General features: G+C 54.3%; 7 protein-coding genes across 8 annotated transcripts in view; all 7 read left to right on the top strand.

Moving 5' to 3' along the window:
* Window positions 1-13,299, top strand: part of SERPINA11 (serpin family A member 11) — a 21,619-nt gene extending 8,320 nt beyond the window's left edge. The window contains exons 5-9 of the mRNA XM_084866066.1: window positions 4,388-4,763; window positions 5,366-5,990; window positions 9,006-9,276; window positions 12,081-12,228; window positions 12,970-13,299. Coding sequence (XP_084722192.1) covers window positions 4,388-4,763; window positions 5,366-5,990; window positions 9,006-9,276; window positions 12,081-12,228; window positions 12,970-13,173 — 1,624 coding nt within the window. The 3' untranslated portion in view covers window positions 13,174-13,299. The remainder of the gene's footprint in view (window positions 1-4,387; window positions 4,764-5,365; window positions 5,991-9,005; window positions 9,277-12,080; window positions 12,229-12,969) is intronic.
* Window positions 13,300-23,700: 10,401 nt separating this feature from the next.
* LOC311612797 (uncharacterized protein) lies at window positions 23,701-45,168 on the top strand. The gene is given in 11 exon segments (XM_084866050.1): window positions 23,701-23,876; window positions 29,243-29,877; window positions 31,325-31,595; window positions 32,330-32,477; window positions 33,299-33,489; window positions 36,025-36,069; window positions 40,804-41,212; window positions 41,216-41,381; window positions 42,832-43,102; window positions 43,942-44,089; window positions 44,903-45,168. Coding segments are annotated over 11 exon segments (2,487 nt in total). The 5' UTR covers window positions 23,701-23,865; the 3' UTR covers window positions 45,095-45,168.
* Window positions 45,169-49,101: 3,933 nt separating this feature from the next.
* LOC311614529 (alpha-1-antitrypsin-like) lies at window positions 49,102-58,105 on the top strand. The gene is made up of 5 exons (XM_084869423.1): window positions 49,102-49,380; window positions 53,780-54,414; window positions 55,858-56,128; window positions 56,870-57,017; window positions 57,840-58,105. Exons 2-5 carry the CDS (start codon window positions 53,784-53,786, stop codon window positions 58,029-58,031), a joined length of 1,242 nt encoding a protein of 413 aa, XP_084725549.1. The 5' UTR covers window positions 49,102-49,380; window positions 53,780-53,783; the 3' UTR covers window positions 58,032-58,105.
* Window positions 58,106-75,203: 17,098 nt separating this feature from the next.
* Window positions 75,204-79,611, top strand: LOC311614523 (alpha-1-antitrypsin-like). The gene is made up of 4 exons (XM_084869399.1): window positions 75,204-75,838; window positions 77,282-77,552; window positions 78,399-78,546; window positions 79,345-79,611. The coding sequence occupies exons 1-4, from the start codon at window positions 75,208-75,210 to the stop codon at window positions 79,534-79,536; spliced, it is 1,242 nt and encodes a 413-aa protein (XP_084725525.1). The 5' UTR covers window positions 75,204-75,207; the 3' UTR covers window positions 79,537-79,611.
* Window positions 79,612-97,358: 17,747 nt separating this feature from the next.
* Window positions 97,359-101,027, top strand: LOC311612789 (alpha-1-antitrypsin-like). Its single transcript, XM_084866038.1, has 4 exons — window positions 97,359-98,060; window positions 99,502-99,772; window positions 99,868-99,989; window positions 100,489-101,027. Exons 1-4 carry the CDS (start codon window positions 97,409-97,411, stop codon window positions 100,875-100,877), a joined length of 1,434 nt encoding a protein of 477 aa, XP_084722164.1. The 5' UTR covers window positions 97,359-97,408; the 3' UTR covers window positions 100,878-101,027.
* A 19,083-nt stretch (window positions 101,028-120,110) lies between these two features.
* SERPINA6 (serpin family A member 6) lies at window positions 120,111-129,501 on the top strand. Of its 2 annotated transcripts, none has more exons than XM_084869378.1 (5): window positions 120,111-120,344; window positions 122,363-122,990; window positions 124,397-124,667; window positions 128,731-128,878; window positions 129,002-129,501. In XM_084869378.1, the coding sequence occupies exons 2-5, from the start codon at window positions 122,381-122,383 to the stop codon at window positions 129,257-129,259; spliced, it is 1,287 nt and encodes a 428-aa protein (XP_084725504.1). In that variant the 5' UTR covers window positions 120,111-120,344; window positions 122,363-122,380; the 3' UTR covers window positions 129,260-129,501. The 2 variants fall into 2 exon arrangements, with proteins under 2 accessions (XP_084725504.1, XP_084725505.1); XM_084869379.1 differs by having other exon boundaries at window positions 120,275-120,344; window positions 122,000-122,990.
* Window positions 129,502-134,692: 5,191 nt separating this feature from the next.
* The window catches only part of SERPINA10 (serpin family A member 10), an 8,352-nt gene continuing 3,573 nt past the window's right edge, over window positions 134,693-139,471 (top strand). Inside the window, exons 1-3 of the mRNA XM_084896617.1 lie at window positions 134,693-134,816; window positions 137,026-137,753; window positions 138,756-139,029. Of these exons, the coding sequence (XP_084752743.1) occupies window positions 137,075-137,753; window positions 138,756-139,029 (953 nt within the window). The 5' untranslated portion in view covers window positions 134,693-134,816; window positions 137,026-137,074. The remainder of the gene's footprint in view (window positions 134,817-137,025; window positions 137,754-138,755; window positions 139,030-139,471) is intronic.

Here is a 139,471-nt window from a genome sequence, read left to right as displayed (position 1 = left end):
AGCGGGCAGCACCCGTGTCAGAGGGCCAGCGGGCAGCACCCGTGCCAGAGGGCCAGCGGGCAGCACCCGTGTCAGAGGGCCAGCGGGCAGCACCGTGTCAGAGGGCCGGCCGTGAGCACCGTGTCAGAGGGCCAGCCGGCAGCACCGTGTCAGAGGGCCAGCCGGCAGCACCGTGTCAGAGGGCCAGCGGGCAGCACCCGTGTCAGAGGGCCAGCGGGCAGCACCCGTGTCAGAGGGCCAGCGGGCAGCACCCGTGTCAGAGGGCCAGCGGGCAGCACCGTGTCAGAGGGCCGGCCGTGAGCACCGTGTCAGAGGGCCAGCGGGCAGCACCCGTGCCAGAGGGCCAGCGGGCAGCACCCGTGTCAGAGGGCCAGCGGGCAGCACCCGTGCCAGAGGGCCAGCGGGCAGCACCCGTGCCAGAGGGCCAGCGGGCAGCACCCGTGTCAGAGGGCCAGCGGGCAGCACCCGTGTCAGAGGGCCAGCGGGCAGCACCCGTGTCAGAGGGCCAGCGGGCAGCACCCGTGCCAGAGGGCCAGCGGGCAGCACCCGTGTCAGAGGGCCAGCGGGCAGCACCCGTGTCAGAGGGCCAGCGGGCAGCACCTGTGCCAGAGGGCCAGCGGGCAGCACCGTGTCAGAGGGCCGGCCGTGAGCACCGTGTCAGAGGGCCAGCGGGCAGCACCGTGTCAGAGGGCCAGCGGGCAGCACCGTGTCAGAGGGCCGGCCGTGAGCACCGTGTCAGAGGGCCGGCCGTGAGCACCGTGTCAGAGGGCCAGCGGGCAGCACCCGTGTCAGAGGGCCAGCGGGCAGCACCGTGTCAGAGGGCCGGCCGTGAGCACCGTGTCAGAGGGCCAGCGGGCAGCACCCGTGTCAGAGGGCCAGCGGGCAGCACCCGTGTCAGAGGGCCGGCCGTGAGCACCGTGTCAGAGGGCCAGCGGGCAGCACCCGTGTCAGAGGGCCAGCGGGCAGCACCCGTGTCAGAGGGCCAGCGGGCAGCACCCGTGCCAGAGGGCCAGCGGGCAGCACCGTGTCAGAGGGCCGGCCGTGAGCACCGTGTCAGAGGGCCGGCCGTGAGCACCGTGTCAGAGGGCCAGCGGGCAGCACCCGTGTCAGAGGGCCAGCGGGCAGCACCGTGTCAGAGGGCCGGCCGTGAGCACCGTGTCAGAGGGCCAGCAGGCAGCACCCGTGTCAGAGGGCCAGCGGGCAGCACCCGTGCCAGAGGGCCGGCCGTGAGCACCGTGTCAGAGGGCCAGCGGGCAGCACCCGTGTCAGAGGGCCAGCGGGCAGCACCCGTGTCAGAGGGCCAGCGGGCAGCACCCGTGTCAGAGGGCCAGCGGGCAGCACCGTGTCAGAGGGCCAGCGGGCAGCACCGTGTCAGAGGGCCGGCCGTGAGCACCGTGTCAGAGGGCCAGCGGGCAGCACCCGTGTCAGAGGGCCAGCGGGCAGCACCCGTGTCAGAGGGCCGGCCGTGAGCACCCGTGTCAGAGGGCCAGCGGGCAGCACCGTGTCAGAGGGCCGGCCGTGAGCACCGTGTCAGAGGGCCAGCCGGCAGCACCGTGTCAGAGGGCCAGCCGGCAGCACCGTGTCAGAGGGCCAGCGGGCAGCACCCGTGTCAGAGGGCCAGCGGGCAGCACCCATGTCAGAGGGCCAGCGGGCAGCACCCGTGTCAGAGGGCCAGCGGGCAGCACCGTGTCAGAGGGCCGGCCGTGAGCACCGTGTCAGAGGGCCAGCAGGCAGCACCCGTGTCAGAGGGCCAGCGGGCAGCACCCGTGCCAGAGGGCCGGCCGTGAGCACCGTGTCAGAGGGCCAGCGGGCAGCACCCGTGTCAGAGGGCCAGCGGGCAGCACCGTGTCAGAGGGCCGGCCGTGAGCACCGTGTCAGAGGGCCAGCGGGCAGCACCCGTGTCAGAGGGCCAGCGGGCAGCACCCGTGTCAGAGGGCCGGCCGTGAGCACCGTGTCAGAGGGCCAGCGGGCAGCACCCGTGTCAGAGGGCCAGCGGGCAGCACCCGTGTCAGAGGGCCAGCGGGCAGCACCGTGTCAGAGGGCCGGCCGTGAGCACCGTGTCAGAGGGCCAGCGGGCAGCACCCGTGTCAGAGGGCCAGCAGGCAGCACCGTGTCAGAGGGCCAGCGGGCAGCACCCGTGTCAGAGGGCCAGCGGGCAGCACCCGTGTCAGAGGGCCAGCGGGCAGCACCCGTGTCAGAGGGCCAGCGGGCAGCACCCGTGTCAGAATCCTCGCCAGCCCAGCAGGTCCAGATCACACTCGCTGTCTGCAGCTGGCGCGGAGGGCGGGATGGACACTGGGGAAAGAGGCGCCTTGCTGTCTGCTGTGCGCGGTCTTCACCCGGTTCCAGGAACTGGCCGGACAAATATTGACCCGGCCGCTGTGACCGCACACACCAGTCTCCTGTGGTCAGAGGCCGCGCAGCAGCAGGACCAGGCCCAGCCGTGCCTCTGTGAGTCCATGCTCAGGGACTGAGGGCAGGTCTCTCTCTCTCTCTCTCTCTCTCTCTCTCTCTCTCTCTCTCTCTCTCTCTCGCAGCAGGGATGGGAGGGCCGAGTCCCCCTAAAGGAGAAACGCCATGATGTACTCTTCTAGGGTTTGAAGGAGGAAGCTCAGGTTTTGAATAGCCTCTGTGAGGAAGTTGGCTTCCACATTTCTGAGAGGAGCCCCCAGTGCTGCTGGCAGCCAGACGGGCAAACAGAACATCACGGCCCCCAGCCCAGCACGGCGGGACACGGCACCTGTCCTAGGAGCCCTGTGGCTTGAAAGGGCCCCTGGGAGCTGGTCTGAGCCTGGCCGCTCCCGCCCCCGCAGGGGCCCTGCCCCATCTCGTGTCTCCATGTGCCCAGCAGGGGTGCTAATGCCCGTGGCTGAAGGCTCTAGGGGAGGGCACGCAGCAGGCATTTCTCAGTGGCATCGGGGCCGGGCCGCTCCTCGGCACCCAGGAAGCCGGCATTTCAGAGCGCCCTGTCTCCCGCTGCACCCCTGCCCCGTCTGAGATGGCCCCAGACCCTCCCCCTCCGCACTCCCCTCCCCTGCACGGAGGACACCTCCGGCAGGCACCCTGGTACGACGCGTCTGCTGTCCCCCCACGAACACACGGGCCGTGGGCACATGGCAGCTACTGAGGGAGCGCTGCCTCTCTGGGCTCCGGGCTCCGGACGGCAGGTCTGGGCCCCCCGCTCGGCGGAGGGAGAGGCGAGCGCTGCGCAGGCTCCTGTGGCTGTGCCGGCGCGAGGCCACGGCAGGTCCTGGCAGCCCCGGTGGCGCCCGGAGGCGGGCATTGCCATGTGCATTCTGCACGCGGGGACCTCTGGCTGGGGGAGGCTCCTTTGCAGGTGTCGCTCGGTGAGTGGCTGCGGGGCTTGATCCAGACCCAGGCCCTGGCGGTGGCCTGTCCCCTTGGGAGTCCGGGACGCCTGGTGAGAGGAGGTAGGAATGGCGGTCCGCCCCTCGGGGCAGGGAGAATAAGCCCTGGCAGTTTCGTCATAGTTGTATTTCTTATTTCCCCCTCGAGCAGACCGAATTTTCAACTGCTCTATCCCTCTCAAAAGAAAGTGCATGATGAGCAGAGAGGGTGGTTAGTGGGTGGTTAGCAGAGGGGGTGGTTAGCAGAGAGGGTGGTTAGTGGGTGGTTAGCAGAGAGGGTGGTTAGCAGAGAGGGTGGTTAGTGGGTGGTTAGCAGAGGGGGTGGTTAGTGGGTGGTCAGCAGAAAGGGTGGTTAGTGGGTGGTTAGCAGAGAGGTGGTTAGCAGAGAGGGTGGTTAGTGGGTATTTAGCAGAGAGGGTGGTTAGTGGGTGGTTAGTGGGTGGTCAGCAGAGAGGGTGGTTAGTGGGTGGTTAGCAGAGAGGGTGGTTAGCAGAGAGGGTGGTTAGTGGGTATTTAGCAGAGAGGGTGGTTAGTGGGTGGTTAGTGGGTGGTCAGCAGAGAGGGTGGTTAGTGGGTGGTTAGCAGAGAGGTGGTTAGCAGAGAGGGTGTTTAGTGAGTGGTTAGCAGAGAGGGTGGATGGTGGGTGGTTAGCAGAGAGGGTGGTTAGTGGGTGGTTAGTGGGTGGTCAGCAGAGAGGGTGGTTAGCAGAGAGGGTGGTTAGTGGGTGGTTAGGGGGTGGTTAGCAGAGAGGGTGATTAATAAGCCGCAGCGGCTGAGCTGCAGACAGGCCATGGCCTTGGAGCCATGCAGCCTCTGACCAGCACAGCGTTTCAACATCACCGACTGGGCGGCTGCCTTCATTTCCTGACACTGGCCTGGGGTTCGGGGGGCATCGAGGGCCCTGTAAGCACCTGCAGAAATACGGTGTCTCCCACACCACATGGCACTGGCAGTCTACCCAGAGGCCACTGGTCTGGGCAAATAGCACGCAGGTGCTGGTGAGGACACACCCCAATCAGGACAGATGGACAGGCCGGCCAGGACGGACAGGGCGGCGCAGTGTGGGTTCTGAAGGGAGCAGGGCGGTGCTCACCTCAGGGGGCGCGGAGGCTGGGGCCGCTGTGCTGTGAGCACGGGGGTGTGGGGACCCCAGAGGGGAGGGGCGCTAGACGGGGCAGGGCAAGCAGAGACCGGCCCTGTCTCCCAGGCAGCTCCCCTCCAGCGCGGGGCTGGAGCAGGGCGCTGCTCTCCTCCGCTGGCCCTCGGCGTGGAGCCGCAGCAGGAGAGGCGCTGGACGGAGGCCTCGGCTGTCACAGCCCAGGACCGCAGGCCAGACGGCCTCAACCACAGGAATGCACTGTCTCCTGGTTCTGGAGCCAGAATGCCAAGGTCAAGGTGTGGGCAGGGCTGGTCCCTCTGGAGCTGGGGACGCTGTGCGGGCCTCTCTGAGCCTCTGGCTGTTGCTGGGACGCCTGGCTTCCCGGGCTGTCCACCTCTGCCTCCCCCCCCAGTGTCCTCCGAATGTGGCCAGCTCTGTTCCCCTTGTTGTCAGGACGCGGTCTGACTGGGTCAGGGCCAGCAATACTCACTGCCACCACGTCCTAAACGTCCCCTCAGGAGTTCTGAGCATCATCCTCATCTCGTTAAAGCGCGATGAAGTGGAGGAATGACTGGAAAGAAGGGGGAAAGGGGAGGGAGGGAGGGAGGGAGGGAGGGAGGGAGGGAGGGAGGGAGGGAGGAAGCCATGGAAGTGGCTTTTATAACCCAGAGTCCTGTTCTCAGCAGCATCCTGTAACGTATCAATGTGCAGAGCAGATAAAGGGCCCCCATCTGACTGAGGCTTGGGGGCGTGTCCTGAGCCCGGCTGCTCGCCCTCCCTCCCCCTCCACAGGGCCCCCCAGACCCTGTGGGACAGTCTGGATGGGAGGTGTGCAGGGGGAGCAGTGGGGAGCGGTGACGTCATTTAGAGAGTGCCGTGTTGAACCCCTTGTTTCCAGAGGATGGAGCCGGCCTGGCTGTGGCTGCTGGGAGCGGGGATCCTGGCCTCCGCCCATGGAGACAAGAGTCCGGGGCTGCCTCCAGCCCCCGGGGGTGGGCTCCCGGAGCCAGCGCCCGCCTACCGCCGAGTCACACCCACCATCACCAGCTTCGCCCTGCGCGTGTACAAGCAGCTGGCCGCGGAGAGCCCGGGCAACATCCTCTTCTCCCCGGTGAGCGTGGCCAGCGCCCTGGCCCTGCTCTCCCTCGGGGCCCGAGCGGAGACCTCGGCCCAGATCCTGCAGGGCCTGGGCTTCAACCTCACGGAGACCCCGCCGGCCAGCGTCCACCGCGGTTTCCAGAGCCTCATCCACGCGCTGGACCTGCCCAGCCCCAAGCTGGAGCTGAAAGTGGGCCACGCCCTGTTCCTGGACAGGCAGCTGAAGCCGCAGCAGCACTTTCTGGACGCCGTCAGGGAGCTGTACGGGGCCTCCGCCTTCTCCGTGAACCTCACGGACTCTGCCGCGGCCCGGAGGCACATGGACGGCTACGTGCGGAAGCAGACGTACGGGCAGGTGGTGGGCTGCCTGCAGGAGCTCAGCGAGGACACGCCCATGGTGCTCCTGAACTACATCTTCTTCAAAGGTGAGCGCCAGCCTGGCAACCGGTCCTCCGCCTCGGCCCCGCCCTCCACCCAGCCCCGCCCTCCAAGCCACCATCCTAAAGTCACAGCTGTTTCTTAGGGCGGTGACCCCTGCATCCCATATAATGAAAGGCTAATATGCAAATTGACTAAACAGCTGGTCGTTATGACACGCACTGACCACCAGGGGACAGACGCTCAAAGCAGGAGCTGCCCCTGGTGGTCAGTGCACTCCCACGGGGGGAGTGCCGCTCAGCCAGAAGCTGGGCTCACGGCTAGGGAGCACAGGGGCAGTCGGTGGCAATGCTAAGGATGTCTGACTGCCGGCTTAGGCCCACTCCCAGCAGGGGCTCCTGGACTGTGAGATGGCGCAGGCTGGGCTGAGGGACCTCCACCCCCCAGTGCACAAATTTCATGCACTGGGCCTCTAGTATTTTAATAATGTTCTTATATCACTACTTCTTCATTTGCAAATATTTGGTTTCTCTTGCCATGTTTTTTTCCTATTCTATTTTTATTCTGATTCTTTTTGTTACACTTAGTCTCACTTTTCTATTAATCGTTTAATTTTAGAAAAATATTTTATTTATATATATTTTTTTATTTCAGAGAAGAATGAAGAGGTAGAGGGAAATAGAAACATCAATGATGAGAATCATTGCTCAGCTGCCTCCTGCATACCCTCTACTGGGAATTGAGCCCGCAACCCCAGCACATGCCCCGACTGGGAATCGAACTGTGACCTCTTGGTTCATAGGTCAATGCTCAACCACTGAACAACAGTGGCTGGGCAAATATTTTATTTTTTATATTATTATTATTGACTTCAAACATACAAAAATATACAAAAAATAATATAAAACCACCATTCATTCCTCCCACCAAGAATGAGCACATTAGCATTTTACCATTTGATTCAGACTTTTTAAAAATATGATAAAAGTTCAATCTCTTATTAATGCTTTCCTAGTCCCCTTTCCTTCCCTCCGTCCCTCCGGGGGCTGGCACTGGCCTCGGCGGGTGCGTCCTCCTCACCTCCGCGCGCTCCGTGCGCTCATTAGGGTGTGTACCTCTTCTGTGACACACTGTGTGTGTAACGATTTCACCCGGACACTCTCATCCATATATATTATCTCACACGTTTTAGTGTCATTACCATGTCGTGATTTATATGGACAATTTTGACTGTTGCATTGAACATGTCACACTTTTTGGATTTTTTTTTTTAGTTCAGTTATTTCCTGCATTCGTACATATATCTTTATACCTTTCAGCCTTTTGCGTTTTTCCCTCATGTTTTTTCCTATTCCGAGGCCCCACCCATGCCCTGCCTTACGCTCAGTCATGCCGATGTGGGTCCTCGTGGCGCGGACGGCTTCTCAGCCTTCCCTTGCTTCTCACTGCCGTGCCGATGGGAGGAGCATGGCAGGGGGTGGGCAGAACACCCCTCAGGGGGCACTTGTGTGATGTGTTTCCCATGAGGAGGGCTGGGAGGGCGGGCTCGGGCGGGTTATGAGAAGAGACGGTTCCCTCAGGCAGGGCTGCACGTGGTTGCGGATGAGGAAAAGGCAGTCACAGCTCAGGGGGAGACGCACTCTGCAGGAGGAGGTGTGGCGCCTGGCTTGCAGGGACCCTCGCCCAGACGTGGGGAGTGGCGGAGGCTCCGGGAGAGGAGGAATCTGAGGCGGACGTGAGGAGTGAGCCTCTGGGAACGTGGGGAAACATCAGAAGCTGCAGGAGGGGCGGAGAGAAGGGGTTTCAGAAGAGAACAGCATAGGCAGACGCCCGAGCTACAGAGACACCATGCGCTCTCAGGAGAGAAGCACATGGCTGGACTGACACAGAGGGTGTGGGCATGGCTGGGCAGTGCGAGGGCTGCGGAAGAAGGTGAGCCGGAGCTGTGCCGAGTCCTGCCTGTCTCTGGGACCCAGGGTTCCCGCACAGCTGGGAGAGGGTGGGGCATGCCCACATCTGCTGGGAGGAAGACCAGTGTGGCTGCAACGTGGAAAATGGGGGGGAAGTGAGGCTGGAGAGACAAGGCAGGGCGCTCTTAAAGTGGAACCGAGTGAGAAAGAGGGTGGCCTTGGATACGGCTGCGGCTGTGGGGAGAGGATCGGCGACACTTGGTCATTGGTTGGGAGTGGACAGCGGGGACTGGACAAGCCAGCCCCTCCCCCTTCGCCAAGGCCAGGCTTTCAAGAGGCCAAGTCAGGACTGGCTGTGAGTGGAGATTGTAGCGAGAGAGATGACACCACAGCTGGATGGGACCACGAGCACCAGATTCTGCATGTCTAACTGCCTGATGGGGCTTCTGCATTATGCATTACACGTTATTAACGAAATTCTTTCCTTGTTCCAGTCTGATTAGGGAGTTGGGAGGGAGGGGGTGACCCCCGTCTTCTTCGTTGAAGATTGTTGTCTACAGGCAGCTGGGCGGGGGCTCTGTTTGCAAACATGAGCTGTGGGGCCTGAGGCAGCCTGACCCCGGCTCCGGCACCGAGTGGGTCTGCACATGGAGGGTGTTTGCCCACATTCCCAAGGCTCAGTCCTCCTCTCTGACCCCGAGACGATAATCCTCGCTTACTGCGAATGCTGGGGGAGGTACAGAGAGAATGCATTGCACAGGGAAGGTGCTTAGGAGGTAGATTGAAATAGGACTTTCTGCCTCTTGAAAGCTACGTTGTTCTGAAGGAAAGGAAATCACTGGCCATGAGGAGTTCAGGCCAGGGATGAGTCCTGGGCACTGAGCCGGACCTGCATCCTGTCTCCTGGGCCTGTGTCTGTGCCTTAGATTGTTCCCCAGAGGAAGGCACCAGGCAGTGGCTCAGCGTCTGTCTGCCCAGTGCTGCCTTGGAGTGTGTCCTCACGGACCTGCGGGTTCCGTGTCCTCACCATCCTATGGGGTTTGTGTCCTCCTGGTTCTAAGGGTTCCGTGTCCTCACGGACCTGCGGGTTCCGTGTCCTCACGGACCTGCGGGTTCCGTGTCCTCACGGACCTGCGGGTTCCGTGTCCTAAGCCAAGTGGAAGCATCCTTTCCATCGCTACCAGCCCCAGAAGCAGGAGAGTTCGGCGAACGAGAGGCCGCCGCTCCGCGTGCCCATGATGCAGCAGAAGGAAATGCACAGGTTCCTGTACGACCCGGAGCGGGCCTGCACGGTGCTGCAGGTGGAGCACAGCGGCAACGCGCTGGCCCTGCTCGTCCTCCCGGACCCGGGCCGCCTGCAGCAGGTGGAGGCCGCCCTGCAGCCCGAGACTCTGCGGACATGGAGCCAGCTGCTCCTGCCCAGGTAAGGGAGAGGACAGGACTCTGCCCGCCCTGGGGCAGGACCGAGCAGTTCTTAGCTCCGGGTGCAAGAGGCCAGCCCTAGGCTTGGCTGACCACTTTCTGACCTTCTGGGCCTCGGATCTCCTCCCGGTACACCGAGGCCCTGGCACAGGGCACGGGGCTGTCGGAGGGTTAACTCAGCGGATGCGCACGGAGCGCTGAGGAGCGGCTGGAGCGGCGAAGAGCTCACAGGGGAGGGAGGGCTGCGTCCTTCTGGGCCCTCCAGGCCTCGTGCTGCCCGCCTCCCTCCCTCGCTTCTCCTTGGTCCAAACCACGCTTTATGTCAGAAGGTCGTCCGCTGTGGCACAAAACCAGGGCAAGGACAATGACTAAGAAGAATTAGGACTCCCACAGGACAGTGTCAATTTCTTAAAAGTGCCTCTCTTGGTTGATTAAGACATTTCTTAAAGAAATGAAGCACCAAGAGGAGCACTGTAAACCAGACCCCAGTTTAATGGGGTCGTAGTCGGACCCTCCCGTCTCACTTGATTGCCGGATTGCGGTTATCATTTCAGTCTTTTCCAGTTTGGCTAGACCCCTTCAAGCGCCAACTCCTTCTTGGGGTGTATCGCCCTTATGAGGCACCCCGGATGAAGGCTGGCCTTGGGTTCTGATGACCTCCGCTGCTAACAAGCCACCAGAAAGGAGTGGCTTGGAAAACACCATCAGCCTCTCTCACTTCTGTGAGTGGGCAGCCGAGCTGGGCAATTCTGGCTGAGGATGGCTAGGGCTGGGCGTGAGCTCTCCTCTGGTGCCTGGGCGTGAGGTGTCCCAGCTAAGGGCTGGGCGGGCATCTCTCCGTCTCCACGCAGCATCTCCATGCAGCCGCTGGGCCTTCTCTCCGTGTCCGTCCAGCGTCTGCACAAGCAGCTCAGCGTCACTGATGCTGTCACATGGCAGCTCGGGCTCCAAGGAGACACGGAGCGAGAGCCTTGGCTTGGAGGGATCGCTGCCTGTCCCGTTGGCCAGAGCAGTCACAGAATCCACCAGAGGCGGGGGGCGGGGACAAACAAACCTCCTGACCCGTCGCTAGCCTACCACCAGCCTTCGCTCAGCACCCACCACCTGAGGTTCCGGGAGAGGAAAGGTGTTTGTGTTTGGGCAGAGATTCAAGCACAGATGAAAGAGGTGCGGGTCAAGGCCAGAGGCCAGGGGCTAAGGCTGTTTCTGTGAATACATAGCTCCGGGCAGTTCTGAGTCCAGCCCATCAGCTCAGCTCCCTTGGGGTGAGCCTGCCCCACCCCGTCTCACAGGACCTTCTAGACTAGGGGTGTCGAACTCAATCAGAGAAGGGGCCAAAATCTAAAATCCAGCCTAAATCGCGGGCCAAATGGTTTACTGAACAGTCATAAACTGACAATGTCATAAACTGACAGCGGAGTGCAGTGATGACAGCGCGGTGCAGGCCACATTGCAAGGCCTGGCGGGCTGGATTTGGCCCGCGGGCCTTGTGTTTGACACATGTGTTCTAGACCAATAGGTTTTCCTTCGGGATGGTTCTGTTTTGACCTCTTGGCTTGGCCCTTCAAGCCGCAAAACCAACCCAAGTGATTTTCCTAAATCTCAGAGGTATCTCCGGCCAGAGTTATGATATTAGAGCAGCATTTTAATGGGCTTTCGGCATGAAAGCCTCAGGCCTCCCCGCCCTCCCCTGCCCCGCCCCTGGCCTGGTCCCTCCGTCCACTCAGCTGGGAGGCAGTTCGCTTCCTGGTGACCTCCTTCTTCGCTCACATCGGGTGGACACTGGGTGTGTCGGCAGCCTGCTGGGCCCGCATTTGCCACGGTTCGCCATTTCTGGAGCCTGTAACCTGGGAGAGACACTACCCACAGCGGGCTCGGCAACGTTTTCACCTTAGGAGCCGACCTGCTGGGAGCCCCAGGGCAGCTGAACGGAACCATCTTCCGGGCACGGAGCGACTCTACCCAAACCCCCCTCAAGGGTGGGGCCTGCCCCGCTCTCCACCTCCGTTTCCCCCTTTTCACAGTTTAACCCCAACTTCCGACTGCCCCCACTTCACCTGGGCGCCTGGGCCCCATACTGCCCAGGAGTTAGCGGGTGAGGACCCCCTAACCTGAGCTGGGTCTCCACGCTGGATTCATTAGAGGCCAGAGTGTCTGCGCTGGCTCTTCACCAGCCCAGCTTGCAGGTCCCCCAGAAACTGTTGAGTAACTGAGGAGAGTAACCCCCAAAAGCAAGGACAGCTTTGCTCTGTGTTCAAGGAACCCGCAGAGTGAACCCAGGAATGCTGATCATGGCACGTCAGGAGAGGAGAGCCACACTAGCGATCGGCGCCCACACTGGGGTCACAGCCCCTCATCAGCCCCGGAAGCTCAGTGGGCGGAGGGCTGGTACAGGGGTTGCCAGTAGATGGGCTTAGGAAGGCGTTCAGAGGCGAGGCCAGCAGAACCTGCTGATGAGCAGACGTGGAAGAGGGAGAATGTTAAGCACAGTCGCCTTCACTGGGTAGTACGTGGGTCCGAGCAGTTCCGCTGTGTAAACACCCTGGCCCAGTGCCAGGCGTCTGAAAAGCCCTCGCCATGCCGAGGAGGAGGACAGGGCGGTCAGACGGAGAGGCCCGGCGGCCCTGGGAAGAGGCACAGAGCTCTGCACTGTCCGAGGAGCAGGGCGTGGCCGTGGGCTGTGGGATGTTCTGGCACAGCAGGCAGTGTCCCAGGAAGACTGGCTCCCCTCTGGGAAGCACTCCTCCTGCCAGCGGCAGGCCGCCCATGGCCAGGGCGGGCCCTCCCGTCTGGTTCTCTCCGCAGCCTGCTGGACCTGCACTTGCCACGGTTCGCCATTTCTGGAACCTACAACCTGGAGGAGATTCTTCCCCACATCGGGCTCAGCAACGTTTTCAACTTAGGAGAGGACCTGCTGGGAGCCCCAGGGCGGCTGAACGGAACCATCTTCCGGGTACGGAGGTGATGGGCGGGCACGTGGGAGGGGCCTTCTCCCCCTGGACAGGAAGTGTAGCTTTGAAGATCAAGTCCTCCTTTCTCTTTCCCATTCCGGTTCTCTAACGCCACCACCTGTGAGGCTCCCTTTCCTGGCAGCGCCATTCCCAGCTCTCTCTCCAGCCCCCAGACACGGAGACAGTCCGGAATAGAGAAGGCACACATTCAGGGCGTCCAGGAGCCTATGTGCTGGTGTGGGACAACTCTGCTCTGTCCCCCTCTTCCTCCTGGGACAGGCAGCGACTCCGTCTGCCTTCCTCAGAGCGAGGAGAGCAGAGGGCCAGCAGCACACACAGCCGGCTCCACGGAGCGCATGGGAACCGCTGACTGAGGCTGAGCAGGCCATTTTAGAGATGAGAAAACTGAGGCTTAGCGAGAGAAAGTGCAGCTGGTGGTGGCTCCCAGGGGCTGGGAACGTTCCGGAAGGACCTTTGGGTTTCTGCGGCCTGGCTCAGGCTCGCTGGTCTCCCCCACCACGGAGCACATGCACCTTCAGGGTGAGCCCCCAGACATGGCGGGGAAAGATGGGGAGAGGAGGAAAAGAACGGGAGCTGGAGTTGCTGGGGACCTGGGAGAGCTGGGCAGGGGGCTCTGCCTGCCCCTCCTGGTGTCTCCCGGCCCCGTCAGGAGAGGAGAGTAGCGATGAGTCCCACAGACTGTGCCGTGGCGTGTCCCCAGCTGTCCCTGCCCTCTCTTCCAGGTGTCGCACAAGGCAGCCATGGACATGAGCGAGCGGGGAACCAAGGCCGGGGCTGCCTCCGGCCTCCTCTCCCAGCCCCGGCCTCTGAACGTGACGTGGGCCCCCCACGCCCATTTCAACAGGCCTTTCCTGGTGCTGGTGTGGGAGGTGGCCACCCAGAGCTTACTCCTCCTGGGCAAGGTCGCCAACCCGGCTGCGGGCTGACGCGGGGGAGGCAGGCGGGTCCCGTCGGCCCTGCAAACCTGCAGGCTGAGGGCGGACCGTGCATCGTGTGCAGAGACCCCAATAAAGGTGCCTGGGTGCTGAGAGCACAAGGAGGGCGCCTCCCCATTGCCCTGCATTCACCCCACAATCGCCTTGAATCGGCGTCGCCTTCACCTGTGGTCACAAAGTTGACAGACGAGCTCTATGTATGTCCTGGAAGATGTCCACGCCGCCACCACCAAGTGTCCCAGGTAAAGGCGCAAAGGACACTGGGAGAAGTCCGAGGCTCCCTTCACAGCGGCCATCGCCAGCTCGAACGCAAAGCGAGGGCGTCCGGAAACGTCACTGCCCAGGTGCCAGGGCAGGTCCCTGGGGAGGAGGGGGTGCCAGGGCAGCACCTGGGACCATGCTCCATGCAGAGGAGGGTGGGAGAATGGGCCAGTGCATGAATGGGCCAGTCCAACACGGCAGTCACATGTCCAAGAGCAACCCAAGGTCAAAGGAAGTAGAGGGTTAACACGTACTGGAAGGCTGGGCCTGGGAGACCTGGGCAGGAGCCAATGGGTGTGGGCCAGACCCGTGGTTAGTGGGAAGGACTGGGGCAGTATCTGGTCACTGCGAAGCATCCTGCAGAGGTCAGAAGTCCCTCACCCGCAAGTGTGTCCCTGAGTCTTAAAGAGGCATCTGCCTGGAACTGGGGGAGACAGAGGGATGTCACCTCAGCTGCAAGCACAGGGTGGACCAAGGAAGATGGGCGGTTAGAAGGCGGTTAGAAGGCGAGTGGGGCGCAGAGCCTTCTCCGGGCGCGGAAAGCACAGACACGAGAGCTTGCTGGTTGGCTCATATGCGGTCTGCACTAGTGGGTCAAGTTTCCAAGGCCAAGTGTCAAATTTAGTTTGTGGGCCACCCGTTTGCAATCCCTACAAAGTGTTCAGGCCACTGAGCATTTAAATAAGTCAGGACAGCCTGGGCGGAGAAGCCCGTCTGCTTACACCAAACAGAGTGAGATGAATGAGGCAATGCTGAATCACAGGAGTCTGTGGAGATGCCTCGATCAACTCTGTGTTTGCGGGGGGTGGGGGTGTTCGTCAAAGTAATGGGGATCCTCAGATGAAGAGGGATAAAGGGTAACTTACACCTGTGTCTGATCATCCACCATTTACACAGAGAGAAGCACAGAGAGGAAAACTCACACCCGCTGCCTGAAAGGCTGGTGCTGCCCCCTGCTGGTTAGAGGGTGGCTGATGCTCCCCTCTCCTCCCTGGAGGCTGGGCTGAGGAGCAGTTGTGGGAGGGGAGCTAACCCTGACTTTCAACAAGTAACCTTTTATGTAAATACAGCCCACGCAATGTTAGGACACACTGCCCTAAGAATGTCTGTTCATGTAATTCCAGTGAACAGGGTGTGCTATATTCTCACTTGCTAAACCCAGTAACCCAGGGAGGGGTGGGATGGCCAGCACTTAAAAGGGGTCAGAAGGAAATTCCATCGAGCTGGAGAGCAGGCTGGGCTGGCATCGGGGTAGAGGGACAGTGAGTCTGGTTAGAGCAGTGGTCTGCAAACTCATTAGTCCACAGAGCCACATATCAACAGCACGACGATTGAAATTCCTTTTGGGAGCCAAATTTTTTAAACTTAAACTTCTTCTAACGCCACTTCTTCAAAACAGACTCTCCCAGGCCGTGGTATTTTGTGGAAGAGGCACACTTAAGGGGCCAAAGAGTCGAATGTGGCTGGCGAGCCGCAGTTTGCCGACCACGGGGTTAGAGCCAACAGAGCAGGGCTGGCAGAAGAGCCAAGGAGGCTCCCCGCCCCCAGGGGGCTCAGTTCGCATGGGAAAGGTGCTGCTGCAGCCCATGGTGTCAGCACCGGTTCTCCGGGGCCAGAGCTGGTCCGCAGCCGGGGCCAATGGGGGCAGCTGGCCAAGGCACGCACAGGCCACAGCCGGACGTACAGAGGGAGCGAGGGCCCTGGTGTGAGTGTCGGCAGGCCCACAGTGTCGGCAGGGCCATGGCACACCGAAGTCCAAAGTGGAAAGGGGCAGAGGGAGTGGGGGCTCCAGTGTGGGCAGGAGCCTACAGCTCACAAACCGTGTGGAGGGCACTAGGTTATGGCGGTCACGGCGCCGGGCCGGAGAGCTGAGGGACTGCACATTTCCAGCACGTCCTGGATGTCCTCACACCCTCACCGCAATCCTTCCCCCTACTTCCCCCACGCACCAGCCACCATCGGCCTGAGCAGCAGCCAGAAGCCACAGCAGAAGCCAGCCTCATGCTGCAATGCCCCTCCCCTCTAGCATCCCCCACTGAGAAAGCGTAACAGGCCCCCTGAGCAGGGAAAATGCTACCAGGAACCAAGGCCATTGCCACAGAGCTGCGTGGGAGAGTCAACTTGGAGGAGAGGCCCTACATCGATACTGAACAGACCCAGGAGAAAAGACAAAGTGGCTCACTCACTGAAACCACTCAAGATAAAATTAATTCCTGAAATTTACAGAGTATGATACTGCATATATATTAGTTTTATTTGAATATACTGCTCTATTCCTATACTAGAGGCCCGGTGCATGAAATTCATGCACTGGGGGAACAGGGGGATTTCCTCAGCCCGGTCTGTGCTTCTCACCATGGGAGCCCTCAGGGATCCCAGGAACCCTTGCTCCTTACCACCCACCTGCTCGCTGCTCCTTAGCGTTGCCATGGAGGCAGGAGAGGCGCCTGTCACCACCACTGTGCTCGCCAGCTGTGAGCCCAGCTTCTGGCTGAGCAGCACTTCTCCTGTGGGAGTGCACTGACCACCAGGGGGCAGCTCCTGCATTGAGCATCTTCCCCCTGGTGGTCAGTGTGCATCATAGTGACCGGTCATTCTGCCTTAATGGTCACTTAGGCTTTTATTATACAGACTAAAGGCCCACTACATGAAAATTCATGCACTCTGGGGGATCCCTGCCTGCACCCTCTGGAGTCCAGGATCCCTTGGGGGATGTCCACCTGCCAGCTTAGGCCTGCTCTCCAAGGGTTCAGGCCTAAGCTGGCAGTCAGACATCCCTCTGGCAGCCTGGGAACGCTCAGGGGATATCCAACTGACAGCTTAGGCCCGCTCCCCTCAGTAGGACATCTTTAGTGCTGCCAAGGAGCTAGGAGAGGCTCCTGCCACCGCCATTGGGCTCACAGCCATCAGCCCAGCTCCCGTGGGATCGCACTGACCACCAGGGGGCAGCTCCTAGGTTGAGTGTCTGTCCCCTGGTGGTCAGTGCGCATCATAGTGACTGGTTATTCCTATGTTAAGGTCTATTTGCATATTACCCTTTTATCATATAGGATACCAGGCCTTACATTTAGTGTTGGAAACATAAAGAAACATCTTAGAGTGCTTTTTTGGCTGACAGAATTCTGAAAGAGAGTTTCTAAAATAATGCTCTCATATTAGTAGTACTTTGGTTCTGCTGGTCTAAGGCTGAAACTGGATTTTCCCATAAGGAGTTCAACTCCCACTCAACCCTTCTTCCTTTTCTCTTTTTAATATATTTTTATTGATTTCAAATAGGAAAGGACAGGAAGATAGAAACATCAATGATGAGAGAGAATCATTGATCAGCTGCCTCCTGCACGCCCCCTACTGGGGATGAAGCCTGCAACCACAAGAATATGCTCCTGGCTACAATCGAACCCGGGACCGTAAAGTCTGCAGGCCAATGCTCTATCCACTGAGTCAAAACCAGCCAGGGCCAGCTCTTTTTCTTTTTAATCTTCACCCACAGGCCTTTTATTAGTATAGATTTCTACTAATTTCAGAGAGGGAGGGAGAGGGAGAGAGATAGAAACTTCAAGGATGAGAGAGAATCGTTGATCAACTGCTTCTTGCACGCCCTACACTGGAGAGTGAGCGCTCAACCGGGAATCAAACCACGACCTGCTGGTTCATAGGTCATGGCTCAACCACTGAGCCATGCCAGCCAGGCTGTAAGTGTTATTTAAATACAAGTAAATCCTTGCTGCCTTGCGTGAGGACATGGCCTGGAGGTTGCTGCTTCCCTTGCGGCAGAGGAGGTTCAAAAGCACCCGTGTCCCCTTCTCGGGGGTTGAGGGTATTTCCACTCCAGCTATTTTCGATATGAAAACAAATATCAAGTAGGATGAAAATTGCAACTGAATGGAAAATGACGTCAGAAAATCCAGATGCGGCACTGCGCCCCAGCGCAGGTGCAGGTTCTGCCGGGGCCGGCATGTGTGGGGACCCGTCCCTCGTGGATGCCCGAGGCTCGTGCTGAGAGCATTCCTGTGAGTCTTTCGGAGCGTGGCCAGCCCGCCACCGCCACCTGCGCCAGAGGCCGCGCCAGAGGAACTGCCTGCTCACCTGTGCCCACACCTGTGCCCACACCTGTGCCCCCACCTGTGCCCACACCTGTGCCCACACCCGTGGAGGCGAGAACGGAAACCCAGACCTTGGGCAGGGCCTAGCAGCCTGTTTTCCTAAGAACTGTTTGCAGCGATGACAACAAAGTAGCCATTATGGGCCGATGACACTGGGCTGCGAACGGAAACACTGCTAGAATCGGCATCCTTGTCACGTGATCGGCACCACGGAACCTCCCTTCCCCTGATGGCCCGGCCCGGCCGGCCCTCCTCACAAACGCCGTTGTCTGTCCTCACGGAACACGGCCTGTGCCCGAGTCAGTGTTCCCCAACGCTGTCCTTCTTTTTAAACCTCATGCATGCCTCCCCGCTCAAGGCCTTGCTGTTCCTGGGCTCACGGCGGCAATAAAAGCAGGGTGTGTTTGGCGCGATTCGTTCAGCCTGTGACTGCTCGGCGGCCCCGGTGTAGACTCCCTGGGATCGGGGATTTCTCCCAGGCAGTGGCCGGGCCTCCACTCCGCCACCTTCTTCCCGGGACATACCCGTCCCCCGGCCCTGGAGGAGGACATACCCGGCCCCCGGCCCCCGGCCCTGGAGGAGGACATACCCATCCCCCGGCCCCCGGCCCTGGAGGAGGACATACCCGTCCCCCGGCCCTGGAGGAGGACATACCCGGCCCCCGGCCCTGGAGGAGGACATACCCGGCCCCCGGCCCTGGAGGAGGACATACCCGTCCCCCGGCCCTGGAGGAGGACATACCCGGCCCCCGGCCCTGGAGGAGGACATACCCGGCCCCCGGCCCCCGGCCCTGGAGGAGGACATACCCGTCCCCCGGCCCTGGAGGAGGACATACCCGGCCCCCGGCCCTGGAGGAGGACATACCCGGCCCCCGGCCCTGGAGGAGGACATACCCGGCCCCCGGCCCTGGAGGAGGACATACCCGGCCCCCGGCCCTGGAGGAGGAGCCTGGTCGGTGCCGTGAGGAGTGAGAGCAGGAGGGGTGGGTGTTCCTGCCACAAAGGAGGTCCCCGCTCCGGGGGCAGGACAAAGACCGAGGGTTAACCCGGTGCCAGGGGGGCGGACGAGGGACGAGGGACGAGGGAGAGAAGGCCACAGGAGAAAGGGTCACAGTCTGAACAGTGACCATGTGCCCCCCATCGGCAGGTCCTTGGCATGTACTTTCTCTTTATTTTTTGAACTGTAATGTTTAATTATATGTAAGAAGCAAAACTCTCCTATAGCCCTGCCTTCCAGGAACTACCAGTGTTACCAATGTGGTTAAAAACAAACAAACAGGTAAAAAATAAACAGTTTGAACCTTCTTTCATTTCTGATCGTGACAGAAAAAGTAACACGAAGCAGCCGTCCCACCGGAGACAATGAACACGCCTGGGTTAAACAGAGTTCAAGAAGCTTCCCTGCGGCATCGAAGCCAAGCCAGCAGGCGAGCGAGGCTTACTGAGCCCGTCGCAGGAACGGAGGGAACTCCAGCTCGGCGAACTGAGGCCCCAGGATGTGGCTGCTGATCTGGAAGAGGCTGGTCGAAGGCGCAGCAGCATTTCTGACCTCAGCGAGCCGGGCGGCACAGTGGAAGTCTGAGTGCACCCAGGGCCGAGCCTCGCTCACCGGGGGCCCAATGTGGGGCCATGAAGAACTGCAGCCAGGGTCGGGTGGACCAGGTGGAATTGCCTTTTCGAAAGACCCGCCAAGAAGGTGTCAGGTGTGTACCAGCATCCTGCTTGGTTACGGAGCTAAGGAATCCAACAGGTGCTTCCTGCCAGGCCAGCGTGGCTCAGTGGGTGAGCATCGACCTAGGAACCAGGAGGTCACGGTTCGATTCCGGGTCAGGGCACAGGCCAAGGTTGCAGGCTCCATCCCCAGTGTGGAATGTGCAGGAGGTGGCCGATCCATGGTTCTCACTCCTCACTGACATTTGCATCTCTCTTCCTCTCCCCTCCTCTCTGAGAGCAATAAAAGTGTTTTATAGGAAGGATGCGCTTTCTCACAGCCCCGCTCACTCTGGCTGTGGGAACGTTTACCCAGAGAAACAGAGAAGTGACAGCACCCCAGCTCGGCGGGTGCAGCCCCGGGTAATCACTGGCCCGTCTCCTCCGGGGCCTCCTGTCCTGTGCTTTGGTTTCTAGATGCATAAGCTCCTGCCCGAGACAGTGTACAGTGGACCAGTTTGTTCCTTTGTTTCTTTACGTGCAGGTTAAACCAAACAGCGGGAGAGAAGAGGGAGAGTAAATCAGCACTCACTGAGCGCCCGCTGACTCTCCGACCCTCCACCCACATCCCTCTTTTACCCTAAAACCACCCACCTTCAGCGCTCTGCTCTCCACTCGCAGATTAGCCAGGGGGTTAGGTCCACTGTGGACTGAGGCTGCTCTCACCGGCCCCAAATCCATGTGCTTGCCAAAGCCCACCCTGTCCCAGGCAGCACCTGGATCATCATTTCCCAGAGCTTTCATACAAGAAAGGGAGTCTCAGAGTCCCTCGTGGGGGTGACAGCATGTCTATGAGCTTCTGTGTGTGCATGTCTGCATGTGTGTGTGTGTATGTGCGTGTGTGTGCATGTCTGCATGTGTGTGTGTGTGTGTGTGTGTGTGTGTAAAGACTTGCCTTCAAGCCCCTGAATGGCCCCTCCCTGCCTGAGGAGCCTGGGCTCCAGCCTTCGGGAGGGAGGACACGTCTCCTTAACCCCCTCCCACCGGCTTCCCGTTTAGCCCCACGGGGGCAGAAGGGGCGGGCGGTGGGCCGGGGAGGCGCACAAACATCTGTGTTTGCTCAGCACAGACCTCTTCCCAGAAGGCGGTGTTGACCAACGCTGTTTGCCCTGCTTGGCCAACACTGTGCAAAGTGGAAACTTAAATACCAGCCCCTTCTTCCCCGCCTGCTTAAGTGGAATGAAATCACTGGTTTCTCCCTAAATTCCTGGAGGAGTTTTATTGTTGCCGGCCAATTCACTGGATTAATTTCCTCTTGTCCGCCAGAAAAGCAACGTCACGCAGCGGGATGCCGAGACGAGGAATGATCCTGACACCATCACCGCGAGCCCCGTGGTGTCCGGACGACCATCCCCACCCCACGTGGGTGCGGCCCCACCCAGGTCTCAGCACTGAAAGGCAGACCTGGGACTTGAAGGGCTTCCCACTCCGGTCCTGGGGGCGCGTGGACGTCAGGCAGAGGGAGAGGGGAGAGCAGCGCCTTCTACAGCTTAGCGCCCGCTGCCCCACCTCGCCATTTCACCCGGAGAAACGCGCGTGCTCACACAGGTGCGTGGCGGGATGGCACGGGAGCGCGAGCAGAATGCCCACAGCTGATGGCAGCCCAGGCATCTCTCAGCGGAGACACAGGCAGCAACTCCAGTGAGTTCCAAAAGCATCATGTGAACAAAAGAAGCCACACACACACAAAGCACACGGTGCTCTGTTGTTCATTAGCCCTTCCAGGAGGAGTGAAACTAACCCAGGAAGAGCTCTATGGGCCTCAGTTTCCTCATCTGTAAAATGGGGACAGCACAGGCCTCTCCCTGGCGGGCACACTGTGAGGAGGAAAGCAAGGATGGCGTGTGCCACACCACATGCTCGGTGGCTGTCAGCTGCTGTGATGTGCTTGTTCTAAGGGGACGGGTCACCGTGCTGTGGAGAGAGACCACCCCACGGAGGTCAGGGAGCCTTATCGGTGACTCTGTCCTGGGTGGGGTGGGGTCCCTGAGTCAGTGTGGGCAGAGGAAGGGAAAGGTATGTCCATTGGGGATGAGCAAAGCCCAGCAGGCATAGAGCTAGAGGCAAACAGAGGTGGTGAATGGGATGTTCTCTCAGGCAGGAAACGAGAATTTGTCCTGGAAAGGCCAGCAAGCAGGCATTTTTCAGTTTTGCAGGCCACAGGGTTTCTGTCACCACGACTCCACTCGGCCACCGTAGCACAGAAGAGCCACGGACAACAAGCAAGTGGGCGTGGCCGTGCGCCCATCAAACCTCCCACATGGACCCTGAAAACTGAATTCCATGTCATGTCTGTGGCACCAAATACTGTGCTCCTTTGGGTGTCTTTCCTCAACCATTTGAAAACGTGGAAACCATTCTGGGCTTGCTGGCCATACAAAGGCAGGCGTCATGGTGACGCCCTGTGCCTCCGTTTCCTCATCTCCACTGCACAGTACGGACACAGACGCTGGCAAACAGCACGTGCTCACGGAGTGCAGGTGGTGGCGGCCGCACCGCGGAGGTGGCCAAGGGTGTTGCAAAATGAAAGCAACGGGAGACTCGTTAAACCCGAGCAAACAGACCAGCTTCAAGTCAACAGGAAAGATGACGCCAGGGGGACTGGCCCGTTCCGGCCAAGGTCGGGGTTGGGCAACGCCGGAGCGCTTGTTGCTTTCCATTGATTGAGCCACCCACGTGGAGCTTGCGTATTTCTGAAAAACAAGTCCCAAAGTCACTGGGGGCCTCCCACGGCCCCCTGGAGGGTCCCTGACACCATGTGGGGGGCCGGAGAAAATGAAGCTGGGCCCGGGACGGAGTGCGGCGCTAGGGAGCAGGCGCGGGCTTTGGGCAGCGTCAGCGAGGACTGCCAAAGGGAGAGAGAGCTCAGAGGAGCCCTGTGGCCACAGTGTGGCAACCTGACCGTCCTCACGGGAATCAGCGCCAGAAACAGTTCCACAGGACAAGCTGAGTGTCCTAACGGTCGGAAGTCCGTAACGGCCACTATCGGCCATAAGGTCAAAGTGTAAAGTTAGAATGTAAAAAAGGTTACTTTTTTAAAAATTGATTTCAGAGAGGAAGGAAGAGGGAGAGAGACATAGAAAGATCAATGAAGAGAGAGAATCACTGATCAGCTGCCTCCTGCACGCCCCACACTGAGAATCAAGCCCAAAACCCGGGCGTGTGCCCTGACCAGGAAGCAAACCGTGACCTCCTGGTTCATAGGCCGATGCTCACCCACTGAGCTATGCTGGCCAGGCAATGGTTACTTTTTTAATGAAAACATTGGGTTTGTTTTTTTTTTAAATGTTAGCCATAGGGGAGGAAGCTAGAGGTGAGTGCTTTATTCCTTCTGTTAAACATATAGCCACGTATGCTTCATAGATTCACTTCTTTTCCTCCATCAGGTAAGGATGAGGAGGGAAAACAAGAAGCTGTGAGTTAGGCAAACTGTCCCAGAAAAGCAAGAACCACACACAGGAAGGGGCCGGAGAAAGAGGAGGCAAGAGGGCCACGGGTGCTGTAAGTTGGGAGATTCACAAGTCGCCAAGATGAACTGAGCTGATGTGCGAACTCAGTTCATCTCCTGGGAGAGCAACCCTGGAGCCTCTGGCTGGCCTGCTCGGCGGAACGGCTGTCAGCCGTGTCAGCGATGCTGGCAGAGCGGAGCAGACCTGCTGGTAAATGCCCACGGCATCTCGTGTAGCCTCACACAGCCCTACGAGAAAGAGCCCCATGACCCCCTCTTACAGGGGGGGGACCTGAAGCTCAGAGGTGAAATGGTGGCGACGTGGCTCTGACCAACCCATGCCAACACGGAACTGATCTGGCCTGGTGCCTTCAAGAAGCAGAATGGACTCTTTGTCCCTGGACAATGAGTGCTGCCCCCAAGATTCCTCCTGCACAGCCCCCCCGGGACCATGGGCAAGGTTTCCCAGTCCAGAAACACGTCCAAAGCTCATTGGATGGCATCACCTTAGGGTCCACCTGTGCGTGAGATGGCCCAGATCTCACACGTCAGTATCTCCCTGACTCTTCACAATCCTGGCAGAAGTGACCATCCTCTCCTCCATCTCACAGATGGGGAAACGGAGGCACAGAGTGATAAAGCAGCTGAGATCTCACAGAAAGACAGCGGTGGAGTTAAGGGTTGAACTCTCCCAAGACGACACCTGGGTCGCACAGGCCAGACGGAGCGGCAGGTGGTCTGCAGGACTGCCTGGGCCAGGAGGGCCATCTAATGTCCCCTGGTAAATGGCAGCGTCCTGCCCCAGTTCCCTGCCTCTCCCGGGCCTGCTGCCCCACCAACCACCCAGAGCCTCCTTCCTCCCGGCTGAGCAGACACGGGGCACTGAGCACCGGCTGCACATGGCCGGTGTGCTGTGGCCTCAGCACCCGGGCCCCGAGGAGCAGGAGGGGGAGCAGGAGGTCGGGCCACTGCAGGAGGTGTGGCTGCCACCAGAGCGTCAGAAACTGGAGGTAGAGCACGCCGTACCCTGCCACTAACCCCCGGCTACTCGGCTGAGGGGCCGGGATTGGCCACTGCCATCCAGTGCGGGAGATGGGAGGGGCAGCTGGGCTTGGAGCCCCGTTGTGAAGATGGAGAAACCGAGTCACATGGAGGAGAAGGAATGCCCATGAGGTATGGAGGGCAGGCTCACCTCAGCCACAGCCTGGCTCTCTCAGCTGCCAGCAGACCTGAAAGCCTGGGGGGGGGGGGGCGGGGGGGGTTGCTCATTCTGCTGGCTCAGGGGAAGAGCTGGGGCCCTGCAGCCAGACTGTGAAATGGGGAAGTGGGGGGGCCACAGAGGCTGAGTCTGCTCCTGCACAGGGAGGGGTGACAGAGGACTGCACAGGAGAGCCGGGAGGACAGCTGGAAAGCCCCTCACCTAGCTCTAACGACACAGGAGGGCAGGGCGGGCACATCACAAAGGCTCACTGTGCGCACGGCACTGGCTCAGGCTCTGGGCGGGCCGGGAACGGCTGCATTTAATCCTCGCAGCAGTCCACAGGCTGGGGACTGACAGATGGAAAACTCGGCCACGAGGCTTGCCTGAGACCTCACAACCAATGAAGGGAAGCTGGGTTCCGGTCTGGCCCGTGTGCAGGTCATTCACCTGACAGAGCCACAGCTGGGACGGGGCAGTGACAGGAGGGAGGAAAATGCACTCGTCACTCCTTCACCAAATGTCCAGAGGAGATGTGCCAGGCGGGCAGGGGGTGTGGAGACTGTGGTGCATCTGCCTTAGGCTCTTAAAGGGACCACAGTTACGTGGGACCCTTCTGGCCTCAACCCTGTACCACACCCCCAACCCCACCAGTGCCTCCAAAGGGCGTGTGAAAGCTCCAGAACAGACCACAGCCCCAAGGAAAACCCAGGGATGTGGGCTGCACGGGCTGCTGGCAGGAACCGACAGGCCGGGGGCAGCAGCGCCGTGTCCAGGAGATGGACTTAGTCCCTGTTTGCTCCTCTGATAACTGAGTTGACCTTGGTTAATATTCACCAGCAGCCTCCCCCAGCGCCCCCCAAGTCCACAGCTCAAATACGGACCAGGACAGGGCTCTGTCTCCTCAGCCTTGGTCACCAGCCCCGGCCTGGGACAGTCCATCGTAAGTACGCCTTCCCCGGGAAAGCCTCCGCGGGCCTCAGACAGCTGGGGATGCAGGGAGGATGGAGCAGGGTGGGTGGGCTCTGTTGAATAGTAACAGCATTCCTGGAGGTCCTGTCCTGCTCCCTCAGCTTGCTGGGGCTCTTCAGTACTCGCTGGTGACTAACTGGCCGCTGTGCACAGAAGTGGGAGTGGGCCTGCTCTGGTGGCCCAGCTCCTGTGTCCCTGTCTGTTGTCCCCTCCGCTCTCCCTGCCCGGACCCTGGGGGGGGGGGGGTATCTTTTCCCCTTCTACAGCTGCGAAGGTTCGGGCCCAGAGGGGACAGTGAGGAGCCCCAGTTAATGTACGGGGGAGCCAGGCCAGACTGGAAGCCAGGAGTTCCAGCCGCTCACAGGCCTCCATCCTCTGCAGAAACGCCGAGCAGAACTGTGCCAGGCTCAGCCTCGAGGCATCAAAATGGGCCCTCTCCCTCCCCACCCCCGTGCAGTGGGCTCTGGCCACCCTCGCCTATGGTGCGAGATGGGAACCCTGGGAGGGGCCACTGCAGGCGCTTCGAGCTGCGCTCCAGCGGGCATGGAGCTCCTTACGTGCGCCCCCGCCCTTAAGCCTCTCAGCAGCCTTCTGAGGGGCTCCCATGGTTACTCCCATTGTACGTGTGAGGACAGAGGAGTTCTTAGCCCAATTCACACACCACCCAGGATCCACGCCCCGCCCACCCAGTTCCAGAACCCGTGCCCCTGAGCCCATGCCCATGGTCCACATTCATTCTCTCAGCCTCAGGGACCAGGTTGGGAACGGGCCACCTGGGCTGGCCTCCCGGGCTCAGCGATGCTGGGGGACCCTGGACAGTTATTCGACCTCTCTGTCCTCCTGGGCAAAATGTAGATAAACTCGGCCCTCTTTCTTCTCACCCCGCCCTCTGGTCTTGATCTCTGGAAGGACATGATTTTTCTGCCATTCGATTGGACTTTGGAAATGAGGTGACAAAGATGACCATGACCAAGGCCAAGGCCACGACTCCCACACAGTGCTCTGAAAGGCCCACAACAAAATCAATGGCAATGGCACTTCGGAGAGCTGACCGGGCACCAGGCACTTTGCCAGTAGTTAATTGCACAAGAACTCTCTGAGGAAGTGCAACCTTATCATTTTCAGAAACTCGACGTTCAGAGAGGTCAAGTAACTTGTTCAAGGTCACACAGCTGGTAGTAGATAGAACTCGAGCATTCTGGCCTCACAGTATCTGACCTTAGCCACCAAGCGATGCTGCTTTCGGTATCAAGGCCGTTGGCTTCAGCTTTACCCACCGGGAAGGGTTAAATGCCAGGTTCTGGGATCAAAATGCGTACGGATTGGTCCCGGCTCCATAAGCAATTGGTTCTGTGGTTCTCAGTAGGTTCTGAAATCTCTGCAGGCCTCAATTTCTCCATCTGTTAAATGGAGCTAATACTACTTCCCACCTCAAAGGGTAGGCTTTGAGAACAGGTCATTTAAAATGCCTGATGGTACTAAGCATGACAGGGGTGCCGGTGTTGGCTGGGCATAGCTCAGAGGGAATAAATAACCTCTTGGAGAACTGATTTTAAATTTTCCAAACTCGGAGGTGGGTCTTCGCTGGGCAGGGGCCCCCTGCCTGGGCCTGGCCTGGGCAACACAGTCTCTGGCCTCAGTCTCTCCAGCAGGAGGAAGTCGGCCATTTCTCACACGAGGCCCTGGCTGTGTGCAGGCGTGAGGTCCTCCTCACCCACACGTCGTCTGCTCCTCACTCCGCCTGCGAGAGGTTCTTGTCTCCACTTTGCAGGCAGGAAGCCCGGCTCAGAGAAGTGAGGCCGCCTGCCCGGGAGAGGCGGGGCCGGGTCTCCGGGGCTTATTAGTGCTGGTGCTTTCCTGGACCCCGGGTCACTCTCAGCCCTTCCCTTGGTGCTCCGGGCGGGGACGGTGTGAGGCCGGGCCAAGGGGGTGGCGCCCTCTCTCTCCTCCCTGGCAGGGCTGCTCCCACCAGCCTGGAAATGTCCCCGCACCATCGTCCTCGTCTGGGCCGTGAGCCTGGCCCCCAGGCCTCTGGGCAGTGCGCCACCTACTTCCTCCTCCCGGGGCCTCCCAGCGTGGGGCTGGGGGAGAAGAGCTACCTCTGACAGAAGGGCTGGGAGACAGCAGCCGCCTGGGGCCCTGCTCCCATAGGGAACAGACTCGAAGACTAAGCGATGCCCACAGGAGGCTCAAGGCCAAGGTCAGGGCCCCTCAAGGCCCAGTTCTGGCAGTCATGGGATCTGAGAACTGAGGACATGGCTGGCTGAGTTGGAAGTTCAAGTTCTGGGAAAACCAAGGCTTGTTGCAGCTCTGTGACTGGCCGCTGTGTGGCCTTGGCAAGGCTCTGCCCCCCTCTGGGCCTCACACCCCTTACTGTAAGAGGAGGAGCCAGGTGAGGTGGGCAGCACCCAGGAAGGCGGACCGGGGTGATTAGGTGTGCACCAGCTGCAGCCCGCCCACCTGAACCCCCACCAGCCGGCACCCTTCTTGAGGCCAGCAGCGCTCTGGCTATGAGGGCACCCCCCATCCCTCCCCACGGGGAGCGCGTTCCACCCCGAAAACCCAGACACTCTGTAATGAGAGCCACCGTTAGCTCACAGGGCCCTCACCAGGCCACCGCCAACCTGGACTGCTCAAGGAGAGGTCCCGAGGCCAGTGGTGCCCTGTCAGGGTGGAAGCCACAGCCTTGGCCCTGAGGTCACTCAGCACATTTAGTGTCCCCACCCTGTTGGCCCAAAGCCTTCCTCACCTGAGTCCGAGGCAGCTTCTGCCACCCCTGAAGGCCACGCCAAGTCCAGTGGGAACCGGGAGGGACAGGAAGACGCAGAACTAACGCAGCCCTTCAGCTCTAAGCACGGCGGAGCAAGACAAACGGGGCCGCGTTAGCGAACGTGGGCTGCCGGCTGGGTCTTTAAAAGCCTCCGGCCAGACACCAGTGGTGAGAGAGCCAGTCTGCGCCTCCTCGGGTTGTTTTCTGAGAAAGAAACTTGGACAGCCCCAGGGGGTGGATGAAACCAGCGTTGATTCCCAGCTTTCCCGGGTTTCCCATCCGGGTTCCGGGCCTCCTTGTGGTGGTCCTGCAAGAAGGTTCAGTTCTGTGAGTCAGAGCCAGCTGTGGGCGGGTGTCTCCTCGCTGAGGCCTCAGTGTCCCCATCTGTGCAGAGGGCAGGCTTTCCCGGGGGTGCAGCCGCAGGGCCGGGCCAGGCCTGTCTGTAGAGGGAGCTCTGTGGGGAGGGCGGCTCCATGTTGCTGTGGGTGGCGCTCACTTTGACCATCACTTGATGGAGTCTGCTCCTGCTGACGGCCCAGGCCCGCTGTTCCTACTGCCGCCCGCCACGACCTCTCCCTCCCGCCGTCCTCGGGAGGCGGCCGGTCTGCGCCCCCATAGAGCCGGGCCCTCCCCCGTAGAGCTGCCCGAGACCCCCTGGACGTACGATGTGGGGCCCAGACTCATTCCACTGCTTCTCCCAATGACCTCACTTCCAACGGGAGGCCAAGCGAGGGCCAGAGACACGAAATGACTTGTACCTAGAATAAGGTGCCCAGACGTCCCGCTTTTGGCTCCACACTCCCGATTTCTGGAAAGAATCTTTCCAATCTTTCCAAAAATCGGGACTTTTTTAAAATGCTGCGGGACGCAGGAAAAATTGTTAGAAATCAGGACTGTCCCGCCAAAAGCGTGACCATCTGGTCACCTTAATAGAACCCAGGTCTGTCTGACAAGAAAAGAGATGCCGCCTCCTCCCCCCAACAACCACCCCCCCACACACACACAGAGAAACCCCGATACCAGAGAGCCCAGCATCTCTAGCGCCCACAGGCCCGCGGAGCCCAGGGCTGGGCCGGCGGTGACGGGGGTGAGCAGGCCGCCCATCCCGCTGAGGCCAGATGCAGCCTCCAGAGCAGGAGCCACAGGAAGCCGCGCTGCCCCTTCGGAAACGGGCTCCACAGCTACCCTCCGAGGGCCTCCACATGCAGGCACCCGTGGGCCTGGTCAGCCTCCTGTCTGGGCTCTCAGCCTGCCTTCCTCCCTCCGAGTGATGAGACGTACAGTGCGGACATCATGCATCCCTCCCCTCAATGCCTCCCTCGCCTCAGGTTCCCCCATTATGAAATAGGGGCTTCGGCTCTGGCCCCTCAGGGTCACTGCAGATATTACGGGGGGCATCAGGAAGGTGGCCTCCACACCAGGACCTCCTGCATGTGTGATGCCGGGGAGGGTGTGGATGGTGAGGATACAGAGCGTGCCTGGCACGGGGCTGCAGGAGGAGCAGCTGCAGCGGCTCTGGCTGCTGGGCGTGGTGTGAGTCTGGGGCCGGGGGCTCCCTGTGGGGCCTGACCTGGGCGGCATGCCCCTTCTCTCTCTCAGGACAATGCCGTCCTCCATCACGTGGGGCCTCCTCCTGCTGGCAGGCCTGTGCTGCCTGGCCCCGGCCGCCCTGGCTGGAGACGCTGCCCAGGACACGGATGCAGCCAAGCAGGCTGAGGAGTCCGCCAGCCACAAGATCGCGCCGAACCTGGCCGACTTCGCCTTCAGCTTGTACCGCCAGGTGGCCCGTCAGTCCAACGGCACCAACATCTTATTCTCCCCTGTGAGCATCGCCACGGCCTTCGCCATGCTCTCCGTGGGCGCCAAGGGCACCACTCGCACCCAGCTCCTGGAGGGCCTTGGTTTCAACCTCACGGAGAGAGCAGAGGCTGACGTGCACAGTGGCTTTGAGAACCTCCTCCACACCCTCAACCAGCCGGACAACCAGCTGCAGCTGACCGCTGGCAACGGCTTGTTCATCCAGGACAGCCTGAAGCTGGTGGACAAGTTTCTGGAGGACGTGAAGAAGATGTACCACTCCGAAGCCTTCACTGTCAACTTCCAGAACCCCGAAGAGGCCAAGAATAAAATCAACGATTACGTAGAAAAGGGAACCCAGGGGAAAATTGTGGACCTGGTCCAAGAGCTTCCTGAGGACACAGTGCTCACTCTGGTGAATTACATCTTCTTTAAAGGTAAGGTGGTACCACCAACCAGAGCTGGTTCCCATGGAAACATCCAAAACCATTCTCAAACATCAGTTTCTAAGGTTTCCTGTGTGGTGCAGGGTGCCACGTGACTGTGCATCTGGGCAGGGAGCCGTTCTCCCCACACAACCACAGATACCCCCCCCACCCCCCCTGAGCAATGAGGTCTGCGATCGAAGAGTCAGGGCCTCATCCTCCCTGCAGGACCTGCCAGAGCCTTTGTGCCTGCTCCACGTGCATCGTAGACCCCCACCAGGGATGGAGGCACAATATGCAATGTGCCCCCCCCCACCCCCGTCAGCTCCTCCACCACACACACACACAACACAGAGCCAGACACACACACGTTAGCAGAGTTTAAAAACAAAGAAGTTCGCCTGGAACACTGAAGTGTCGTGGGAGAAGTGGCAGCTTTAGAGTCAGAAGCACAGGGTTCAAATCCTGCCTCCAAAACCAGTCAGCGTCTGGCTCTCGGCGAGTCTCTGTACCTCTCTGAGGGTCCAGCTTACTATCTGGACATGAACATAATAATCCCGTGTTGTCAGGATTCTGTAAGGAGTACGCATGTCACAAAGAACACGGGGCTACAAGCTCACAATGTGGGTGCTCAGCTGAACTTGACTCCCAGCCAGCCTTACTCTCTCTGAGTGAAGAAAATTCTAGAAGCCTGTGGGTCCCAGAGCACATTCTGAGGCTGGTGAAACAGTCCCTGGACACAGGCTGGGGCAGAAAGGTGAGAGTCAAGGTCAGGGGCTGCTTCCTTCTCTCTGTGGACTCCGTGACCCGGGGCAGAAAATGCCCTGGAGAGCGCCAAGGCCAGAGTCAGCACATCCTGGGCCCAGCTGAGCGGGGGCACTCTAGGCGGGTCTCGTCCCCTCTCCAGCCTCAGTCTCCACCTTCCATCCAATGAGAAAGGGGCTCAGGGCTTCCTGAGACTCCCACCAGGCAGGGTGGCGGTGGTCTCTTGGAACAGCAGAGGGGGGTGCCCAGGCCTCCGGGTCTCACGTGTTGGCCCGGAAAGGCCATTAGAGGAAGAACCAGGTGATTTCCCCGAATGAGGAGAACCCGAGTCAAGGGCAGGGAGGCTCAGGCCAGGAGCTGCCAAGTGTGGCTGATGCCAGTCATTTTCATTCAGCCCCTTTGGGGCAACCCTCCATTACTGTTAAATGGCATTTAATACATGTCCACATGCTTACTCTGCCCAGCCAGGCTGGCACCCTGAGCCTCTGCAATAAAGACAACATGGACCCTCCTCCAGCGGCTTTCTCCCCACTGAAGTCCCGTCAGAGAGTACAGGTCCCTGTGAGCTCCATTTGATGGAAGGGGAAGCTGAGGATCAGAGAGAATTCTCACGCAGGAGGCTCAGGGCCTGCGTTCTGCCACGGGTACCTACCCCTCCCCTCTCCTGGCTGACCAGCACCTTCCCTCTCTCCAGGAAAATGGGAGATGCCCTTCGATGAGAAGAAGACCAAGGAGGAGGACTTCCACGTGGACGAGGCCACCACGGTCAAGGTGCCCATGATGAAGCACTTGGGCATGTTCAATGTGCACCACTGCAGCAAGCTCTCCAGCTGGGTGCTGCTCATGGACTACGTGGGCAACGCCACTGCCATCTTCCTGCTGCCCGACAAGGGGAAGCTGCGCCACATGGAGGAGCTGCTCACCAAGGAGGACCTCAGCGCGGCCCTGGAAAGGAAATCCTGCAGGTGATGTCCCTACCTACGCTGGCTGGCCCCTCCTGCCTGGCAGCAGCGGAGTGGGGGTTGGGGTGAGAATGGAGCACACCCTGTGCATCAAACAACTGCATGACCCTGAGCTTCCAGAGAGGCCAGTCTCAGCTCAGGCAGCACCCCGTGAGAGCGGTGCCAACGGTGGGTGCAGGGAGAGCAGCACCAAGGCGGCCTGAGAGGCAGCAGCCGCACGTGGTGTGAGGACAGAGAGGCCACGCTGTGCAGGGACAGGGCTCGGAGAGGCCAGAACAGAGAAGGCGCGGGGTTGGAGGCTGCCTGCTCCGAGGCCGGCAGCGCGTGGTTGCCCCGGGCTGGGTACAGTGACCTGGAGCATGTGCCCCAAGTTAGTGCACATCGCTCTGCGCTCACAGAGGCCGATCCTCACGCAGAGCTCATCATGCACATTACAAACGTATGTATAAATGAATATAAAAATACACAACAGTCAGAGTGAAAGTTAAGAAGACAGAGTAAAGCCCCACCCGGTAAGCCCAGGCCTGGGTGCCCTAACTGGAGCCTGAGCACAGAGAGCAAGGAGGGGATGATTCTCGCTTGGGTCTGAGAGGGCCCGAACGCCAGGCAGCTTGCTCCTGTCAGACCTTCTGGGGCCGCGCTCTGTCCCCAGAGGAAACAAGAGAAGAGGGAGAAATGACCAGAAAGAAAAACTTTCCATGTTGTGAAATCCCTTTCTTTTCCAACCATCTTGACAGTTTTGTCCAGCTGAGTATGCCCAAACTGTCTATTTCTGGAACCTACGATCTAAAAGCCACCCTGGGCGAAATGGGCATCACCAAGGTCTTCAGTGATGAGGCTGAGCTCTCCGGGATCAGCGAGGCGGCGCGCCTGAAGGTGTCCAAGGTGAGCCTGTCCTGGGGTCCACGGGGCACGATGTGTGTGGGCTGCAGCCCGGGGAGGGGGCCCAGGCCCACAAAAGCCCCACAGGCCCAGGTCCCTGGGGAAGGCCACTGGGCTCACCAAGACCGGGACGTGCTCAGGCGCCCGAGGGGGGGTGGCCTCTGCATCCTGGCCTTTGGGACGTCCTCTGAGGCGGTGTCACTGACCCCGTCTCATCTCTGGTCAGGGTCTTCTCCTCTTTGGGCCTCGATGGACCCATATTTACACAGTCAGGCTGGGGGTGAGGGAGGAACCCCCTCCCACCCTTCCTGTGGCATTGGAGCTGTCTGTGAGCCACAGCCACGTTAGTGAGTCACTGGGCTAAGATGCCACTTCTCAGGAGAACTGAGGGGCCGCAGCCACAGCTGTGCTCAGTACTGGCTGGACACTGAGTGCCTGGCTGTGGGCTGGACGCGATGGGGGGTCCCATCTCCTCCTGGTCCCCAAGGAGCTCACAATCAGACACTAGAAACAAGAGACGCGCCCAGGGAGAGAGACTTCTGCCTTCTGGGGGGGAGTGGGGGCTATTTGCAGGGAGGAGAACATTGGTCCGGAGGCGAGAGGGTGGGCAGCTGGAGTCGGCAAAGGCCTTGAGAAGTGGAGAGGGTGGTGTCGCGTTGGGGGTTGGGGGAAGGAGCTGGTGTCCCCTGCAGGGGGACCTGGGAGGAGGGAACAGGCCCGGGAAGCCTCCCCTCCCAGCACCGCTGCCTTCCCTGGCCGACCTCCCAGGCCGGGGTGGGGTTTGCTGTGTCACTGAGACCACAGCTCTGCTCTCTCCCCGCCAGGCCGTGCATGAGGCTGTGCTGACCCTGGATGAGAAGGGGACAGAAGCTGCCGGGGCCACATTTGTGGGAGCTGTTGTGACGTCACTGAACCCAGCGGTTGATTTCAACAGGCCCTTCGTCATGGTCATCTATGACAAAGTCACCAAAGCCCCCCTCTTTGTGGGCAAGGTGGTGAATCCCACCCAGAAATAGCTGTTCTAAGGCTCAGCCTCCAGCCCAGGCAGGGCCCCTCCAAAGGTGACAATAAAGTGACTGGCCTGGCCCAAGCTGGAGTGTGGCGTGCCAATCCCTCCTCCTGTCCCTGAGTCTCCCCTCTCTACCGGGGTGGGGAGGAAGGAGGGTAGGCCACGTGCCCCCTGTGCTGGTATTTATTAGACGTGCACACCGTCCAGCCCTGTGCGGGGCCGGGTGTGCGGCTGCTGACAGCGCGGCCTGCTCCTCTGCCCATCTCCTCGGAACAGCTCGGGACACATTTCAACCTGCCTTGTTCCTGCCCCGTAGCATCCCTGTGGTCCCCAGTGGAGGCTGTCCTGAGTGGAACCCCCACCCCCCCGGCGCGCGCACACACACACACACACACTCACACACCCTGCAAGCGGTCAGAAAGCCGGGCAGTCCCTCAGCCTGGAGCAGTCAGCTCCCTGAGCTCCTGGGAATGGGCGTGGCCTGGGATCAGGGACAGAGGTAGAAGGACCACCCCCTCCCACACAAACCTCAGAACCACAGTCTGAGCCACACACTGGGGATGAATGTCCACCTACAGGACAAGGATGTGTCACAGAAATGTACACTGTTTAAGTCAAAATGGCCACATACGTGCACTGTCACATTATTAACGTAATGGATGGAGAGTCACCTGTTTCCCAAATAAGCCTCCTATCCTCTCCAGTCTTCCCCGCCTGGAGACTTCCAACTTCCTCTAATTCCAGTAACAATACGAACACTGTCAGACACCTACAATGATGCCAGCCCTGAGGATCTGAGGACCTGGGTCAAGTTCAGACTCTGCCACTTTCCAGGGCTATGACTAGAGAAGTCGCCAAACCTCTCTGAGCCACAGTAAATCCCCATCCTATATAATAAAGAACTAATATGTTAATTGGACCCAATAGCAGGACAACCATCTGGAGGAAGCCTGGTCTGCAAAGGCCTACTCTTGCACGGATATCATGCACCGGGCCTCTACTGTGACTATGAACCCTACCTGTCCCTCCTGTGAGGTTCACATCAGATACCTAAAACAGCCTTCAAAGGGCAGCAGAGCAGGGCACCAGTGCCAAGAATTTATTTGTGGCATGACAAGCTCTTCCTATATGCCAGGCTCCCGGGGAGGGGCTGCACAGGCATTTTCTCAATGAATCCTCAGAGTAGAACTGTGATGCTGTGAACAGAGCTGCTTTGCTCTTGCATATCCATTCTACAGATGAGAACACTGCGGCTCAGTTTGGCTAGTGGGCTTGCTCAAGATTGCGGAGTTAGTGAGTGGTAGAGCTGGTTTCAGGGGCCTCCCCGGTCCCTCACACCTCAACACATCACCCACATCCCATCCCAGACAGCACCATGGGCTTAGCAGAGCTGAATCCCCCGCAATCCTGAAGTATGAGGAAGGCTGGGGCCCAGAACACACCTCTGCACAGAAAACACGCCTTGCCGACCCCCTTGCAGGAAAGCAGCTGAACCCAAGGGTGCTGAGCACACAACCCTCAGCAAGCAACCCGCACTCCCACCGGCCAGTACTGGCATCCGAGGCAGTAATGGGGCAGTTGGAACTCTGGAGAGTCCAGGGCATGGCCAAGAAGGCTGGATGCGCTGGGGCACTCCCTGGAGAACCATCATTTCACCTCAAAGGGGGGCCTGTCACTACGCAGTCTGGACTCTGGCTGCAGAGAGCCAATCCAGGGAGCTTACAGCTCCCAGAGAATTCACTGGCTCAGATGGGAACCAATGGGACCCATGCATGGGGTGGGCAAAGCAAGCATCGGGCAGCCTTGTCCTAGGAGAGCAGGCCATGGTCAGGCAGGACGGCCATCAGCCTCAGCTTTGCCTGTTCTTTCATGTTTCCAGTGTATCCACGACCCTCAAACTCAGTCCTTGAAGGACACAGCCTGGGAACCGTTACCTCCAACGGCAAGTGGGGAGCTGGGGTTCTGGCCAACAGAAGACCCAGGCCTAGAAAGCAGGCGCCTCACTTCAGCCGGGCAACCCCTACTTTCCCCAGACCATCTCAGACCGCTGACCAATTCCAGCCTCCAGCCCACTGGAGCCTGCCTCTCTTGCCATCACCAGCTGGAGTCACCGGTGCTGAGGCCTGGCCTGCTGCTGGTCACTCTCCCCTTGAGTGGGGCTCCAGCTCACCTGTGAAATGGAGAAAACTCACAGCGACCTCTGGGATGCCGCAGGGACTGCCTGGCGGTGACAGTCACGCCGCTATCGCTTTGCAGGCAAGGCACAGCTAGTTAACACGCTGCTGAGTTTCAGTGGGAGCTCTGCCCTGACGGGTGGGCACCATCTCCCTCCTGTCACTGGGGATGACGCTTCCTAGCCTGTGCCCTCAAAGGGCTAATTTTGAGGGTCCGGGTACACCTTGGAAAGACTAAAATGGAGACCCAGTTCAAGGGGGCTCGAGGTTCTCACACATGTGCACTACCTCAGAAATGGAAAATACTGATTACATAATGATTCCCACCCGAGATCCCCCCTTGATCCTCTCTGTAAGGCCTCTTCAGCAAGAAAATGCAAACGGCCCAGCAGGTGTGGCTGAACACTGACCTGTGAGCCAGTAGGTCAGGGTGCAATTACTGGACAGGGCATACAGGGTCTAAGCTTGATCCCCAGTGTGGGGCATGCAGGAGGCAGTGATTCTCTCCCATCACTGATGTGTTTCTTTCTCTCTCTCCCTCTCCCTTCCTCTCTGAAATCAATTTAAATAAATATGTATATTTATATATATATAAAAGCCTAAGCAACCGTTTTGACCAGTCAACCAAACGACTGGTCGCTGTGACCTGCACTGACTACCAGGGGGCAGACACTCAACGCAGGAGCTGCCCCCTGGTGGTCAGTGTGCTCCCACAGTCAACCTCTTGCAGCTGAACTACCGCCCACGGTCCTCCCCCTGCCCGGCTGGCCCCTATGGCCCTGATAGAGACTGGGCTAGATGGCCCCGATCATTGGCCAGGCCTAAGAACTCCACCCACGCCCAAATTTGTGCACTGGGCCTCTAGTATTTATATAAATCATCTAAGAAGCAAGCCTTCAATTATGGCTTAGATGAGAAGGACCAGGGAAGGCAGAAGGCAACCCTCAGGGAGGAAAAACATTAGAAAGTGCCAGAAAAGAGGTGATAAGCTCACCAGGAGGAAATGGCCCAGGAGTTGTGGTGAGACGTGCCAGGAAATCTGGGGGTGCCCTGAGAGTCACACGGGAGCGGGTAACCACAGGGCAGACTCCAGGGAGGCCCTGAACACAGGCGGAGGCAAGAGATAATGAGCAGGGCAGTGTGCTCTCTGAAGCCCAAGCCGCCCCAAGGCAGTACTGCCTGTGCCACTTGTCACTGTGCAGCGATCTGGGCACAGAGGGCACGCCGCGCAGGGGAAGATGGGGCTGTGAGGATGCTCTTCAATGTCACAGCGGGGCTTCCACAGGGAACACAGCCACAAGAGCAGAAGTCTGTCTTCACCTTATTTGCATTGAATGTGTTGGGGTGGCATGGTTAATAAGGCCATACAGGTTTCAAGTGCACTCTGTAACACATCATCTGCATGCCTCCTGCATGAAGCACTCACCACCCAAAATCAACTCTCTTCCTGCCCCATGGATCCCCTTTCACCCTCTGCCACCTGCCCACCCCCCTACCTCCAGCAACCACCACATTGTTCTCTAGGGATCCCTTTCTTTGTTCCTTTGAAGTAGCTCAAGTGCTCATGAGTAGATGAGTGGATAGACAAGCTGTGGTACATTTACCAGGGGTGGGAACCCTTTCTCTACGAAGGGCTATTTGGATTTTTATAACATCCTTCCCAGGCCATGCAAAATTATCAACTTAAAAACCAGCCTGCTATATTTGGCCAAACATTTAATTAACTCACCCCTAATGCCTTGGCAGGGCCAGACCAAATGATTTCATGGGCCTTATGTAGCCCCTGGATTGGATGTTCCCCATCCTTGATTCACACAATGGAATACTACTGAGCCATAGAAAGCAAGGAAATCTTATATCTGAGACAGCACGGATGGACCTGGAGGGCACTGTGCTAAGTGAAATAAGCCACTCAGAGAAAGACAGGTACTGTGTGATCTCCCTTATGTAGAATCTAATGAGCAAAACAGACTCACCGATACAGATAACAGACTGTATCGGTTATTAAAAGCCATGCTCCCTTAGTCAGCAGTTATCAATAGCCTCAGTGTGTGATCACTGGCACTTCCTTTCATCCTGAGCTGACTTTCAGCATGAAAATATTAGGATGAAAATGCTAGAGGCAGTACCACAACGCAAAAAGAAAGCAGGAATCCCAAATCAGCCTCCCATTAGTAGAGAACCATGAGCTTTTCAAAGTACTGTGTGCCTCAGTTCCATCACTGCAAAGTGGGGATAATGAGACCCAACATTAACGTTTCTTCTGTGGACTATTCTGCAGAGTGTTCTGTAGTGCTGGTTCTTGCCAAATATGACACGTTTCTCAAGACTGTAGATTCCCAAGGTAATGATTCTGGGCTAGCTTCCCACTTCCCTGTCCCCATTCACTGACAAAACTAAGAGGAGTAACTTGCAGACTGCAACAGTTAGTTACCATGGACCAGGAGCAGGAGCCAGACGGCCTGGGATCTTCCACAGCCTCTCACAGGCACGCTAGCGAGGGCCCTCCGCTGGGAGCCTTGGTTTTCTCGTTAACAAAACAGGGGCATTAAGGTCCCTTGAGGCCTTGATATTTTCAGGGTGGCCAGGGTCACTCTTCCCCAGGGTCACTCTGAGTCTTGGCTCCTGGCGGTGCCTGCCATGGCCCTCCCACCTGGACAAATGCTCCTTGGAGGCCGATTCCAGGTCCAAGGTGAGCTTTCCTGGGGCTGGCACCTTGGCAGCCTAAGCCCAGTGACTTCAGGACGCTGACATCTGTTGGAGGTCAACCCTGTCTCAGGCCCAGTCCCAGGCTCTGAGTATGTCTTCGTCCGTTACTCCTCTCCACACATCTGTGAGGTGGCATCAACGCACGAGGCCCTGTGGTCTTACATGGCCCCGGGCCCCATCACCCCACCCTAAGATGACCTGGCACATGCTGGCTCCTCTAGACTAGGCTGCTTCAGGGAGGCACAGGAGGAGCTGATGGTATCAGGCCCTCGCTGGCTTAGGGCTCAAGGCTCCCAGGCTCATTTCCTGCACCGGGGGGGGGGGGGGGGGGGGAGGAGGGTCTTGGGGTTGGGGGGGGCGGTTACTGGGCCATGGAACTTCGCCTCCCCGCGAGATGCCCTATAAGTAGGTGGAACCATGAGAGATGGGCAGCCTGCGAGATGAGTCCAGCCTGGCGAGGCTCTCTGGAGAGCAGGTGAGTTCTGCATGCTGAGTGTGTAACCCTCCCACAGCCTTCCCCGAGCTGGGCTGGGGTGAGCTGGCTGGGGTGCCACCTCCACTTGACAGAGGAGGACACTGAGGTGCAGCAGGCCGGGCTGCCATTGCTGGGTCAGGCTGGGAGGCCCGTCAGCGAGCCCTCTGTCCTGCTTGGCATGGTGGGCTCGCTCCCCTCAGACGCCCGGAGCGGGCCCTCTCAGACACCAGTGCTGCAGGCACAGCTGCTCGCTGCCTCTTCTCTCTTCGACCCCTTTCTGTGGCCTAGGTGGCATCACCGGAATTCTGTGACCTGCAAAGGCTGGGAGCCGTCCCCTCGGAAACCCCCTTCCACTCCCCAGTCTCTGCCCAGCTTCTTTTTTCATTTTTTTTAATAGCATTTCATGGTGTAGAGTCCACAGCTTGCTTATCCACTCCTGTGCTGATGGGCCCTGGGGCTGCTTCCAGATGTCAGCTATTGAAAACTGTGCTGCTGTGCACACAGGGGTGCATGCATTCTTTATGGATGCAGCTGTGGGGGTTCTAGGATATATTCCCAGAAGTGGGATCGCCGGGTCAAACGGAAGTTCCATACTGTTTCCCACAGTGGCCGCACCAGTCTGCACCCGCAGCAGCAGGGAACTAGGGCTCCCTTTGCCCCACAGCCTCACCAGCACTTGCTGTTTGTGCATAGCCCAGCTTCTCTACCTGTCCCCATTCTTACCCGGTTCCTTTAAATCTCAGTCAGAGGCGGAGGCCTTGAGCTTCCCTTCAATTCCACGCCCTGTCCATCTCAGGTGCCTGATGAGCTTTTCCCACTTTCCAGAGCGTGGCCCGTGGTCTCCCCTCTGTTCCTGGCCCCGACCTCCTACCCCACCAAGCCGGCCTTGATCTCTGGGAGGCTGAGGGTATTCATTAACTCTTCTGATAACCCTCCTCTCCCACCTCTTCCCCTCTCTTATCTGGGTTCACGGCCACCTTGATATCGGCTGGCCCCTCATGGATCCTAAAGGTTTTACTTTGCAAAACCCACGACCCTCTGCCCCCACAGAGCTGATGGCCTTCTCTTCTGGCCGGGACCTCTGATGACGAGGCTGATTTTGCTCCCTTCCCCCAGCGATCTCACGTGTTAGTTGTGCTCAGAGAGAGGAGCATGTGGGCCCACAGCTGGGGAAGGACAGGGCCGTTCAGAACCCGGCCAGTCTGAGGCTAACAGAGAGTCCCTCAGACCGCCTCCTGCCCAGCCACCCTGTGGCACAGCAGAAGCCCCGGGCCTGGCACACACAGGACCGGGTGCTAGCAAACACCAGGCTCAGGGCCCACACGTGCAAGCTGCCGTGTTTGTGAGAAAAAGGAGAGGGATGGAGTGGGCGGCATGAGGGAGGATCTGGGCCAGGCCGGCGATATGGCATTCCTCCGGCTCCGTGTATTCCCGCTGTGTGTCCCTGGGCAAGATCTTTCCCTCTCTGGGCAGCAGCCTCTCTGCCGTGAAATAACTAAGTCCCCCGGCAGCCGCTTGGAGCTGTTCCCCATCCGGCCACCCCTGAGGCAGAGCTGGCTGCTTCCCGGGTAACTATGCGTACTAGGCATCTGTGTCCTGGGCCTCAGTTTCTTCTTTGATAAAATAGGAGCTGAGGTCCTTGCACCTCGGGGTCACTCAGATGTCAGGGTAGCCGTGGAGGGCGTGACCCACACTCCCTGAGCCCTGCTCCTTTCTGTGCAAGCTCTGTGACCTTGGACAAGTGACTGAGCCTGCGGCACTTCGGTCTCCTCCTCTGTAGACTGAGAATTGGCATAGACCTGCACCTATGATTGCTGTACGAGGCTGCAGGAGGAGCAGCTGCAGCAGCTGTGGCTGCTGGGCCTGGTGTGAGTCAGGTGGGGCCTGACCTGGGCGGCATGCCCCTTCTCTCTCTCAAGACAATGCCGTCCTCCGTCACGTGGGGCCTCCTCCTGCTGGCAGGCCTGTGGCCGCCCTGGCTGAAGACGCTGCTCAGGACACGGATGCAGTTGAGCACACTCAAGAGTCCGCCAGCCACAAGATCGCGCCGAACCTGGCCGACTTCGCCTTCAGCCTGTACCGCCAGGTGGCCCGTCAGTCCGAAGCCACCAACATATTCTTCTCACTGGTGAGCATCGCCGCGACCTTTGCCATGCTCTCCCTGGGCGCCGAGGGCACCACTCGCACCCAGCTCCTGGAGGGCCTTGGTTTCAACCTCACGGAGAGAGCAGAGGCTGACGTGCACAGTGGCTTTGAGAACCTCCTCCACCCCCTCAACCAGCCGGACAACCAGCTGCAACTGACCACCGGAAACGGCTTGTTTATCAATGACAGCCTGAAGCTGGTGGACAAGTTTCTGGAGGAGGTGAAGTAGATGTACCATTCCGAAGCCTTCACTGTCAACTTCCAGAATTCCGAAGAGGCCAAGAAGAAAAGCAACGATTACGTAGAAAAGGGAACCCAGGGGAAAATTGTGGACCTGGTCCAAGAGCTTGCTGAGGACACAGTGCTTGCTCTGGTGAATTACATCTTCTTTAAAGGTAAGGTGGTACCACCAACCAGAGCTGGTTCCCATGGAAACATCCAAAACCATTCTCAAACATCAGTTCCTAAGCTGTCCTGGGCGGTTCAGGGTGCCACGTGACTGTGCATCTGGGCAGGGAGCCGTTCTCCCCACACAACCACAGAAAAACGCCCCCGACCAATGCGGTCAGCGATCGAAGAGTCAGAGCATCATCCTCCCTGCAGGAAGTGCCAGAGCCTTTGTGCCTGTTCCACGTGCATCGTAGACCCCCACCAGGGATGGAGGCAAAATATGCAATGTGCCTGCACCCCAAATCCCCCCACCACACACATACACAAACACACAACACAGAGCCAGACACACACACGTTAGCAGAGTTTAAAAACAAAGAAGGTCGCCTGGACTACTGAGGTGTAGTGGGAGAAGTGGCAGCTTTAGAGTCAGAAGCACAGGGTTCAAATCCTGCCTCCACCACCAGTCAGCGTCTGGCTCTCGGCCAGTCTCTGTACCTCTCTGAGGGTCCACCTTCCTATCTGTACATGAACATAATAGTCCCGTGTTGTCAGGATTCTGTAAGGAGTACGCATGTCACAAAGAACACGGGGCTACAGGCTCACAATGTGGGTGCTCAGCTGAACTTGACTCCCAGCCAGCCTTACTCTCTCTGACTGAAGAAAATTCCAGAAGCCTGTGGGTCCCAGAGCACATTCTGAGGCTGGTGAAACAGTCCCTGGACACAGGCTGGGGCAGGGAGGTGAGAGTCAAGGTCAGGGGTTGCTTCCTTCTCTCTGTGGACTCCGTGACCCGGGGCAGAAAATGCCCTGGAGAGCGCCAAGGCCAGAGTCAGCACATCCTGGGCCCAGCTGAGCGGGGGCACTCCAGGCGGGTCTTGTCCCCTCTCCAGCCTCAGTCTCCACCTTCCATCCAATGAGAAAGGGGCTCAGGGCTTCCTGAGACTCCCGTGCACTTCCACCAGGCAGGGTGGCGGTGGTCTCTTGGAACAGCAGAGGGGGGTGCCCAGGCCTCCGGGTCTCACGTGTTGGCCCGGAAAGGCCATTAGAGGAAGAACCAGGTGATTTCCCCGAATGAGGAGAACCCGAGTCAAGGGCAGGGAGGCTCAGGCCAGGAGCTGCCAAGTGTGGCTGATGCCAGTCATTTTCATTCAGCCCCTTTGGGGCAACCCTCCATTACTGGTAAATGGCATGCAATACAAGTCCACATGCTTCCTCTGCCAAGCCAGGCTGGCACACGGAGCCTCTGCAATAAAGATAACATGGACCCTCCTCCAGCAGGTTTCTCCCCACTGAAGTCCCGTCAGTGAGCGCAGGTCCCTTTGAGCTCCATTTGACAGAAGGGGAAGCTGAGGATCAGAGAGAATTCTCACGCAGGAGGCTCAGGGCCTGCGTTCTCCCACGGGTACCTACCCCTCCCCTCTCCTGGCTGACCTGCGCCTTCCCTCTCTCCAGGAAAATTGGAGAGGCCCTTCGATGAGAAGAAGACCAAGGAGGAGGACTTCCACGTGGACGTGGCCACCACGGTCAAGGTGCCCATGATGAAGCACATGGGCATGTTCAAGGTGCACCACTGCAGCAAGCTCTCCAGCTGGGTGCTGCTCATGGACTACGTGGGCAACGCCACTGCCATCTTCCTGCTGCCCGACAAGGGGAAGCTGCGCCACATGGAGGAGCTGCTCACCAAGGAGGACCTCAGCGCGGCCCTCGCAAGAAAATACGACAGGTGATGTCCCTAGCCTGCGCTGGTTTCCCCCTCCTGCTTGGCAGCAGCGGGGATGGCAGGAGGGTGAGAATGGACCACACCCTGTGAGTAAACAGCTGCATGACCCTGAGCTTCCAGAGAGGCCAGTCTCAGCTCAGGCAGCACCCCGTGAGAGCGGTGCCAGCGGTGGGTGCAGGGAGAGCAGCACCAAGGCCCCCTGAGAGGCAGCAGCTGCACGTGGTGTGAGGACAGAGAGGCCACGCTGTGCAGGGACAGGGCTCGGAGAGGCCAGAACAGAGAAGGCGCGGGGTTGGAGGCTGCCTGCTCCGAGGCCGGCAGCGTGTGGTTGCCCCGGGCTGGGTACAGTGACATGGAACATGTGCCCCAAGTTAGTGCACATCGCTCTGTGCTCACAGATGCCTATCCTCACGCAGAGTCCACCACGCACATTACAAACTATACGTAAATGCATAAATGTGTGCAGTGCAAACATAAACAATCAAATAATCAGAATGCAAATAAATGGACAAGTCAATAACATAGAAAAGAATACATTACAAACGTATGTATAAATGAATATAAAAATACACAACAGTCAGAGTGAAAGTTAGGAAGACAGAGTAAAGCCCCACCCGGCAAGACCAGGCCTGGGTGCCCTCACTGGAGCCTGAGCACAGAGAGCAAGGAGGGGCTGATTCTCGCTTGGATCCGAGAGGGCCCGAACACCAGGCTGCTTGCCCCTGTCAGACCTTCTGGGGCCGCGCTCTGTCCCCAGAGGAAACAAGAGAAGAGGGAGAAATGACCAGAAAGAAAAACTTTCCATGTTGTGAAATTCCTTTCTTTTCCAACCATCTTGACAGTTCTGCCCAGGTGAGTATGCCCAAACTGTCCATTTCTGGAACCTACGATCTGAAAGCCACCCTGGGCGAAATGGGCATCACCAAGGTCTTCAGTGATGGGGCTGAGCTCTCCGGGATCAGCGAGGCGGCGCCCCTGAAGGTGTCCAAGGTGAGCCTGTCCTGGGGTCCACGGGGCACGATGTGTGTGGGCTGCAGCCCGGGGAGGGGGCCCAGGCCCGCAAACTTCTTGCAGACTCAGGTCCCGGGGGAAGGCCACTGGGCTCACCAAGACCGGGACGTGCTCAGGCGCCCGAGGGGGGATGGCCTCTGCGTCCTGGCCTTTGGGACGTCCTCTGAGGCGGTGTCACTGACCCCGTCTCATCTCTGGTCAGGGTCTTCTCCTCTTTGGGTTCGATGGACCCATATTTATACAGTCAGGCTGGGGGTGAGGGAGGAACCCCCTCCCACCCTTCCTGTGGCATTGGAGCTGTCTGTGAGCCACAGCCACGTTAGTGAGTCACTGGGCTAAGATGCCACTTCTCAGGAGAACTGAGGGGCCGCAGCCACAGCTGTGCTCAGTACTGGTTGCACACTGAGTGCCTGGCTGTGGGCTGGACGCGATGGGGGGTCCCATCTCCTCCTGGTCCCCAAGGAGCTCACAATGGGACACGCCCAGGGACAGAGAGTCCAAGTCCAGCTTCTGCCTCCTGGGGTGGGGCTGTTTGCAGGGAGGAGGAGAATGTTGATCCCGAGGCAGGAGGGTGGGCAGGTGGAGTCAGCAAAGGCCTTGAGAAGTGGAGAGGCTGGTGTCGCGTTGGGGGTTGGGGGAAGGAGCTGGTGTCCCCTGCAGGGGGACCTGGGAGGAGGGAACAGGCCCGGGAAACCTCCCCTCCCAGCACCGCTGCCTTCCCTGGCCGACCTCCCAGACCGGGGTGGGGTTTGCTGTGTCACTGAGACCACAGCTCTGCTCTCTCCCTGCCAGGCCGTGCATAAGGCTGTGCTGACCCTGGATGAGAAGGGGACAGAAGCTGCCGGGGCCACACTTTTGGAAGCTGTTCTGACGTCATTGAACCCAGGGGTTGACTTCAACAGGCCGTTCGTCATGGTCATCTATGACAAAGTCACCAAAGCCCCCCTCTTTGTGGGCAAGGTGGTGAATCCCACCCAGAAATAGCTGTTCTAAGGCTCAGCCTCCCGCCCAGGCAGGGCCCCTCCAAAGGTGACAATAAAGTGACTGGCCTGGCCCAAGCTGGAGTGTGGCGTGCCAATCCCTCCTCCTGTCCCTGAGTCTCCCCTCTCTACCGGGGTGGGGAGGAAGGAGGGTAGGCCACGTGCCCCCTGTGCTGGTATTTATTAGACGTGCACACCGTCCAGCCCTGTGCGGGGCCGGGTGTGCGGCTGCTGACAGCACGGCCTGCTCCTCTGCCCATCTCCTCGGAACAGCTCGGGACACATTTCAACCTGCCTTGTTCCTGCCCCGTAGCATCCCTGTGGTCCCCAGTGGAGGCTGTCCTTAGAGCAACTCCCTCCCCCCACCCCACACACACACACCCTGCAAGCGGTCAGGAACCCGGGCAGTCCCTCAGCCTGGAGCAGTCAGCTCCCTGAGCTCCTGGGAATGGGCGTGGCCTGGGATCAGGGACAGAGGTAGAAGGACCTCCCCCTCCCACACAAACCTCAGAACCACAGTCTGAGCCACACACTGGGGATGAATGTCCACCTACAGGACAAGGATGTGTCACAGAAATGTACACTGTTTAAGTCAAAATGGCCACATACGTGCAGTGTCACTTTATTAACGTAATGGATGGAGAGTCACCTGTTTCCCAAATAAGCCTCCTATCCTCTCCAGTCTTCCCCGCCTGGAGACTTCCAACTTCCTCTAATTCCAGTAACAATACGAACACTGTCAGACACCTACAATGATGCCATCACTGAGGATCAGAGGACCTGGGTCAAGTTCAGACTCTGCCACTTTCCAGGGCTATGACTAGAGAAGTCGCCAAACCTCTTTGAGCCACAGTATATCCCCATCCTATATAATAATCCTATAAAATAAAGAACTAATATGCTAATTAGACCCAATAGCAGAACAACCAACAGGACACCATATGGAGGAAGCCTGGGCTGCAAACGCCTACTCTTGCACGAATTTCGTGTACCGGGCCTCTACTGTGACTATAAATGCTACCTGCCCTTCGTGTGAGGTTCACATCAGATACCTAAAACAGCCTTCAAAGGGCAGCAGAGCAGGGCACCAGTGCCAGGGATTTATTTGTGACACGACAAGCTCTTCCTATATGCCAGGCTCCCGGGGAGGGGCTGCGCAATGAATCCTCAGAGTAGAACTGTGATGCTGTGAACAGAGCTGCTTTGCTCTTGCATACCCATTCTACAGATGAGAACACTGCGGCTTAGGTTGGCTAGTGGGCTTGCTCAAGATTGCGGAGTTAGTGAGTGGTAGAGCTGGTTTCAGGGGCCTCCCCGGTCCCTCACACCTCACCACATCACCCACGTCCCATCCCAGACAGCCCCATGGGCTTAGCAGAGCTGAATCCCCCGCAATCCTGAAGTATGAGGAAGGCTGGGGCCCAGAACACACCTCTGCACAGAAAACACGCCTTGCCGACCCCCTTGCAGGAAAGCAGCTGAACTATAGCCCCTCCCCCCAAGGGTGCTGAGCACACAACCCTCAGCAAGCAACCCGCACTCCCCACCGGCCAGTATTGGCATCCGAGGCAGTAAAGGGGCAGTTGGAACTCTGGAGAGTCCAGGGCAAGGCCAAGAAGGCTGGAGGCGCTGGGGCACTCCCTGGAGAACCATCATTTCACCTCAAAGGGGGGCCTGTCACTACGCAGTCTGGACTCTGGCTGCAGAGAGCCAATGCAAGGAGCTTACAGCTCCCAGAGAATTCACTGGCTCAGATGGGAACCAATGGGACCCATGCATGGGGTGGGCAAAGCAAGCATCGGGCAGCCTTGTCCTAGGAGAGCAGGCCATGGTCAGGCAGGACGGCCATCAGCCTCAGCTTTGCCTGTTCTTTCATGTTTCCAGTGTATCCACGACTCTCAAACTCAGTCCTCGAAGGACACAGCCTGGGAACCGTTACCTCCAACGGCAAGTGGGGAGCTGGGGTTCCAGCCAACAGAAGACCCAGGCCTAGAAGGCAGGCGCCTCCCTTCAGCCGGGCAACCCCTACGTTCCCCAGACCATCTCAGACCGCTGACCAATTCCAGCCTCCAGCCCACTGGAGCCTGCCTCTCTTGCCATCACCAGCTGGAGTCACCGGTGCTGAGGCCTGGCCTGCTGCTGGTCACTCTCCCCTTGAGTGGGGCTCCAGCTCACCTGTGAAATGGAGAAAACTCACAGCGACCTCTGGGATGCCGCAGGGACTGCCTGGCGGTGACAGTCACGCCGCTATCGCTTTGCAGGCCAAGGCACAGCTAGTTAGCACGCTGCTGAGTTTCAGTGGGAGGTCTGCCCTGACAGGTGGGCACCATCTCCCTCCTGTCACTGGGGATGACGCTTCCTAGCCTGTGTCCTCAAAGGGCTAATTTTGAGGGTCAGGTACACCTTGGAAAGACTAAAATGGAGACCCAGTTCAAGGGGTTAAAGGTTCTCACACATGTGCACTGCCTCAGAAATGGAAACTACAGATTACATATTGATTCCCACCCGAGGGCCCCCCTTGATCCTCTCCGCAAGGCCTCTTCAGCAAGAAAATGCAAACAGCCCAGATCCGGGTGCACGTGGCCGGTGTGCTGTGGCCTCAGCACCCGGGCCCCGAGGAGCAGGAGGGGGAGCAGGAGGTCGGGCCACTGCAGGAGGTGTGGCTGCCACCAGGGCGTCAGAAACTGGAGGTAGAGCACGCCGTACCCTGCCACTAACCCCCGGCTACTCGGCTGAGGGGCCGGGATTGGCCACTGCCATCCAGTGCGGGAGATGGGAGGGGCAGCTGGGCTTGGAGCCCCGTTGTGAAGATGGAGAAACCGAGGCACATGGAGAAGGAATGCCCATGAGGTATGGAGGGCAGGCTCACCTCAGCCACAGCCTGGCTCTCTCAGCTGCCAGCAGACCTGAAAGCCTGGGGGGGGTGGGGGGGGTTGCTCATTCTGCCGGCTCAGGGGAAGAGCTGGGGCCCTGCAGCCAGACTGTGAAATGGGGAAGTGGGGGGCCACAGAGGCTGAGTCTGCTCCTGCACAGGGAGGGGTGACAGAGGACTGCACAGGAGAGCCGGGAGGACAGCTGGAAAGCCCCTCACCTAGCTCTAACGACACAGGAGGGCAGGGCGGGCACATCACAAAGGCTCACTGTGCGCACGGCACTGGCTCAGGCTCTGTGCGGGCCGGGAACGGCTGCATTTAATCCTCGCAGCAGTCCACAGGCTGGGGACTGACAGATGGAAAACTCGGCCACGAGGCTTGCCTGAGACCTCACAACCAATGAAGGGGAGCTGGGTTCCGGTCTGGCCCGTGTGCAGGTCATTCACCTGACAGAGCCACAGCTGGGACGGGGCAGTGACAGGAGGGAGGAAAATGCACTCGTCACTCCTTCACCAAATGTCCAGAGGAGATGTGCCAGGCGGGCAGGGGGTGTGGAGACTGTGGTGCATCTGCCTTAGGCTCTTAAAGGGACCAGAGTCACGTGGGACCCTTCTGGCCTCAACCCTGTACCACACCCCCAACCCCACCAGTGCCTCCAAAGGGCGTGTGAAAGCTCCAGAACAGACCACGGCCCCAAGGAAAACCCAGGGATGTGGGCTGCACGGGCTGCTGGCAGGAAGCACCACGCCGGGGCTGCCCAGGTGCTGGGCCGCTGGGTGCAGAGAAGCCTGGAGGGCAGGCTGAGCAGAGCCCCTTCCGGTGACCACATGAGGAAGTGGGAAGGAAACACCTCCAGCAGAGGCTCTTCTCTCTGACCGACTCTCTCACCCTCCCCTGTGCCGTGCCACCCACATGGGCCTAAGGCGGCTGTGGCCACTGTCATGCCCACCTTCCCCCCAGGAAGCTGGGAGCTTCTGCTCCGAGCCCGGCTTAGTGATTATGAAGGAGCTGCCCCTCCGCGCTGGGGTCTGTCCCCAGGCTGCCAACTGGCACGGACGCCACTGCCCGCCCTCAGCAGCTCCGGTGGAGGGAGCGCCAGGAAAGGTCCTCCCAAGGGCCTGAGTCACGCGCCCCACCCAGACGCCGGACGCTGTGGTTTATGAGCAGCACAATGACACCCTGTGGTCTGGAGGCCGGCTTGCGCCCAGGCGGGGCTCACACAGGAGCGGGGGTGGCAGCTCCATGTCCAGGAGATGGACTTAGTCCCTGTTTGCTCCTCTGATAACTGAGTTGACCTTGGTTAATATTCACCAGCAGCCTCCCCCAGCGCCCCCCAAGTCCACAGCTCAAATACGGACCAGGACAGGGCTCTGTCTCCTCAGCCTTGGTCACCAGCCCCGGCCTGGGACAGTCCATCGTAAGTACGCCTTCCCCGGGAAAGCCTCCGCGGGCCTCAGACAGCTGGGGATGCAGGGAGGATGGAGCAGGGTGGGTGGGCTCTGTTGAATAGTAACAGCATTCCTGGAGGTCCTGTCCTGCTCCCTCAGCTTGCTGGGGCTCTTCAGTACTCGCTGGTGACTAACTGGCCGCTGTGCACAGAAGTGGGAGTGGGCCTGCTCTGGTGGCCCAGCTCCTGTGTCCCTGTCTGTTGTCCCCTCCGCTCTCCCTGCCCGGACCCTGGGGGGGGGGGGGGGGTATCTTTTCCCCTTCTACAGCTGCGAAGGTTCGGGCCCAGAGGGGACAGTGAGGAGCCCCAGTTAATGTACGGGGGAGCCAGGCCAGACTGGAAGCCAGGAGTTCCAGCCGCTCACAGGCCTCCATCCTCTGCAGAAACGCCGAGCAGAACTGTGCCAGGCTCAGCCTCGAGGCATCAAAACGGGCCCTCTCCCTCCCCACCCCCGTGCAGTGGGCTCTGGCCACCCTCGCCTATGGTGCGAGATGGGAACCCTGGGAGGGGCCACTGCAGGCGCTTCGAGCTGCGCTCCAGCGGGCATGGAGCTCCTTACGTGCGCCCCCGCCCTTAAGCCTCTCAGCAGCCTTCTGAGGGGCTCCCATGGTTACTCCCATTGTACGTGTGAGGACAGAGGAGTTCTTAGCCCAATTCACACACCACCCAGGATCCACGCCCCGCCCACCCAGTTCCAGAACCCGTGCCCCTGAGCCCATGCCCATGGTCCACATTCATTCTCTCAGCCTCAGGGACCAGGTTGGGAACGGGCCACCTGGGCTGGCCTCCCGGGCTCAGCGATGCTGGGGGACCCTGGACAGTTATTCGACCTCTCTGTCCTCCTGGGCAAAATGTAGATAAACTCGGCCCTCTTTCTTCTCACCCCGCCCTCTGGTCTTGATCTCTGGAAGGACATGATTTTTCTGCCATTCGATTGGACTTTGGAAATGAGGTGACAAAGATGACCATGACCAAGGCCAAGGCCACGACTCCCACACAGTGCTCTGAAAGGCCCACAACAAAATCAATGGCAATGGCACTTCGGAGAGCTGACCGGGCACCAGGCACTTTGCCAGTAGTTAATTGCACAAGAACTCTCTGAGGAAGTGCAACCTTATCATTTTCAGAAACTCAAGGTTCAGAGAGGTTAAGTAACTATTTCAAGGTCACACAGCTGGTAGTGGATGGAACTCGAGCATTCTGGCCTCACAGTCTCTGACCTTAGCCACCAAGCAATGCTGTTTTCGGTATCAAGGCCTTTGGCTTCTGCTTTATCCACCGGGAAGGGTTAAATGCCAGGTTCTGGGATCAAAATGCCTATGGATTGGTCCCGGCTCCGTAAGCAATTGGTTCTGTGGTTCTCAGTAGGTCTGAAATCTCTGCATGCCTCAATTTCTCCATCTGTTAAATGGAGCTAATACTACTTCCCACCTCAAAGGGTAGGCTTTGAGAACAGGTCATTTAAAATGCCTGATGGTACTAAGCATGACAGGGGTGCCGGTGTTGGCTGGGCATAGTTCAGAGGGAATAAATAACCTCTTGGAGAACTGATTTTAAATTTTCCAAACTCGGAGGTGGGTCTTCGCTGGGCAGGGGCCCCCTGCCTGGGCCTGGCCTGGGCAACACAGTCTCTGGCCTCAGTCTCTCCAGCAGGAGGAAGTCGGCCATTTCTCACACGAGGCCCTGGCTGTGTGCAGGCGTGAGGTCCTCCTCACTCACACGTCGTCTGTTCCGCACTCCGCCTGCGAGAGGTTCTTGTCTCCACTTTGCAGGCAGGAAGCCCGGCTCAGAGAAGTGAGGCCGCCTGCTCGGGAGAGGCGGGGCCGGGTCTCCGGGGCTTATTAGTGCTGGTGCTTTCCTGGACCCCGGGTCACTCTCAGCCCTTCCCTTGGTGCTCCGGGCGGGGACGGTGTGAGGCCGGGCCAAGGGGGTGGCGCCCTCTCTCTCCTCCCTGGCAGGGCTGCTCCCACCAGCCTGGAAATGTCCCCGCACCATCGTCCTCGTCTGGGCCGTGAGCCTGGCCCCCAGGCCTCTGGGCAGTGCGCCACCTACTTCCTCCTCCCGGGGCCTCCCAGCGTGGGGCTGGGGGAGAAGAGCTACCTCTGACAGAAGGGCTGGGAGACAGCAGCCGCCTGGGGCCCTGCTCCCATAGGGAACAGACTGGAAGACTAAGCGATGCCCACAGGAGGCTCAAGGCCAAGGTCAGGGCCCCTCAGGGCCCAGTTCTGGCAGTCATGGGATCTGAGAACTGAGGACATGGCTGGCTGAGTTGGAAGTTCAAGTTCTGGGAAAACCAAGGCTTGTTGCAGCTCTGTGACTGGCCACTGTGTGGCCTTGGCAAGGCTCTGCCCCCCTCTGGGCCTCACACCCCTTACTGTAAGAGGAGGAGCCAGGTGAGGTGAGCAGCACCCAGGAAGGTGGACCGGGGTGATTAGGTGTGCACCAGCTGCAGCCCGCCCACCTGAACCCCCGCCAGCCGGCACCCTTCTTGAGGCCAGCAGCGCTCTGGCTATGAGGGCACCCCCCATCCCTCCCCACGGGGAGCGCGTTCCACCCCGAAAACCCAGACACTCTGTAATGAGAGCCACCGTTAGCTCACAGGGCCCTCACCAGGCCACCGCCAACCTGGACTGCTCAAGGAGAGGTCCCGAGGCCAGTGGTGCCCTGTCAGGGTGGAAGCCACAGCCTTGGCCCTGAGGCCACTCAGCACATTTAGTGTCCCCACCCTGTTGGCCCAAAGCCTTCCTCACCTGAGTCCGAGGCAGCTTCTGCCACCCCTGAAGGCCACGCGAAGTCCAGTGGGAACCGGGAGGGACAGGAAGACGCAGAACTAACGCAGCCCTTCAGCTCTAAGCACGGCGGAGCAAGACAAACGGGGCCACGTTAGCGAACGTGGGCTGCCGGCTGGGTCTTTAAAAGCCTCCGGCCAGACACCAGTGGTGAGAGAGCCAGTCTGCGCCTCCTCGGGTTGTTTTCTGAGAAAGAAACTTGGACAGCCCCAGGGGGTGGATGAAACCAGCGTTGATTCCCAGCTTTCCCGGGTTTCCCATCCGGGTTCCGGACCTCCTTGTGGTGGTCCTGCAAGAAGGTTCAGTTCTGTGAGTCAGAGCCAGCTGTGGGCGGGTGTCTCCTCGCTGAGGCCTCAGTGTCCCCATCTGTGCAGAGGGCAGGCTTTCCCGGGGGTGCAGCCGCAGGGCCGGGCCGGGCCTGTCTGTAGAGGGAGCTCTGTGGGGAGGGCGGCTCCATGTTGCTGTGGGTGGCGCTCACTTTGACCATCACTTGATGGAGTCTGCTCCTGCTGACGGCCCAGGCCCGCTGTTCCTACTGCCGCCCGCCACGACCTCTCCCTCCCGCCGTCCTCGGGAGGCGGCCGGTCTGCGCCCCCATAGAGCCGGGCCCTCCCCCGTAGAGCTGCCCGAGACCCCCTGGACGTACGATGTGGGGCCCAGACTCATTCCACTGCTTCTCCCAATGACCTCACTTCCAACGGGAGGCCAAGCGAGGGCCAGAGACACGAAATGACTTGTACCTAGAATAAGGTGCCCAGACGTCCCGCTTTTGGCTCCACACTCCCGATTTCTGGAAAGAATCTTTCCAATCTTTCCAAAAATCGGGACTTTTTTAAAACGCTGCGGGACGCAGGAAAAATTGTTAGAAATCGGGACTGTCCCGCCAAAAGTGGGACGACCTGGTCACCTTAATAGAACCCAGGTCTGTCTGACAAGAAAAGAGATGCCGCCTCCTCCCCCCAACAACCACCCCCCCACACACACACAGAGAAACCCCGATACCAGAGAGCCCAGCATCTCTAGCGCCCACAGGCCCGCGGAACCCAGGGCTGGGCCGGCGGTGACGGGGGTGAGCAGGCCGCCCATCCCGCTGAGGCCAGATGCAGCCTCCAGAGCAGGAGCCACAGGAAGCCGCGCTGCCCCTTCGGAAACGGGCTCCACAGCTACCCTCCGAGGGCCTCCACATGCAGGCACCCGTGGGCCTGGTCGGCCTGCTGTCTGGGCTCTCAGCCTGCCTTCCTCCCTCCGAGTGATGAGACGTACAGTGCGGACATCATGCATCCCTCCCCTCAATGCCTCCCTCGCCTCAGGTTCCCCCATTATGAAATAGGGGCTTCGGCTCTGGCCCCTCAGGGTCACTGCAGATATTACGGGGGGCATCAGGAAGGTGGCCTCCACACCAGGACCTCCTGCATGTGCGATGCCGGGAAGGGTGTGGATGGTGAGGATACAGAGCGTGCCTGGCACGGGGCTGCAGGAGGAGCAGCTGCAGCGGCTCTGGCTGCTGGGCGTGGTGTGAGTCTAGGGCCGGGGCTCCCTGTGGGGCCTGACCTGGGCGGCATGCCCCTTCTCTCTCTCAGGACAATGCCGTCCTCCATCACGTGGGGCCTCCTCCTGCTGGCAGGCCTGTGCTGCCTGGCCCCGGCCGCCCTGGCTGGAGACGCTGCCCAGGACACGGATGCAGCCAAGCAGGCTGAGGAGTCCGCCAGCCACAAGATCGCGCCGAACCTGGCCGACTTCGCCTTCAGCCTGTACCGCCAGGTGGCCCGTCAGTCCAACGGCACCAACATCTTATTCTCCCCGGTGAGCATTGCCACGGCCTTCGCCATGCTCTCCGTGGGCGCCAAGGGCACCACTCGCACCCAGCTCCTGGAGGGCCTTGGTTTCAACCTCACGGAGAGAGCAGAGGCTGACGTGCACAGTGGCTTTGAGAACCTCCTCCACACCCTCAACCAGCCGGACAACCAGCTGCAGCTGACCGCTGGCAACGGCTTGTTCATCCAGGACAGCCTGAAGCTGGTGGACAAGTTTCTGGAGGACGTGAAGAAGATGTACCATTCCGAAGCCTTCACTGTCAACTTCCAGAACCCCGAAGAGGCCAAGAAGAAAATCAACGATTACATAGAAAAGGGAACCCAGGGGAAAATTGTGGACATGGTCAAAGAGCTTCATAAGGACACAGTGCTCGCTCTGGTGAATTACATCTTCTTTAAAGGTAAGGTGGTACAACCAACCAGAGCTGGTTCCCATGGAAACATCCAAAACCATTTTCAAACATCAGTTCCTAAGGTTTCCTGTGCGGTGCAGGGTGCCACGTGACTGTGCATCTGGGCAGGGAGCCGTTCTCCCCACACAACCACAGAAAAACGCCCCCGACCAATGCGGTCAGCGATCCAAGAGTCAGAGCATCATCCTCCCTGCAGGACGTGCCAGAGCCTTTGTGCCTGTTCCACGTGCATCGTAGACCCCCACCAGGGATGGAGGCACAATATGCAATGTGCCCCCCCCCGTCAGCCCCCCCACCACACACACACACAACACAGAGCCAGACACACACACACATTAGCAGAGTTTAAAAACAGAAGGTCTCCTGGACTACTGAGGTGTCATGGGAGAAGTGGCAGCTTTAGAGTCAGAAGCACAGGGTTCAAATCCTGCCTCCACCACCAGTCAGCCTCTGGCTCTCGGCCAGTCTCTGTACCTCTCTGAGGGTCCAGCTTCCAATCTGGACATGAACATGATGATCCCGTGTTGTCAGGATTCTGTAAGGAGTACGCATGTCACAACGAACACGGGGCTACAGGCTCACAATGTGGGTGCTCAGCTGAACTTTATTCCCAGCCCGCCTTCCTCCCTCTGAGTGAAGAAAATTCCAGAAGCCTGTGGGTCCCAGAGCACATTCTAAGGCTGGTGAAACAGTCCCTGGACACAGGCTGGGGCAGGGAGGTGAGAGTCAAGGTCAGGGGCTGCTTCCTTCTCTCTGTGGACTCCGTGACCCGGGGCAGAAAATGCCCTGGAGAGCGCCAAGGCCAGAGTCAGCACATCCTGGGCCCAGCTGAGCGGGGGCACTCCAGGCGGGTCTTGTCCCCTCTCCAGCCTCAGTCTCCACCTTCCATCCAATGAGAAAGCGGATAAGGCCTTCCTGAGACTCCCGTGCACTCCCACCAGGCCGGGTGGCGGTGGTCTCTTGGAACAGCAGAGGGGGGTGCCCAGGCCTCCGGGTCTCATGTGCTGGCCCGGAAAGGCCATTAGAGGAAGAACCAGGTGATTTCCCCGAATGAGGAGAACCCGAGTCAAGGGCAGGGAGGCTCAGGCCAGGAGCTGCCAAGTGTGGCTGATGCCAGTCATTTTCATTCAGCCCCTTTGGGGCAACCCTCCATTACTGTTAAATGGCATTTAATACATGTCCACATGCTTACTCTGCCCAGCCAGGCTGGCACCCTGAGCCTCTGCAATAAAGACAACATGGACCCTCCTCCAGCAGCTTTCTCCCCACTGAAGTCCCATCAGTGAAAGCAGGTCCCTGTGAGCTCCATTTGACAGATGGGGAAGCCGAGGCTCAGACAGAATTCTCACGCTGGAGGCTCAAGGCCTGCGTTCTCCCACGGGTACCTACCCCTCCCCTCTCCTGGCTGACCGGCACCTTCCCTCTCTCCAGGCAAATGGGAGAGGCCCTTCGATACCGAGTTGACAAAAGAGGAGGACTTCCACGTGGACGAGGCCACCACGGTCAAGGTGCCCATGATGAAGCACCTGGGCATGTTCAACGTGCACCACTGCAGCAAGCTCTCCAGCTGGGTGCTGCTCATGGACTACGTGGGCAACGCCACCGCCTTCTTCCTGCTCCCTGACAAGGGGAAGCTGCGCCACATGGAGGAGCTGCTCACCAAGGAGGACCTCAGCGTGGCCCTGTCAACAAAAAACCGCAGGTGATGTCCCTAACCTGCGCTGGAAGGCCCCTCCTGCCTGGCTGGGGCAGGGCAGGGTGGGGGGGTGGGGTGAGAACGGAGCACACCCTGTGCATCAAACAACTGCATGACCCTGAGCTTCCAGAGGGGCCAGTCTCAGCTCAGGCAGCACCCCGTGAGAGCGGTGCCAACGGTGGGTGCAGGGAGAGCAGCACCAAGGCGCCCTGAGAGGCAGCAGCCGCACGTGGTGTGAGGACAGAGAGGCCACGCTGTGCAGGAACAGGGCTCAGAGAGGCCAGAACAGAGAAGGCGCGGGGTGAGAGGCTGCCTGCTCCGAGGCCGGCAGCGTGTGGTTGCCCCGGGCTGGGTACAGTGACCTGGAGCATGTGCCCCAAGTTAGTGCACATCGCTCTGCGCTCACAGAGGCCTATCCTCACGCAGAGCTCATCATGCACATTACAAACATATGTATAAATGAATATAAAAATACACAACAGTCAGAGTGAAAGTTAAGAAGACAGAGTAAAGCCCCACCAGGCAAGCCCAGGCCTGGGTGCCCTAACTGGAGCCTGAGCACAGAGAGCAAGGAGGGGCTGATTCTCGCTTGGGTCCGAGAGGGCCCGAACGCCAGGCAGCTTGCTCCTGTCAGACCTTCTGGGGCCGCGCTCTGTCCCCAGAGGAAACAGGAGAAGAGGGAGAAATGACCAGAAAGAAAAACTTTCCATGTTGTGAAATTCCTTTCTTTTCCAACCATCTTGACAGTTCTGCCCAGGTGAGTATGCCCAAACTGTCCATTTCTGGAACCTACGATCTGAAAGCCACCCTGGGCGAAATGGGCATCACCAAGGTCTTCAGTGATGGGGCTGAGCTCTCCGGGATCAGCGAGGCGGCGCCCCTGAAGGTGTCCAAGGTGAGCCTGTCCTGGGGTCCACGGGGCACAATGTGTGCGGGCTGCAGCCCGGGGAGGGGGCCCAGGCCCGCAAACTCCTTGCAGACTCAGGTCCCGGGGGAAGGCCACTGGGCTCACCAAGACCGGGACGTGCTCAGGCGCCCGAGGGGGGGTGGCCTCTGCGTCCTGGCCTTTGGGGACGTCCTCTGAGGCGGTGTCACTCACCCCGTCTCATCTCTGGTCAGGGTCTTCTCCTCTTTGGGTTCGATGGACCCATATTTACACAGTCAGGCTGGGGGTGAGGGATTTCCAAGGAACCCCCCTCCTGCCCTTCCTGTGGCATTGGAGCTGTTCGTGAGCCACAGCCACGTTAGTGAGTGACTGGGCTAAGATGCCACTTCTCAGGAGAACTGAGGGGCCGCAGCCACAGCTGTGCTCAGTACTGGCTGCACACTGAGTGCCTGGCTGTGGGATGGACGCTAAGGGGGGTCCCATCTCCTCCTGGTCCCCAAGGAGCTCACAATGGGACACGCCCAGGGACAGAGAGTCCAAGTCCAGCTTCTGCCTCCTGGGGTGGGGCTGTTTGCAGGGAGGAGGAGAATGTTGATCCCGAGGCAGGAGGGTGGGCAGGTGGAGTCGGCAAAGGCCTTGAGAAGTGGAGAGGCTGGTGTCGCGTTGGGGGTTGGGGGAAGGAGCTGGTGTCCCCTGCAGGGGGACCTGGGAGGAGGGAACAGGCCCGGGAAACCTCCCCTCCCAGCACCGCTGCCTTCCCTGGCCGACCTCCCAGGCCGGGGTGGGGTTTGCTGTGTCACTGAGACCACAGCTCTGCTCTCTCCCCGCCAGGCCCTGCATAAGGCTGTGCTGACCCTGGATGAGAAGGGCACAGAAGCTGCCGGGGCCACATTTGTGGAAGCCATGCCGATGTCGATGCCCAGAGAGCTTGATTTCAACAGGCCCTTCGTCATGGTCATCTATGACAAAGTCACCAAAGCCCCCCTCTTTGTGGGCAAGGTAGTAAATCCCACCCAGAAATAGCTGTTCTAAGGCTCAGCCTCCAGCCCAGGCAGGGCCCCTCCAAAGGTGACAATAAAGTGACTGGCCTGGCCCAAGCTGGAGTGTGGCGTGCCAATCCCTCCTCCTGTCCCTGAGTCTCCCCTCTCTACCGGGGTGGGGAGGAAGGAGGGTAGGCCACGTGCCCCCTGTGCTGGTATTTATTAGACGTGTACACCGTCCAGCCCTGTGCGGGGCCGGGTGTGCGGCTGCTGACAGCACAGCCTGCTCCTCTGCCCATCTCCTCGGAACAGCTCGGGACACATTTCAACCTGCCTTGTTCCTGCCCCGTAGCATCCCTGTGGTCCCCAGTGGAGGCTGTCCTTAGAGCAACTCCCTCCCCCCACCCCACACACACACACCCTGCAAGCGGTCAGGAACCCGGGCAGTCCCTCAGCCTGGAGCAGTCAGCTCCCTGAGCTCCTGGGAATGGGCGTGGCCTGGGATCAGGGACAGAGGTAGAAGGACCTCCCCCTCCCACACAAACCTCAGAACCACAGTCTGAGCCACACACTGGGGATGAATGTCCACCTACAGGACAAGGATGTGTCACAGAAATGTACACTGTTTAAGTCAAAATGGCCACATACGTGCAGTGTCACTTTATTAACGTAATGGATGGAGAGTCACCTGTTTCCCAAATAAGCCTCCTATCCTCTCCAGTCTTCCCCGCCTGGAGACTTCCAACTTCCTCTAATTCCAGTAACAATACGAACACTGTCAGACACCTACAATGATGCCATCACTGAGGATCAGAGGACCTGGGTCAAGTTCAGACTCTGCCACTTTCCAGGGCTATGACTAGAGAAGTCGCCAAACCTTTCTGAGCCACAGTAAATCCCCATCCTATATAATAATCCTATAAAATAAAGAACTAATATGCTAATTAGACCCAATAGCAGAACAACCAACAAGACAACCATCTAGACTAGGAAGCCTAGGATGCAAAGGCCTACTCTTGCATGAATTTTGTGCACCGCGCCTCTAGTGTGAATATAAACCCTACGTGTCCTTCCTGCGAGGTTCACATCAGACACTTAAAACAGCCTTCAAAGGGCAGCAGAGCAGGGCACCAGTGCCAGGGATTTATTTGTGGCACTACAAGCTCTTCCTATATGCCAGGCTCCCGGGGAGGGCCTGCGCAGGCATTTTATCAATGAATCCTCAGAGTAGAACTGTGATGCTGTGAACAGAGCTGCTTTGCTCTTGCATACCCATTCTACAGATGATGACACTGAGGCTCAGTTTGGCTAGTAGGCTTGCTCAAGATTGCGGAGTTAGTGAGTGGTAGAGCTGGTTTCAGGGGCCTCCCTGGTCCTTCACACCTCACCACATCACCCACATCCCATCCCAAATAGCCCCATGGGCTTAGCAGAGCCTAATCCCCCACAATCCTGAAGTATGAGGAAGGCTGGGGCCCAGAACACACCTCTGCACAGAAATCACCCCTTACACACCCCCTCGCAGGAAAGCAGCTGAACACTATAGCCCCTCCCCCCAAGGGTGCTGAGCACACAGCCCTCAGCAAGCAACCTGCACTCCCCACTGGCCAGTACTGGCATGCATGGCAGTAAAGGGGCAGTTGGAACTCTGGAGAGTCCAGGGCAAGGCCAAGAAGGCTGGATGCGCTGGGGCACTCCCTGGAGAACCATCATTTCACCTCAAAGGGGGGCCTGTCACTACGCAGTCTGGACTCTGGCTGCAGAGAGCCAATCCAAGGAGCTTACAGCTCCCAGAGAATTCACTGGCCCAGATGGGAACCAACGGGACCCATGCATGGGGTGGGCAAAGCAAGAATCGGGCAGCCTTGTCCTAGGAGAGCAGGCCACGGTCAGGCAGGACGGCCATCAGCCTCTGCTTTGCCTTTTCTTTCCTTTTTTAAAAAACATATTTTATTGTTATTTTACAGAGAGAAGGAAGGGAGAGAAATGGAGTGCTAGAAACGTCTATGAGAGAGAAACATTGACCAACTGCCTCTTGCATACCCCCAATCGAGTATGTGCCCGCAACCAATGTATATGCCCTTGATAGGAATCGACCTTGGGACCTTTTAGTCCACAGACTGACCCTCTACCACTGAACCAAACCGGTTTTAGCATCAGCATTGCCTGTTCTTTCAAGTTTCCAGTGTATCCACGACCCTCAAACTCAGTCCTCAAAGGACACAGCCTGGGAACCGTTACCTCCAATGGCAAGTGGGGAGCTGGGGTTCCAGCCAACAGAAGACCCAGGCCTAAAAGGCAGGCGCCTCCCTTCAGCCGGGCAACCCCTACGTTCCCAAGACCATCTCAGACCGCTGACCAATTCCAGCCTCCAGCCCACTGGAGCCTGCCTCTCTTGTCATTACCAGCTGGAGTCACCGGTACTGAGGCCTGGGCTGCTGCTGGTCACTCTCCCCTTGAGTGGGGCTCCAGCTCACCTGTGAAATGGAGAAAACTCACAGCGACCTCTGGGATGCCGCAGGGACTGCCTGGCGGTGACAGTCACGCCGCTATCGCTTTGCAGGCCAAGGCACAGCTAGTTAACACGCTGCTGAGTTTCAGTGGGAGTTCTGCCCTGACGGGTGGGCACCATCTCCCTCCTGTCACTGGGGATGACGCTTCCTAGCCTGTGTCCTCAAAGGGCTAATTTTGAGGGTCGGGTACACCTTGGAAAGACTAAAATGGAGACCCAATTCAAGGGGTTAAAGGTTCTCACACATGTGCACTGCCTCAGAAAATGGAAACTAGAGATTACATATTGATTCCCACCCGAGAGCCCCCCTTGATCCTCTCCGCAAGGCCTCTTCAGCAAGAAAATGAAAACAGCCCAGCAGGTGTGGCTGAACACTGACCTGTGAGCCAGGAGGTCAGGGTTCAATTCCTTGACAGGGCAAACAGGGTCTAGGCTTGATCCCCAGTATGGGGCATGCAGGAGGCAGTGATTCTCTCTCATTTCTGATGTGTTTTTTTCTCTCTCTCCCTCTCCCTTCCTCTCTGAAATCAATTTAAATAAATATGTATATTTATATATATAAAAGCCTAAGCTACCGTTATGACCAGTCAACCAAACGACTGGTCGCTGTGACCTGCACTGACTACCAGGGGGCAGACACTCAATGCAGGAGCTGCCCCCTGGTGGTCAGAGTGCTCCCACAGTCAACCTCCTGCAGCTGGCCAACCTCCCACGGTCCTACCCCTGCCCACCTGGCCCCTATGGCCCTGATAGGGACTGGGCTAGATGGCCCTGATCATTGGCTATGCCTAGGAACTCCATCCACACACAAATTTGTTCACTGGGCCTCTATATTTATATAAATCATCTAAGAAGCAAGCCTTCAATTATGGCTTAGATTAGAAGGACCAGGGAAGGCAGAAGGCAACCCTCAGGGAGGAAAAATATTATTGTAGAAAGTTCCAGAAAAGGGGTGATAAGCTCACCAGGAGGAAATGGCCCAGGAGTTGTGGTGAGACGTGCCAGGAAATCTGGGGGTGCCCTGAGAGTCACACAGGAGCGGGTAACCGCAGGGCAGACCCAAGGGAGGGCCTGAACACAGGCGGAGGCAACAGATAATGAGCAGGGCCGTGTGCTCTCTGAAGCCCAAGCCGCCCCAAGGCAGTACTGCCTGTGCCACTTGTCACTGTGCAGCGATCTGGGCACAGAGGGCACGCCGCGCAGGGGAAGATGGGGCTGTGAGGATGCTCTTCAATGTCACAGCGGGGCTTCCACAGGGAACACAGCCACAAGAGCAGAAGTCTGTCTTCACCTTATTTGCATTGAATGTGTTGGGGTGGCATGGTTAATAAGACCATACAGGTTTCAAGTGCACTCTGTAACACATCATCTGCATGCCTCCTGCATCACGCACTCACCACACAAAATCAACTCTCTTCCTGCCCCACTGATCCCCTTTCACCCTCTGCCTCCTACCCACCCCTCACCCTCCAGCAATCACCACATTGTTCTTTAGGGGTCCCTTTCTTTGTTTCTTTGAAGTAGCTCACATGCTCATCAGTAGATGAGTGGATAAACAAGCTTGGTACATTTACCAGGGGTGGGAACCCTTTCTCTGTCAAGGGATATTTGGATTTTTATAACATCCTTCGCAGGCCATGCAAAATTATCAACTTAAAAACCAGCTAACGGACTGGCCCCCCAAGCAGCGCTGGGCGTGGCCATTCCCGGCCCGGGTCCGAGCTGTCAGCGTCTGCACCACCCGACCGGAAGGGCGGGGACTCGTCTAGGCTGGGCTCCAGGGAAGCACCCACGCGGGCTACGTCCCTGCCCGGAGCTACCTACCGGCATGGATGGAGAAACCTCGCCATCTTGAGAGGAATATGGGGTCATGTCAGAGGCCTGAATATCCACAGCCACAGCGACCACCAAGCATCTGTGACCCCCAGAACGCGGATCCCAGGCGGTGCGAACACCTGGCCTCACGGGAGTGCCCCACTGCTCGGCGAAAAGGAGAGAGAGAACTACACAACCAGACATCCTAGATCATGGGGAGACCAAAAAACAGCCCGCATATGAAAGAAAAGCAGGCTTCACCAGAAAAGGAAGTAAACGAGATAGAGGCAAGCAACCTACCAGAGCAAGTATTCAGAGTAATGATCATAAGATGGCTAAAAAGAATGGAAGACAAATTTGACAATATGAGTAAGAACCAAGAGGAAATGAAGAAAATCCAAGAAGAAATGAAAAATGACATTGCTACTGTAAAGAACTCAATAGAAAGCATCAAGGGTAGATTAGAAGAAGCAGAGGACCGCATCAGTGAGCTAGAAGACAAGATGGAAAAAAATACCCAATTAGAACAGCTTCTGGGAAAAAAAAATTAAAAAACAGGAGGAAAGTCTAAGGGAACTTTGGGACAATACAAACCAAAACAATATTAGAATAATAGGGGTTCCAGAAGGAAAGGGAATTGAGGAAGACATGGAAAACGTATTTCAAGAAATAATGACAGAAAACTTTCCTGAGATAGAGAAGAAAAAACCCACACAAATCCAAGATGCTCGCAGAGTCCCAAGCAAAATGAACCCCAGAAAACCGACCCCTAGGCACATTATAATTAAGCTGGCAAACACCAATGCCAAAAAATGAATTTTAAAAGCAGCCAGAGAGAGACAGAAAGTTACATATAAAGGAACCCCCATCAGACTAGCAACTGATTTCTCCACAGAAACTTATCATGCCAGAAGGGAATGGGATGAAATATACAAAGTCATGCAAAGGAAGGGTCTGAATCCAAGAATACTGTACCCAGCAAGGCTATCAATCAAAAGTGATGGTGAAATCAGGAGCTTCACAGACAAAAACAGACTAAGGGAATTTATCTCCACCAAACCAGCAATGCAAGAAATGCTAAAGGGTCTACTGTAAAATTAAAGAAATAGAAAGCAAAGAAGGAACACAGGGGTATAGAATAAAAATGGCGTCAAATAAGTATCCATCAATAATAACTTTAAATGTAAATGGACTAAATGCTCCAATCAAAAGACATAGCGTGTCAGATTGGATAAGAAAACAAGACCCATATATCTGTTGTCTCCCACCTCAGAAAAAAAGATGCACACAGACTGAGGGTGAAGGGATGGAAAAGGTTTTCCAGGCGAATGGAAATGAAAAAAAAGCTGGGGTAGCAATACTTATATCTGACAAATTAGATCTTAGAGTGAAGGACATAACAAGAGATAATGAAGGCCACTTCATAATACTAAAGGGAGCAATCCAACAAGAAGAAATAACCCTGGTAAACATATATGCACCCAATACAAGAGCACCCCAATATATAAAAAAACTGCTGGCGGGGGATCCAAGATGGCTGCGCCCAGGTGAACGCCTAGCCGCAGCCGCACACAACAGTTTCAATAAAATACAACTAAAATATAAAACGGACATTGCCCAGAACTACAGGAAGGTTGACTGACTGGAAATTCTACAGCGAGAAGCAAGGAGAAAACCAGAAGGAGGCGCGGAGGAGCTGGAAAAGCCCAAGAGGCGCCGGCAGCGAGCACTGAAGGACCCGCAGAGGGCGGGGTTGACGGAAGCCAAAGCTGCAGGCTCCACCCTGAAACCCCGTCCCATCTGTAACTGCGAAATGCGACAACAAAATAGATCACAAACAAAAGAAATGGAGGACAAAAAGCTTCTGGATATAGAGTTCAAATCTACGCTTATAAGGTTTTTCAAGAATTTCCTAGAAAAGATGGATAAGGCCTATGAGGATATGAAAAGAGATCAACTAGAATTAATAAGGAGTCAACAAGAAATGATAAGGGATCAACAAGAAATAAAGAATACATTGTCTGAAATAAAAAATATTTTACAGAGTCCTAAAAACAGAAGGGAAGATCGCAAGAATCAAGTCAAAGATTTGGAACATAAAGAGCCAGAAGACACTCCTCCACAGAAGCTAGAAGGCAAGAGAATCCAGAAAATTGAAGATAATGTAAGAAACCTCTGGGACAACTTCAAGCGAACCAACATCAGAATTATGGGGGTCCCAGAAGATGAGAGAGAGCAAGATATCGAAAACATATTGAAAGAAATAGTGACAGAAAACTTCCCCCACCTGGTGAAAGAAATAGACTTACAAGTCCAGGAAGCGCACAGAACTCCAAACAAAAGGAATCCAAAGAGGACCACACCGAGACACATCATTATTAAAATTCCAAGAGCAAAAGACAAAGAGAGAATATTAAAAGAAGCAAGAGCAAAGAAGGTAGTAACTTATAAAGGAGCACCTATACGATTGTCAGCTGACTTCTCAACAGAAACCATGCAGGCCAGAAGGGAATGGCAAGAAATATTCCAGGTGATGAATAGCAAGAACCTACAGCCAAAAATACTCTACCCAGCAAAGCTATCACTCAGAATGGAAGGCCAGATAAAGAGCTTCACCAATAAAAAAAAGCTAAAGGAGTTCATCACCACCAAACCAGAATTATATGAATTGCTGAAGGGGGTTCTTTCAGAAGAGAAAGTAAACAAAGATAAAAATTATGAACAACAAATACGTAATTATCAACAAGTGAATCTAAAAACCAAGGAAATTAAAAAAATCTGATGAACAATATTAACTGTTGAATATAATAGAATCAGAGGTATGGAAGGGGAGTGAACTGACGATTCTTGGGGAAAAGGGGAGAGGGGGGCGTGGGAAGAGACTGAACATAAACTGTGCACCTATGGATAAGGACAATGGGGAGAGGGAAAAGGGCAGAGGGTGGGGTGGGAACCTGGTGGAGGAGAGCAATGGTGGGAGGGAAAAAAAGGAACATTTGTAATAATATGAAAAATAAAAACTTATTAAAAAAATAAAAATAATAAAAATAAAAATAAAATAAAAAAACTGCTGGCGGACATTAAGGGAGAGATTAATAGCAATACAATCATAGTAGGAGATTTTAACACCCCACTGTCACCCTTTGACAAATCATCTAAACAAAAAATCAGCAAAGAAATATCAATCCTAAATGACTCGCTAGACCAGATGGAATTAATCGACATCTTCAGAACATTCCACCCCAAAGCCACAGAATATACATTCTTCTCAAGCGCACATAGGACATTCTCAAAGATAGACCACATTTTGGGACATAGGCAAAGTCTCTTCAAATTCAAGAAGACAGAAATCATATCAAGCATCTTCTCAGATCATAGTGGCATAAAACTGGAAATTAACTACAATGAAAAAAATCCAAAGAAATCAAACACATGGAGACTAAACAGCATGCTATTGAACAAGGACTGGGTTACCAAAGAAATCAAGGAAGAAATTAAAAACATCCTGGAAACAAATGACAATGAAAACACAACTATCCAAAATCTATGGGACACAGTAAAAGCAGTTTTGAGAGGGAAGTTCATATCCCTACAAGCCTATTGCAAAAAAACTAGAAAAAATGGTAACAAATGATCTAACTCTACAACTCAAAGAGTTAGAAAAAGAGCAACAAGAAAAGCCCAGTGTAAGCAGAAGGAAGGAAATAACAAAAATCAGAGCGGAGATAAACAACATAGAGACCAAAGAAACAATACATAAGATCAACAAAACCAAGAGCTGGTTCTTTGAAAGAATAAACAAGATAGATGAACATCTAGCCATGCTAACCAAGAAACAAAGAGAGAGGACCCAAATAAACAAAATCAGAAACGAAAGAGGTGAAATAACAACAGACCCCGCCAAAATACAAAGGATTGTTACAAAATACTACGAACAACTCTATTCCAACAAACTGAACAACCTGGAGGAAATGGACATATTCCTAGAAAAATACAAACTTCCAAAACTCAATCAGGAAGAATCTAAAAATCTCAAGCAGTGACTTGGGATGAAATTGAAATAGTCATCAAAAAGCTTCCAGCAAACAAAAGCCCAGGGCCAGATGGCTTCACAGGAGAGTTTTACCAAACATTCAAGGAAGAACTAAAACCTATCCTCCTCAGACTATTCCAAAAAATTCAAGAGGAAGGAACACTTCCAAACTCCTTCTATGAAGCCAGCATCACCCTAATACCAAAACCAGATAAAGACAACTCAATGAAAGAGAACTACAGGCCAATATCCCTCATGAACATAGATGCCAAAATCCTCAACAAAATTCTAGCAAATCGGCTCCAGCAGAGCATCACAAAGATCATACACCATGACCAAGTAGGATTTATTCCAGGAATGCAAGGTTGGTACAATATCCGCAAATCAATAAACGTGATACATCACATAAACAAGTTGAAAGATAAAAATCATATAGTCATATCAATTGATGCAGAAAAAGCATTTGATAAAATCCAACACCCTTTCCTGATAAAAACTCTCAACAAGGTGGGAGTACAAGGATCATACCTCAATAAAAGCTATATATGATAAACCCACAGCCAACATCATACTCAGTGGGCAAAAACTAAAACCATTCCCTCTAAGAACAGGAACAAGACAGGGATGCCCACTATCGCCACTCCTCTTTGACATAGTACTGGAAGTACTAGCCATTGCAATTAGACAAGAGGAGGAAATAAAAGGCATCCAAATTGGAAAAGAAGAAGTAAAGTTATCCTTATTTGCAGACGACATGATATTGTATATAAAAAACCCAAAAGACTCCATTAAAAAACTAATTGGCTTAATAAATGAATTTGGCAATGTAGCAAAATACAAAATTAACGCCAAGAAATCTATGGCATTTCTATACACCAACAGCGAATTTATAGAAACAGAGACTAAAAAAGCAATTCCATTTACCATCGCACCAAAAAAATTAAGATACCTAGGAATAAACTTAACTAAGGAAGTAAAGGACCTATATGCGGAAAACTACACGACACTGAAAAAAGAGATAGAGGAAGATGTAAACAGATGGAAGAACATACCATGTTCATGGATTGGTAGAATCAACATCATCAAAATGTCCATACTTCCTAAAGCAATCTATAGGTTCAATGCACTCCCCATTAAAATACCAACGGCAAGGCTGCGGCCGGCAGCGGCAGCGGCAGCAGCGGCCCGTGGCAGCGGCAGCGGCAGCGGCAGCGGCGGCGGGGCTGCGAGAAAGGAGTGGCTTCTCTGAGGCCGGGAAAGCCCACAGCGGAGAGGTCCATCCAGTAGCTGAGACGCCCGAGTTGGCGCAGGCGCGTGCATTCAAAGGAGTTCTTCGGTCACCCACGGAAAGGTCAGAGTTTGCGGGGAAAGCCTGAGAGATCGCGGTCCTGCGGCAGGGCCAGCTTTGGTAGCCAGAGAGTTCCGGCCCCGCCTCCATGGAGCGCCCGCAAAGCTGAGCCCTAAGAAGGCTGCAGCGACATCTAGTGCTGGGTTTGGCATAAGCTTCCCCAGAAGCGGGAATTTTTTATTTTATTTAAAAAAAAAAAAAAAACGCCAGGGGACAGGGGACAGAGTGTTAAGAATCGCGGCTGTCCCGCCAAGGGCGGAACATCTGGACACCTCGGCGCCTGATCCGCTTCACCCCCTAGCTTCGGAATACTAGGGAAGGTCGGCCTAGTTGGGCATATCCGGGGAATTTGCAGGGAGAAATTCCCTTCCTGGAAACAAGGGATCGGAGCCAGAAGAGATAGTCTGGGAGCCAGCTAGCACCCTGCCAGCTAGAGCCATAGAGAAAGAAGGCCAGAGCAACCAAAAAGACTGGGAGGTCAAACCAGAAACACTGACACCTAAGAGCTGAATTACAAACTGCCCTTCTTTTTTTTTTTTTTCTTTTTTTTTTTTTCTTTTCTTTTCTTTTGTCTTTTAATTAATCAAAAATAAATGGGCACAAATAACTAAGATATAGCCTACTTAAAATTAAGGATTACCTTACAAAACTGAGGTGCAGTGGAAAGCTGGGAACTGCAAGACTGTCTGGTCCGAGAATCAGAAGTGCCAAATACATTAACTGAGGAAGTAAGGGACTACTACTGGTCATTTTTATGCTAATTTTGCTATTCTTTATTTTATTTTCATTTTTTACATCTTTTATTTAATTTTCATTTTTCATATCTTTTACTTAAGAAACAATTTTTTTTCTTTTTTTTTCCTTACTTGATTTTACCTTTTCAATTATTACATTTTCCAATCTCTATCATCACTATTACTACTGCTATTTTGCAATTTTTAAAAAAAAAAATTATTTATTTATTTTTTTCTCTCTCTAGTACCATTTTATTTTTTCTTTATTTTACATTAGGAGTAACCTTCATTCTATTTTAATCTCTACTATAGCATCATTCAACCCTATCTCAACTCAACCTTTACACTATCACTCTCTTACTAAACTTTACCCTTTAGTCTACAGTTTATCCTATCCCATTCTGGCTTTAGTTTTTCCTCTATTCTCTCTGTATACCCCCTGCTAAAGCTCTCACTATACTTATAGACCTAAGTTCAACCCCTGATCCAAGTGTATAAATACCAATCTCTGCACTATATTAACTAGTTAAAAAAAAAAAAATCTGTTCTCCCCTCTATCCTTGTCGCATTGTTTGTGTGAAGGTTGATTATTGTGAATTTTTATGCTTTTAGTGAAATTGTTATGCTTATTCCTGTATTGTTATTGTTGCTTTGTATTTTTTTTTAAATCCTCTGTTTTTTTTTGTTTTGTTTTGTTTTTACTTCTGTATATCATAGCCTTACTTAATAATAGTGGATATAGTAGTTTGTATTAATCTCCAAATATTGTTACTGGCATTGGCGGGGTCCAGAGGTTGTTCTTTGGCAATTTTCTCCACATATATATAGTTTGTTTCACATTTCTCTTTTAGTTTGCTTCTTCTCTCTCTCTCTCTCTCTCTCTCTCTCTCTCTCTCTCTCTCTCTCTCTCTATCTCTCTATCTCTCTATCTTCTTTTTTTTCCCTGTTTTCCAACTTCATTTTGTCATTATTTTTTCCTCTTCTTCTTTTTCTATCTCTTTATCCCTCTCTTTTTTTTTAATTTACTTAATTTTTTTTTTTTAATTTTAATTTTAATTTTTTTTTAAAAATTTTTTCTTTATTTTATTTTTACCTCTATTCCTTCTCAACTATCCCCTAAGTTGCCTTTCTCTAGTGGTCACCTTTATTAGAGGTTATTAATATTGTAAATACATTCCTGTTAAGTGCCTCTTGTGTTGTACCTGGTAGTGTTGTATTTTGTACCTCAAAAATCAACGCAGGAGAAGGAATACCACATAACCAGACTTCCTGAAAAGATGGGGAGACAAAAACATAGTCCGCACGTGAAAGAAAAGCAGGCATCACCAGAAAAGGAAGTAAACGAGTCAGAGGTAAGCAGCCTACCAGAGCAAGAATTCAGAGTAATGATCATAGCATGGCTAAAATACCAACGGCATATTTCACTGACCTAGAAAGAACTCTCCAAAAGTTCATTTGTAACAATAAAAGTCCCCGAATAGCCACAACAATCCTGAGAAAGAAGAGTAAAGTAGGAGGGATCTCAATACCAGACTTCAAACTGTATTACAAAGCCACTGCTCTCAAAACAGCCTGGTACTGGCACAAAAACAGACATATAGATCAATGGAATCGAATCGAGAACCCAGATATCAACCCAAATCACTATGCTCAATTAATATTTGACAAAGGAGGCACAAATATACAATGGAGTCAAGACAGTCTCTTCAATAAATGGTGTTGGGAAAATTGGACAGATACATGCAAAAGAATGAAACTAGATCACCAACTTACACCATACACAAAAATAAACTCAAAATGGATACAGGACTTAAACATCAGATGGGAAACCATAAAAATACTAGAAGCATCCACAGGCAACAAAATCTCAGACATATGCCTAAAGAACTTCTTCACTGATACTGCCCCTAGGGCAATGGAAACTAAAGAGAAAATAAACAAATGGGACTACATCAAAATAAAAAGCTTTTTTACAGCAAAAGAAACCATCAACAAAACAACAAGAAAGCCCACTGTGTGGGAGAACATATTTGCAAATGTTACCACTGATAAAGGTTTAATCTCCAACATCTACAAACAGCTTATACAACTAAATAAAAGGAAGATGAATGATCCAATTAAAAAATGGGCAATGGACCTAAATAGAATATTTTCAAAAGAAGACAGAAGGAAGGCCAAAAGGCACATGAAAACATGCTCAAAGTCACTAATTATCCGAGAGATGCAAATCAAAACAACAATGCGGTACCATCTCACATCTGTCAGAATGGCCAACATCAACAAATGAACAAACGACAAGTGTTGGCGAGGTTGTGGAGAAAAAGGAACCCTCGTGCACTGCTGGTGGGAATGCAGACTGGTACAACCACTGTGGAGAACAGTGTGGAGTTTCCTCAAAAAACTAAAAATGGAACTCCCATTTGACCCAGTAATCCCACTTCTAGGAATATATCCCAAGAAACTAGAAACACCAATCAGAAAGGATATATGCACCCCTATGTTCGTAGCAGCACAATCTACAATAGCCAGAATCTGGAAACAGCCTAGGTGCCCGTCATCAGATGATTGGATCCAAAAACCATGGTACATCTACACAATGGAATACTATGCTGCCATAAAAAAGAAGGAATTCTAATCATTTGCAGCAAACTGGATAGAACTAGAGAACATCATGCTGAATGAAATAAGCCAGTCAATGAAAGAGAAATACCACATGGCCTCACTCATTTATGGATATTAAAAAACATTATAAACTGACAAACCAAAAGATAGATATAAAGACAGTAAAGCAACAAGCAGACTGTAAAATTACAGCGGGGAGAGTAGGGAGATCTGGGGGAGATAAGAGATCAACCGAAGGACTTGTATACATGCATATAAGTACAACCAATGGACACAAAACTCTGGGCAGGGAGGGTATGTATGGGAGGGGGGGGGCAATGTTAAAATATGTACACAGATAATAATTTAATAAATAAAAAAATAGAAAAAAAATAAAAAAATAAAAGAGGGTCAGGTACAAAAACAAACAAACAAAACAAAAAAAACAGCTAACGTTTCTTCTGTGGACTATTCTGCAGAGTGTTCTGTAGTGCTGGTTCTTGCCAAATATGACACGTTTCTCAAGACTGTAGATTCCCAAGGTAATGATTCTGGGCTAGCTTCCCGCTTCCCTGCCCCATTCACTGACAAAACTAAGAGGAGTAACTTGCAGACTGCAACAGTTGGTTACCATGGACCAGGAGCAGGAGCCAGACGGCCTGGGATCTTCCACAGCCTCTCACAGGCACGCTAGCGAGGGCCCTCCGCTGGGAGCCTTGGTTTTCTCGTTAACAAAACAGGGGCATTAAGGTCCCTTGAGGCCTTGATATTTTCAGGGTGGCCAGGGTCACTCTTCCCCAGGGTCACTCTGAGTCTTGGCTCCTGGCGGTGCCTGCCATGGCCCTCCCACCTGGACAAATGCTCCTTGGAGGCCGATTCCAGGTCCAAGGTGAGCTTTCCTGGGGCTGGCACCTTGGCAGCCTAAGCCCAGTGACTTCAGGACGCTGACATCTGTTGGAGGTCAACCCTGTCTCAGGCCCAGTCCCAGGCTCTGAGTATGTCTTCGTCCTTTACTCCTCTCCACACATCTGTGAGGTGGGCATCAACGCAAGAGGCCCTGTGGTCTTACTGGGCCCGGGCCCATCACCCCACCCTCAGGTGGCCTGGCACATGCTGGCTCCACTAGACTAGGCTGCTTCAGGGAGGCACAGGAGGAGCTGATTGTATCAGGCCCTCCTGGCTGAGTGCTCAAGGCTCCCAGGCTCATTTCCTGCACGACAGGGGGTAAATAGGGGGGGAGTGATGGGGGGGCGGTTACTGGGCCATGGAACTTCTCCTCCCCGCGAGATGCCCTATAAGTAGGTGGAACCGTGAGAGACGGGCAGCCTGAGAGATGAGTCCAGCCTGGCGAGGCTCTCTGGAGAGCAGGTGAGTTCTGCGTGCTGAGAGTGTAACCCTCCCACAGCCTTCCCCGAGCTGGGCTGGGGTGAGCTGGCTGGGTGCCACCTCCACTTGACAGAGGAGGACACTGAGGTGCAGTAGGCCGGGCTGCCATTGCTGGGTCAGGCTGGGAGGCCCGTCAGCGAGCCCTCTGTCCTGCTTGGCAGTGTGGGCTCGCTCCCCTCAGACGCCCGAAGCGGGCCCTCTCAGACACCAGTGCTGCAGGCACAGCTGCTCGCTGCCTCTTCTCTCTTCGACCCCTCCCTGTGGCCTCGGTGGCATCACCGGGATTCTGCCACCTGCAAAGGCAGGGAGCCGTCCCCTTGGAAGGCCCCTCCCACTCCCCAGTCTCTGCCCAGATTCTTTTTCCATTTTTTTTAATAGCATTTCATGGTGTAGAGTCCACAGCTTGCTTATCCACTCCTGTGCTGATGGGCCCTGGGGCTGCTTCCAGATGTCAGCTATTGAAAACTGTGCTGCTGTGCACACAGGGGTGCATGCGTTCTTTATGGATGCAGCTGTGGGGGTTCTAGGATATATTCCCAGAAGTGGGATCGCCGGGTCAAACGGAAGTTCCATACTGTTTCCCACAGTGGCCACACCAGTCTGCACCCCCAGCGGCAGGGAACTAGGGCTCCCTTTGCCCCACACCCTCACCAGCACTTGCTGTTTGTGCTTAGACCAGCTTCTCTACCTGTCCCCATTCTTACCCGGTTCCTTTAAATCTCAGTCAGAGGCGGAGGCCTTGAGCTTCCCTTCAATTCCACGCCCTGTCCATCTCAGGTGCCTGATGAGCTTTTCCCACTTTCCAGAGCGTGGCCCGTGGTCTCCCCTCTGCTCCTGGCCCCGACCTCCTAACCCACCAAGCCGGCCCTGATCTCTGGGAGGCTGAGGGTATTCATTAACTCTTCCGATAACCCTCCTCTCCCACCTCTTCCCCTCTCTTATCTGGGTTCACGGCCACCTTGATATCGGCTGGCCCCTCATGGATCCTAAAGGTTTTACTTTGCAAAACCCACGACCCTCTGCCCCCACAGAGCTGATGGCCTTCTCTTCTGGCTGGGAGCTCTGATGACGAGGCTGATTTTGCTCCCTTCCCCCGGCGATCTCACGTGAAAGGGGAGCTCAGAGAGAGGAGCATGTGGGCCCACAGCAGGGGAAGGACGGGCCGTTCAGATCCAGGCTTGTCCGAGGCTAACAGAGACTCCCTCGCACCACCTCCTGCCCAGCCACCCTGTGTCACGGCAGAAGCAGCATCTGAGCCCTGTCACCTGGGCCCAGGGCTGGGCTGGGTCCTGCCCATGGGCAGGCGAGCCCACTGCAGACAATGTCGGGGTGGGACCGGGCACTGGCCGCGGGCCAGCTGGGAACGGCTTCGAGGGGCTGTGGCCATGTGACTGCGCAGTGGGAACAGCCCTGACACTCAGAGGCGGCTGCCATAGCCTTGTAGAGGTGACTGCCATTAAGTTCCCGGTGAAGAAGGGGTGCCCAAGCTCCCAGGGGCAGGAGAGGAGTTCACTGCATCTCCCCAAGGCCTCGACTCAACCTGCCACCGCCGGCCCCGGGCACCCTAGACAAGGTCCCACCCAAGAACACACGCCCCAACTCACAGGGCTACTGAGCACGCTGGCCCCAGGGGCACTCTCAGTGGGGACTCACGTGACACAAACCCAGCCTGAAGTAAGAGACATGGCTAACCAGGGGGGAGGAGGCCTCCACATGGGCACTTCTGACCGCGAAGACACTGGCAATGTCTGGAAACCCGGAGGCAGGTCGACCGGGGAGGACAGCCCGGGCCGGGACCTTGCTGCCCCCGTGTTCCTGGTGCTGGGCTGAGCCACTGACTCCTTGTGTGCCCGACCCCTACGCGCAGCCAGGTTCCCGCGGGAAGAGTGAGCAGGTGACCGCGCCCGGCACAGAGGGCTGGGCCAGAGGCCAGAAGCCTGCCTGTCCCGGCTCTGCTTGGCCAGCTGCGTGGCCGCGACCAAGACACCAGCCCTCTCCAGCCTCACTTCCTGGCCTCCTGCAAAGTGGAGACAAGGAGCGGCTCCCTCAGACAGTGGCCGTCTGGGAGGGCCTCCGGTGAAGGGCTCACGGGTGCTCCTCCTCCAAACAGCCCAGCAGCCCAGGCCTGGCACACACAGGACCGGGTGCTAGCGCGCACTAGGCTCAGGGCCCACATGTGCAAGCTGCCGTGGTTGCGAGAAAAAGGAGAGGGATGGAGTGGGCGGCGTGAGGGAGGATCTGGGCCAGGCCGGCGATATGGCATTCCTCCAGCTCCGTGTATTCCCGCTGTGTGTCCCTGGGCAAGATCTTTCCCTCTCTGGGCAGCAGCCTCTCTGCCGTGAAATAACTAAGTCCCCCGGCAGACGCTTGGAGCTGTTCCCCATCCGGCCACCCCTGAGGCAGAGCTGGCTGCTTCCTGGGTAACTGTGCGTACCAAGCATCTGTGTCCTGTGCCTCAGTTTCTTCTTTGATAAAATAGGAGCTGAGGTCCTTGCACCTCGGGGTCACTCAGATGTCAGGGTAGCCGTGGAGAGCGTGACCCACACTCCCTGAGCCCTGCTCCTTTCTGTGCAAGCTCTGTGAGCTTGGACAAGTGACTGAGCCTGCGGCACTTCGGTCTCCTCCTCTGTAGACTGAGAATTGCCATAGACCTGCACCTGTGATTGCTGTACGGGGCTGCAGGAGGAGCAGCTGCAGCAGCTGCGGCTGCTGGGCATGGTGTGAGTCTGGGGCCGGGGGCTCCCTGTGGGGCCTGACCTGGGCGGCATGCCCCTTCTCTCTCTCAGGACAATGCCGTCCTCCGTCACGTGGGGCCTCCTCCTGCTGGCAGGCCTGTGCTGCCTGGCCCCGGCCGCCCTGGCTGGAGATGCTGCCCAGGACACGGATGTAGCCAAGCAGGCTGAGGAGTCCGCCAGCCACAAGATCGCGCCTTACCTGGCCGACTTCGCCTTCAGCCTGTACCGCCAGGTGGCCCATCAGTCCGAAGCCACCAACATCTTCTTCTCCCCGGTGAGCATCGCCACGGCCTTCGCCATGCTCTCCCTGGGCGCCAAGGGCACCACTCGCACCCAAATCCTGGAGGGCCTTGGTTTCAACCTCGCGGAGATAGCAGAGGCTGACATGCACAGTGGCTTTGAGAACCTCCTCCACACCCTCAACCGGCCGGACAACCAGCTGCAGCTGACCGCTGGCAACGGCTTGTTCATCCAGGATAGCGTGACGCTGATGTACAAGTTTCTGGTGGACATGAAGACGATGTACCACTCTGAAATCTTCACCGGCAACTTCCAGAACCCCGAAGAGGCCATGAAAGAAATCAACGATTATGTAGAGCAGGGAACCCAGGGGAAAATTGTGGATCTGGTCCAAGAGCTTGCGGAGGACACAGTTTTCGTTCTGGTGAATTACATCTTCTTTAAAGGTAAGGTGGTACCACCAACCAGAGCTGGTTCCCATGGAAACATCCAAAACCATTCTCAAACATCAGTTCCTAAGCTTTCCTGTGCGGTGCAGGGTGCCACGTGACTGTGCATCTGGGCAGGGGAGCCGTTCTCCCCACACAACCACAGAAAACGCCCCCGACCAATGCGATCAGCGATCGAAGAGTCAGAGCATCATCCTCCCTGCAGGACCTGCCAGAGCCTTTGTGCCTGTTCCACGTGCATCGTAGATCCCCACCAGGGATGGAGGCACAATATGCAATGTGCCCCCCCCCCCATCATCCCCCCACCACACACACACACAACACAGAGCCAGACACACACACACATTAGCAGAGTTTAAAAACAGAAGGTCTCCTGGACTACTGAGGTGTCATGGGAGAAGTGGCAGCTTTAGAGTCAGAAGCACGGGGTTCAAATCCTGCCTCCACCACTCGTCAGTGTCTGGCTCTCAGCGAGTCTCTGTACCTCTCTGAGGGTCCAGCTTCCAATCTGGACATGAACATAATAGTCCCGTGTTGTCAGGATTCTGTAAGGAGTACGCATGTCACAAAGAACAAGGGGCTACAGGCTCACAATGTGGGTGCTCAGCTGAACTTGACTCCCAGCCCGCCTTCCTCCCTCCGAGAGAAGAAAATTCCAGAAGCCTGTGGGTTCCAGAGCACATTGTGAGGCTGGTGAAACAGTTCCTGGACACAGGCTGGGGCAGGGAGGTGAGAGTCAAGGTCAGGGGCTGCTTCCTTCTCTCTGTGGACTCCGTGACCCGGGGCAGAAAATGCCCTGGAGAGCGCCAAGGCCAGAGTCAGCACATCCTGGGCCCAGCTGAGCGGGGGCACTCCAGGCGGGTCTCGTCCCTCTCCAGCCTCAGTCTCCACCTTCCATCCAATGAGAAAGCGGATCAGGCCTTCCTGAGACTCCCGTGCACTCCCACCAGGCAGGGTGGCGGTGGTCTCTTGGAACAGAGGATGGGGGTGCCAAGGCCTCCGAGTCTCACGTGTTGGCCCGGAAAGGCCATTAGAGGAAGAACCAGGTGATTTCCCCAAATGAGGAGAACCCGAGTCAAGGGCAGGGAGGCTCAGGCCAGGAGCTGCCAAGTGTGGCTGATGCCAGTCATTTTCATTCAGCCCCTTCAGGGCAACCCTCCATTACTGTTAAATGGCATGCAATATAAGTCCACATGCTTACTCTGCCCAGACAGGCTGGCACCCTGAGCCTCTGCAATATAGACAATGTGGACCCTCCTCCAGCGTGTTTCTCCCCACTGAAGTCCCGTCAGAGAGTACAGGTCCCTGTGAGCTCCATTTGACGGAAGGGGAAGCTGAGGATCAGAGAGCCCTCGCACACAGGAGGCTCAGGGCCTGCGTTCTCCCACGGGTACCTACCCCTCCCCTCTCCTGGCTGACCGGCGCCTTCCCTCTCTCCAGGCAAATGGGAGAGGCCCTTCGATACCGAGTTGACAAAAGAGGAGGACTTCCACGTGGACGAGGCCACCACGGTCAAGGTGTCCATGATGAAGCACATGGGCAAGTTCAACCTGTACTACTGCAGCAAGCTCTCCAGCTGGGAGCTGCTCATGGACTACGTGGGCAACGCCACCGCCTTCTTCCTGCTGCCCGACGAGGGGATGCTGAGCCACATGGAGGAGCTGCTCAGCAAGGAGGACCTCAGCGAGGCCCTGGAAAGGAAATCCTACAGGTAACATCCCTGGCCAGCGCTGGCTTGCCCCTCCTGCCTGGCTGGGGCAGGGCAGGGTGGGGGGTGGGGTGAGAATGGAGCACACCCTGTGCATCAAACAACTGCATGACCCTGAGCTTCCAGAGAGGCCAGTCTCAGCTCAGGCAGCACCCCATGAGAGCGGTGCCAACGGTGGGTGCAGGGAGAGCAGCACCAAGGCGCCCTGAGAGGCAGCAGCTGCACGTGGTGTGAGGACAGAGAGGCCACGCTGTGCAGGGACAGGGCTCAGAGAGGCCAGAACAGAGAAGGCGCGGGGTTGGAGGCTGCCTGCTCCGAGGCCAGCAGCTTGTGGTTGCCCCGGGCTGGGTACAGTGACATGGAACATGTGCCCCAAGTTAGTGCACATCGCTCTGTGCTCACAGATGCCTATCCTCACACAGAGTCCACCATGCACATTACAAACTATAGGTATATGCATAAATGTGTGCAGTGCAAACATAAACAATGAAATAAATCAGAATGCAAATAAATGGACAAGTCAATAACATAGAAAAGAATACATTACAAACATATGTATAAATGAATATAAAAATACACAACAGTCTCAGTGAAAGTTAGGAAGACAGAGTAAAGCTCCACCCGGCAAGCCCAGGCCTGGGTGCCCTCACCGGAGCCTGAGCACAGAGAGCAAGGAGGGGCTGAATCTCGCTTGGGTCCGAGAGGGCCCGAACACCAGGCAGCTTGCTTCTGTCAGACCTTCTGGGGCCGCGCTCTGTCCCCAGAGGAAACAGGAGAAGAGGGAGAAATGACCAGAAAGAAAAACTCTCCATATTGTGAAATTCCTTTCTTTTCCAACCATCTTGACAGTTCTGCCCAGGTGAGTATGCCCAAACTGTCCATTTCTGGAACCTACGATCTGAAAGCCACCCTGGGCGAAATGGGCATCACCAAGGTCTTCAGTGATGGGGCTGAGCTCTCCGGGATCAGCGAGGCGGCGCCCCTGAAGGTGTCCAAGGTGAGCCTGTCCCTGGGGTCCACGGGGCACGATGTGTGCGGGCTGCAGCCCGGGGAGGGGGCCCAGGCCCGCAAACAGCCCTGGGGAAGGCCACTGGGCTCATCAATACCGGGACGTGCTCAGGCGCCTGAGGGGGGGTGGCCTCTGCGTCCTGGCCTTTGGGGACGTCCTCTGAGGCGGTGTCATTGACCCCATCTCATCTCTGGTCAGGGTCTTCTCTTTGGGCCTCCATGGACCCATATTTACACAGTCAGGCTGGGGGTGAGGGAGGAACCCCCTCCCGCCCTTCCTGTGGCATTGGAGCTGCTCGTGAGCCACAGCCACGTTAGTGAGTGACTGGGCTAAGATGCCACTTCTCAGGAGAACTGAGGGGCCGCAGCCACAGCTGTGCTCAGTACTGGCTGCACACTGAGTGCCTGGCTGTTGGCTGGACGCTATGAAGGGTCCCTTCTCCTCCTGGTCCCCAAGGAGCTCACAATCAGACACGCCCAGGGACAGAGAGTCCAAGTCCAGCTTCTGCCTCCTGGGGTGGGGCTGTTTGCAGGGAGGAGGAGAATGTTGATCCCGAGGCAGGAGGGTGGGCAGGTGGAGTCGGCAAAGGCCTTGAGAAGTGGAGAGGCTGGTGTCGCGTTGGGGGTTGGGGGAAGGAGCTGGTGTCCCCTGCAGGGGGACCTGGGAGGAGGGAACAGGCCCGGGAAGCCTCCCCTCCCAGCACCGCTGCCTTCCCTGGCCGACCTCCCAGGCCGGGGTGGGGTTTGCTGTGTCACTGAGACCACAGCTCTGCTCTCTCCCCGCCAGGCCCTGCATAAGGCTGTGCTGACCCTGGATGAGAAGGGCACAGAAGCTGCCGGGGCCACATTTGTGGTAGCCACTTCGAAGTCATTGCCCCCGACGATTATCTTCAACAGGCCCTTCGTCATGGTCATCTATGATAAAGTCACCAAAGCCCCCCTCTTTGTGGGCAAGGTAGTAAATCCCACCCAGAAATAGCTGTTCTCCAGCTCAGCCTCCCGCCCAGGCAGGGCCCCTCCAAAGGTGACAATAAAGTGACTGGCCTGGCCCAAGCTGGAGTGTGGCGTGCCAATCCCTCCTCCTGTCCCTGAGTCTCCCCTCTCTACCGGGGTCGGGAGGAAGGAAGGTAGGCCACGTGCCCCCTGTGCTGGTATTTATTAGACGTGTACACCGTCCAGCCCTGTGCGGGGCCGGGTGTGCGGCTGCTGACAGCACAGCCTGCCGCCTCTGCCCATCAGCTCAGAACAGCTCGGGGGGCCAGTGGAGCTTGGAAAGTGCCCAGGGGGCATTGCATGGCTCAGAGTCCAGCCGGTGGCCCCTCCACCAAAAGTTCGCCGGGTCCTCCTGCCAAACCCCACCCTGTGCCCCTGGGAGGCCCTCCCCCTACAGGGCTGCTCGCCCACCACCAGGCCGCCTCCCTGGTGCCCCAGCGCAGGCAGCTCCCACGGGGCACTGAGCTGCTGCGTGTCCAACACAGAGGCAGAGGAGAAGCCAGGTCCCCTCTCCTCCCAGGTCTCCTGAGTCAGGCTGGGCCCCGACCATACACAGGTCTCTCTCTCCAGGAGCCCTTTCCACAGGGCTGGATCGGGAGCACGCACTCTGCCTTGTTACTCTCCGGGACCCTCAGATACGCTGTAGACGTGGTCACTTGTCCCAGGTGAAGAAGAGGGTCTCTGGTCGGGTTGGCATCACCTGCTCAAACTCAGCAGGTCAGCTACCCCCCAAGACACGTCCCGTCCCCTCACCATGCGGCCAGCCTGTCCTGGGAGCCTCTGCAAAGTCATCACAATGATTCCTTCATCATGGAGGGAAGCACAGTAGGCAGCGGCCCCACCACACTGCCTGCCTTTACCTGGCAGGTAAGCTCTTGAAAGGGACACATTTCAACCTGCCTTGTTCCTGGCCCGTGGCGTCCCTGTGGTCCTCAGAGGAGGCTGTCCGGAGAGCAACCCCCCCCCCCACACACACACACACAGCGATACAGACACACTTACACACACACATACACACAGACACTTACACGCGCACAAACACATACACACACACTTAAACGCGCACACACACATACACACACATACACACACTTACACATGCATGCACACATACACATTCATACACACACACACACACACACACACACACACACACACACACACCCTGCAAGCGGTCAGAAAGCCGGGCAGTCCCTAAGCCTGGAGCAGTCAGCTCCCTGAGCTCCTGGGAATGGGCGTGGCCTGGGATCAGGGACAGAGGTAGAAGGACCACCCCCTCCCACACAAACCTCAGAACCACAGTCTGAGCCACACACTAGGGATGAATGTCCACCTACAGGACAAGGATGTGTCACAGAAATGTACACTGTTTAAGTCAAAATGGCCACATACGTGCAGTGTCACTTTATTAACGTAATGGATGGAGAGTCACCTGTTTCCCAAATAAGCCTCCTATCCTCTCCAGTCTTCCCCGCCTGGAGACTTACAACTTCCTCTAATTCCAGTAACGATACGAACACTCTCAGACACCTACAATGATGCCAGCCCTGAGGATCTGAGGACCTGGGTCAAGTTCAGACTCTGCCACTTTCCAGGGCTATGACTAGAGAAGTCGCCAAACCTCTCTGAGCCACAGTAAATCCCCATCCTATATAATAAAGAACTAATATGCTAATTGGACCCAATAGCAGGACAACCATCTGGAGGAAGCCTGGGCTGCAAAGGCCTACTCTTGCACGAATATCATGCACCGGGCCTCTACTGTGACTATGAACCCTACCTGTCCCTCCTGTGAGGTTCACATCAGATACCTAAAACAGCCTTCAAAGGGCAACAGAGCAGGGCACCAGTGCCAAGAATTTATTTGTGGCATGACAAGCTCTTCCTATATGCCAGGCTCCCGGGGAGGGGCTGCGCAGGCATTTTCTTAATGAATCCTCAGACTAGAACTGTGATGCTGTGAACAGAGCTGCTTTGCTCTTGCATATCCATTCTGCAGATGAGAACACTGCGGCTCAGTTTGGCTAGTGGGCTTGCTCAAGATTGGGGAGTTAGTGAGTGGTAGAGCTGGTTTCAGGGGCCTCCCCGGTCCCTCACACCTAACCACATCACCCACATCCCATCCCAGACAGCCCCATGGGCTTAGCAGAGCTGAATCCCCCGCAATCCTGAAGTATGAGGAAGGCTGGGGCCCAGAACACACCTCTGCACAGAAATCACCACTTACACAGCCCCTCACAGGAAAGCAGCTGACCACTATAGCCCCTCCCCCAAGGGTACTGAGCACACAGCCCTCAGCAAGCAACCCGCACTCCCCACCGGCCAGTACTGGCATCCGTGGCAGTAAAGGGGCAGTTGGAACCCTGGAGAGTCCAGGGCACGGCCAAGAAGGCTGGATGCGCTGGGGCACTCCCTGGAGAACCATCATTTCACCTCAAAGGGGGGCCTGTCACTACGCAGTCTGGACTCTGGCTGCAGAGAGCCAATCCAAGGAGCTTACAGCTCCCAGAGAATTCACTGGCTCAGATGGGAACCAACAGGACCCATGCATGGGGTGGGCAAAGCAAGCATCGGGCAGCCTTGTCCTAGGAGAGCAGGTCACGGTCAGGCAGGACGGCCATCAGCCTCTGCTTTGCCTTTTCTTTGCTTTTTAAAAAAACATATTTTATTGATATTTTACAGAGAGAAGGAAGGGAGAGAAATGGAGTGCTAGAAACGTCTATGAGAAACAAACATCGACCAACTGCCTTTTGCAAGCCCCCAATCGGGGATGTGCCCGTAAAAATGTATATTCCCTTGACAGGAATCGAACTTGGGACCTTTCAGTCCACACACAGACTGTCGCTCTACCACTGAGCCAAACCGGTTCGGCATCAGCTTTGCCTGTTCTTTCGTGTTTCCAGTGTATCCACGACCCTCAAACTCAGTCCTCAAAGGACACAGCCTGGGAACCGTTACCTCCAATGGCAAGTGGGGAGCTGGGGTTCCAGCCAACAGAAGACCCAGGCCTAGAAGGCAGGCGCCTCACTTCAGCCGGGCCACCCCTACATTCCCCAGACCGTCTCAGACCGCTGAACAATTCCAGCCTCCAGCCCACTGGAGCCTGCCTCTCTTGCCATCACCAGCTGGAGTCACCGGTGCTGAGGCCTGGGCTGCTGCTGGTCACTCTCCCATTGAGTGGGGCCCCAGCTCACCTGTGAAATGAAGAAAACTCACAGCGACCTCTGAGATGCCGCAGGGACTGCCTGGCGGTGACAGTCACGCCGCTATCGCTTTGCAGGCCAAGGCACAGCTAGTTAGCACGCTGCTGAGTTTCAGTGGGAGCTCTGCCCTGACGGGTGGGCACCATCTCCCTCCTGTCACTGGGGATGACGCTTCCTAGCCTGTGTCCTCAAAGGGCTAATTTTGAGGGTCGGGGTACACCTTGGAAAGACTAAAATGGAGACCCAGTTCAAGGGGTTAAAGGTTCTCACACATGTGCACTGCCTCAGAAATGGAAACTAAAGATTACATATTGATTCCCACCTGAGAGCCCCCCTGATCCTCTCCGCAAGGCCTCTTCAGAAAGAAAATGCAAACAGCCCAGCAGGTGTGGCTGAACACTGACCTGTGAGCCAGGAGGTCAGGGTGCAATTCCTGGACAGGGCATACAGGGTCTAGGCTTGATCCCCAGTTTGGGGCATGCATGAGTCACTGATTCTCTCTCATCACTGTTGTGGTTTTTTCTCTCTCTCCCTCTCCCTTCCTCTCTGAAATCAATTTAAATAAATATGTATATTTATATATATAAAAGCCTAAGCTACCGTTATGACCAGTCAACCAAACGACTGGTCGCTCTGACCTGCACTGACTACCAGGGGGCAGACACTCAATGCAGGAGCTGCCCCCTGGTGGTCAGTGTGCTCCCACAGTCAACCTCCTGCAGCTGGCCAACCTCCCACGGTCCTCCCCCTGCCCGGCTGGCCCCTATGGCCCTGATAGGGACGGGGCTAGATGGCCCCGATCATTGGCCGGGCCTAGGAACTCCACCCACGCCCAAATTTGAGCACTGGGCCTCTAGTATTTATATAAATCATCTAAGAAGCAAGCCTTCAATTAGGGCTTAGATGACAAGGACCAGGGAAGGCAGAAGGCAACCCTCAGGGAGGAAAAATATTAGAAAGTTCCAGAAAAGGGGTGATAAGCTCACCAGGAGGAAATGGCCCAGGAGTTGTGGTGAGACGTGCCAGGAAATCTGGGGGTGCCCTGAGAGTCACCCGGGAGCGGGTAACCACAGGGCAGACGCAAGGGAGGGCCTGAACACAGGCGGAGGCAACAGATAATGAGCAGGGCCGTGTGCTCTCTGAAGCCCAAGCCGCCCCAAGGCAGTACTGCCTGTGCCACTTGTCACTGTGCAGCGATCTGGGCACAGAGGGCACGCCGCGCAGGGGAAGATGGGGCTGTGAGGATGCTCTTCAATGTCACAGCGGGGCTTCCACAGGGAACACAGCCACAAGAGCAGAAGTCTGTCTTCACCTTATTTGCATTGAATGTGTTGGGGTGGCATGGTTAATAAGACCATACAGGTTTCAAGTGCACTCTGTAACACATCATCTGCATGCCTCCTGCATCACGCACTCACCACACAAAATCAACTCTCTTCCTGCCCCACTGATCCCCTTTCACCCTCTGCCTCCTGCCCACCCCTCACCCTCCAGCAATCACCACATTGTTCTCTAGGGGTCCCTTTCTTTGTTTCTTTGAAGTAGCTCACATGCTCATCAGTAGATGAGTGGATAAACAAGCTTGGTACATTTACCAGGGGTGGGAACCCTTTCTCTGTCAAGGGATATTTGGATTTTCATAACATCCTTCGCAGGCCATGCAAAATTATCAACTTAAAAACCAGCTAACGGACTGGCCCCCCAAGCAGCGCTGGGCGTGGCCATTCCTGGCCCAGGTCCGAGCTGTCAGCGTCTGCACCACCCGACCGGAAGGGCGGGGACTCGTCTAGGCTGGGCTCCAGGGAAGCACCCACGCGGGCTACGTCCCTGCCCGGAGCTACCTACCAGCTTGGATGGGGAAACCTCGCCATCTTGAGAGGAAGATAGGATCGTGTCAGAGGCCTGAATATCCACAGCCACAGCGACCACCAAGCATCTGTGACCCCCAGAACGCGGATCCCAGGCGGTGCGAACACCTGGCCTCAAGGGAGTGCCCCACTGCTCGGCGAAAAGGAGAGAGAGAACTACACAACTAGACATCCTAGATCATGGGGAGACCAAAAAACAGCCCGCATATGAAAGAAAAGCAGGCTTCACCAGAAAAGGAAGTAAACGAGATAGAGGCAAGCAACCTACCAGAGCAAGTATTCAGAGTAATGATCATAAGATGGCTAAAAAGAATGGAAGACAAATTTGACAATATGAGTAAGAACCAAGAGGAAATGAAGAAAATCCAAGAAGAAATGAAAAATGACATTGCTACTGTAAAGAACTCAATAGAAAGCATCAAGGGTAGATTAGAAGAAGCAGAGGACCGCATCAGTGAGCTAGAAGACAAGATGGAAAAAAATACCCAATTAGAACAGCTTCTGGGAAAAAAAATTTAAAAAAAGGAGGAAAGTCTAAGAGAACTTTGGGACAATACAAACCAAAACAATATTAGAATAATAGGGGTTCCAGAAGGAAAGGGAATTGAGGAAGACATGGAAAACGTATTTCAAGAAATAATGACAGAAAACTTTCCTGAGATAGAGAAGAAAAAACCCACACAAATCCAAGATGCTCGCAGAGTCCCAAGCAAAATGAACCCCAGAAAACCGACCCCTAGGCACATTATAATTAAGCTGGCAAACACCAATGCCAAAAAATGAATTTTAAAAGCAGCCAGAGAGAGACAGAAAGTTACATATAAAGGAACCCCCATCAGACTAGCAACTGATTTCTCCACAGAAACTTATCATGCCAGAAGGGAATGGGATGAAATATACAAAGTCATGCAAAGGAAGGGTCTGAATCCAAGAATACTGTACCCAGCAAGGCTATCAATCAAAAGTGATGGTGAAATCAGGAGCTTCACAGACAAAAACAGACTAAGGGAATTTATCTCCACCAAACCAGCAATGCAAGAAATGCTAAAGGGTCTACTGTAAAATTAAAGAAATAGAAAGCAAAGAAGGAACACAGGGGTATAGAATAAAAATGGCGTCAAATAAGTATCCATCAATAATAACTTTAAATGTAAATGGACTAAATGCTCCAATCAAAAGACATAGCGTGTCAGATTGGATAAGAAAACAAGACCCATATATCTGTTGTCTCCCACCTCAGAAAAAAAGATGCACACAGACTGAGGGTGAAGGGATGGAAAAGGTTTTCCAGGCGAATGGAAATGAAAAAAAAGCTGGGGTAGCAATACTTATATCTGACAAATTAGATCTTAGAGTGAAGGACATAACAAGAGATAATGAAGGCCACTTCATAATACTAAAGGGAGCAATCCAACAAGAAGAAATAACCCTGGTAAACATATATGCACCCAATACAAGAGCACCCCAATATATAAAAAAACTGCTGGCGGGGGATCCAAGATGGCTGCGCCCAGGTGAACGCCTAGCCGCAGCCGCACACAACAGTTTCAATAAAATACAACTAAAATATAAAACGGACATTGCCCAGAACTACAGGAAGGTTGACTGACTGGAAATTCTACAGCGAGAAGCAAGGAGAAAACCAGAAGGAGGCGCGGAGGAGCTGGAAAAGCCCAAGAGGCGCCGGCAGCGAGCACTGAAGGACCCGCAGAGGGCGGGGTTGACGGAAGCCAAAGCTGCAGGCTCCACCCTGAAACCCCGTCCCATCTGTAACTGCGAAATGCGACAACAAAATAGATCACAAACAAAAGAAATGGAGGACAAAAAGCTTCTGGATATAGAGTTCAAATCTACGCTTATAAGGTTTTTCAAGAATTTCCTAGAAAAGATGGATAAGGCCTATGAGGATATGAAAAGAGATCAACTAGAATTAATAAGGAGTCAACAAGAAATGATAAGGGATCAACAAGAAATAAAGAATACATTGTCTGAAATAAAAAATATTTTACAGAGTCCTAAAAACAGAAGGGAAGATCGCAAGAATCAAGTCAAAGATTTGGAACATAAAGAGCCAGAAGACACTCCTCCACAGAAGCTAGAAGGCAAGAGAATCCAGAAAATTGAAGATAATGTAAGAAACCTCTGGGACAACTTCAAGCGAACCAACATCAGAATTATGGGGGTCCCAGAAGATGAGAGAGAGCAAGATATCGAAAACATATTGAAAGAAATAGTGACAGAAAACTTCCCCCACCTGGTGAAAGAAATAGACTTACAAGTCCAGGAAGCGCACAGAACTCCAAACAAAAGGAATCCAAAGAGGACCACACCGAGACACATCATTATTAAAATTCCAAGAGCAAAAGACAAAGAGAGAATATTAAAAGAAGCAAGAGCAAAGAAGGTAGTAACTTATAAAGGAGCACCTATACGATTGTCAGCTGACTTCTCAACAGAAACCATGCAGGCCAGAAGGGAATGGCAAGAAATATTCCAGGTGATGAATAGCAAGAACCTACAGCCAAAAATAATCTACCCAGCAAAGCTATCACTCAGAATGGAAGGCCAGATAAAGAGCTTCACCAATAAAAAAAAGCTAAAGTAGTTCATCACCACCAAACCAGAATTATATGAATTGCTGAAGGGGGTTCTTTCAGAAGAGAAAGTAAACAAAGATAAAAATTATGAACAACAAATACGTAATTATCAACAAGTGAATCTAAAAACCAAGGAAATTAAAAAAATCTGATGAACAATATTAATTGTTGAATATAATAGAATCAGAGGTATGGAAGGGGAGTGAACTGACGATTCTTGGGGAAAAGGGGAGAGGGGGGCGTGGGAAGAGACTGAACATAAACTGTGCACCTATGGATAAGGACAATGGGGAGAGGGAAAAGGGCAGAGGGTGGGGTGGGAACCTGGTGGAGGAGAGCAATGGTGGGAGGGAAAAAAGGAACATTTGTAATAATATGAAAAATAAAAACTTATTAAAAAAATAAAAATAATAAAAATAAAAATAAAATAAAAAAACTGCTGGCGGACATTAAGGGAGAGATTAATAGCAATACAATCATAGTAGGAGATTTTAACACCCCACTGTCACCCTTTGACAAATCATCTAAACAAAAAATCAGCAAAGAAATATCAATCCTAAATGACTCGCTAGACCAGATGGAATTAATCGGCATCTTCAGAACATTCCACCCCAAAGCCACAGAATATACATTCTTCTCAAGCGCACATAGGACATTCTCAAAGATAGACCACATTTTGGGACATAGGCAAAGTCTCTTCAAATTCAAGAAGACAGAAATCATATCAAGCATCTTCTCAGATCATAGTGGCATAAAACTGGAAATTAACTACAATGAAAAAAATCCAAAGAAATCAAACACATGGAGACTAAACAGCATGCTATTGAACAAGGACTGGGTTACCAAAGAAATCAAGGAAGAAATTAAAAACATCCTGGAAACAAATGACAATGAAAACACAACTATCCAAAATCTATGGGACACAGTAAAAGCAGTTTTGAGAGGGAAGTTCATATCCCTACAAGCCTATTGCAAAAAAACTAGAAAAAATGGTAACAAATGATCTAACTCTACAACTCAAAGAGTTAGAAAAAGAGCAACAAGAAAAGCCCAGTGTAAGCAGAAGGAAGGAAATAACAAAAATCAGAGCGGAGATAAACAACATAGAGACCAAAGAAACAATACATAAGATCAACAAAACCAAGAGCTGGTTCTTTGAAAGAATAAACAAGATAGATGAACATCTAGCCATGCTAACCAAGAAACAAAGAGAGAGGACCCAAATAAACAAAATCAGAAACGAAAGAGGTGAAATAACAACAGACCCCGCCAAAATACAAAGGATTGTTACAAAATACTACGAACAACTCTATTCCAACAAACTGAACAACCTGGAGGAAATGGACATATTCCTAGAAAAATACAAACTTCCAAAACTCAATCAGGAAGAATCTAAAAATCTCAATAGAGCAGTGAATTGGGATGAAATTAAAATAGTCATCAAAAAACTTCCAGCAAACAAAAGCCCAGAGCCAGATGGCTTCACAGGAGAGTTTTACCAAACATTCAAGGAAGAACTAAAACCTATCCTCCTCAGACTATTCCAAAAAATTCAAGAGGAAGGAACACTTCCAAACTCCTTCTATGAAGCCAGCATCACCCTAATACCAAAACCAGATAAAGACAACTCAATGAAAGAGAACTACAGGCCAATATCCCTCATGAACATAGATGCCAAAATCCTCAACAAAATTCTAGCAAATCGGCTCCAGCAGAGCATCACAAAGATCATACACCATGACCAAGTAGGATTTATTCCAGGAATGCAAGGTTGGTACAATATCCGCAAATCAATAAACGTGATACATCACATAAACAAGTTGAAAGATAAAAATCATATAGTCATATCAATTGATGCAGAAAAAGCATTTGATAAAATCCAACACCCTTTCCTGATAAAAACTCTCAACAAGGTGGGAGTACAAGGATCATACCTCAATAAAAGCTATATATGATAAACCCACAGCCAACATCATACTCAGTGGGCAAAAACTAAAACCATTCCCTCTAAGAACAGGAACAAGACAGGGATGCCCACTATCGCCACTCCTCTTTGACATAGTACTGGAAGTACTAGCCATTGCAATTAGACAAGAGGAGGAAATAAAAGGCATCCAAATTGGAAAAGAAGAAGTAAAGTTATCCTTATTTGCAGACGACATGATATTGTATATAAAAAACCCAAAAGACTCCATTAAAAAACTAATTGGCTTAATAAATGAATTTGGCAATGTAGCAAAATACAAAATTAACGCCAAGAAATCTATGGCATTTCTATACACCAACAGCGAATTTATAGAAACAGAGACTAAAAAAGCAATTCCATTTACCATCGCACCAAAAAAATTAAGATACCTAGGAATAAACTTAACTAAGGAAGTAAAGGAACTATATGCGGAAAACTACACGACACTGAAAAAAGAGATAGAGGAAGATGTAAACAGATGGAAGAACATACCATGTTCATGGATTGGTAGAATCAACATCATCAAAATGTCCATACTTCCTAAAGCAATCTATAGGTTCAATGCACTCCCCATTAAAATACCAACGGCAAGGCTGCGGCCGGCAGCGGCAGCGGCAGCAGCGGCCCGCGGCAGCGGCAGCGGCAGCGGCGGCGGGGCTGCGAGAAAGGAGTGGCTTCTCTGAGGCCGGGAAAGCCCACAGCGGAGAGGTCCATCCAGTAGCTGAGACGCCCGAGTTGGCGCAGGCGCGTGCATTCAAAGGAGTTCTTCGGTCACCCACGGAAAGGTCAGAGTTTGCGGGGAAAGCCTGAGAGATCGCGGTCCTGCGGCAGGGCCAGCTTTGGTAGCCAGAGAGTTCCGGCCCCGCCTCCATGGAGCGCCCGCAAAGCTGAGCCCTAAGAAGGCTGCAGCGACATCTAGTGCTGGGTTTGGCATAAGCTTCCCCAGAAGCGGGAATTTTTTATTTTATTTAAAAAAAAAAAAAACGCCAGGGGACAGGGGACAGAGTGTTAAGAATCGCGGCTGTCCCGCCAAGGGCGGAACATCTGGACACCTCGGCGCCTGATCCGCTTCACCCCCTAGCTTCGGAATACTAGGGAAGGTCGGCCTAGTTGGGCATATCCGGGGAATTTGCAGGGAGAAATTCCCTTCCTGGAAACAAGGGATCGGAGCCAGAAGAGATAGTCTGGGAGCCAGCTAGCACCCTGCCAGCTAGAGCCATAGAGAAAGAAGGCCAGAGCAACCAAAAAGACTGGGAGGTCAAACCAGAAACACTGACACCTAAGAGCTGAATTACAAACTGCCCTTCTTTTTTTTTTTTTTCTTTTTTTTTTTTTTCTTTTCTTTTCTTTTGTCTTTTAATTAATCAAAAATAAATGGGCACAAATAACTAAGATATAGCCTACTTAAAATTAAGGATTACCTTACAAAACTGAGGTGCAGTGGAAAGCTGGGAACTTCAAGACTGTCTGGTCCGAGAATCAGAAGTGCCAAATACATTAACTGAGGAAGTAAGGGACTACTACTGGTCATTTTTATGCTAATTTTGCTATTCTTTATTTTATTTTCATTTTTTACATCTTTTATTTAATTTTCATTTTTCATATCTTTTACTTAAGAAACAATTTTTTTTCTTTTTTTTTTCCTTACTTGATTTTACCTTTTCAATTATTACATTTTCCAATCTCTATCATCACTATTACTACTGCTATTTTGCAATTTTTTTAAAAAAATTTTATTTATTTTTTTTCTCTCTCTCTCTAGTACCATTTTATTTTTTCTTTATTTTACATTAGGAGTAACCTTCATTCTATTTTAATCTCTACTATAGCATCATTCAACCCTATCTCAACTCAACTTTTACACTATCACTCTCTTACTAAACTTTACCCTTTAGTCTACAGTTTATCCTATCCCATTCTGGCTTTAGTTTTTCCTCTATTCTCTCTGTATACCCCCTGCTAAAGCTCTCACTATACTTATAGACCTAAGTTCAACCCCTGATCCAAGTGTATAAATACCAATCTCTGCACTATATTAACTAGTTAAAAAAAAAAAAATCTGTTCTCCCCTCTATCCTTGTCGCATTGTTTGTGTGAAGGTTGATTATTGTGAATTTTTATGCTTTTTAGTGAAATTGTTATGCTTATTCCTGTATTGTTATTGTTGCTTTGTATTTTTTTTAAAAACCTCTGTTTTTGTTTTTGTTTTTTTTTTACTTCTGTATATCATAGCCTTACTTAATAATAGTGGATATAGTAGTTTGTATTAATCTCCAAATATTGTTACTGGCATTGGCGGGGTCCAGAGGTTGTTCTTTGGCAATTTTCTCCACATATATATAGTTTGTTTCACATTTCTCTTTTAGTTTGCTTCTTCTCTTTCTCTCTCTCTCTCTCTCTCTCTCTCTCTCTCTCTCTCTCTCTCCATCTTCTTTTTTTCCCTGTTTTCCAACTTCATTTTGTCATTATTTTTTTCCTCTTCTTTTTCTATCTCTTTATCCCTCTCTCTTTTTTTTTAATTTACTTAATTTTTTTTTTAATTTTAATTTTAATTTTTTTAAAAAAATTTTTTCTTTATTTTATTTTTACCTCTATTCCTTCTCAACTATCCCCTAAGTTGCCTTTCTCTAGTGGTCACCTTTATTAGAGGTTATTAATATTGTAAATACATTCCTGTTAAGTGCCTCTTGTGTTGTACCTGGTAGTGTTGTATTTTGTACCTCAAAAATCAACGCAGGAGAAGGAATACCACATAACCAGACTTCCTGAAAAGATGGGGAGACAAAAACATAGTCCGCACATGAAAGAAAAGCAGGCATCACCAGAAAAGGAAGTAAACGAGTCAGAGGTAAGCAGCCTACCAGAGCAAGAATTCAGAGTAATGATCATAGCATGGCTAAAATACCAACGGCATATTTCACTGACCTAGAAAGAACTCTCCAAAAGTTCATTTGTAACAATAAAAGTCCCCGAATAGCCACAGCAATCCTGAGAAAGAAGAGTAAAGTAGGAGGGATCTCAATACCAGACTTCAAACTGTATTACAAAGCCACTGCTCTCAAAACAGCCTGGTACTGGCACAAAAACAGACATATAGATCAATGGAATCGAATCGAGAACCCAGATATCAACCCAAATCACTATGCTCAATTAATATTTGACAAAGGAGGCACAAATATACAATGGAGTCAAGACAGTCTCTTCAATAAATGGTGTTGGGAAAATTGGACAGATACATGCAAAAGAATGAAACTAGATCACCAACTTACACCATACACAAAAATAAACTCAAAATGGATACAGGACTTAAACATCAGATGGGAAACCATAAAAATACTAGAAGCATCCACAGGCAACAAAATCTCAGACATATGCCTAAAGAACTTCTTCACTGATACTGCCCCTAGGGCAATGGAAACTAAAGAGAAAATAAACAAATGGGACTACATCAAAATAAAAAGCTTTTTTACAGCAAAAGAAACCATCAACAAAACAACAAGAAAGCCCACTGTGTGGGAGAACATATTTGCAAATGTTACCACTGATAAAGGTTTAATCTCCAACATCTACAAACAGCTTATACAACTAAATAAAAGGAAGATGAATGATCCAATTAAAAAATGGGCAATGGACCTAAATAGAATATTTTCAAAAGAAGACAGAAGGAAGGCCAAAAGGCACATGAAAACATGCTCAAAGTCACTAATTATCCGAGAGATGCAAATCAAAACAACAATGCGGTACCATCTCACACCTGTCAGAATGGCCAACATCAACAAATCAACAAACGACAAGTGTTGGCGAGGTTGTGGAGAAAAAGGAACCCTCGTGCACTGCTGGTGGGAATGCAGACTGGTACAACCACTGTGGAGAACAGTGTGGAGTTTCCTCAAAAAACTGAAAATGGAACTCCCATTTGACCCAGTAATCCCACTTCTAGGAATATATCCCAAGAAACTAGAAACACCAATCAGAAAGGATATATGCACCCCTATGTTCATAGCAGCACAATCTACAATAGCCAGAATCTGGAAACAGCCTAGGTGCCCGTCATCAGATGATTGGATCCAAAAACCATGGTACATCTACACAATGGAATACTATGCTGCCATAAAAAAGAAGGAATTCTAATCATTTGCAGCAAACTGGATAGAACTAGAGAACATCATGCTGAATGAAATAAGCCAGTCAATGAAAGAGAAATACCACATGGCCTCACTCATTTATGGATATTAAAAAACATTATAAACTGACAAACCAAAAGATAGATATAAAGACAGTAAAGCAACAAGCAGACTGTAAAATTACAGCGGGGAGAGTAGGGAGATCTGGGGGAGATAAGAGATCAACCGAAGGACTTGTATACATGCATATAAGTACAACCAAGGGACACAAAACTCTGGGCAGGGAGGGTATGTATGGGGGGGGGCAATGTTAAAATATGTACACAGATAATAATTTAATAAATAAAAAAATAGAAAAAAAATAAAAAAATAAAAGAGGGTCAGGTACAAAAACAAACAAAACAAAAAAAACAGCTAACGTTTCTTCTGTGGACTATTCTGCAGAGTGTTCTGTAGTGCTGGTTCTTGCCAAATATGACACGTTTCTCAAGACTGTAGATTCCCAAGGTAATGATTCTGGGCTAGCTTCCCGCTTCCCTGCCCCATTCACTGACAAAACTAAGAGGAGTAACTTGCAGACTGCAACAGTTGGTTACCATGGACCAGGAGCAGGAGCCAGACGGCCTGGGATCTTCCACAGCCTCTCACAGGCACGCTAGCGAGGGCCCTCCGCTGGGAGCCTTGGTTTTCTCGTTAACAAAACAGGGGCATTAAGGTCCCTTGAGGCCTTGATATTTTCAGGGTGGCCAGGGTCACTCTTCCCCAGGGTCACTCTGAGTCTTGGCTCCTGGCGGTGCCTGCCATGGCCCTCCCACCTGGACAAATGCTCCTTGGAGGCCGATTCCAGGTCCAAGGTGAGCTTTCCTGGGGCTGGCACCTTGGCAGCCTAAGCCCAGTGACTTCAGGACGCTGACATCTGTTGGAGGTCAACCCTGTCTCAGGCCCAGTCCCAGGCTCTGAGTATGTCTTCGTCCTTTACTCCTCTCCACACATCTGTGAGGTGGGCATCAACGCAAGAGGCCCTGTGGTCTTACTGGGCCCGGGCCCATCACCCCACCCTCAGGTGGCCTGGCACATGCTGGCTCCACTAGACTAGGCTGCTTCAGGGAGGCACAGGAGGAGCTGATTGTATCAGGCCCTCCTGGCTGAGTGCTCAAGGCTCCCAGGCTCATTTCCTGCACGACAGGGGGTAAATAGGGGGGGAGTGATGGGGGGGCGGTTACTGGGCCATGGAACTTCTCCTCCCCGCGAGATGCCCTATAAGTAGGTGGAACCGTGAGAGACGGGCAGCCTGAGAGATGAGTCCAGCCTGGCGAGGCTCTCTGGAGAGCAGGTGAGTTCTGCGTGCTGAGAGTGTAACCCTCCCACAGCCTTCCCCGAGCTGGGCTGGGGTGAGCTGGCTGGGTGCCACCTCCACTTGACAGAGGAGGACACTGAGGTGCAGTAGGCCGGGCTGCCATTGCTGGGTCAGGCTGGGAGGCCCGTCAGCGAGCCCTCTGTCCTGCTTGGCAGTGTGGGCTCGCTCCCCTCAGACGCCCGAAGCGGGCCCTCTCAGACACCAGTGCTGCAGGCACAGCTGCTCGCTGCCTCTTCTCTCTTCGACCCCTCCCTGTGGCCTCGGTGGCATCACCGGGATTCTGCCACCTGCAAAGGCAGGGAGCCGTCCCCTTGGAAGGCCCCTCCCACTCCCCAGTCTCTGCCCAGATTCTTTTTCCATTTTTTTTAATAGCATTTCATGGTGTAGAGTCCACAGCTTGCTTATCCACTCCTGTGCTGATGGGCCCTGGGGCTGCTTCCAGATGTCAGCTATTGAAAACTGTGCTGCTGTGCACACAGGGGTGCATGCGTTCTTTATGGATGCAGCTGTGGGGGTTCTAGGATATATTCCCAGAAGTGGGATCGCCGGGTCAAACGGAAGTTCCATACTGTTTCCCACAGTGGCCGCACCAGTCTGCACCCCCAGCGGCAGGGAACTAGGGCTCCCTTTGCCCCACACCCTCACCAGCACTTGCTGTTTGTGCTTAGACCAGCTTCTCTACCTGTCCCCATTCTTACCCGGTTCCTTTAAATCTCAGTCAGAGGCGGAGGCCTTGAGCTTCCCTTCAATTCCACGCCCTGTCCATCTCAGGTGCCTGATGAGCTTTTCCCACTTTCCAGAGCGTGGCCCGTGGTCTCCCCTCTGCTCCTGGCCCCGACCTCCTAACCCACCAAGCCGGCCTTGATCTCTGGGAGGCTGAGGGTATTCATTAACTCTTCCGATAACCCTCCTCTCCCACCTCTTCCCCTCTCTTATCTGGGTTCACGGCCACCTTGATATCGGCTGGCCCCTCATGGATCCTAAAGGTTTTACTTTGCAAAACCCACGACCCTCTGCCCCCACAGAGCTGATGGCCTTCTCTTCTGGCTGGGAGCTCTGATGACGAGGCTGATTTTGCTCCCTTCCCCCGGCGATCTCACGTGAAAGGGGAGCTCAGAGAGAGGAGCATGTGGGCCCACAGCAGGGGAAGGACGGGCCGTTCAGATCCAGGCTTGTCCGAGGCTAACAGAGACTCCCTCGCACCACCTCCTGCCCAGCCACCCTGTGTCACGGCAGAAGCAGCATCTGAGCCCTGTCACCTGGGCCCAGGGCTGGGCTGGGTCCTGCCCATGGGCAGGCGAGCCCACTGCAGACAATGTCGGGGTGGGACCGGGCACTGGCCGCGGGCCAGCTGGGAACGGCTTCGAGGGGCTGTGGCCATGTGACTGCGCAGTGGGAACAGCCCTGACACTCAGAGGCGGCTGCCATAGCCTTGTAGAGGTGACTGCCATTAAGTTCCCGGTGAAGAAGGGGTGCCCAAGCTCCCAGGGGCAGGAGAGGAGTTCACTGCATCTCCCCAAGGCCTCGACTCAACCTGCCACCGCCGGCCCCGGGCACCCTAGACAAGGTCCCACCCAAGAACACACGCCCCAACTCACAGGGCTACTGAGCACGCTGGCCCCAGGGGCACTCTCAGTGGGGACTCACGTGACACAAACCCAGCCTGAAGTAAGAGACATGGCTAACCAGGGGGGAGGAGGCCTCCACATGGGCACTTCTGACCGCGAAGACACTGGCAATGTCTGGAAACCCGGAGGCAGGTCGACCGGGGAGGACAGCCCGGGCCGGGACCTTGCTGCCCCCGTGTTCCTGGTGCTGGGCTGAGCCACTGACTCCTTGTGTGCCCGACCCCTACGCGCAGCCAGGTTCCCGCGGGAAGAGTGAGCAGGTGACCGCGCCCGGCACAGAGGGCTGGGCCAGAGGCCAGAAGCCTGCCTGTCCCGGCTCTGCTTGGCCAGCTGCGTGGCCGCGACCAAGACACCAGCCCTCTCCAGCCTCACTTCCTGGCCTCCTGCAAAGTGGAGACAAGGAGCGGCTCCCTCAGACAGTGGCCGTCTGGGAGGGCCTCCGGTGAAGGGCTCACGGGTGCTCCTCCTCCAAACAGCCCAGCAGCCCAGGCCTGGCACACACAGGACCGGGTGCTAGCGCGCACTAGGCTCAGGGCCCACATGTGCAAGCTGCCGTGGTTGCGAGAAAAAGGAGAGGGATGGAGTGGGCGGCGTGAGGGAGGATCTGGGCCAGGCCGGCGATATGGCATTCCTCCAGCTCCGTGTATTCCCGCTGTGTGTCCCTGGGCAAGATCTTTCCCTCTCTGGGCAGCAGCCTCTCTGCCGTGAAATAACTAAGTCCCCCGGCAGACGCTTGGAGCTGTTCCCCATCCGGCCACCCCTGAGGCAGAGCTGGCTGCTTCCTGGGTAACTGTGCGTACCAAGCATCTGTGTCCTGTGCCTCAGTTTCTTCTTTGATAAAATAGGAGCTGAGGTCCTTGCACCTCGGGGTCACTCAGATGTCAGGGTAGCCGTGGAGAGCGTGACCCACACTCCCTGAGCCCTGCTCCTTTCTGTGCAAGCTCTGTGAGCTTGGACAAGTGACTGAGCCTGCGGCACTTCGGTCTCCTCCTCTGTAGACTGAGAATTGCCATAGACCTGCACCTGTGATTGCTGTACGGGGCTGCAGGAGGAGCAGCTGCAGCAGCTGCGGCTGCTGGGCGTGGTGTGAGTCAGGTGGGCCTGACCTGGGCGGCATGCCCCTTCTCTCTCTCAGGACAATGCCGTCCTCCGTCACGTGGGGCCTCCTCCTGCTGGCAGGCCTGTGCTGCCTGGCCCCGGCTGCCCTGGCTGAAGATGCTGCCCAGGACACGGATGTAGCCGAGCAGGCTGAGGAGTCCGCCAGCCACAAGATCGCGCCTTACCTGGCCGACTTCGCCTTCAGCCTGTACCGCCAGGTGGCCCGTCAGTCCAACACCTCCAACATCTTCTTCTCCCCGGTGAGCATCGCCACGGCATTCGCCATGCTCTCCCTGGGCGCCGAGGGCACCACTCGCACAGAGCTCCTGGAGGGCTTACATTTGGACTTGAAGGAGGTGCCTGAGGCTGCCATCTACACTGGCTTACTGAACCTCCTCCACACCATCAACGAGCCAGACAGCGAGCCTTGGCTGATCACTGGCAACATCTTGTTTGCCAACCTAAGTGTGAAGTTCAAGGACCAGTTTCTGAAGTACGTCTGGGAGCTGCACCACTCAGATGTCTTCTGCCTCCGTTTCAGGGATGCCAAGGCCCGAACAAAGGTCAACAATTTCATAGAGATGAAAATCCAGGAGAAAGATTTGGATCTGTTCGAAGAGTTTGACAAAGACACAACTCTCGTTCTGGTGGATTACATCGTCTTCGAAGGTATGTGTTACCACCAGCCTGCGCTGGTTCCCATGGAAACATCCAAAACCATTCTCAAACATCAGTTCCTAAGCTGTCCTGGGCGGTGCAGGGTGCCACGTGACTGTACATCTGGGCAGGGAGCCGTTCTCCCCACACAACCACAGAAAAACGCCCCCGACCATTGCGGTCAGCGATCGAAGAGTCAGAGCATCATCCTCCCTGCAGGACGTGCCAGAGCCTTTGTGCCTGTTCCACGTGCATCGTAGACCCCCACCAGGGATGGAGGCACAATATGCAATGTGCCTGCCCCCGTCATCCCCCCACCACACACACACACAACACAGAGCCAGACACACACACGTTAGCAGAGTTTAAAAACAAAGAAGGTCTCCTGGACTACTGAGGTGTCGTGGGAGAAGTGGCAGCTTTAGAGTCAGAAGCACAGGGTTCAAATCCTGCCTCCACCACCCGTCAGAGTCTGGCTCTCGGTGAGTCTCTGTACCTCTCTGAGGGTCCAGCTTCCAATCTGGACATGAACATGATAATCCCGTGTTGTCAGGATTCTGTAAGGAGTATGCATGTCACAAAGAACACGGGGCTACAGGCTCACAATGTGGGTGCTCAGCTGAACTTGACTCCCAGCCCGCCTTCCTCCCTCTGAGAGAAGAAAATTCCAGAAGCCTGTGGGTTCCAGAGCACATTGTGAGGCTGGTGAAACAGTTCCTGGACACAGGCTGGGGCAGGGAGGTGAGAGTCAAGGTCAGGGGCTGCTTCCTTCTCTCTGTGGACTCCGTGACCCGGGGCAGAAAATGCCCTGGAGAGCGCCAAGGCCAGAGTCAGCACATCCTGGGCCCAGCTGAGCGGGGGCACTCTAGGCGGGTCTTGTCCCCTCTCCAGCCTCAGTCTCCACCTTCCATCCAATGAGAAAGCGGATCAGGCCTTCCTGAGACTCCCGTGCACTCCCACCAGGCAGGGTGGCGGTGGTCTCTTGGAACAGCTGAGGGGGGTGCCCAGGCCTCCGCGTCTCATGTGTTGGCCCGGAAAGGCCATTAGAGGAAGAACCAGGTGATTTCCCCGAATGAGGAGAACCCGAGTCAAGGGCAGGGAGGCTCAGGCCAGGAGCTGCCAAGTGTGGCTGATGCCAATCATTTTCATTCAGCCCCTTCGGGGCAACCCTCTATTACTGGTAAATGGCATGCAATACAAGTCCACATGCTTACTCTGCCCAGCCAGGCTGGCACCCTGAGCCTCTGCAATATAGACAACGTGGACCCTCCTCCAGGGGCTTTCTCCCCACTGAAGTCCCGTCAGTGAGCGCAGGTGCCTGTGAGCTCCATTTGACAGATGGGGAAGCTGAGGCTCAGAGAGCCCTGTCACGCAGGAGGCTCAGGGCCTCTGTTCTGCCACGGGTACCTACCCCTCCCCTCTCCTGGCTGACCGGCGCCTTCCCTCTCTTCAGGCCTGTTGGAGGTGACATTCGAGGCTGAGACCTTTGTGGTAGAAGACTTCTACGTGGACAAGAAGACCAGGAAACGGATGTTCATGTTCCGCCGCTCGGGCCAGTTTGAGCTGCTGCATGACGAGGCGCTGTCCTCCTGGGTGCTGCTGCAGCGCTACCGGGGCCCGGTGCCCACCTTCCTCATCCTGCCCGACGAGGGGAAGATGCAGCACCTGGAGGCCGAGGTCAGCCAGGAGCACCTGACCAGGATCTTCCACAGCATGGCCCCACGGTGATTCCCAGCCTGGGGCTGACCGGGAGCAGCCATGTCGGGCCTGGCCAGAGGGCCAGGGGAGGGGCCCTCCTCATGCCCGCCCCTGCTTTCAGACAGAACCAGCATCAGTGCAGGGAGCACCAGCCGGGTTCCGAAGAGGGACAGTGCCGGCAGCTGAGGAGGCAGAGCCCTGCCCATGGGGACTTCCGCTTGGACACTGCCCTTCCCCATGTCAGTGCCTGGCGCAGGGAGCAGCACCTCACTCGCAGGGAGAGAACCCCGGAGGGAGTGGTGGGCTTTCTGGAAAAGTCTGAACGTGGAGTGAAAGGGTAGAAAATTCCTGGCTAGAATCATAGCAGACCTCAGGGCCACACCCTGTCCCCATGGGAAACGAAAGCTGAGCAATCAGCCCATGTGTCACTCATCACTCACTGGCAAATGTCACTCAGCACGTGGAACCATGGCCCAGATCCCTCTGGGATTCCAGCCCCAAAGGCCCAGTCGGGGTGACCAAACCCTGCAGGGCAGTGTGCAAAGTGCTTCCCAAGGACAGTACAGGTCTGCCTGGAGGGCTTCTCAGAGGAGGTGGCATTTGAGAGGCTTTCAGGATAAGAGCAGCCACATTATTCTGACATTCTCTGACAGGGTAGAGCACCTAAAAGTACAACAAACCAACACTGACCTCCATCCTCCTGTGGGTAGAGACGCAGGGGCCAAGAGGGAAAAATGACCAGAAAAGAAACGCTTTCCATGTTATGAAATTCCTTTCTTTTCCAACCATCTTGACAGTTCTGCCCAGGTGAGTATGCCCAAAGTGTACATTTCTGGAACCTACGATCTGAAAGCCACCCTGGGCGAAATGGGCATCACCAAGGTCTTCAGTGATGGGGCTGAGCTCTCCGGGATCAGCGAGGCGGCGCCCCTGAAGGTGTCCAAGGTGAGCCTGTCCTGGGGTCCACGGGGCACGATGTGTGCGGGCTGCAGCCCGGGGAGGGGGCCCAGGCCCGCAAACAGCCCTGGGGAAGGCCACTGGGCTCACCAAGACCGGGTCGTGCTCAGGCGCCTGAGGGGGGTGGCCTTTACGTCCTGGCCTTTGGGACATCCTCTGTGGCGGTGTCACTGACCCCGTCTCATCTCTGGTCAGGGTCTTCTCCTCTTTGGGCCTCCATGGACCCATATTTACACAGTCAGGCTGGGGGTGAGGGAGGAACCCCCTCCCGCCCTTCCTGTGGCATTGGAGCTGTTCGTGAGCCACAGCCACATTAGTGAGTGACTGGGCTAAGATGCCACTTCTCAGGAGAACTGAGGGGCCGCAGCCACAGCTGTGCTCAGTACTGGCTGCACACTGAGTGCCTGGCTGTGGGCTGGACGCGATGGGGGGTCCCATCTCCTCCTGGTCCCCAAGGAGCTCACAATCAGACACGCCCAAGGACAGAATCCAAGTCCGGCTTCTACCTCCTGGGGTGGGGTTGTTTGCAGGGAGGAGGAGAATGTTGATCCCGAGGCAGGAGGGTGGGCAGGTGGAGTTGGCAAAGGCCTTGAGAAGTGGAGAGGCTGGTGTCACGGTGGGGGTTGGGGGAAGGAGCTGGTGTCCCCTGCAGGGGCGGGGGCTGGAGGAAGACAAGCAGGTGGTAAGGGAGGACGGAGCATGGTGCAGGGAAGGGACCAGCTCCTGGGGAAGGAACAGTAAAGGAGAGGAGCCTGGGGTGAGGCTGAGCAAGTAGGTTCAACCAGTGAATGGTGCCCACAGGTACCGGGTACAGAGATCTGAGTTTGCTGTGCTGGTGCGTGCACACATACATGCGCACCGCTAACACAGGTACACATTATGGAGCACCTACACTGCCTGAGGTTCTCACATGAAGCACCCAACGGCCCCGCTTGTTGGGTGGTCTGCATGTAGCCATGATTTTCCTACTTAAGGAAGCGAGGACTTGAGAAGAGATTCATCTCCTTGCGTTGGCACAGTTAGTTAGTTAGTTAGTTAAGCTAATTGGTGGGGGAAAACAGAGTATAACCCCATTTCATGTTCTTCCCACCACACCATGATGAATCAAGTTTTGAGTCCATTGGTTTTTTAATAAAAATGCTCTAATGGCAGACACCCAGCTGGCAATTCTGCTTGTTTGTCATTGTTTTATTTTTCCATCAAGGAAATGCTATAAAGGTCCAGGTCCCCACTGGGCCTCTGCACAGATCCTGCCTTGAGCCCCCAGCACAGCTCCCCCAATATCTGGCCTTGCTCCAAGGCAGGCGCAGTCCGCCTCTGCCCCAGCATGCCTCTGCTGTGTTCCTTCCAGGCGCTGCACGAGGCTAGGCTGATCATAGATGAGATTGTGACTGATCGTTCTGGTGCCAGGCCTTCAGGAAAGCACAGGTCGAATCTTCTGACCATCAAGTTCAACAGGCCCTTCTTAGTCATCCTGATGAACAAAAGCTTCAACATTCCTCTCTTGCTGGGAAAGATGGTCAATCCCTAGTAAAAGTAACTGCCTCTCCAGGTTCAGCCCTTCGCTTGCCAAGCCAAGCCCCCTCCCTTGGTGACATTAAAGAATGGATAAGATGGCCCGAGCTTAAGTGTGACATGCAAATCCCTGAGTCTCCGAGTCTCCTTTCACATCCCCAGGATGTGTGTGGAATCCAGGTCACAGCATCTTTCTATCCATTTAATATTGATTAAGTATTTACACTGTCCAGGCATTGTGGTTGGCAAGCATAAAGTTTTGACTGAAACCATAATTTACTCATGCATATGGGTACCCAGCAGTGACAGGAGATGGGCATACTGGAGATGGGTGGGGAGATGGGTTGGGAGATGGGAGGGAGATGAGGGGGATAGGTGAGGGGATAGATGGGTGGGGAGATAGGTGGGGAGATGGGGGGGGGTAGATGAGGGGACAGATGGGTGGGGAGATGGGTCTGGAGATGGTTGGGGAGATGGGGGGGTAGATGAGGGGACAGATGGGTGGGGAGATGGGTCTGGAGATGGTTGGGGAGATGGGGGGGTAGATGAGGGGACAGATGGGTGGGGAGATGGGTCTGGAGATGAGTGGGGAGATGGGGGGGTAGGTGAGGGGTTAGATTGGTGGGGAGATGGGTAGAGAGATGGGTGGGGAGATGAGTGGGGAGATGGGGAGAGGATATATGGGGAGGGTAGATGGGTGGGGAGATGGGTATACTGGAGATGGGTGCAGAGATGGGTGGGGAGGTGGGTGAGGGCACCTAATTAACTACTTAAACTTTGGTAGAAGAGTGGCAGGAAAAGAGGGCAACAGTGAGGCAAAGCTAAGGTAGGCAGAGCACACAGCAGGGAGAGAGTTCAGGGTCTGCACTTCTTAGGGGATCCAATATTTCAGAAAATAAAGGCTCAAATCCACATTAAATAATGGTGTTTGGACCTCTGGGTGGAGCAAATGTTAAAATATAAAAATACAAATGCTTCAGAAGAATACATTGATATTGTAGTGCCTAAAACTTCTCTAAACTAGAGAATAAAGCAAAACCCATAAAAGGGAGGATTATCATATGTGACTTTATAAAATGGCCAAAAAATTGCAATTTGATTCACCAAGAAGGTATAACAAATATAAATATACTAGAGGCCTGGTACACAAAATTTGTGCACTCAGGACAGAGAAGAGATCCCTCAGCCTGGCCTGCACCCTCTCGCAGTCCAGGATCCCACAGGGGATGTCTGACTGATGACTTAAGCCCGCTCCCTACAGTCGGGCATCCTTAGCGCTGCCATGGAGGTGGGAGATGCTTCTGCCACCACTGCTGCACTTAGTAAATGTGAGCCTGGCTTCTGGCTGAGCAGCGCTCCCCCAGTGGGAGTCACTGACCACCAGGGGCAGCTTCTGCATTGACCATCTGCCCCTGTGGTCAGTGTGCATCATAGCAACCAGTGGTTCTTCCGTGCAGCCAATTTGCATATTAGTCTTTTATTACAGAAGACTAGAGGCCCGTTGAACAATATTCATGCAAGAATAGGCCTTCTTTCCCCTGGCTTCGTTCCAGGCCACCTGGGAGCCAGCAAGTCCCCACTCTTGGGCCACCGGGAGCCGCCAAGTCCCCGCTCTTGGCCAGAACACTGCGCCTATAGCTCTCTCCTCCCCACTTCCTTCCCATCATAGCAGGCGTCCCACCCCAGCCAGTCACTCTGCACCTGCATATGCAAATTAACCTTCTATCTTTGTCAGGTTAATTTGCATACCCACTCCTGATTGGCTGTGGGTGTGGCATATGTACAGTCAATTTACATGTTTGTCTATTATTAGATAAGATGTGCACCAAATATCAGAGCTCCTACATATATGAAGCAAACATTGACAGAAGTAATGGGAGAAATAGAAACACAATAAAGTAGGAGAAACAATGCCCCTTAATACTTAATAATTAATAGAAAAAGCAGGCAGAAGATCAAAAAAGAAACAGAAGAGTTGAACACCTCTACAGAGCAACTGCACTAACATATCAGAATACTGCTCCCACTAGAGCAGAATAAACATTTTTCTCAAGTGCAAATGGAAAATTCTCCAGAATAGAACATATATATGTTAGGTCAAAAAGCAAATTTTATACATTTTAAAAGACTGGAATCATACAGCCTAGCTGGCATGGCTCAGTGTTTAAGACACTGTTTGACATATAAACCAGGAGATCATGGTTCGTTCCCAGTCAGGGCACATGCCCAGGTTGCAGCCTCAATCCCCAGTAGGGGATATGCAGGAGGCAGCTGATCAATGATGCTCTCTCATCATTGATGTTTGTATTTCTCTATCCCTATCCCTTCCTCTCTGAAATAAAAATGAATTTTTTAAAAAAGACTGGAATCATACAAAGTATCTTGTACAATCACATTAAAATGGAACTAGAAATTGGTAGCAAAAGAAAATATGAAACATCCTATTGGTCAAAGAAGAATTCACATGAAAATTTTAAAATATCTGGAGACAAGTAAAAATGAAAACACTACTTACCAAAACTTATGGGATGCAGTAAAAGCAATACTAAGAAAATGTATAGCTCTAAGCATTTACATTTTAAAAAAGAAATATCTCAAATCACCAACCTAGTTTCACACCATAAAGAACTAGGGGAAAATAGCTAAACTCAAAGTTAACAAAAGAAAGAACATAGTAAACACTAGAGCAAAGATTTATTTTTTTTAAAAAAAAAGACCTTTTTAAAAAAAATCAACAAAATCAAGAGTTGATTCTTTGAAAAGATCATCAAAATTGGCAAACCTTTAGAGAGTCTAAGAAAAAAAAGAATACTCAAATAACTAAAATCAGAAATGAAGACATTACAAGTGATTTTGCACAAATAAAAAGGATTATAAGATAATACTATGAAAAAAATTGTATGCCAACAAATTGGATAACTAGATACAACAGATAAATTTCTTGAAACAGACAATCCACCAAGAATTGCTCATGAAGAAATAGAAATCGTATAACTAGTAATGGAAATTGAATCAATAATTAAAAAAAAAAACTCCCAATAAAGAAAATCCTAGGACCTCATGCTTCACTGTTGAATTCTACCAAGTATTTAAAAAGTAATTCACACATATAATCATCAAACTTTTCCCCAAAAAAATAAACAGGAAATAATCCTTCTAACTTATTTTATAAAATCAGCATTACTCTGATACCAAAACCAAAGACACTACAAGAAAAAAACTATAAACCAACATTTCTGATGCAAAAACCCTCAACAAAATTTGAGAAAATATAATTCAACAGCACATTATGAGGATTATACACCACCATCAATGGGATTTGTAATTGGACAAAGTAAGGGTGGTTTATTTAACATATGAAAATCAATCACTACAATATATCACATTAGCAGAATGAAGGAGAAAACACATGATTATCTCCTTTGATATAGAAATATTTGACAAAATTCAATATCCTTTCATGATAAAAACACTGAGAAAAGCCAAAACCAGTTTGGCTCAATGGATAGAGCGTTGGCTTGGGGACTGAAAGGTCCCGGGTTCGATTCTGGTCAAGGGCATGTACCTTGGTTGAGGGCATATCCCCAGTAGGGGGTGTGCAAGAGGCAGCTGATCGATGACTCTCTCATCGATGTTTCTAACTCTCTATCTCTCTCACTTCCTCTCTGTACAAAATCAATAAAATATATTTTTTTAAAAAAAACTGAGAAAAAACAAGGAATAGAAGACCATATATAAAAAACCACTACTAATATCATACTCATAGATGAAAGACAGTTTTTCTTTTAGTATCAAAAAAACAAGACAAGGATGCCTGCTTTGGCTTCTTCTAGTTAGCATAGTAATAGACCTTTCAGCCAGTGCAATTAGGCAAGAAAAAACAATTAAAAGCATCCAAATTACAAAGAAAGAAGTAAAATAATATTTGTTCACAGACAAATTTCAGAACATTATGCATTCAAGAGCACAATCAACATATATAAAACTCTAAAAATTATACACATACACTGTTAGAACTAATAAACATAGTCAGCAAAGATTCAAGAGACAAAATCAATAGGCAAAATCAGTTGCATTTCATACACTAACAATGAACAATCCATAAAGGAACTTTAAAAATAAATTCTATATACAATAGCATCAAAAAGAATAAAATATGTAGGAATAAACTTTCACCAAGGAGGTGAAAAATTTGTACACAGAAAACTACAAAACATTGCTAAAGAAATTAAATAATATATTAACAAGTGGAAAGACATTCCATGTTCAGAGACTTGAAAACAACACTGTTAGGATGTCACTAATACCCACACAATCTGTAGATTTAATGCAATCTCTATCCAGATCCCACAAGCATCTAGTATAGAAATAGGAAAAATCCTAAAATTCACATGGAATCTCATGGGACCCGAATAGTCAAAACAATCTTGAAAAGGAACAAAGTGAGAGATCACATATTTCCTGATTTCAAAGCTACAGCGATCAAAACACTGTGGTCCTGGGTTAGCAACAAACATACAAACCACGGGATTAGAATAGAGAGAGCAGATATAACCCTAAACATATGTGGTGAAGTGATTTTAGACAGAGGTGCTAAGACTAATGGGTATAAAACAGTCTTCTCAACAAATAGGTACTGCAAAAACTATATCCACAGGAGAATAAAGTTTGATCCCTACCTTACATCATATACAAAAAAACAGCTAAAAAAAAAAAAAAACACCTAAATGTCAGTGCTAAAACTAGAAAGCTCTTAGAAGAAAGCATAGGGGAAAGTTTCATAACATTGATTTAGCAGTGATTTCTTGCATCTTTCGCCAGAAGCACACACACAGTTAAAACTCACAGACTATATCAAATTTCAGAACATTAGGCATTCAAGAGCACAATCAACAAAGTGAAAAGGCAATGGGAGAAAATATTTGCAAAATATATATCTAATAAGAAGTTAACGCCCGAAATACGTAAAAGAGTCTTATAACTCACCAGTGATATATATATAAAAAAAATTTTTTTTAATGAGTCAAGGACTTGAATTAACTTTTTTGAAAAAATTATATATATGACCAACAAGCAAGAAAAGATGCAAAATGTCAATAGACAAAATGCAAATCAAAACCACAATGAAATATCAATTCACACCTGATTATTTTTTTAAAGAATGTACAAGTGTTGTAGAATTGTGCACCTGAAACCTATATAATGTTGTTTAATAGAGTCACCAAATAAATTCAATAAGAAGAAGAAAAAAAAACTTAATGAGAAAGAATGAATTCTGAAGGCAGAAAAGGAAAAAAGGCAATAACCTGCAAAGAAAACTCCATCAAATTATCATCAGATTTCTCAGCAGAAACCCTACAGGCTAGGAGAGCATGGAATGATATCTATATAATAAAAGGGTAATATGCTAATTAGACCAGATAGACCAGACATCTTCCAGTCATCTGGTCCTTCTGGACAAAGCCACGGTGGCAGGGGCCAAGGCAGAGGCAGTTAGAGACAATCAGGCAGGCAGGGGATGGCAGTTAGGAGAGATCAGGCTGGCAGGCAGAGGGATTAGGAGCAATCAGGCAGACAGAAAGAGGTAGTTAGGAGTGATCAGGAAGGCAGGCAGATGAGCAGTTAGGAGCCAGCAGTCCCAGACTGTGAAAGGGATGTCCCAGATTGGAGAGGGTGCAGGCTGGGCTTAGGGACACACACCCCCAGTGCACAAATTTTGTGCACCAGGTCTCTAGTATTCAAAATATTGAAAGATAGAAATTACCAGCCAACAATATATCCAACAGTTATCCTTCAGATATGAAGACAAAATAAAGGCTTTCCCAGACAAGGAAAAGCTAGGGGAATTGTCCAACACAAGACCTGCATTAGAAGAAATGTCAAAAGGAGGTCTTCTAACTAACACAAAAAGACAAAAATATATAAAAATCTGAGTGAGGTGACAGACAGACAGAAGCAGAGAATTGCAACTCTCTTTCAGAACAGGGTGTTAAACACCTAATTATAACATAAAGATATAAAAATAAAAAGCATTAAAAACTAGAGCTACGCAAGGAAGGGTCAACATTCACAAATCAATCGACATCATATACCACACTAACAAAATGAAGGATAAAGGTAATATGATTATCATAATAGATACAGAAATGTATTCGACAAGATACAACGTCCATTTATGGTTTTTTAAATTTCAATAAAGTGCCTATAAAAGTTCCCTGAAGAAAAATGGGCAAAGGACTTAAGCAGACAGACTTAAAAAAAAAAAAAAATAGGGCCAATACCAGTTTGGCTCAGTGGATAGAGCGTCAGCTTGGGGACTGAAGGGTCCCAGGTTTGATTCGGTCAAGGGTATGTACCTTGGTTGCGGGCACATCCCCATTAAGGGGTGTGCAAGAGGCAGCAGGTCAATGACTCTCTTTCATCGATGTTTCTAACTCTCTATCTCTCTCCCTTCCTCTCTGTACAAAATCAATAAAATATATTTTAAAAAAATAGGAATGGCCGATGGGAATATGCAAGAATTCTAAATCCTATTCATAATTTAAACACAAATCAAATTAACAGAACGCCATTTTTCTCCTGTTAGACTGGCATAAGTGTACAAGGTTGACAATGCTCATTGCTGATGAGCATGCAAGTGAACAGAAGTTTTCATAAAATTAAAAATCAAACTACAAAAGTGTGTACAGTATGATTTCTTCTGTGAACACACACATTATTTAGCCAACTACTGTTTACTGAGCATCTACTAGGTGCCAGGTGCTGATTGTGCAACTGTGAACCAGACAGACACAGCCCTGCTCATAGGAGCTCAATGGGGGATGCAAGCAATTGACCAGGTTAAGTCAACACTACGCATAGAACAGGGGAAGTTGATGAGTCCTATTGCAAAAAAAATAATAATAATAAATAATAATAATAATAATAACAACAACAACAACAACAACAACACAGGGACGGGATGGGAGTGCTGGGGTCTGAGACACCCTTGGAGTGTGAGGGGAGGCCTCACAGAGAAGCAGCATGGAAACGAGGCGGGTGAGAGGGTGAGCTGTGTGGGGGTCTGGGAGAGATCAGCCAGGCAGAGAAAACAGGCCGTGCAAAGGCCTGGGGCGGGAATGTGCCTGGCATGTGTCAGGGAAGTGAAGCGAGGGGCCGTGTGCCAGGCATGGAGAGCGTGAGTGAGAGAGGAGCAATAGGAGGGGCCAGAGATGTGACTGCAGTGTCCGCTCTGGGCGAGGGATTGCTACAGTGCACACCTGTGCGAGTGGCTTTTGTCTGAGTGACCTGGAGCCCAAAGAGGGTTTTCAGCAGAGGCACGGGGCAATTCACATTTTGACAAAATCCTATAAAGATATGGGTGGCATGACCATAGAGCATGTTGCTTTCTTTAGAGTTTTCTACTTTTAACAAGTATTGAGCATTTGTACGCCATAAGCATCTATAGACACAAACGGTGGACCTTTTTAAATTAAATTCAAAGTATTCTGTGGCGGTTAACTGGTTAAGTACTACTTTAAGGCTAAAATGGAAGGATGCTGGGAGGCCGGGTCCAGTGGGGGAGGGCAAGCGGACACTCAGGGAGGCAGCTCTCTCCTGGCCAGAGAAGCAGGGGCCATCCTGAAGGCGGGCGTTCCGCTGGCATTTCCCGGGGTGTCTGTTTGTGCTGTGGGGGGAAGTCTCCTTAGGGAAATGAGTTTGGAAAACTCTGGGTAAATCTTTACTGCAGGACATCTCAGCCCCTTGCAAATACTACCATCCAAGTGAAAGCAATGATGCAGAGTTTCCCAAACTTATTTGAGCAGGGAGCTATTTTTCTCATCACCTGTAGGGTCCCGTGGAACACACTTTGCAAAAGGCTGCTGTGGGGGAAAGGCTCTGTGGGGGTCGTGCCGAGGGCAGCCTGCAGGTAGCTAGCCGTCGCGGCCACCGCCAGGGAACGGGTCGGTGAGGCATGATGTGGAAGCCCGAGAGCTTCCTCTCCCTCGCGCACACATGTCGCGCCTTCTGGGCTCACATGCCCGGGTGCTCAGAGTCCGTGATTCAGACTCAGGTCACCTTGCCTTCTGCCACCCGGTGGCACCTGCTGAAAGTTTGCTCAGACAGCAGAGTGATGGACATTCCTGGTTCCGAGTGGCAGCACCACCTGCTGCTGCCGGGCCCCAGCCCACAGCCTCCGCCCTGGGCACTCCGTGGAGGTAGCTGAGGTACAAGAGGCCGAGTGGACAAACAGGCTTGCAGTCAGGGGCAGGTGGCCAGGCCAAGGTTACACAAGCCCCCATCACCTTGGACCTGTTAATATTAACTCAGCCCCAGCGCAGGGAACATCACAACCTCCCAAGCCATGGCCCTGATACATGTTATTTTGCTCGTATTGCTGGCTAGCTCTCCACTGACTCGCACCTGGCCTTCCAGTGTGATCCTGCCTAGACCCTCCTAACTACGCCGCTTCCTTTCCCTGTGGCTAAGTGTGGGAAATGGCTCTCCCATGGGACGGGATGCCTGAGCAGGAGCCGGGGAATGATCAGCCGGGACTGCAGGAGAAATGTCACCTGGGCCATTTCAATAACTGCCATCAGGGCTGCCTCTCAGAAGGAAACATGGCTTCCCAGTGGGCATTCCCTGGCTTGCTGTCTACCTTTTTGATGCCTTGTCATTGCTCACGTGAACTGAGCTTATGAAGAACTAGACTCAGTCAGCCAACCATTGTTCCATTCAACCCTCTTGTACTGAGTGACTCACTCACCCATTCATTCAATCATCTTGTGCTAAGCGCCAGCCATGTCCAGTCCTGGGCCACCCACTGCACCGTATGGGTTTCAGGGAAGCTCGGCAAACAGTTCTGAATTATAAACGTCTTTGGAAAAGGCAGCAAGGGCTCGGGAGAAACTTCCTTTTCCTGCTGCTGCTTCAGAGCATTGTCTTTGGGGCCCAGGGGACAGTGGCACAGGCTGCGACTGCACATCGATGCCTCAGAGAGCTCATGGGTCTGAAATACAGCCCATGCTACACCTGCCCTTGGGTGCACCTGGTACATGCCAACATCCATCTAGTGAAAGAGGAGCTCTTTTTATTTGGAACAAAGATGCTATTACTCCAGAAGATATGTGAGAAAACAAGCATAATGCAATACTGACACAATCTGTATGGTCATTTAAGGCATTCACTTTTTTTTTTTTTAATCCTTCTACTTTGCATTGATTTTTTTAAATATATGTTTTTATTGATTTCAGAGAAGGGAAAGGGAGAAATAGAAACATCAATGATGAGAGAGAATCATTGATCAGCTGCCTCCTGCATGCCCCCCCACAACCTGGGCATGTGCCCTGACTAGGAATTAAACCATGACCTCCAGGTTCATAGATTGATGCTCAACCACTGAGCCACACCTACCCGGGCTACTTTGCACTGTTTTAAACTATCAGAATAAGACATGTGTGTGTGTGTGTGTGTGTGTGTGTGTGTGTGTGGCGTGGGGGGAGAGTGGGGAGGTGCCATTCCTCATGAAGTTATGCACGGGCCAGGGAGATGCTGCTGTGGGTTGAACTGGGCCCCACCCCTGCCAGATGCATATGTTAAAATTCTAACCCTCAGCACCTTACAGTGGGACCTCAATGGGAGATGGGGTCTTTGTAGAGGTGATCAGACATGGCAAAGAGTGGTTGGAGACTGAGTTCTAACCCTGGCACTAGCTACTCACAAGCTGTATGGCCGTGGGGGAGCCACATAAACTCCGCTTTCCCATTCACAAAGCCTCAGGCACTGGGAGTGGTAAATGAGGTACTACAAGCCATGCTCCAAGCACAGAGTAGGTGCTTAAGAAGTAGGGGGAGAGGATCCAGAGACAGGATTGAGAGAAGCCTCATGAGGACTTATAAGCAGACTCAAAGGCTTGTTTATCCAATAAACCAACAGCTGCAGGTGAAGGCCAGCAGGACTCCAAATCAATCCTCAGCTGATACCAAGAGTCTATCCCCCTCAGACACAGTGAGAACTGGCTCCAATCTCTTGTCATTCGGAGGAAATGCAAGCAGAACAGAAAGAACGCTGGCTCCTGAGGCAGGAGCTTCTAATTCCCGCTTGGCCTTGGGCAGTCCCTGTGGCCTCTCGGAACCTCTGCTTCCTGACTATGAAGTGAGAGTGCGGCTGGACCACCAGCAGTAAACGTGTGGCACGCGCAGCTCCTGCTCTCCCCCCAGACAGACAGCACCCAGCAGCACGGCCTCAGAGCCCTCCAGGCGGTCCTCCGGGAGCCACCCCAGATCCGGGCTCCTGTGCTGTGCGGTCCACATGGCCTCTACAATGCCTTTCAGGTCCTATGTTTTCTGAGACTGGTTCCTTTCCTGGCCAGATAAGACTTCATTTGCATCCTTCAAGGCTGCCATTACTTGGGAGATGGCATTGCCTGGGGTCTTGCATCTGCAGTTGTCCTACTTCTCCACGTTTTCTTTCAGACCAGATGTCCCACATCCTCACAGGGTCCCGGGTTTGGATAATTCTATTGTTTTAAGTAAGCTGGCTTCCTCTGTCCAGCCCAAGAGAATCATGGTTAGAAGGTGCCCTCACACAGAGAGATGGGGTCTCAGGTGCCTTCTCAGTTTTCCAGGCAATCCTATCAATTACTTACTATTGATGGGTCAGGACAAAAAAATGGTCATTGGCCATTTTATCCCTAAAGAAAGAACACTTGCTCCTGAGGCAAAAGATTCTAATTCTCACCTTTTAATCCTTTTGTTGTACCTTTATTTGTGGATTAACGCTGGGTGTCACAAGTCAACCATGGAAAAAGCTCTTGCCTATATCATCAATGTTCAAAGAAACTCCAGAACGAATTGAGAAAAAACTAGGTGTGTGTGTGTGTGTGTGTGTGTGTGTGTGTGTGTTTATAGACATTGGCTTCAAACCACTGCCATGTAAGTAGCTTTCTTTTTATTTATTTATTTTTTTAAAGAGAAAACAGCAAAATAATGTGTTTATTGTCTTTCAAAATTACTTTGGAGCTTGTTACGCCCAGACTTCGTGATCCTCAAGGACCACCAGGGAGCCGAGTCCGATGCAAAAACAAAAGAGCCTCTTCCATGCTAGCATGGGCTCCTCCCACTCACGCCGACAGCATGGCGGAAGAGCAGTAGCTTTCTTTTTAATACTCAAGACTAAACCTTCAAACCACCCTTCCACCTCTCCTTTTACCTCTGCAGCAACCTGAGAAGGTGCCATTCTCTAGAAGGTACCTGCTATAGTAGAATGTACATATGGGTGTCACAGCTCTTCATGCCAAGCCTGCCTCAATCTCTACAAACTGTTTGTTTTTCAACAAGTTAACAAGTTACTCAATCTTTCCTGGGACCATCTGCAAAATAGGAGCAATGCCCCCTCACAGGGACATTTTAGCACAGAGTACATATTCTATTACTCAGAAGATACTCAACAAATAAATGAAATTGGCTGCTGTTCTTGTATGTTTCAGGGTCATTATTAGTACTATTTCTGTATTGACCTGTCAGCCGTGGGCTTTCACACGGAGAAGTGAGATACTGCTCACACCCAGGAGAATGCAAAAGGGAGCAGCGCTGATGGACAAGCTGGAAGCACAGTGGGGCCAGGGGACTCGGAGCCCGCCTAGAGCACGATTCAGAGGCTGCTGAGCCTGCACATCCTCTTCCCTCTTCGTGTCTGCCCACATTCTGCCCGTCCTTCAGGACCCAGCTCAAGTCCACTGAGCATTCAAGCCTCTTACACTGTCTGGTGGGGGAAGCTTAACCTTACTTAATTCTAGATGATTTCTATTGGTTCAGCATAACCTTGACAACTCAAGGGTTTTTCAGTCAGTTAAGGTTTTCCCAGTCCAGAGTTTCATACAGAAAACATAGGCGCCCACAGTCTCAGGTGAGACGTGCCACTAATGGCAGCAGTAGGGTTACTGTAACCCAGCAGTCGCCAACCGGTGGACCGAAAACCATTGGTGGTCCATGAGGTCCAAAAGGTTGGTGACTGCTGCTCTAAACCCTCCCTTAATGCACACTCAGTGTTAAGTATATAGCAAGTACTTAAAAACTGATAGATGGAAGGGAGGCTAGATGGATAGATGGTGGATGGATGAACAAATGGACAGACAGATGGGAGGATGAATGAGAAGATGGATGGATGGAGAGGTGGAGGGGAGCATTGGTAGATGTACAGATAGATGAATGAGTGGGGGTGGATAAGTGAGTGGGTGGGTGGGTGGGTGGGTGAATGGATGAAGAGGTGGATGGGAGAATCAGTAGATGGATAAATATGTGATGAGTGGGGGGTACACAAGTAGGTGGGTGGGTGGATGGATGGATGGATGGGTGGAGAGGTGGATGGGAGGATTGGTAGATAGATAGATGGATGCGTGGGGGGTGGATAAGTGGGTGGATGGATGGGTGGAGAGGTGAATGGGAGGATAGATAGATTGATAGATAGATAGATAGATAGATAGATAGATAGATAGATAGATAGATGAGTGGGGGTGGATAAGTAGGTGGATGGATGGATGGATGGATGGGTGGGTGGGAAAACACTTTTCCTACAGAGTGTGGCATCTGTCCTTCCTTCTCAGCCTTTCTGACAGCACAATGAGGTCATTCTCCATGGCCAGGTCCCTTCAGCGGTTCCTGTTCCTCTAGATCCCCACGCACCAGTAAGCACTGCACACCATGTACCCAAAGAAGTGGGTGCAGTGGGCTGAGGGCTAGACATTTGCCTGAGGAGGAACCATGATCTTCCCACGTGTTTCTGCATCTCTGACCACCAGAATCAGCTGCCGGTGTTGGCTATCCTCTTTACTCCTCAGCCCAGATAGCTGACCTTGGGTAAGCCACGTTATCTCCCTGGGACTCAAATTTTTGTAGAGGCTGGTTGTGAGGGTTACAGAGAGTATTCCTCTGAGTCCTCTCAATGCTTCAAAGGATAGTGCTTTATGAAGAGACCATGTGGAGAGTGTGGGAAGGGTTAAAGGAAAACCCAGGAGTGTGTCCGGTGAGACACCCAGCAGTTAGCAAAGCCAGGGACTCTCACCTGCCCAGGGGAGTCCTCAGTTCTGGGGAGCAGTCGCTCTATACTTGGGCCCTTTCATTCTCCCGCTGTCCTAAGTAAACACTTCATATCTCCACTTCTCATCACACCTCCAACACGTCCTGCCCCCATCACTCTCAGCTGGTCACCTTACTTCCTTTGTTATCTGCCAACATATACTAGTAAGTAGCCACCTGCCCACGGCCTGCAGCTGGGCTCAGGTCCCACCTTGCTGGCGGTCACCCATCCACCTATGCATGGTTGTGCTCTATCTCCCCCACTCAAGGACCTCACACAGGCATCCTACCCTCTATCTCCTCCATCACAAATCTTCCTGCCTTCCTAGCTTTTTCTGCCAGGATGCAAACACGCTCTTGTGTCTGCTATCTTACAAGGGATGGATGGGTGTTTGGGGGGCTTTTCAGGCTACTGACAACTTGTGAATTCACAGGCCACGCCTGGACCAAAGGGTGCAATCATATCACCTTTCCACACCTGGACACAACACCACCATGGACCCTCTGGGCCCCAGAGTCAGCCCTGGGGGATTCCTCTGGATCCAGCCCATTACCTCTTCTCTGACACAGGACAAGGCAGGGGAGGAATGAATGAAGATGGAGGCAGGTGAGCTCTATGTAAGAGCATTAACTTAGGTATCTAGGCTCAAATCCTCATTCCTCTACTGAGAAGAGTGACTTAGATGGGTCTTCTAACCGCTCTGTGCCACAACTTCCCATTCTGCCCGGTAGGAAAAGCAACAGTCATCAGCATTCACAGCACCTACAGGCTCTGCTCTCTGCTCTCTCCACATATGTCTTCACCTATCTTCACCCAACCCAAAGAGTCCGGTGCTAGGCCTCCATTTCTCAGCTGTGGCACAGGGAGTTTACCTAACACTGCTCCATATGACTCAGCTAAGGTCTGGATTCCAACCCAGAGTCCAGGCTCTTGACTGCTGTGCTATCCCAGCTGCTAATGATGCCGCTAGCTCAGGGGTCTTCAAACTACGGCCCCGCGGGCCACATGCGGCCCGCAGAGGAGTCTGATCCGGCCCGCCAGATTTTTTTGGGCAGTGAGCGCAGCAGAGGTGTTACAGTAGGAATTAGTAGTTCATATAGTCCAGCCCTCCAGCTCTCTGAGGGACCGTGATCTGGCCCCCACTTTAAAAAGTTTGAGGACCCCTGCAGTAGCTTATGGCTCTGGTGAGGATCAACGAGGCCGATGCACTGAAAACACGGGAGCTGCACCCAGCGAGGGCGAGGGCAACGCCAGCCGCTGGCCTCTGCGGGCAGCCGGGGCTCAGCACTGTGAACTGGAGCAGCGGGAACTGGCAAGCAGGAAGTGAGAGGAAGATAAACGGGGCAAGCCAGCACAAGTGGGACAAACTGATGGCCGCTCTGGGCTGTGTTGCTGTCTGTCCAGGAGGGCGGCCCAGAGGCAGCACAGACCTCTCCATCTAGGAATCTAGGAACAGCTGGAGGCTGAGTTTACGGTAGAACCAGTGGCCCCAGAATGCTGGCCCGCATGGTCACAGGAAAGGGTCTCCAGTGTTTCCCGACCCCCGACAGCCAAAAGGCAGGCTGCAGGACCACCGACGGCCAACTCAGGCCCGAGATTTAGCCCAACCTGCCCATGCCCCCCACCCCTACACTGGCCACGAGTGCTGGTTGGCAACCTTCTTGGCCAACATGGCACATGATTCCTCAGTTAAACACCTGGCCGGAGGTCAGCAAAGGCCAGCCAAGACTCCTCCCTGGGCAATTCTGATCACGGCAGGCTCTGGCTTGACGTGACCTGTCCCATGCTAGGCAAGACCCACACCCTGTCTTCCTAGGACCCCGATTTCAGAAGGTGCTGCCTTATCCACACAAGCTGAGGAAGTTGGGGACCCTGAGCCCCACTGCCAGACCCAGCTTCTGTGGGTGGCAGATCTGGAATAGAGGAGCCCAGAACAAGACGTCTGTGATGGAGATTTCAGACAAGGTGGCTAGGGCTTAGAGAGCTGTGACCAGAAGCTCTCCCAGGATTTGGGGTGAACCCCAACAGACTGTAAGTCATTCCCAAATGAGGCCCAGATGCAGCAGTGACTGTCCCAGGGGGGACAATGAACTGGGCCTCTTACTAAGCAGGGAGCAGGTCCCATTCAGCTGAAGGCTGCTGGGTTCTGGTGGGCACAGACCAGTGGTTCAGGAAACACACAACAAAAGAATGAACACCTGACTCAAAGGGCTTATGAACCCTGACCCATGTGGCTCAGTTGGCTGAGTATTGTTCCATGCACCGAAGGGTCATGGGTTCAAGTCCTGGTCAGGTTGTGGTTTGATCCCAGGTCGGGGTGTGGTCAGGGCACATAAGGGAGGCAACAGAGCTGTTTCTCTCTTTCCCTCTCCTGTCTTCCTCTCTCTCTAAAAATCAATTTTTAAAAATTATCTTTTAAAAAGTGCTTTTGGAAAATGGTATTTTCTTTTTTTTAATTATTTTTCTATCTTAATAAGCTAAGAGGTTCATGATTAAAAATATATATATATTTTTTAGCCTGGCTGGTGTGGCTCAGAGATTGAGCATTGACCTATAAACTAGATGGTCATGGTTTGATTCCCAGTCAGGGCACATAACTGACTTTCAGGCTCAATCCCCAGTGGGGGTTGTGCAGGTGGCAGCTGCTCCATGATTTTCTATCATCATTGATATTTCCATCTCTTTCTCCCTTTCTCTTCCTCTCTGAAATATAAACACACACACACACACACACACACACACACACACACTAGTGTCCAGGTGCATGGATTCATGCATATTGAAAGGAAATTAATTAGAAGAAATATTTTAATATCACTATTCACCCTTTCTCTATAATAGAACTGTCAACCAAATTCATGATCGACAGTGACAGACTGAAACACATGCATGCAATTGTTGCCAGTGAGATCTTTATATGTATCACACATGCGTGAATCAACTTAGCCTTTTATAGATATAGAACTAACTTGCTTGGTTAGACCTGCTTTCTGATTTAGCTAAACTTTTTCCAGTCCAGTGAAGCATCCCAACTACCTTTTCAGGTAATTGTCAGCAACACAGCAGTAAATATCAACATGAAGCATATTATTATTGTAAATCACGCAGGGAGTATAAAGGGTAAAATATTTAACTGCAGCAGTGTTTGACTATATTCTGCATAGTGAGAAAACATGAAATCATTTTCAAGATCCACCATTTCTTACTTCTTTTCAGTCAGGTCAAGTGTCTAAGCTTTCTAAATCTCCATTTTCTGGCTAATGAAAATAGGATTCCACCGAGTTCCCTATCTACCTACTCCAGGACTTCTGTGAGGATCAAATGAGATGAGGCAAGTGAAAATGCTTCACAAACATTTGGTTCAAGTGTAAGATGTTTGCACCTGGCTATAAAGGAAGTAGTGTTCCTGGGCTGAAGAAACTCCAAGGAGGCTAGTCGCTAGGGAGAGGAAGCCGGGTATTGCTACATGACACCATTACCCAGTACCCACAGCGACCATTTCCAGGCAGGGCTGTGGACCATATTTTGTACCATGGGGTCTTGGCAGCATTGGCTGCAATTTGGTGGGGTGGTGGTGGGGCCTGTGTCCCACTTAGGGGAAGCTGAGTGTTGGTTTGATAGCACCAGGTCTGTGGTGCCATTTATTTTTAAACTAGAGGCATGGTGCATGAATTTGTGGGGTTCCTCAGCATGGCTGGCAATCAGGGCTGATCACGGCCATCTCACCCAGTCTCGATTGGGGCTGATCAGGGCAGCCAGGCCACGGAGAAAGACTGTGGGAAATTGACCAGTGGGGGGAGGGACTACAGGAGGTTGGCTGGCCATAGGAGATTGATTGTGGGAGCACATTGACCACCAGGGAGCAGCTCCTACATTGAGTCTCTGCCCCCTGATGGTCAGTGCATGTCATAGCTGTTGTCCAGTTGTCTGGCTGTAATAGTCGCTTAGGTTTTTATTTATATAGACTAGAGTCCCAGTGCATGAAAATTCATGCACTTGAAGGGGGGGTCCCTCAGCCCGGCATGCCCCCTCTCACAGTCCAGAGCTCTCAGGGGTGGGAGGCGACCGGGCAATCAGGGAAAGGTGACGCCCCCATCACACCTCTGCTGCTGCCACTGCCAGCAGCCTAAGCCGGCCCTGCTTACCTGAGCCTCAGGCGGCCCTATGTGGCTGGGCAGCCACCATCTGAGGCTTGCCTGTGTCTTGGGCTGGCCCTGGGCAGGTTGGGGGCTGAGGTGACTCTCCCTTTCTCTCTAAAATCAATTTTTTTTTAAAAAATTTTAAGTGAGAGAGACAGATCTAATGACAACTTGGGACCCCTGGGTCCAACCAGTCCTGAAGCCCTCTCCACCTTTTAGAACTCTCATTCAAAAGACTCAATAAATATTCTTTTTTCCTTTTAAGAAGTTGAGGTTGGTCTCTGTCACTATAATCAAAAAAGAACTGATGGATGAAAATCTGGGGAAGAGGGAAGAAGCTGTATTTTAGAGCCTTGAATGTGAATCTCCAGGACTGCTCACATAACCTCCAGGTGCCTGTTTTCTCACCTAAAGAAAAGGGGGATAATAGTTCATACTCATAGATCATGGTGGAGATTGGGAGGGTCCAGGGAAGCAACTCACTGCTTTATTCCAGCTGAGGGCGCTTTGAAGGCAGGGCCCTGCCAGACCCAGACCCAGCCTGAGCTCAGCAAATCTGTCTTTGCAGGTGTTAGTGCCATCATGCCAACTAAGGGCACCTGCGGCTCCTATGCCAGCTGCCGCTGGGCGTCCACAAACACTGACGCAACACCAGCCACATTTTGATATAAAACATCAGGGAATTGAACTTCAAGTTAATCTGGGGTGTTGCTGTGTTAGTCAAATTTCCTGGAAAGGCCTCCTATTGGTCAATGACTGGGGGGAGGGGACCACCAGTGAAGAAGGCCACTGGCCCTCTAACCATTAACCAGCCTGGAAGCTGGCAAACAGGATTTAGCACAGCTGCCCCTCTGGCTTACTGTACACCCTGAGGGCCCAGGACACAGGACCCAGGACCCAGCCAGCAGCTGCAACCTGCACTCTGCAGAGGGTGAGTACCAGCCTAGGACACTCCATCCTTTGCTCTGCCAGAGCTCAGGACACGGTGGCTACAGCCTGCTTATTTGATTTATTTTATTTTATTGTTTAAAGTATCTTCCTTTTTCCTGTCTCCCTTTTCAGCCATGTGTAGTGCACATGTCTCCCTTTGGCAGCCAACAGGGCGAGGAGGCAGCCTGGCGAGGCTTCCTGAAGTCTGCGTCGCCCACAGGAGGTGTGGCTCCCCCGGCCTCCTGCTTTGTGGGGGTTCGCACTGAGCCAAGACCCACTCCCATGTGTCTCACAACGGATGCCCCTAAGCCAGGCAGCATCAAGAGCCCAGAGACCAGTCTGAGAGCTGGCATGGCAGCGTCCTGGGCGGGATGCAGGGTCAGGGGGAGAGGGTGCCAGACTGGCATAGCACAGACTGTACGTTCTACAGTCACACACACCTCCTGGCGTGGTGACCTGGGGCAAGGATACTGCAGATAAAACAGAGCTCTCTGCTTTCCACCCATGTCCTGGGGCCCCCAGACTGTGCCTGCCCCCTGGGGCGTCTGTGAAAGGAAGGATGCCTGGGTGTTTACTATGCGGGTCACTTCAGAAATGAGGAACAAGGACTTACTTGAAATGAAATTCATGAATAATAGTGACACTGCATTTTCAGAGAGCTTTTTCACTCATCCTTCTGTTATCTATAGAGAAAAGCAGAAAGGCTTATCACAGGTTCTGCAGTTAGACCACGAGCTTAGAATTTCAGCTCTGACTCCCTGGGCCTCAGTTTTCTCATCTGTACAATGGGCACAGGATGACCCCGTAAGTGAAGTCACATAAGAAAACACTAACAGCTGTGACTGATATTCACAACTATTACGTTGCAGCGTTTTAATCCTCATGGGGGAGGAGTAACACAGGAGACAGCAGGAAGAGAAGGGAAGCAAGCCCGCCTAAGTCTAGGCTGCACACTGCAGAGGGCCCTTGCCCAAGAGGGGCTCAAAGGCAGGTTTGGAAGGGACCGGAGCTAAAGCAAAGATCTCACTGCAGTGTGACAGGGATAGTGACGAGAGCAGCACAGAGGAAGGGCTTCCTGGAGGAGGTGACCTGGGACCTGAGGGAGTGAGCCAGAGTAGACAGGAAGAGGCTGGGCCTACAGAGTGGAGCCAAGTGGGGCAAGAATGGGACGGCACCCAGGCCAGAGCCAGCTCCCCAGGCACTGGGCGCTGCAGTGACCTTCTCTGCCCTGGCCCCGCAGAGCACTGAGTCTGTGTGTGCTGGGAGGGAACCCCGGGGTGGCCAGCCATGGAGCTGTGGCTGAGACTTCCAGGGGCCACATTGGAGGCTGGGAGCAGGGCTGGCTGTCACCAGCGATGAGGTCATGAGGACCCCCTGGGTCACCTTGGTGAAGATCCACCCTGCCTGGAGCCCTGGAGAATGCCATCAGCTTGTTAATTAAAGGACACTTCAAACTAGCAAAAAGACCGTAGCCGGTTTGGCTCCGTGGATAGAGCATCAGCCTGCGGATTGAAGGGTCCCAGGTTCAATTCCGGTCAAGAGCATTATCTAGGTTGTGGGCACATCCCCAGTAGGAGGTGTGCAGGAGGCAGTTGATCGATGTTTCTCTCTCATCAATGTTTCTAACTCTCTATCCTTCTCCTTTCCTCTCTGTAGAAAATCAATAAAATATATATTTTTTAAAAAGAGCAAAAAGGCACCACAGAATGGGAGAAAGTATTTATAAGTCACATATCCGATAAAGGGTTAATGTCCAGAATATATAAAGAACTTCTAAAACTCAAGTACAAAAATCCAAACAAAAACAAAAAATAAATAAAAAACCTCAATTCAGAAAATGGGCAAAGAACTTGATAAGTCAGCTGAGACCACTGAGACCCAGAGTCCTCCTGACTGGCCCCGTCACACAGTCCAAGAGGAAGAGCAAACCGGGGCTTGAACGGGCCTCCTGCCCACTGCCACGCCAGCCCCGTGCCTGAGAGGCCCCGCATCGCCTAATGAGCATGTCTCGTTCTGCAGGCCCCGCCGTCCTGAGCAATGCTGCTCGCCCTGTGCGCCTGCCTCCTCTGGCTGTCTCCCAGTGGCCTCTGGGCTGTTCAGGCTGAGGATGCTGATGCTGACATGAGCAGAAGGAGCCAGCACCGGGTCCTGGCTCCCAACAACGTTGACTTCGCCTTTGGCCTGTATAAGCACCTGGTGGCCTTAACTCCTGGCAAGAACGTCTTCATCTCCCCTGTGAGCATCTCCATGGCCTTGTCCATGCTGTCCCTGGGGGCCCAGGGCCAGGCCCGGGCCCAGCTTCTCCAGGACCTGGGCTTCAACCGCACTGACATCTCTGAGGCCGAGATCCATCAGGGTTTCCAGCGCCTCTACCGCCTCCTCACGGAGTCAGACACCACCTTGGAAGTAACCATGGGCAACGCCTTGTTCCTCAGCCAGAGCCTGGAGCTCCGAGAGCCCTTTTCCGAAGACACCAAGCGTTACTATGAGCTGGACACTGTGGTTACAGACTTCCAGGACTGGGCCAGAGCCCACAAGCAAATCAACGAGCACATTAAGAACAAGACACACGGGAAAGTCGTGGACTTGTTCTCTGAGCTGGACAGCCCAGCCATGCTTATCCTGGTCAACTACATCTTCTTCAAAGGTACCCTCCCCATCCATTCTGACGGCGCCTCCCTGCTATTGCCAAGAGCAGCAACAGCTACCCAAATTCAGGGGCGCTGCTGGGAAGGCCTTTGTTTTACAAAGCAATGCACGTCAGTGAGTCTCCATCCTCCCCATAACCCTGCTAGGAAGATGGAATTATATAATCTTACAAAAGGTCAAAACGACACCGGGAAGAGTTGAGTGACTTGCCCAAGCTTTCGTAGGCTGGGGTGAGGCCCAAGCATGTAACTAAGCAGTCTGGCCACCTCGCAGTCTGTAGACACTGGCTAAGTTCTGGCTGTGGATGAGGCCCTGGACCAGGGACTGGAAATAGCAGGCTAGAACCAGACAGACCTGGAGCCCTCAGATTGCACCTGAGCTGTGGTATAGACATTTCCCAGGTGCTCAGAGCCAGCCAGACTTCAGTTCCTCTTCCCCCTTTTGGAACAGCTTTTCCAAAATCCCTTTTCTTAAAAACCACCAGGGAGACTGTTAACACGACAGATTCCAGATCCCACAGCAGGCCTGCAAAAGCAAGCCCTCCATAGGAAAGTCCTACAATTTGCATTTTTAACCCTCTTCTAATCATTTTAATGGTCAGAAAATTTGGGGATATATGGTCCTTGAGAATAAAACCTAAGCTCCTTAGTTCCCAACCCCACCCGCCCTCAGGGAAGTGGGCAATGTCTGGTGACAGTTGTGGGAGTCACCACTAGGGGCGGGGTGGGACGTGCTCCTGGCTATTGGAAGGGCATCTACTGGGAGAGCCCAGGGTGCTGCTCCACGCCCTCAAATGCACAAGACAGCCCCACATGGTATCTGCCCCAATGGCTCCAGTCCCAAGGCTGAGGAGCCCTGGCCCAGCACCATCTGCTTCTTTGCCTCTCCAGCCTATCAACATGTTCCCTACACACACACACACACACACACACACACGCACACAGAGTGTCTGACCACACTAAATCCCTCTCATGTCCTGGAGTATGGCTGTCCCTATAGAAGCCTGTATGAGTTTCCTATTGCTGCTGCAACAAATTACTGCAAATCTGGTGACTTAAAACAATGCAATTTATTATATTACAATTCTGAAGGTCAGAAGTCCAAAATGTGTCACACGGGGTTACAGTCAAGGGGTTAGTAAGGCATGTTCCTCCTTGCGTGTTTAGGGGCCAATCTCAGAAATGGAGCTGAGCCTCAATCCATTCCAAGAATGGAAGATGGGACAGGCCTTAAGCCTCTAGGGGTTTCTCTTTCACCAGGAAATGCTAGGGGACTGGCAGGGACCTTCCCGGGAGGGGGAAGCTGCTGTCTGATTTGCTCAGCTGTCACCCTGGTGCTCAGCTGCCAGCACGCTCCTGCCCTTACAGGCCTATCTCCTGCCCTCCCTCTCCCTCTTCTTCCCAGGCACGTGGAAACACCCCTTCGACCCGGCAAGCACCAAAGAGGAGGACTTCTATGTGAACGAGACGACCCTGGTCAAGGTGCCCATGATGTTCCAGTCGAACAACATCGACTACCTCAAGGACCCGGTGCTCCCCTGCCGGCTGGTGCAGCTGGACTACGTGGGCAACGGCACGGTCTTCTTCATCCTTCCGGACCAGGGGCAGATCGACGCGGTCATCGAGGCGCTGAGCCGGGACACCATCCAGAGGTGGTCCGATTCCCTGACCAGAGGGTAAGCCTCCAGCTGGCTGTGGGAACTGCTGAAGTGGATCCGTCCCCAGAAAGTGGGGTGGCTGGGAAAGGGGTGCTCCAGGGCTCACTGTTTTCCTGTCTGCGGGGTTCCCAAAGGCCATGGTTCTCTGACCTCGGGGCCCATTCATACATCCGTCCATGGACACGGAGGTACTTTGGGGCGTTCCACAAGTGAGGTGCCTGTTAACAGCTCCCCTCTGTGTCATCACACGCTGCATCACTTTCTTAAACTGAGTTCACCAGCCTCCCACTTAGCCATTTTATTACCTTGCTTCCTGGAAACCAAGTACTGCTAGCAATGCCTGAGAGACCACAGTTAGACATGGGAGGGAAATGGCCACAATGCCCACCCTGGAAGCAACGCAAAGCCCACGAGTGATTCTTGCGTCCCTCAGGGATCTAACTCTTCTTCAATCAATCAGTAAACATGTAAAACTACTAACCGAATAAGGAAAAAGAGAGTGAGGAGTGTCCATGCTGATGGGTTGGTGGCCAGGAAAACCAGCCAATGAATCTCAGGCCCCAGAAAGGGGTGGGCTCAGAGTGCATATTCAGGGAGGGCTGGCTGAACATATGAGCAAGCAATGAATGAGTGAGTGAATGAATGAATGAATGAATGAGTTAATTTTTCCCCAAAGCACTTCTGAGCTAGAGGACAATCATAGTTATGGTCAAGCATGTGCCCAGCCCCAATCCTCACCTTGGAGGAGCGGCAGATGTTTTTGAACATGATCTTCACTCTTGGGAGACCTGAGTTCTGTCTGTACACAAGCAAGCAGAGTAGCACCAACCAGCATGGGACCTGGTGGTGGCTAGGGTGGGGCACACTCCGAGGGCAGAAGGGATGCAGGGAAGGGAGAAGACACTTGGAACTGGAGTAGCTCAGGAAGGCTCATGGAGCAGGTGTCATTCCTTTCATTCCCTTAATCCAGGGGTCTTCAAACTACGGCCCGCGGGCCACATGCAGCCCCCAGGGGAGTCTGATCCTGCCCGCCAGGTTTTTTGGGCAGTGAGCGCAGCCGAGGTGTTACAGTAGGAATTAGTAGTTCATATAGTCCGGCCCTCCAGCTCTCTGAGGGACCGTGATCTGGCCCCCACTTTAAAAAGTTTGAGGACCCCTGCCTTAATCACTCATTTATTCACCTAACAGCCGTAATTGGGAGCACCTGCTGTGTACCATGTATTAGGCCAGTGGTCAGCTAGCCGCAGTTTGCTGACCACTGGGATAGGGCTTAATCACAAGGAACAACAACAGCCTGTAATTACTGGAATCCAGAGTCTAGGTCAGTGGTTGGCAAACTCAGTCAACAGAGCGGCAAACCGTGGCTCTCGAGCTGCATGTGGCTCCCGAGCCCCAGTTTGCCGGCCACTGCAATAGGCTAAGGCTAAGCAGAAGCGATAGAACAATGAACAAGACACAGTGCAGACCTCAAAGACATGCAGCCAGAGCAGCGAACAGGCCCTGTGGAATTTGCAGTGGACAGTGATGGAAGCTCGGCCCGAGGGAGAGAGGGAAGGCGATGCAGACAGATTGCTTTGGCTTTGAACTGTGTTAAGTGGGTGGAAGTTCAACCAGCAGGAAGTGGCCCCTAGAGCATGAGTGGAAGAGGGAATGACACCAAGTCAAGCAGGCTGTGCCCAGGGCCCCAGCCAAGCTGGCAGCAGCAGCAAAGAATAAGAACAATTAACTCAGATGAACTTAGCAATCCCGGACTTTGCAGGTACAGAATCTAGAAAGAAGGTCTTCTACTTCATTACCTACTAGAGGCCCAATGCACGAAATTTGTGCTGGGGCTCGGGCCTCACTACCATGGCTTCAGAAGGTCGTCCGTAAGGACATCCAGAAAGACGTCTGGTCTGATTAGCATATTACGCTTTTATTATTATAGATTACTATTATAGATGTAGGTTTTGGGCTTTATGTTCTCGAGCTGTGTTTACTTTGGATGATCTCCCCACTGTTCACTGCGGGGGCTCCTGGAGAAGTTGATCCCGTCCCATGAACGGGCATGGAGGTGCCTGGGAGTGTGGCCTCACTCCTGAAGGGACTTGGGGTCTAGTCAGCTCTGGGATTCAGAGAGACCCCCTATGGCTACATGGGGGACACAGGAGGCATTCTTATAGAGTCCTGAAACCAAACATACCTGCCTTTGTGTGGGGGTGGTATGTGGAGTGGGGTGTGTTTATGTGAGCCTGTGTTTGGGTGATGGTAGATAGGGACCCATTTGCCAGCTGTCCCATTTTTACCATTTCAACTGTCCCACCCCCACCTGCATTCAGGTACAGCGCCACCAGGTGCTCATAACACACCGGATGCTAACAAATTCTGGAGCACACTGTGCTGCAAGGGAGGTCGACATCCTTCTCTTTTCACCAAAAGTAATCTCTTCACCAACCTACTTTAGCTTACTATTAATCAATAACACATGCCACTTCCTTCTGGATGTTTTTTAAACTAAAGATCCAAAGTGAAATTTTGCACCTTTGGCCCTCATGTGTGACTGGCATGAACAATTCTCTACTCCATCCGAACGGAGCCTCCCAGTCCCAGGAGACAGACCCTCCCTCTGTTCCGCCCTGTGCTTCTGTGACCCTTTACCCGCCTTCCCTCCCACATCACCTGATGCTTCCCAGGCTCCCCGGCGCACCGAGCCCGCGCCTTCAGGTCCAGCTTGTACCCACCTCCCACGGAAGCCGCCACCCCACTCAGAGCTCGCACACACTGTCCTCCCTGCCCCCTTGCCCGCTGTCCAAGCAGATTGCTTTGAACTGTGTACTGAGTGAGTCTCACTTACCCGCCCGCTGCACTGTGCTGGGCAGCTCTCCAGGGTGAGGAGATGGTGCTTCCCTGGTGTCACTGGGGGAACCCCCGCCTCCCGGACTTCCAGCCTCAGTCTGGGCGCTGATGGTAGGGTGAGCCATTGCGGACCGGAGATCCGGAGGAGAAGAAGGTCTGCCAGCCTGGCATCGGTCCATCCCCTCGCTTCCCGTCGCCATTTCCCAGTCCAGAGGAGCACCTCCACATCCCACTCTCCGTGCTGCCTCCTCATCCCCAGAGGGAGGCTCACGTTCTCCAGGCCGGGACTCCGGGAGCTGGTAGCTCAGTGCACAGGGCTGCGGCCTCCCGCCCGCTGTGGAGCCCAGGTCATTTCGTTGATGTCCCTCAGACTTGGGATTTCAGGAACCTTCTCGCTCTCTGGAAAACAGGAAAAGGAGGAAATATTTATAAGACATTAATACCTTGGTAGGTGAGAATTTTAGCACCCCATGCCCAACATGATTCCACCTAACTTTCTAGAAACCTCACTGGCTTTATCCAATGAGAACTGCTGGCCAAGTCCCAGAATTCTTAGAGAATCAACCTCAGCGCAGAAGGGCCAGGGCACGGAGAGGGTGCACCGTGGCTCTGCCACACAGCCTTAGTGGCACAGCTGTGGCCAGGTGCTCCCACCTCCACTTGTGGCAGGGGACCACAAGGACTTCCTCTGTTTGTTGTTGTTGTTGTTGTTGTTGTTGTTAGTCTTCACCCGAGAAGATATTTCCATTGATTTTAGGGAGAGTGGAAGAGAGAGGGGAAGATAGAAACATCGATGTGAGAGAAACACATCGATTGGTTGCCTCCTGCACAAGCTCTAACCAGGCCAGGGAGGAGCCTGCAACCAAGGTACATATCCCCAACCAGAATCAAATCCGGGATGCTTCAGTCTACAGACTGACGTTCTATCCACTGAGCCAAACTGGCTAGGACCACAAGGACCTCCTTAGGGACCCTCCTCTTCGATGTTCCAAGGTCCAGCAGGATCACAGGCAGAATCGGCTCAAAGGAAGAGCCACGAAGAAAAGACGGCAGTTCAGGAGCCCAGTGAGGAAGCTGCCTCTGGGGAGGATAGAGGGGCAGATCCAGCCCTTGCCCTGTGCCTGTCCCTGTCCCTCCCCAAAGAACCTGTCCAGCTGAGAGGCAGGGTCTGGAGGGATCGCAGGAAGTCTGGCTGGCCAAGCCCAGCCCTGGGAAAATCTAACCCCGTCTGCTCTCCCCCGAGCAGCCCAGTGGACCTGTACATCCCGAAGGTCTCCATCTCTGAAGCCTATGACCTTGGCGGCCTCCTGGAGGACATGGGCATTGCGGACTTGCTCACCAACCAGGCCAATTTCTCAGGCGTCACTCAAGAAGCCCAGCTGAAGATGTCAAAGGTAAGTGTCTCCTGAGCCTCTTTTTCCCCAAAAAACGCACACTGTACAGCCATCAGCAGCGCAGAGCCGCTCCCGAATGGGCCCAGAGCCAGGCGGAGAGCCCAGGCCTTGTCCCTCCCACAGGTGATCCACAAGGCCACACTGCAACTCGATGAGAAGGGGGCGGAGGAAGCTGCCCCCACCGGGGCCACCCAAAATGTGGCGCCCGAGCCTCTGAGCATTCACTTCAACCAGCCCTTCATCATCCTGGTCTTCGACCATTTCACGTGGAGCAGCCTCTTCCTGGTCAAGGTTGTGGATCCTACCCAGGCGTCCACCTTCCCCAGGGCCACAGCGTGGGCTGACTTCAGGCACCAGGAACTCCACGGAAAGGACATGTGAGGAGAGAAGGGGGCCAGTCCTCTCCTCTGTCATCACTGGCATGGGGCTGAGGTCGGGGTATTAGCGGAGAAGGCGGGGCACCAGAACAATCTGAGACATGGCCATGGAGTGTAGCCATGGGGTTGTGTTTTCTGATCCTCGTACTGCGGTTAAGTAATCATATGTGGGAGCTGGGGAAGGGTACATGGAAGCCCTATTATTTCTGGAAATTTTGTAAGTTTGAAATTCTAAATAAAAACTTTAAAAAGAAATCGTGTAAGTCAAAACTCAATAGGAAGACATTTTCAAAGTGCTGGGGACGGGGGCGGGGGGGGGGGGGACAAATGTCATTATTTTTCAAAAAAAGATGACACGAGACGGAAACCTGAACCTATTCAGAAGAATGAGGAATGCTGGAGAGGGCAAATAAGACAAAATACTTAAAAATATCTTTAAAATATAATTACTATTTAAAGCAGAGGAAGTTATCAATGAATGCATCTCTTCTCACCTCCAAACCCTCCCTTCAGTGCTGCTCTGCAAACTGAATCTGGGCCTTTTAAGTACTTCTGTGCTGCCTGCTGGGCACGATGCTAACTAACATCGGTCAGCAGAGGGCGGATAGAGGGACATTGAGGAGGAAGAGGCCTTACCTCCTGGTTAAGGGCAAAAGGTGTTAAATGAGATAAAAGAACTGAACTGATTGACAGACAGACATATAAATAGGTGTAATACGTATAATAAATAGATGAAAGGTAAACAGACAACAGCTAAACACATGGACGGATAGGGCATATATCTTAAAAAATAAGAACTGAAGGGTACTTCCTTAAATATACTACTTATCCATATACATCTGAACTTGAGTCCCACAGCCATTGTGTTACTCAGTGAGCAAACATGAAATGCATTCCCACCGAGGTCAAGATAAGACCAGGCCACCCGTTACATCTACTACCATTTTGCATTGTCCTGGAGGGATCAGACAGTGCAATTACGAAGAGAAAGCAAAGGTGCAGATGGCATGTAATGTAGTTGCTTAGCCCTAGCACACCAATGACTGAACTAACTCAAACAATGGAAGAATTCAGCCTAATATAAGCAGAAGGAATTCCGATGCAAGAGCAGACCTTCATACACGCAAGTAACAGCCAGTTAAGACATGCGCTGGAAGAGAAAACCCAACAGCAACCAAAGAGATAAACATCCTGTATAATATAGAGCTAATATGCTAATAGATCATACAGTAGAATGGCCATCCAGACGACCTTCCGGACAAAGCTGGAGCGGCGAGGGCCGAGGCCCTTGCATGAATTTCATGCACAGGGCCTCTAGTTAGAAACAGACAAGATGCTCACAATCTATGTTCAGGAAATTATAAAATACTTCTTAAAGAGGCAATCAAATGAACAAAATAAACTGACAGACAAAATAGATCCAGGGACACAGAAGCATGGAACAGACTGTTGAACCTCAGAGGGATGGTGCGGGGGGAAGGGAAGGTGGGGGGTAAGAGATCAAAGAACTTGTTATACATATATGCATAACCCATGGGCCCAGACAATAGGGTGTCGAAGGCCTGGGATGAGGGGCGGAGGTGGGCTAGAATAGGTCAATGCACGGGAAGGGAGAATTGGACATATGTAATACTTTCAACAGTAAAGATTTTTTTTTTAAAGATGCAAAATTATACTTGAACAAATGGAAACATGTTTCTTCTTGAATAAGATGCCTCAACATCATCCAGGTGTCAGTTTTCCGCAGTTAATTTGGTGAGGAGAGAGAATCACTGACCACCTGACTCCTGCATGCTCCAACTAGGCATGGAGCAACAACCGGGCATGTGCCTGACCTGGTTCACAGATTGGCACTCAACCACTGGGCCACACCGGCTGGCCACAAACTCGGAGAAATAAATTCTTACAGTTTTGGAGGCAAAGTCAGAGATAAGGTGTCCGCAGGGCTCGCTCCTCCTAGAGGCTCTGAGTGAATCCATTCCGAGTCTCCTGGCGGGGCAGCCGCCTGCAGTCCTGGGCGCTGCCCAGCTCTCTGCCTCTGTCTTCCCAGGGCCTGGTCCTCTGTGACCCCCATCTCCCTCTGCCTTCCTTTCCCAGGGATTCCTGTCATTGGAGTTGGGGTGCACCCTAAATCCAGAGCCATCCTCTCTTTGGATCCTCACCTAACTTGCATCTGCAAACAGCCCCCCCCCCTTTTTTTTTTAATCTTTTAATGGTTTGAGAGAGAGGAAGGGAGAGGGAGAGAAACATGAATGAGAGTCATCGATCTGCTGCCTCCTGCACGCCCCCTACTGGGGCCTGGGTCCGCATCCTGGCATGACAGAGATGCCAGCCTCTCTGTTCCCAGATGGACGCTCAACTGCTGAGCCACACGGGCCAGGCGCCCCCTTTTCTAAATAATGTGGCATTCACAGGCACCGGGAATTCACAGGGCCTATTGGGGGGGGGGGGGGTCTTCAACCCAATAAATGTAACAAAGTTACAGGTGCGTTATTTTTTATCCAGAAACCCCGCTGCTAGGAATTTGGCCTAAAGACACACCTCCAAGGCCTTTTAGGAATAACCTGCTGTGTCCCTGAGCAGGTTAACTGCCCTCTCTGTTTCTTTACAGCCTCCAGGGAGCACCGCTCCTCTCCCTCCTATGGAAGGTTCTTTTTTCTCCACCGAGGAAAACCCGCCCTAGGGAGAGCTCCGGTGTGCGGCCTCCTGACCCGCCCGCACAGGGCAGGCTAACTCCTGCGCCCCGGCGCCCGCCTCCCGGGCCCCAGAGCCCGCCTCCCGGCCCCCAGAGCCCGCCCCCCGGCCCCCAGAGCCCGCCTCCCGGCGCCCGCCTCCCGGCCCCCAGAGCCCGCCTCCCGGCGCCCGCCTCCCGGCCCCCAGAGCCCGCCTCCCGGCGCCCACCTCCCGGCCCCCAGAGCCCGCCTCCCGGCCCCCAGAGCCCGCCTCCCGGCCCCCAGAGCCCGCCTCCCGGCCCCCGGCGCCCGCCTCCCGGCCCTCAGAACCCGCCTCCCGGCCCCCAGAGCCCGCCTCCCGGCCCCCAGAGCCCGCCTCCTGGCGCCCGCCTCCCGGCCCCAGCGCCCGCCTCCCGGCCCCCAGAGCCCGCCTCCCGGCGCCCGCCTCCCGGCCCCCAGAGCCCGCCCCCCGGCCCTCAGAGCCCGCCCCCCGGCGCCCGCCTCCCGGCCCCCAGAGCCCGCCTCCCGGCCCCCAGAGCCCGCCTCCCGGCCCCCAGAGCCCGCCTCCCGGCCCCCAGAGCCCGCCTCCCGGCCCCCAGAGCCCGCCTCCCGGCCCCCAGAGCCCGCCTCCCGGCCCCCGGCGCCCGCCTCCCGGGCCCCAGAGCCCGCCTCCCGGCCCCAGCGCCCGCCTCCCGGCCCTCAGAGCCCACCTCCCGGCCCCCAGAGCCCGCCTCCCGGCCCCCAGAGCCCGCCTCCCGGCCCTCAGAACCCGCCTCCCGGCCCCAGCGCCCGCCTCCCGGCCCTCAGAGCCCACCTCCCGGCCCTCAGAACCCGCCTCCCGGCCCGCAGCGCCCGCCTCCCGCCGGCCGGCACAGGGCAGCCTAACTCCTGCTGCCCCGCGCCCACCGCCTGAGGCGGCTTCTGAGGGGTGGGACTGCCGGGGAGGGGGGGACACTCGCCTGGGCCCTCAGCCGGGCGGTGCTGGCGGCAGAGCAGGCCTGTCCGCCCTGTCAGGTAACACTGAGCTCAGGAGGCCAAGAGCCGGGCATTTGGCCCCACGCTTACGTGCGTGCGTCCGTGCGTGCGTGAGCGTGCGTGCGCAAGGGCATGCGGGCATGCAGGGGAGCGAGCATGCATTCGTGCGTGGGCGGGCAGGCGTGTGTGTGCATGTGTGCATATATGTGTGCCTGTGTGTGCACGGTGTGCGTGTGTGTGTGTGTATGTGTGTGTGTGCGCGCGCGTGTATGGTTGCATGCGTGAGTGTGCATGCACACACAAGTGTGCGTGCGTTGCAAGGATTTGAGAAACCTCTTTTCCATCTGCCCAAGCTTCCCCCCATCGGACCCACATGGAGCCTACTGGCTGCGGGTCCCCCCCCAACACACACACACACACACACACACACACACACACACTTTTTCCTGAAGCTGATGTGCCAGTAACGGGCCTTGATTTGTCTAGAAGCTGCCACTCTGGCCATGCGAGGTGGGAGGTGGGAGGTGGCTCTCGGAGTTCCGGGAAAGTCAGAGCTGTCTCCGAGTTCATTCCGGTCTCCAGAGGCCTTCCTGTCAGCTTCCCCGGTCTCTCTCAAACAGGTGCGTGTGATGCTCTCCAATTGGGAGCAACTGGACATCGGGGGCCTAGTTCAGTGCGGGCTCCTGGGCAGGAAAGGCCTGGGCCCGAATTCCCCTCTGTGACAGCCCCAGGGGTTCAGTCTGGCAGTAAACTTATACAACACATGACACCCGTTAGCCCTTCCGACCAGGTGCCCGGCTGAACAGGCAGCACCGGCTTGAGCCCCGCCTGGCAGTGGGGGTTCTGGCTGAAGCGCTGCATGGATAACCACGTGCAACACAGATTGTCCCACCGCCGCGTCTGACCGCATCACACGTCTTCCAGGGGAGTTAAGCCAGGCCGTGTACAATTTAAAGAAGCATGATTTCCATATCCTTTACTTTTATTTCCCCTCCATATTATAGAGCTGTATTTTGCTTTAAAAAAAAATAATAAATCTGTGGCTCTAACCAGTTTGGTTCAGTGGCCAGAGCGTCGGCCTGTGGACTGGAAGGTCCCAGGTTCGATTCCGGTCAAGGGCATGTACCTTGGTTGCGGGCACATCCCCAGTAGGAGGTGTGCAGGAGGCAACTGGTCGATGATTCTCTCTCTTCGATGTTTCTAACTCTCTATCCCTCTCCCTTCCTCTCTGTAAAAAAATCAATATTCTAGTAACTATACATTTCACTTCAGGGCAGTAAAGGGCACAGGAAGTATTAACAAAAAGGAGTGGATGGGGCTTTCTGTCTTAAAGGACCTCCACCAGCCTTGACTGGAGACTTGAGGACTCCGAGCCCTTGAGTCTGGCAAAATAGTAAGCTGGCCTTGAGTTGACCTTGCATTGCTCATAGCATGTGCCTGTCTGTCTCTCCCACTGAACCCACAGTTCCTCGGGGGTTGGGGGAGCAGGTCTTCATCATCTCTGCCCCCGGCACGGGTGGGGACTCAGGAGGCTCCTTCGCAGGAGGCGGGGGCCTGGACAGCACCACCCCGCAGTGGGCGCGGAGGGCAGTGCCTGGGCTTGCGAAACAGAAGCTCCTTTGGAGGGATTTGCACACTCAGGTTGGAGGGGCGGCGGATGGGCGGGGGGGATGTGGGGAGCCTCTCTCTGTGTGTCTGCTTTTCCAGAAACGCCAGCATCTCCCGCACATGTTAATCAGTAACGGTCCCTCGGGCGCACTTTGGAACAGCAAATATTTGCCGGGGGCTCTCAGCTGCGCACCCCAACCTCTGCCTGCGCCCAACGCAGGACCTTCCCAGGCGCCCGGGCCACAGGCTGGTGAGAGGCAGCGCTAAGGGGACCTTCCCTGTCCAGCCAGCGGGGTGGACTCCGAGGTGAGAGGGGGGTCTGGGCAGCGCCGAGCCATCACTGGGGGGCGGAGGGGACAGCGGTGGGAGGAGAGCTGTGCTGTGGACACAGGGGCTTCCTCTGAGGGAGGAGGAAGGGGATGAGGCTTTAAGTCCAATGAGTTGTGTCCGCAGCGCTCACTGTTCACACCACACTCAGCGCCCTGATCTCCTCCCCCTGAAACCACCCCCCACCTCAGCGCCGGGTGGGGGCTGCCCAGGTGATCGGGGGCTGGGAAGTGGAGAGTGAGCTGTTGATTTCCTCCCACTCGGCTTCTCCAGGATGACACGTCCTCGGCGTGCTTGAGGGGCGCCCGCACAGATTCCGTCCTGTTCAGTACATGAACGTGACCGTGGGGGGTGGATCCCTGGGTCTGGCCAGTGAACAGCGTGCGGGGCTGTGGACTCCTGGGCCCGCTCTGAGCTGACGGAGGAGCCGCACAGGAAGGCTGGACCTGGAAGGGGAGGACTGTATTTGGGGGCTGGGACTGTTCCTGGGCTGTCAGACAGAATGGCCCGGGTTCGGGAGCACGCTCCCGGGGGTGAATGGACTAACTGGGGAGTGGTGCTGACTGCTGTACATGGGCCGAGCGCAGACACGGGCATTGAGGTTCCGGCTGCAATGAAGTGAGCATCGCCATGGATTGCCTGGTTTCCCACTGTATCCGAAGGTTGTGTATACGCTATGGTGTAGCTTATTCAGTGTGCAGTGCTAACGTGTGTAAGCCAATACACATGCCTTAGTTACCAAAGACTATATTGCTAGAAGATGCTGCCTCCCAGCTGGGCCTTCAGCGCATCCGGCCCTTTTTGCTGTGTGGGGGCTTGCCCTGATGCTGAGCACCAGGCAGCCTGCACACTCAGGCATGGCCAGGGTCCGAGCAGCTGCTGCAGGAGGCGCTTCCCCAGCATTTGCGACTGGAAGCCACCAGACTCAGCCTTGACGTTTAGAATTGCACCCTGGCATTTAGGGATCACTGCAGACGTACGCCACTGTGTGGGTGAGGTAGTGGCTTCGGCACGATTATGGGGGCCGTTTAGCATAAGCAAGACCGGTGCGCTGGGTCCTGGGCCCGTGTCGCTTGTAGGAGGCACAGACGAGGTCACAGCGCCTGTGTGAGGGAAGGCGGCTGGGGAACGCCATCGGGTCACACGGGGGCGTGCTCAGAGGGAGGGTCTCTACTGAGGGGACCCCTGTGAGACCTGCAGCCTGCCCTGCCGGTGCCCACTGGGCTGAGTGGCTGCCCTCCCAGCACCACCGGGGGCATCTCGGTGGCCTGCCCAGCCAGCCTCTGGGTCACAGACCTGCACACTAGGAGCTGAATGTGGAGACTGTGGGCCCACAGCCCAGCCCTGGGTGTTTACTCAGACCGGAAATGGGCAGGTGCGCAGGAGCCAGGCTTTGCGCCCGGGTGCCAGGGAGCCTGGAGAGGTGGCAGGCTGAGCCGGCTGGCGGTGAGGAGCGTGGGGTGAGGAGACCCCCTGCCGGGGCCAGAGGCCTGGCTCCACGTGGGGCCGAGAGCGAGGAGGCACTCACAGCCTCTGTGAGGGGGAGAGGTCAGCCCGGCCTCCCTCAGGACAAGCGGCTCCTGTGTCTGTCAGGGCCTCCAGCTACAGCGGAGGAAGGCAGAGCCGGCAGGAGCTGGGAACTGGGCGCCAGGGCTGTCAGAGGGGTGCAGGGGGCAGAATTCTCACCCCCGAGCCAGGCAGACCCAGCACTTGCCCTTTCCCGGCCCTGATGGCTCCAACCCTCTGCATCCCCAGCCAAGCAGGCCCCAGACCCAGGGCCCGAGACCCAGCTTGATGGGCTGCTGTGGAGCCCAGAGATCAGACCAATGAGTGAAGCCGACCAATAAAGGCCTGTGGACCCCCTGACCCCGCCCTGCTCTGACCCCACCCAGGCCACATCCTCTTTGATCCACTCCTCACGGGGAGGTGGGGGGGTGGGGAAGAGGAGAGGCCAGGCCCTGCCATGGGCTGGGGCCAGAGGAGGTTTCCTTCGGTACCAATCCCCTCCTCGGTGGTCCAGGTCCATCCTTCTTGCTCTGGGTCTCCCTGAGAGCGCTCGGCTGCAGGAGCCGGAGGGAGGCCCCTGCCCCCAGCCTCAGAGGGAGGAAGGGGTCCCTGGAGGATGGGCCACAGCACAGGGACGAGGGGCTGCATCAGGCATGGTCACCCACCTCCTCTCTCCTCCCAGGAAGCCCTGCGGCTGGAGAGCGGCGCTGCCTCTGCTCCCCGCAGACCGGATGGCGGCGGCGCTGCGCCTCCTGCTCCCCTGCCTCCTGGCCCAGGTGTGGCTGGCGCCCGGCATGGCCCCGGCGAGGCCACAGGCCCCCGCGACCGCCATCCAGAATGAGACCCTCCAGGCAGTGCGGGCCGCGGAGGAGGAGGAGGAGGAGGAGCCCTGGCTGCCGGCCGGCGGGCAGCAGCTCTCCGAACAGACCTCCCACTTGGGGTTCAGCCTGCTGCGCAAGATCTCCAGGAGGCACGACGGCAACGTGGTCTTCTCCCCATTCGGCCTGTCCTTGGCCTTGGCGGCCCTGATGCTGGGCGCCTCGGGGCAGACCAGGGCCCAGCTGGAGGGCGTGCTCAGCCCGCACAGCCCGAGCCAGGCGGGGCCCGGGCACCTGCCCGCCTTGTTTCGGCGGCTCCGGCAGCACCTGTCCCGCAACCAGGAGCTGGGCCTCACGCAGGGGAGCTTGGCCTTCATCCAGGAGGACTTTGACGTCAAAGGGACCTTCCTCAATCTGTCCCAGAGCTACTTCGACACCGAGTGTGTGGCTGTGGATTTCCGCAACGCCTCGCAGGCCAGGACGCTCGTGAACTGTCACGTTAGCCGGGAGACGCAGGGGCAAATCCCCACGCTCTTGGACGAGGTCAATCCCGACACCAAGGTCATGCTTGTGGACTACGTCCTGCTCCAAGGTACTGGAGCGTTCTGTTTCTCCTCCCCCCTCCGAGCCGGGTCCCTCCTGCTCACCCCGCATAGGGTTAATGCCAAGTGATGTTCTGTGAGTGGGGTCTCACAGGCAAACCACAACAGGCGTGACGTGTGACGTCCCAGGCACAGGCACAGGCACAGGCCGGGCGGGAGTGCTCCCCATGCCCCTGCCGTGGCCCGTGAGCGGTCCCTAGTTTCCAAGCACCCCCGCAGTTGTCCACGCCTCTAGGTGCTGGCGCTGAGTCTTCCGGGCACAGGATCTGTGCGATCTGGGCTTACATCTTTGCTCCTTCGCTCTCCCCTTCTGTGAACTGGGGCAAGTGACGATGTCTCTGGTCCTCAGATTCTTCATGTAGAAAATGGGGGCCTCCCACCTGCTGCGCAGAGAGAGTGAGGCTCAGAGAGGGGAGCCTGGCCAAGGTCCCTGAGGCCAGACCCTGCGAAAGGGGGTGGGGGTCCTGACACTCTCACCCCGGACCCTGTCGGAGGGGTGGTGGCCGCCGCTGCAGCAGGAGGGCCTTGCCGAGCCCGGGAGAAGGTGCTTCTGCTGCCGGGCACAGCCCAGGACAGTCTGTGCAGAGGGTCACGCTCACGCTGGTGGCCTCCCGGACCCGTGGCTGTGTCAGCAAGGACCGCCCTGAGCAGCCATGTGGGGAGGCCATGGCTCCTGTCCCAGGGACCCTGCCCGCACGTGGCTGCGCACACTGAGGGCCAGCAGAGGCCTGGCTCCTCCTGTGGGAGCTCAGACAGGGAGCCATGGTGCCCGCCCCACTGTGTGTGACCACAGGGGCCGTCCTGCCAGCGGGAGGGGCGGGGCCGGCGGGGCGGGGCGGGGCCGGCGGGGCGGGGCGGGGCCGGCGGCCTTGGGGAGTGGGTTTGCGGCCTGAGCTGTGGGCGGAGAGGGCAGAGAGGGCTGCCCTCTGGGTCTTCAGCAAGAATGCCACCCGGCAGGTGGTGTCCACACTGAGTTCTCTCCTCCCTTCCAGGGAAGTGGCTGACCCCCTTCGACCCCGCCTTCACCGAGGATGACACCTTCCACCTGGACAAGTACAGGACGGTGAAGGTGCCCATGATGTACAGCGAGGGCAACTTCGCCTCCACCTTCGACCAGCGCCTCCGCTGCCACGTCCTCCAGCTGCCCTACCGCGGCCGGGCCAGCATGCTGGTGGTGCTCACGGAGCGGATGAGCGACCACCTGGCGCTGGAGGACTACCTGAGCGCCGAGCTGGTGGGCACGTGGCTGGGCAGCATGAAGACCAGGTAAGGCCTCTGCGAGCAGCTCCCCAGCCCGGGGTTCTCCCTGGGAGCAGGGGCTGCGTTTGCCCTCCCTCTGTCCCCGCATCTCAGCGCCGCTCGTTCAGCCGCTCGCCAGGCGCCGCCACGCGCGCACCGCGGAGCCCTCGTGGGGCTCACGTCCCAGTGAGGGAGCCAGGGAGCCCCAGCGCAGGGAGTGAGGGGTCCCAGGGCGCAGGGCCGCCGGGAAGAACGGGGAAGGCGGTGGCGGAAGTGAACAGGACCCTGTGGGGACCTGGGGGGCGGGGGGGCAGAGAGAGAGCCTGGGGTGGGAGGCCTGGGGGGTTGAGGAAAGCAGGCAGCAGGGAGGAGGAGGAGGTTGGCAGCCAGGGCACAGGCCCGGGGCCATGGCACAGCCAGGAGGGATTGGGCTTTTCCTGAGGCGACGGGATCTGGGCAGAGGAGCCCC

This window comes from Pipistrellus hanaki (assembly GCF_964339955.1).
Source record: "Pipistrellus hanaki genome assembly, chromosome: 1".
Taxonomy (NCBI): domain Eukaryota; kingdom Metazoa; phylum Chordata; class Mammalia; order Chiroptera; family Vespertilionidae; genus Pipistrellus; species Pipistrellus hanaki.
Note: the sequence above shows the minus strand (reverse complement) of the source record. Positions and strands in the feature narration are given on the sequence as shown.

Coding starts and splice junctions, on each gene's coding strand:
- LOC311614529 (XM_084869423.1), top strand. CDS start 53,784: ATGCCGTCCTCCATCACGTGGGGCCTCCTCCTGCTGGCAGGCCTGTGC. Junction 56,129..56,869: donor CTGTCAACAAAAAACCGCAG/GTGATGTCCCTA, acceptor CCATCTTGACAG/TTCTGCCCAGGTGAGTATGC. Junction 57,018..57,839: donor CGCCCCTGAAGGTGTCCAAG/GTGAGCCTGTCC, acceptor TCTCCCCGCCAG/GCCCTGCATAAGGCTGTGCT.
- LOC311614523 (XM_084869399.1), top strand. CDS start 75,208: ATGCCGTCCTCCGTCACGTGGGGCCTCCTCCTGCTGGCAGGCCTGTGC. Junction 75,839..77,281: donor GAATTACATCTTCTTTAAAG/GTAAGGTGGTAC, acceptor CCCTCTCTCCAG/GCAAATGGGAGAGGCCCTTC. Junction 77,553..78,398: donor CTGGAAAGGAAATCCTACAG/GTAACATCCCTG, acceptor CCATCTTGACAG/TTCTGCCCAGGTGAGTATGC.
- LOC311612789 (XM_084866038.1), top strand. CDS start 97,409: ATGCCCCTTCTCTCTCTCAGGACAATGCCGTCCTCCGTCACGTGGGGC. Junction 98,061..99,501: donor GGATTACATCGTCTTCGAAG/GTATGTGTTACC, acceptor CCCTCTCTTCAG/GCCTGTTGGAGGTGACATTC. Junction 99,773..99,867: donor TTCCACAGCATGGCCCCACG/GTGATTCCCAGC, acceptor CCCTGCTTTCAG/ACAGAACCAGCATCAGTGCA.
- SERPINA6 (XM_084869378.1), top strand. CDS start 122,381: ATGCTGCTCGCCCTGTGCGCCTGCCTCCTCTGGCTGTCTCCCAGTGGC. Junction 124,668..128,730: donor TCCGATTCCCTGACCAGAGG/GTAAGCCTCCAG, acceptor TCCCCCGAGCAG/CCCAGTGGACCTGTACATCC. Junction 128,879..129,001: donor CCCAGCTGAAGATGTCAAAG/GTAAGTGTCTCC, acceptor TCCCTCCCACAG/GTGATCCACAAGGCCACACT.